At 40.2% G+C, this 144,179-nt stretch overlaps 1 protein-coding gene across 1 annotated transcript; it reads left to right on the top strand.

Moving 5' to 3' along the window:
* Nucleotides 1-46,058: 46,058 nt before the first annotated feature.
* LOC119820499 (sulfotransferase 2A1-like) lies at nucleotides 46,059-104,793 on the top strand. Its single transcript, XM_038338890.1, has 6 exons — nucleotides 46,059-46,263; nucleotides 47,504-47,712; nucleotides 49,360-49,486; nucleotides 62,803-62,897; nucleotides 100,898-101,075; nucleotides 104,605-104,793. Exons 1-6 carry the CDS (start codon nucleotides 46,131-46,133, stop codon nucleotides 104,715-104,717), a joined length of 855 nt encoding a protein of 284 aa, XP_038194818.1. The 5' UTR covers nucleotides 46,059-46,130; the 3' UTR covers nucleotides 104,718-104,793.
* Nucleotides 104,794-144,179: the final 39,386 nt, after the last annotated feature.

The following is a 144,179-nucleotide window of genomic DNA, read 5'->3' as shown; positions in this document are numbered from 1 at the left end:
GTATTAGCTCTTCTTGGAAGTACTGGCAGAATTATGCACTTAAGCAATTCGTCTCTGGACTTTTTTTGGTTGGGCAGTTTTTGATGACAGCTTTTATATCCTCGCAGCTTATAGGTCTATTTAAATTGCTCACCTGGTCTTGATTTATTTTGGTATATGGTATCTATCTAAAAAAATGTTCATTCCTTTTACATTTTCCAATTTTGTGGAATACAGATTTTTTGTAGTATGACCTAATGATTGTCTATATTTCCTCAGTGTCTGTTATGTTCCCCTTTTCATTTCTGACTTTTGATTGGTTTGGATAAAGTTTTATTAATCTTGTTGATTGCTTCATTGATTCTTTGTATTTTCTTTCTACTTTGTTGATTTCAGCCCTCAATTTGATTATTTCCTGCTTCTACTCTTCGTGGGTGAGTCTGCTTTTTTTTTTTTTTTGTTCTAGAGCTTTCAGGTGTGTTAAGTCACTAATGTGAGCTTTCTCTGTTTTCTTAACGTGGACATTTAGTGCTATGAACTTTCCTCTTAGCACTGCTTTCATAGTGTCTCATAGGTTTGGGTATGTTGTGCCTTCATTTTTGTTTGACTCCAAGGAAGACTTTACTTTCTTTTTTTCTTCCTTGACCCAGGGGTGATTCACTGTTCAATTTCCATGAGTGTGTAGGATTTCTGAGAGTAGTATTGTTGTTAAATTCTAACTTTAATCCCTGTTGATCTAATAAGACTCAGGGGGTTACTCTAATTTTTTTTTTGTATCTGTGGTTTGCTTTGCTACCGAGTATGTGATCAATTTTAGAGAAGGTTCTGCGAGGTGCTGAGAAGAAGGTATATTCTTTTGTGTTTGGGTGGAATGTTCTATTGATGTCTGTTAAGTCCATTTCATGACATCTGTTAGTTCTCTTATTTCTCTGTTAAGTTTCTGTGTGGTTGACCTGTCCATTGATGAGAGTGGAGTGTTGAAGTCTCCTACTATTAGTGTGTGGTGATTGGGGTGCAATTTAAATTTTAGTAATATTTCTTTTACATATGTGGGTGCTCTTGTATTAGGGGCATAGATATTCAGGATCGAGACTGCATCTTGATGAATTTTTCCTATTATGAGTATAAAGTATCCTTCTCCATCTCTTCTGATTGATTTCAATTTGAAATTTTGTTAGATATTAGGATAGCTACACCTGCTTGTTTCTTAGGTTCATTTTACTGGAAAACCATTTCCCATCCCTTTACTCTGAGGTAGTGTCTGTCTTTGAGGTTGATGTGTGTTTCTTGTATACTGCAGAAGGCTGAATCCTGTTTTCCTATCCTTTCTCTTAGCCTGTGTCTTTTTATAGGGGAATTTGAGTCCATTGATATTAAGCAATATTTTTTACCTTTAGATGTTTCTTGCTATTTTTCCTTTGCAGCTCTTAAGATTCTTTCTTTACTCTGTATATTTTGTGTTTTGATTATTATATGGCAAGGGCATGGGTTTTTTTTTTTTTTTGATCCAGTCTATTTGGTGTTCTGTAAGCTTCTTGTACCTTCATAATGATATCCTTTTTTGGTTGGGAAAATTTTCTTGTATGATGTTGTTGAATATATTTTCTGTTCCTTTGATCTGGAGTTGTTCTCCCTTTTCTACCCCTATTATTCTTTGGTTTGGTCTTTTCATGGTATCCCAGATTTCCTGAATGTTTTGTGTTAAGACTTTGATTTAATGGTTTCTTTGACTAATGAATCTATTTCCTCTATAGTATCTTCAGCACCTGAGATTCTTTTTTAATTTTTTTGCTTTATAAATAATACCATTCAAAATTTCCACCTCCTCCCATTTCCCTCCCACTCTCCCACTCACCCTCTCACCTCCCCCTCCAGTCCTAAGAGAGGGCAGGGTACCCTGCTTTGTGGGAAGCCCAAGGTCCTCCCCCCTCCATCCAGGCCTAGGAAGGTGTGCATCCAAACAGACTAGGATCCCAGTACATGTGGTAGAATCAAATCCCAGTGCCATTATCATTGTGCCTGAGATTCTTTCTTCTATCTTTTGTGTCCTGTTGGGTATACTTGTCTCCTATAGTTCCTGTTTGTTTACCCAGATTTTCCATATCCAGAATTCCTTCTGTTTGTGTTTTTTTTTTATTACCTCTATTTCAGTCTTCAAGTCTTGAACTGTTTCCTTCACCTGTCTGATTGTTTTTTTTCTTGGTTTTCTTGGGTTTATTTGAGGAAGTTATTAATTTCTTCCAATTTTGTTTGTCTTTTCCTCCATTTCCTTAAGGGAATTTTTCATTTTTTTTCTTTAAAGGTCTCCATATTTTCATAAGGTTACGTTTAAAGTCATCTTCTACTTCTTCTGGGTTAGGATGATCAAGTCTTCCGGTTGAGTGACTGCTGGGTTCTGGTGTTACCATGTTGCTTTTTAGGTTGTTGGAGAAATTCTTGCATTGTCACCTACCCATCTCTTCCGTCAAATGAGGCCTGCAGTGTCTTTGTGTCTTGGCCCAGTCTTTGCTGTGGCTGTCTGAGTGTTTGGGAATTTTTCTTGGTCTGCTCTGTACTGTTAATGTCTGTCTCAGAAAAACTCTGAGGTCTCTCCAAGCCTGCTCTCTTGGTCTTCTCTCCTGGTTTGCTCTCTTGGTGCCCTCAGTGTTGTAGCAAACTCTGAGCTCTTAGGTGGGGTATGGCTAGTAGCTTGGGGGCTCCAGTGAATGGGTTTGTGTTTTGGGGGAGCCTAGCCACAGGAAACTCCCTGCTGGCTGGCTAGAAAAGCCAGGGGATTTGGGGGAGCTCCAGGGGTTTTGTCCCACTGGGGAGGACCTAGAGAGTGGTCCAGCATTGTGGCTGTTCACTCAACTCTTAAGGCCCCTCAGTAATGGAGCACGCTGTCTTTCAGAGTTCCACGGGCCGGGCGGTGGTGGCGCACGCCTTTAATCCCAGCACTCGGGAGGCAGAGGCAGGCGGATCTCTGTGTGTTCGAGACCAGCCTGGTCTACAAGATCTAGTTCCAGGACAGGCTCCAAAGCCACAGAGAAACCCTGTCTCGAAAAACAAACAAACAAAACAAAACAAAACAAAACAAAAAAACACAAAACAAAACAGAGTTCCACGGATGTTGCAGGAGGATAGGTGGGTTTGGGAGTGGGGTGTGGCTATTAGGCTGGATGGGTTTGTGTTTTGGGGGAGCCTGGCTACAGGGAACACCCTGTGGCTGGCTAGAAAAGCTGAGGGATTTGGGGGTGCAACCTGGGGTTTTGTCCCACTGGAGAGGTTCTAAAGAGTGGGAGCATCCCACTGTGTGGCTGTTCATTCACCTTTTAAGTCCCTTCATTATTGGAGCAAGCTGTTTTTCAGAGTTCTACCAGGATTGCAGGAGGATAGGTGGGTTTGGGGTCAGGGTGTGCCTAGTAGTTTGGATGGCCACTGGATGTGTTTGTGTTTTGGGGAATCCTGGCATAGGGAACTCACTGCTGGCTGGCTCTTAAGTCCCCTCAGTATTGGAGCAAGCTGTGTTTCAGAGTTCCACTGAGGTTGCAGGAAGATAGGTGGGTTTGGGGGCCCATCTGCCAGTTCTTGTGTGACAATCTTTCTGGAGAAATGCCTAACTCAGACTTGTGCTCACCACAGATAGCAATCTGGTGTAAGAACAAAGTACAGACCCCATCAAAGTTCGTTTTGATGAACCATGAGTTTTACTGGATTATTTACAGATTGTTATCACACAGTATAACAGCTATAGTCTAGTGTAGGCTCCATCTTCAGGTAAGTAGTAGTTGATTTAAATGCAGTACATTGGCGTGTGTGTCTGTATATATATATTTTTTCCTTTTGAGAAAAGGTATCTGTAGCCTAGGCAAGTTTCAGTGCTGTAGTAAATTAAAGGCAGATCTTAAAGTTCTGATCAGCCTTTTTCTACCTTGAGGCAATGAGGACCTAATCTACCAACCTGCAGTGTAGAGTCAGTACACAGACATAACTTATGTAATGTTTCAAAGATCTGGCAATTAACTGCTAAGTCCTCCAAATGGTGTAAATTCCCTATGAAAAGAATTAAAATAAGTCAATGAAAGATACAAAAGCCACACAATTCTAGTTCTTTTATAAGGAGCTGCGGGCTGCATCCTGCCACCCAGCTCCCAGCTAGTTTACACCTGAAATAATTACACAGAAACTGTATTCATTTAAACACTGCCTGGCCCATTAGCTCTAGCCTCTTACTGGCTAACTCTCACGTCTTGATTAACCTATTTCTAATAATCTGTGTACCACCACGAAGTGGTGGCTTACCAGTAAGATTCTAACCACATTCTAACCACTGTCTATCTTGGGTAGGAGAAGCATGGCGTCTGCCTGACTTTGCTTCTTTCTCCCAGCATTCTGTTTGGTCTACTCCACCTATCTAAATCCTGCCATATCAAAAAGCCAAGGCAGTTTCTTTATTAACACATGAAAGTAACACATAGATAGATGACCCACCTACATCATAGTTCTGTGGCCCATGTCTGTAATCACAGTTCAAAGGTGGTAATCATCAAGACCTCTGCGCCATCTGAGGCCAGTGTGGGCTACAGAGTGACACTGTGCCTCCACAAAACAAAACCCAAAAGGGCTGTGTTGCAATCCACTGGGCAGTGTGGGCTCCATCCTCAGAACCATATCTGCTCTGGGAATTGCTGCCAATCTCTAACCCCAGCTCCTCAAGGACATTGTAAGCTGTGGAGCAAATTCAATGTATAAGACTTTAGGATGTATAAGACTCTACCTAAAATAAAAGGAGTTTTGGAAAAGTTAGCAATAGAGAGACCACAGGTCACATCTTCTAGAACAGAATTACTCTCCTGTCTCATGATTACAGCAAGAGTATATGTAGGACTAGTGAATTTCAGAATGTCAAAAAAGCAGGATAAAATGCCCAGAAAGGAAGCAGAATAGATATCCAATCATGCAGATGTTACCATGAGGCTCTCAGTAGCATCCAACAGGGATGATAAAGGCACCTTCAAGGGATCTGGGTCTCTAATCTCAGCATGTGTGAGGTGAGGTAGGGGGATCAGAAGTTCATGGTCCTCCTAGTTTGAGTTTGAGACCAACCTGAGCTACAGAAACCTGGTGTCCATCTCTACTTTTCCTGGAGACATAGCCCTTGGAATCAAGAGGTCTGGAGATTGTGAGATGTCACAGCTAAAGCCATTGTCACCAAGCCTGAGAACCTGAGTTTTATTTCCTTGGTCCATAGGGTGGAGAGGTAAACAAACATGTCATCTTCTGATTTCTACAAAAGGTTTCTGACCAAATACATAGACAAAAGCATGTAATAAAATGTGTTCAATATATTTTCCATTTTCCTTCTTTATTAGCCAATATTTGGGTTGATGCCAGGATCTCTCAAAAAGTTGGACAAGTGTTCTGCCAATGATCTTCTCCTGGACCTGCTTTGTGAAATTTGTATATATTTGTCAAGGAAGATTTCCAGGGCTTGGCCCAGTAAACTGAGGTCTTCCCTGATCCAGGTTTCCAGAACAAGTAAGAGGTTAGCTGGAGGTTCTGTATTCCTGTAGCTTTGAGAGGCTGGACCGTGGGAAACAAACTGAGAGCTTCTTAGTACTGATTAAACACAGTTCAGTTCCTCACAAAAGACACAATCACTGTTTTCTGAGTACTCTTGTATTCTTGGGACAAATTGTGAATGGAAACCAAGCCACCATCTGGCCTATGCCTTGAGGCCTCTGTGAAGGAGCTTGGGGGGCAGTTCTGGGTAGTTGGGATCTCCAGGGACCTTGGGTCCTGGAGTGCATTTCTAGATGGCCTAGGAATGTGGAGATGCATGGCTGTATTATAGCTGAAAAGACTGACAGCCAGGGAGGTGGAAGGCTGAGCAGGCCCTTCCCAATCAAGAAGGGGTGAACAAACTAGATGTGGTGGACACCTTTCATCCCAGTAAAAGGAGGCAGAGACAGTTGGATATCTATGACTTGGAAGCCAATATAATCTCTATAGTGTGTTATAGGTCAGCAAGGGCTATATAATGGCCACATAGTTAAGTAAAGAGAAAGAAATAAGAAAAAAGAGAAAGAGAAAAAAGAAAGGAATGAGGAAATGGTGACAGCAGTGGGAAGGATTGTAGTCGGAGCGGCGGGGCTGCGTCCCGCCACCCACCTAGCTTTACCCAAAATAATTACACGGAAACTGTATTCTTTTAAACACTGCCTGGCCCATTAGTTTCAGTCTCTTATTGGTTGATTCTCACATCTTCCTTTAACCCATATTTAGTAATCTGTGTAGCACCACAAGGTGGTCGCTTACCATCTCGGAGAGGAGAAGCATGGCGACTGCATATGGTGACTGCCTGAAGCATCTCCCAACTCTGCTTCCTTTCTCTCACAGTTCTGTTCTGCCTACTCCGCCTACCTAATTTTCTGTCTTCTTAAAGGGCCAAGGCAGTTTTTTATTAATCAATGAAAGTAACACATAGACACTCCTCCATCAAAGGATGATGGAGGACCCTGGTCGGCTGACTGTGCAGAGTCCCTTTTCCTGAATGGACAGTAGTCAGTTGAGAAGAAATTTCTGCTGGGATGGAGCCCCAGTTGGGCAGGAATCCCAGGATTGTTGCACCAAGGTTGTGTTGTTTCTTAACCTCCCAGAAAACCATCTTTGAGCATCTGCTCAATAAAGAAAGATGTACTCGATGGGGCCAAGTGTTTTTGGGAGTTGCAGACATAATGAGACCAGAGGGTTGTGGGATCTGTTGGATGTGAATGTTTGAAAGGTGGGAAAGCTGGCAGTGACCTTGATGGAGAAAACATTTAAGACCAGAGCAGAACTTCCAACACTAGGAGAGGGAGATCTGGAAGACGAAAAAGCCTGCTGGCATCCATAATGAGTTAGTCACAAAGGCTTCTGTGTAGACAGTAAGGGTTAAATGGGGGCATTTTGGTCTTGCCTGTCCCAGGTGCTCAGCAATCCTTGGTGAGAGACAGAAGGCAGCAGGGAAAGAAGAGAGGAGCTGGGGCTTGTAAACTATGTATGAATTCCTCCCCATGGTTAGCTTCCCTGGGCTCAGAGTTTTGTGTTAACACAGGAGATATTTATATGTCTATTCCAATGTTGAGAACCCTTAGAGGCAGAGAAACATAGAGGTAGGTGGACAGAAAGGATGAGTCGCCCATTCCATGTGATCCCTGCAGCAAAGGAAGTCTGGAGCAAATGTTGGGAAAACTTGATGGTTAAGACCTGGGGGTTGTGGAGCTTTTCTGATCATTTTCCCACTTTCCAGGTTATCTGGTACAGGATCATACTCCATTAGGATCATATCACAGCATGCTCACATATCCACCAGTGCCCAGTGAGCCTCCAATAGATACAGAATACCCAAGGAACACAGGCCTCCAATCTCTCCAAGGTCTCCCCTTGCATCCAAATTATCAAATGTCTTCATTTGCACTCAGAGAATCCAGTTTTCAAATGCCTCAGGAGTCTGCAGGAATCTTGGATCTCCAGAAGTCTCAATGTCAGCTAGTACCTCCAAGAATTTCGATGCAATCAAGCCTCCAAAATTATCCACTCCCTATGAGTGAATTACGCCACCAAATACCTCAACGTCCCCTAGTTCCTACTGGTACCCCAATGCAATCAAGTCTCCAATGGCACTCAGACCATGAAAGTTACCTAGGTCCCCAAGTGTCCCCAGGACCACAGATGAAAACAACCCCCTGTAAGTATCCAGGTCCCCTGATGTACCCACATCTCCCAGCACTGGAGAATCACGCAATCAACCCATATCCCCAGACACCCTCGTTTTCTCCAGGGAGTTCTGGCTTCGAGCATTCCATGAAGTCTCTGAAGCCCACAAATACAAACAATGACCAGAAAAATACCACCAATTCTTCAGAGAAACAGAAGAAGTTACGCATTGTGTTTTCCAAGGAACAAAAGCTCCAGATGCAAGAACTTTTTAACAAGCGCCCAACCCCAAGCCGGGAAGAACGCATGGAGCTGGCACAAAGGATTTGCGTGACAGAACACCAGATCCAGGTCTGATTCTCTCTTTCCTCTCCCTCAGCTGCAATAGCCACTCTCCCATCAGGCACCTCCTGCATGTCTACCAGATCCCACGCTTCTGATGCTTCTACAATGCTTGGGTCAATTTGGGAAAGTTTTGGAAATTGGACATGTGTGTCCAGGACTGGACCTGGTATTCTGCCTCAACCCGGGTGCCATCATGGAGTCAGCCACATTATCACCTCGCAGGTTCTGAGGGACCTAGACAATCAGGGCCCCTAGAAATGCCCTGACCTTCTAGCTGAAGCTAGAAGTGTCAGGTCGTGCCCATCCCACCTTCCTATATCCCTTTCTACTTCCTATTTCCCTCTCATACCTCTCTCTGTATGCATCAGGGGTTGTTAGAGTCAAGCTTTCCATGCAGCATCTTCCCCTTGTTGCCCAGGCTTTGACTTGCAGGAGTTCCTCTGATGTCTTCTTTGCTTTTCCAGATCTGGTTTAAGAACCAACGGGCTAAACACAAACAGAAGAATCCCCAGACTGTTTCAGAAGGAGTCCTAGAGACAACTGGAAGCTCTACAGCTATTTGTGGATCAACTGGTTCGTCTCCAGGTACATCTGGTTTAGGCTCCATTCCCAAGCTCAACCCCTGTCTCAAACCTTCTCTCCATGTTGATAAGGATTTGGAGGGTGCCAGGTATTTGGTATAGTCCCAAAGAGAACATGCTTCATTTTGAATCCCTAGATGCAGCTGCCAACCCTGGCCAACCTAAAGCAAAAGAAGCCCAACTGACCCAGCAGTAGCTGAAGTTGCATCCTCAGCTGGAACTCACTTCCCATGGTAGCTGCAGCCCAAGAAGCAGAGCAAGCTCAAGTTCTGATGCATCTTCTGAGGATTTGGATGCATTTGAGGAGTTGGAGTTACACCTGAGTCTCTACACACCTGAACCAAGAACCCTTGGTCTCGGGCAGTGAATTTTGACCACAAGGAAGAAGTGGCCTTTCAGACAAGAGTCATGGTATTTCTAAATGTGTGGTGTTGAGGTAATGGTTGCTGCTGTTTTCTAAGGACTGTAGGTCATATCCCAGTGTTGCTTTGCAGAATTCACCAGCCCAGTGGAGCAATAAAATTAGTTCCACTGCCAAGTTAATGTGCCCTAGCTGAGATTTTATTTCTTTAATTTTTTTTATATGAAAAGTGCTGTTTTGAGACTCCTGGAACTTTCAGTCCTTTTTCCAGACTGTAGGGTTACAGGTGCTTGTCATCAGTCCATCTGGATCAGTTTGCTTTTTTTGACAGTGGTTCCAACTCTTGTTACCATGATGGTCAAACATTTTCTGGAAACTCTACTTGTCCCTTGAAGGCTAGAAATTGATATGTTGGTTGGAATTTGGGCAGCCATTACCAATTTCTCAGGTACTTCCCTCATGTAATTGACTAAATTTTTGCGATATACTAAATAATTATATCTCTCTATTAACCTAGTTTTTACGTATGTAGCCTAGGTAGGCCCTGGGTTCAGGTCATGCTCTGGCCTCCTTAGTGCTATGTTTCTATATGTGTTGAATGTCTATGTATCATTTATCTGTTTATTTTAAATAAAGTGTTTTTGATAAAATTTAATGTGGTATGTAGTGAGGAGCTGTGGGCTGCGTTCCTGCCACCCGGCTCCTGGCCACCCGGCTAGCTTTACCCGAAATAACAACACACAAACTGTATTCATTTAAACATGCCTGGCCCATTAGTTCCAGCCTCTTATTAGCTAATTCTCACATCTCTTCCTTTAACCCATATCTAATAATCTATATAACACCACAAGTGGTGTCTTACCAGGAAAGATTCAGCATGTCTGTCCTGGTGGATGGCTTCATGGCGACTGCCCCACAGAGGAGAGACATGGCAGTCTGGCTCAGAGAACAGAGGCATTGCGATTTATTAACTTCCCTTCCCAGCATTCTGTTCTGTCTACTCCGCCCACCTAAGGGCTGGCCAATCAAATGGGCCAAGGCAGTTTCTTTATTAGCGAATAAAATCAACACAAACAGAAGACTTTCCTACATCAGTGATATATTTTTTCTATAGCTTAATGTCTTTGAATACTTGGAAATTTCACATAATGTACCCCAATCACAATCACCTCCCAAACCTCCCAGGCACACCCCCAAGTCTTGTGACCTTCCCCAGAACAAAAGAAGTAAAAAAGAAAAAAACCTCACAAATCTAATTTGTGCTGCCCATATAGTCACTGCAGCATTGTCAAACTCCCAGTGGCCAAATCCTTAAAGAAAATTGAGTCCTTTCCCTTTGCACCTCTGCCAGAGCCATTCACTGTGATATGCTACACTTCAGCAATCTCATCACAATCTTTTTCATTATGATTTGCTTTCGTTAGATTTTTTCCTTTTTTATTGATATTTATTGAGCTCTACATTTTTCTCTGCTCCCCTCCCTGTCTCCCCCTTCCTCCTTCAATCCTCCCCCAAAGGTCCCCATGCTCCCACCCAATTTGCTCAGGAGACCTTGCCTTTTTCTACTTTCTACTTCCCGTGTAGATTAGATCTATGTAAGTCTCTCTTAGTGTCTGCATTGTTGTCTAAGTTCTCTGGGATTGTGGTTTGTAGGCTGGCTTTCTTTGCTTTATGTTTAAAAACTACCTATGAGAGAGTACATGTAATAATTGTCTTTCTGTGTCTGGATTACGTCATTCAAAATAATGTTTTCTATTTCCATCCATTTTCCTGCAAAATTCAAGATGTCGTTATATTTTTCTGTTATGTAGTACTCCATTGTGTAAATGTACCACATTTTGCTAATCCATTCTTTGGTTGAGGGGCATTTAGGTTGTTTCCAGGTTCTGGCTATGACAAACAATGCTGCTATGAACATAGTTGAGCACATGTCCTTGTGGCACGACTGAGCATCCTTTGGATATATACCCAAAAGTGGTATTACTGGGTCTTGAGGAAAGTTGTTTCCTAATTTTCTGAGAAATCGCCACACTGACATCCCCAGCTTGCATTCCCACCAGCAATGCAAAAGTGTTCCCTTTTCCTCACAACCTCTCCAGCATAAGTTGTCATCAGTGTTTTTGATCTTGGCCATTCTTTCAGGTGTAAGATGGAATCTCAGAGTTGTTTTGATTTGCATTTCTCTGATGACTAAGGATGTTGAACCTTTCCCTAAGTGTCTTTCAGCCATTTTAGATTCCTCTGTTGAGAGTTCTCTGTTTAGGTCTGTACTCCATTTTTTTTTTTTTTTTTTTTGGTTTTTCGAGACAGGGTTTCTCTGTGGCTTTGGAGCCTGTCCTGGAACTAGCTCTTGTAGACCAGGCTGGTCTCGAACTCACAGAGATCCGCCTGCCTCTGCCTCCCGAGTGCTGGGATTAAAGGCGTGCGCCACCACCGCCCGGCTTGTACTCCATTTTTTAAATTGGATTATGTGATCTTTTGGTGTCTAATTCCTTGAGTTCTTTGTATATTTTTGAGATCAGACCTCTGTCTGATGTGGGGTTAGTGAAGATCTTTTCCCATTCTATAGGCTGTCGTTTTGTCTTGTTGACCATGTCCTTTGCTTTTCAGAAGCTCTTCTGTTTCAGAAGGACTGTTTCTCTCAGTGACTGTGCTGCTAGGGTTCTATTTAGGAAGTGGTTCCCTGTGCTAATGCATTCAAGTGTACTTCCCACTTTCTCTTCTATAAGGTTCAGTGTGGCTGGCTTTATGTTGAGGTCTTTGATCCATTTGAACTTGGGTTTTGTGCATGGTGATAGATATGGGTCTATGCTGTGCACCGAGCCCCCGTGTCTGCGTTTGGTGCACTGGCACCCAGTTTGCGAGCTTCAGGCAAGGGGCAGGAGGTTAAAATACACAAACACACAAAGACAGACAGAGAGACAATGACACGGGTCATCCTTGAATTCCCCAAGAATGCCCCCTTTATTGTGTTCAGGGGCAGATTATATAGAGATAGCCACGCCCCAGCCAAACCCACCAGAAACCAGTCTCCTGCCATCAGGAACTCCTGAAGGTCTCGTGCTCAGAGCAGCTGTAGGCACTCAGATCAGGGGATTACAAGAAATTCAGGATCTGGTGTCTCACTGCTCCCAACAGGTCTATTTTCATTTTTCTACATGTTGATATCCAGTTATGCCAGCACTACTTTTTAAATATGCTTTCTTTTTTCCATTTGATATTTTTTGCTTTTTTATCAAATATCAGGTGTTCGAAGATGTGTAGATTGATATCCGGGTCTTCTATTTGGTTCCATTGGTCCTCCTGTCTGTTCGTATGTCAGTACCAGGCTGTTTTCAGTACTGTATCTCTGTAGTCGAGTTTGAAGTCAGGGGCTGTGATACCTCAAGAAGTTCTTTTATTGTACAGGATTGTTTTGGCTATCCTGGGTTTTTGCTTTTCCATATGAAGTTGAGTACCGTTTTTTCGAGGTCTTTGAAGAATTTTGTTGGGATTTTGATGGGCATTACGTTTAGTCTGTTTAAAAGATTTTTTTTTTTGGTTTTTAGAAGCAGGGTTTGTAGCTTTGGAGCTTGTCCTGAAACTATCTCTTGTAGACCAGGCTGGCCTCGAACTCACAAAGATCTGCCTGCCTCTGCCGCCTGAGTGCTGGGATTAAGATTTTCTAAAAATAACAATATTTTCTCATTTTATATAGCTATTCCTGTTCCCACTCCCTCCTCTCGTTTGATCCACCCTTCTCTCTCTACCCCCATCCACTCTGCAGAAAGGCTTCTTATGGGGGATCATTGAAATCTGACACTTCACATTGAGGCAAGATCAAGGCCTTCCCCTTATATCTAGTCTGAGCAAGGTGTCCCTCCAAAGAGAATGTGCTCCAAGACACCAGTTCAAGCAGTAGGGATAAATCATGGTCTAACTGCCAGTGGCCCCACAGACTGCCCAAGCCTCCCAACTATCCTCCACATTCAGTGGGTCTCACCTAGTTTGGTCCTATGCAGGTTCCCCACTATCAGTATACCTCAAGCCCCAGCAATACCACTCTTGGGCATATACCCAAAGGATGAAGACCCATACCACAAAGACATTTGCTCAACTGTGTTCATAACAGCATTATTCATAATAGTCAGAACCTGAAAACCACCTAGGTGCCCCTAAACTTAAGAATGGACAAAGAAATGTGGTACATTTATGCAATGGTAAAAAATATGACAATTACACAATTACTCAGTGCTAAAAAAATGACATCTTGGGGGCTGGAGAGATGGCTCAGTGGTTAAGAGCGCTGCCTGCTCTTCCAAAGGTCCCGAGTTCAATTCCCAGCAACCACATGGTGGCTCTCAACCATCTGTAATGGGGTCTGGTGCCCTCCTCTGGCCTGCAGGCACACGCACAGACAGAATATTGTATACATAATAAATAAATAAATATTTAAAAAATGACATCTTGAAATTTGCATGGAAATGAATGGAACTAGAGAATACCATCCTCAGTGAGGTAACCCAGACCCAGACAGACAAACGTGGAATGTACTTACTCATAAGTGGATATTAGACATAAAGCAAAGGATAACCAGCTTATAGTCCACAATCCCAGAGAAGCAAGGTAACAAAGAGAACTCTTAGAGAGACATACATGAATCCCCTATGTAGAGAAAACAGACAAGATATTCTTAAAAAGATTGGAGTGTGGGGAGAAGGGTAGGGTAGAAAGGGAGGGGGAGGGGAGAAGGGGAGGGAAGAGAAGAACATGATGGAATGGGACACTCAAGAAGGGGAACGATAGGAGGAGAACAAGGAAAAAGATATCTTGATTGAAGGAGCCATTAAAGGGCTAGCAAGAAACATGGCACTAGGGAAATTTCCAGGAATTCACAAGGGTGACCCCACTTAAGACTCTAAGCAGCAGTGGAGAGGAATCCACTTATTACAGTGGCCTTTCCCTGTAATCAGATTGATGCCTACCTTAATTGTCATCATAGAACCTTCATCCAGCAACTGATGGAAGCAGATACAGAGATCTGCAGTGAAGCACTGTGCTGAGCTACTGAAGATCAGCCCATGGGAGGGAGGAGTGATAATATGAGCAAAACAATCAAGACCATGATGGTGATACCCACAGAAACAGCTGACCTGAGCTAGTGAGAGCTCACTGACTCTAGTCTCATCACAGTCTTTATGAGTTCTCTTCAATGGCTTCTTCCCTACACTGTTTCTTTTCTTTGGGGAGGTAGGTAAGGGTGGGGGAGAGAGGTTGTCACAGAAGCCTTCTGTGTCCTTCTCAATTGTGAGCCTGCTTTGTTGCCCTTTATAGTCAGCAGCAGCACAGACAATAGAGTTCTACATGGTTTCTGGCTACAGCATCTTCCACAGATATGGACATGGATTCTGTTTGTGAAACAGATCACGAACTTTCCCATGGCCTTTGGTAATATCATGGACCTTGACTATCAAGATGGACTTTAGCAAAGTTGGTCCATGGACCCCTCATGGTCCTCAGTGTCAGCACAGGCAACCGACAACCACACAGCCTCTGGCTGAAGCACACACCATAGACTTCCCCAAGGTCTCTGTCAGCAAGAAGGCCCAGGGATATCAACATGGCTACCGATGGCAATACCAAACAATTTTCTGCCTAGTTCATTCATTTCTTTATATATTTTGGATAGTAACTCTATGTCAGATGCAGAGTTGTTGAAAGTATTTTTCACTTTGTGGGCTGCGTTTTTGTCCTATTGACGGTTTCCTTTGAATTATGGAAGCTTTTCAGTTTCATGAGGTCCCATTTATTTATTAATTATTGATCTCTGTGCATGTGCTATCAGTGTTCTGTTTAGGAAGTTGTCTCTTGTGCCAATGCCCATGGATATCCACATGGCTGCAGATGGCAGCACCAACCAATTTTTGGGAAATTCCCATATGTATTCCAGTAGATTTTGTACACGTTCACACTCTGGTGGTGGAGGAGTGTTCTGCTTGCCCATCATCCTTACCAGCATTAGGTATTGATCTTAGCTATACTGATAGGCATAAGATGGAATCTCAAGTTGTTTTGATTTATATTTCTCTGGTGGCTAAAGATGTTGAACATTTGAATCAGAACATGTCAGATGGGGGGAACTTGAACCAAATAATGTTACATTAGCTTGGAATAGGATATACTAAGGTTTTCTTTATTAAGAGGTGCCACTGACCACCCCGGCCGGGTATGGGTTGTTTTGGGCCGTGGTTTCCTGAAGACTAGGTAGGTAAGGATTTGGTGGTGACAAACAGAAAGAAACACAGAGGTAGTTTGAATATGAGTGTATTTTGCAGCTCTCATACAAGGGGTTTTATACAAGAAGAACAGGTATTACAATTCTTAAAAGATGTGTTCAGTGAAGCAGTTACAAAGAACAATTATCATAATCACCTGGCACAAGAAAGCACAAAATCAATCAGGTATTACATTTCCTAGACAGTGGGTTCAAAGAATCAATTACAAATGGAACAAATACCATTATAATCACTAAACAGAACAAAAAACAAAAAATCACTTATAGTTAATGAATGACTCCTAGGTCCAGATCAAGTAAGTAAATTTTCATGTGTAATCCTTATCTAATATCTAGCTTTTGTCTTATTAAAAATCCTCAAAGTTCAATTTAAAACTATTCTTAAGCAATGCTTTCTCTACCACAATGTCAAAGCCAGCCTCATCTACACATGCACAGCCATACAAATTCACATATTGTTGGGAGGATATTTTATCAAAGTATTATTTTGTAATTATGTAAATGATTATGAAGGAAAGCATTTAATCTTTTAGAAAAGAGTTTATGGCCAGTAACCCCAATTCAAGGGGCTGGCTTCTTCTTGGCCCAGGCTATTAGGAACATCTCGTAAATATTAAAAAGAAATAGAAGCAGACAAACTGTCATGAGAACTATGGCTCAATAATTTCTCTCCGGCTAGAGAGCTCCACAACCAGTTCCAGGAGTCCTCCTCCCTTTGGAGTCTAACACCTCAGTCTGTGGAACTTGTCACACAGAATCTATTGTTTTTTTTTTTTTTTTTATGAAATTCTGAGGCCTTTAGCGTACTTTCAATCAATAATTGATCAATTTCTGCATTTCCTTGTGCTAGAGGACCTGGCAGACCCGTATGGGATCAGATGTGTGTTATGTATATGGGACAAAGCCTATTCCTGATTATATCTTGAACCTGAATGAATAGTGAAGTCCATTCTGTATTATCTGGTATAAATTCAGCAGTTTCAATATGCAAGACAACTCTTTCTGCATACTGCGAATCAGTAACTATATTGCAAGTTTCTTTAAAATCCCTTAGTACCATGAAAATAGCATATAATTCTGCCTTTTGGACAATATTATAAGGGTTTGTTCCATCTTACTTAAATCTTCTGATGTGTAATCTGCCTTTCCACATTTATTTGCATCAGTATAAAATGAACAGGCTCCAGTTATTGGTGCATCATGTACAATTTGGAGACAAACCCAAGTAGTTCTTTTTATAAGGGTAATTCTATTGTTTTTGGGATAATTGCTATTAATCTTTCCTAAAAAAAATTAGCACAAGCTCTTTGTCAGGGTTCATTGTCTTCCTGTTGTTTAAAATCTCATCAGTAGTAAAAGGCACTAAAATCTCTGCTGGGTCAATACCTGCTAGCTGATGAAGTCTCAATTTTCCTTTCATAATTAATTCAGAGACCTTTTTCACATAAGTTTTAATTTTTTATTTGGTTTATGTGGTAAAAAGTCCATTCTAAGATAATATCTTCCCTCTGCATTAAAATTCCTGTAGGGGAAATTCTGGAATGCAATTAAGATTTGGATCCACCCTATCTACATGTGCCTCCTGTAAATTTTCTTCAGCAACTCTCTTTGTCACCATCTAAAGTTTTGTTTAAATAAATTATTATATCAGGTGTTATCCCAACAGCTGGTTGTAGACTGGAAATATCTCTTAACAATCTTTGAAAGCCATTAAAAGTATGCAACCGGTCTCTCCTAATTTGTGCCTTTTGTGTTTTAATTTTATGTAAACCTATTTTGTAAACTAAGTAATTGACATAATTTCCTCTCTGTCTTTTTTTTCAGTTACAATTTTAATCCCCATTTAGGCAAAACTATTTCTTCAAACATTCTTTCTAAAGTATCTACATTTGAATTCAAGAGCAAAATGTCATCCATATAATGGCAAATTATAGACTTAGGAATTGTTTACATATTTTTCCAATGACTGACTTACAAAGTATTGGAATAGGGCAGGGATATTGAGCATTCCCTGTGGATGGATGTTCCACTGGTATCTCCTATTAGGCCGAGAATTATTATAAGTAGGTACTGTAAAGGCAAAATTTTCTCTGTCCTTTTCTTGTAAAGGTATAGTGAAGAAACAATCTTTTAAATCAATAACTATGAGAGGCAATCCTTTTGGTAATAGAAGACTTCCAGATTGTCGAGGGCCCATACATTGAATTACCTTGTCGACAGCTCTTAGATCTGTCACCATTCTCCATTTTTCAGATTTCTTTTTTATTTTTATTTTCTTTGTTTTTATTATTTCTCTCTCCATATTTTTACACATACATAAACACAAATTGTATTGTTTTTGTCATTACAAAAATTTGCCCAAATACTTTTTTAAATCATGTATCTAATTTGAGGAGGTAACATGTGTGATGTGTGCATACTCGATTGCTCTATTCAGTTTATCTATTTTCTTCATTTATTACTAAATCCTCCTGAGTCCTTTCAGTTTCATAAAGGGTAATGTGGGTATTCTTGTTGAGAAAATATAGTCCATTGCTTCCTATATCACAGGCTACACCTTGAGCTAATAATGGTTTTTCTTTTGCTTATGGTTGTTCCTTTTTAGGGTTTGCTGAAGATGGTGGTATATAGGCTGAATTAGCATGGGATGGTGAGGTATAATGGACTTTATTGATTAGAGAATGGGCTCTTCTAGAAGGATATAAAGTGCTGCCAAATCCTTTGAGTTTTAACTGCAGGTAGTATTTCTCTGGCAAATAATTTTGTTAGTAAGTTATCAAGGTTTAAGGCTAATTAGTAAGGTATCTAATCCCAGCTTGGGTTTAGCTACTGTGTATTGAGTTCATTAGAATTACTTTTTTTAACTGATATTTATTGAGCTCTACATTTTTCTCTGCTCCCCTCCCTGCCATTCTCCTCTCTCTTCAATCCTCCCCCAAGGTCCCCATGCTCCCAAATTACTCAGGAGATCTTGCCTTTTTCTACTTTCTACTACCCATGTAGATTAGATCTATGTAAGTCTCTCTTAGTGTCCACATTGTTGTCTAAGTTCTCTAGGATTGTGGTTTGTAGGCTGGCTCCCATCTCACTGCTATCTAATCCTCAGAGAGGGTAAGGCACATTGCCGTTTGGAAGGTCAAAGGCCCTCCCTCTTATATCTAGGCTGAGCAAGGTATACATCCAAAGAGAATAAGTTCCCCAAAAGCAACTATATGCAGTACGGTATGGCACCCAATGTGGATATCTGAATCCACAGAAAGCTTGAGAAAGCTTGGGAAAGAATAGAATAAAGCATGTTTTCTTGGTAGCAGAAATTTCACGGGTTTGGCTCTGCTTACAAGAGGCAAGCAAGCGCCCTCATCTAAGAGAGGCTTCCTGACTCAGCTTTAGCTGCAAAACCCTGCAGCTCCTTTAAGAGGTCCTGCCACAAAACACTTAAATGGTGTTGATGAAAAGCTGACCACATGCTTTTTGGTTTTAAGCCATAGCAGGAAAAAAGTTGTACTGTTTTAAAATGCTGTCTTTCTGGGCCGTCCTGCCAGGGCAAATCTGACTCTTTCAAAAAGGCAGTCCGGACTGAGTGTGGTCTGTGAGCAGAATGTTGCAACTTGCTTGCTGGCAGGGACCTTGAAATGCTATAGAGTTGTGGCAATAAAAATGGCTACAGCCGGTACCTCTTCCATGAGGATGGAAAGCTAAGAAATGGGCTGGATCTAGCTGTCAAAGCCATGGCTTTAATCCTACCTATATTTCTTGGTAAATTAAAGACTCGTGTGATTAGAAAAAGAGAGAGATATACAGTAAAGATAGATTCAAAGATGAAGAAAACCTCTAAATGGTTTACTGTGTGTTAAAAATATATGCAGGCTAAAGGTTAAAGTTCTTAAAAGTAAAAAAAGAAAAAAGGAAGTAGTTTGGTGTGATGGTATACACTTTTAATCCCAACACTTGTGAGGTAGAGGTAGATTGACCTCTGTGACTTCAAGGTGTGGCAGGACACACCTTTAATCCCAATCCCAATGGGAGGCAGAGAAAGAGGGATCTCTGAGAGTTCAAGGACAGCCTGGTCTACTGAGTTATTCCAGGACAGAGATATACAGAGAACCTGTCTCAAAAAGTAAAAGTAAAAATAAATGAAATAGAGGTTAAAATAAAGCCACACAAAGACGGAAAATACACAGAAAATCTTGATATTGTATGCTATTTTGCTCTCTTTGAATTGTTTGAATGCTGAGGAAGGAGCAACAGCTGCTAAAAGATATTTGTTTATAAATGCTGCTGAACTAATCCAACATAGATATTTTGAAAATACCTTGACTTCAGAAGTTGGATCTAAGGATATGATACTTTGGAAAAGAGATTCTTTTTTTTTTTTTTTTTTTACAGAAAATGAGACCCTGCAGATTGCTTCTATCCCAATATGGTATGATAGACCATGTCCTGCTGAAAGGTTGCTGTGAACACCCTCAAAAAATTACTTTGCTCAACTGCCGACTGAGATGAACGTGGCACACAGGTTATACCATGAAAGACCTGAATAACAGTGCCCACATTCAGCAGGAAGCAGTTTGGAGAGAAAAAACTGTGCCCATTTTCCCAGATATTGTTTATAAATGTTCTTTTACATTTAAAGGGGGATATGATATAGATATGAATAATTTGCATTGTTATGGATTTTAAGGTAAATTTTGTTATATGTATATGTATTTTTGCTCTTGATTAAGGTATTGTGATGGTGTAGTTTATTTAAAAATGTAATGTATAATTAGGAAAAATAATTTGTTAATGAATAATCATTGATAATAGTCAAGCTTGTAGTCATGTTAGTTAGATTTTCTAGATATAGATATATTTCAGTTAAATAGGCATTCTTCATATCTTTCAAAGACTACAGAATATGGCATTTAAATGTTTTAATAACTTAGGGTTTTTCATGACAATGAGACACGTCTGCTCCTGGCAGCACTAGCTACTTCAAAAGGAAGATGGGCATTGAAGAGGCTCCTCATGGAGTTTGATAGCCATTTGGGTAAGAAACTGCTCTTGCCTGGACTATTGCATAAACTGGACACAGAGAACCTGCAGAGAGAGGACTGCTGAACTTGCCTAAAGATGAGATGATCCTTCGGGGTTCCTGACTCATGAAAGAGTCTGCGAGACATTCTGCAGGACACAGCAGAAAGTGATTGAACTGTCTTTGAACTTTTGTGCTTCATGGAAAAGTCTGCTGGATACTATGGGCCTGTAGGCCAAAGATGGATGCCCCAACAATACAAAAGAACTTTGGGTGACTGTCAAGGCAGTAAGTTGCCTCTGTCATTTCTAGAGTTTGGAAGTTCCTTATTTCTTGTTTACCTAGGTAATATATCCTTCTGGAGTCTTTGATGGAGTTGAAGAATAGATAGATTGTTATGGTTTCCTTAGATATGATAAAATATAAAATAGATATAAATATTGTAACTGTAATACTTATATGATAACTGTTTTGTTATATGTAATTTTACTATGTTAAAGTGAAAGCCTTTCTTTTTTGTTGAAACAGCAAAAGGGGAAATGATGGAGGACTTTCATTGGTTAATAAAGAAACTGCCTTGGCTTTTTGATAGGGCAGGATTTAGATAGGTGGAGTAGACAGAACAGAATGCTGGGAGAAGGGAAGTTAGTAAATCGCCATGCCTCTGCTCTCTGAGCCAGATGCAATGAAGTTCTGGCCCAAGATGGATGTACGCTCGAATCTTCCTGGTAAGCAACCACCTTGTGGTGCTACATAGATTTAGATATGGGTTAAAACAAGATACGTGAGAATTAGCTAATAAGAGGCTGAAACTAATGGGCCAGGCAGTGTTTAAAAGAATACAGTTTCTGTGTAATTATTTCGTGGCATAAACTAGCCAGGTAACCGGGAGCCGGGCGGGAATGCAGCCCACAGCTCCATACTACAGTACGGATGAATCTTGGTACCACTGCCAGTGGCTCCTCAGTCTGCCCCAACTGTTAATCACTAGTCATAGGAACTAGTTTGGTCCTATGCTTGTTCCTTTACAGTCTGGCTGGAATTAGAGCTCCCATTCCCTCAAGTTCTCCTCTACCCTCTTCCTTTCTCCTCTTCTCCTACCCTCCCCTCTCCACCCACTTCCATGCTCCCAACCCTGCCGGTCAATCCTGTCCATTTCCAATTTCCACGTGGGTCTCTATATATTTTCTTTGGGTTCACCATATTACTTAGCTTCTCTAGGATCATGAACTATAGGCTCAATGTCCTTTGTTTATGGCTAGAATCCACTTATGAGTAAGTACACATCATATTCATCTTTTTGGGTCTGGGTTACCTCATTCAGGATAGTATTTTCTAATTCCATCTTTTTCATGCAAAATTCAATATATCATTGCTTTTTACTGCTGAGTAGTATTCTAATGTGTAAATGTGCCACATTTTCTTTATCCATTCTTCAGTTGAGGAACATCTAAGTTGTTACCAGGTTTTGGCTTTTACAAATTATGCTGCTATGAACATAGTTGAACAAATGCTTTTGTAGTATGACTGAGCATCTTGTGGGTATATGCTCAAGAGTGGTATTGCTGGATTCTGAGTTAAGTTGATTCCCAATTTTCTGAGAAACCACCATATTGATTCTCAAAGTGGTTGGACAATTTTGCATACCAACCAGCAATGGATGAGTGTTCCCCTTACTCCACATCCTCCCTAGCTTAAGCTATCATTAGTGCTTTTAATATTAGCCATTCTGACAGATGTAAGATGGTATCTCAGAGTTGTTTTGATTTTCATTTCCCTGATAGCTAAAGATGTTGAACATTTCCTTAAGTATCTTTTGGCCATTTAAGATTCTTCTAATTGTGAATTCTCTGTTTAGTTCAGTACTCCATTTTTTAATTGGGTTACTTAGAATTTTAATGTCTAATTTCTTGAGTCCTTTATATATTTTAGAAATAAGTCCTTTGTCTGATGTGGTATTGGTGAAGATCTTCTCCCATTCAGTAGACTGCCTTTTTATCTTATAGACTGTGTCCTTTGCTGTACAGAAGCTTCTCAGTTTCAAGAGGCCCCATTTATTTATTGTTGCTCTCAGTGTCTGTGCTACTGGGGTTATATTTAGGAAGTGGTCTTCTGTGCCCATGCATTGAAGGATGTTTCCCACTTTCTCTTTTATCAAGTTCAGTGTGTTCAGATTTATATTGAGGTCTTTAATCCATTTGGACTTGAGTTTTTTGTGTTGTGATAGATGTGGATCTATTTTCATTCTTCTACATGTTGATATCCAGCACCATTTGTTGAAGATTCTTTTTTTCCATTGTATAATTTTAGCTTCTTTGTCAAAACTCAGATGTTCATAGGTGTATGGATTAGTATCTGTGTCTCTGATTCATTTTCATTGGTCAACATCTCTGTTTTTATGCCAATATCAAACTGTCTTTATTACTGTAGCTCTGTAACAGAGCTTGATGTCAGGGATGGTAGTGCCTCTGGAAGTTTCTTTATTGTATAGGATTGTTTTGGTTATCCTGTTTTTTTTCCCATATGAAGTTGATCATTGTTCTTTCAAGGTCTGTGATGAATTGTTTTGGGGTTTTGATGGGGATTGCATTGAAGTATAGATTGCTTTTGGTAGAATTGCCATTTTTACTATGTTGATCCTTCCTATCCAAGAGCATGGGAGATCTTTGCATTTTCTAGTATGTTTTTCAATTTTTTTCTTCAAAGACTTAAAGTTCTTGTCAAATAGGTCTTTCACTTCTTTGGTTAGGTTTCCCTGTGAAAATTTATGTTATTTGTGTCTATAACAAAAGGTGATGCTTCTCTGATTTCTTTCTCAGCTTATTTATCCTTTGTGTATAGGAGGGCTACTGATTTTTTTGAGTTGACCTTGTATCCTGCCACTTCACTGAAGGTATTTTTCAGCTGTAGGAGTTCTCTGGTAGAGTTTTTTTGGTCTCTTATATACACTATCATATCATAGACAAATAACAAAATTTGACTTCTTCCTTTCCAATTTGAATCCCCTTGATTTACTTTTCTTGTGTTATTGCTATTGCTAAAACTTTAAGAACTATGTTGAAGAGATATGGAGAGAGTAGACAGCCTTGTCTTGTTCTTGATTTTAGTGGAATTGTTTTGAAGTTAGTGATTGGCTTGCTTTATATTGCTTTTATTATATTTAAATATGTTCCTTGTATCCCTGATCTCCCCAATACCTTATCTTAAAGGGGTATTGAATTTTATCAAATGCTTTTTTAGCATCTAGTGAAATGATTATCTGTTTTTTGTCTTTCAGTTTATTTATATGATGAACAACATTGATAGATTTTCAGATGTTGAACCATCCCTGCATCTCTGGGATAAAACCTACTAGATCATGATGGGTGATTTTTTTTGTTATGTTCTTCATTTTGGTTTGCCAGTATTTTATTGAGAAATTTTGCATTGATGTTTATTAATGAAATTGGTCTGTAATTCTCTTTCTTGGTTGAGTCTTTGTGCACTTTTGGTATCAGGGTAACTATAGCCTCATAAAAAGAATTTGGCAATGAGTCTTCTGTTTCTATTATGTGGAACACATTGAGGAGCATAAGTATTAGCTCTTCTTGGAAATTCTGGTAGATTTCTATATTAAAACCATCTGGTCCTGGGCTGTATTTGGTTGGGAGATTTTTGATGACAGTCTCTATTTCCTTGCGACTTATAGGTCTATTTAAATTGTTCACCTGGTCCTGATTTAATTTTGGTGCATGGTATATATTTAAAATACTGTCCATTTCTTTTACATTTTCCAATTTTGCGGAGTACAGGTTTTTGTAGTAAGATCTAATGATTCTCTGAATTTCCAGTGTCTGTTATGTTCCATTTTACATTTCTGAATTTGTTATTTTTTATGTTTTATTTCTGCCTTTTGATTAGTTTGGATAAGGGTCTGTCTATTTTTTTTTTTTTTTGTAGTGAGGAGCTGTGGGCAGGCCTGCTTTTCATCCTGCTCGGATCCCACACAGCTAGCTTTACACCTGAAATAATAACACGCAAATTGTATTCATTTAAACACTGCCTGGCTCATTAGTTTCAGCCTCTTATTGGCTAATTCTCACATCTTGCTTTAACCCATATTTAGTAATCTGAGTAGTACCACGAGGTGGTGGCTTACTGGGAAAGATCTTAACCTGCAACCGCCTCAGAGAGGAGAGGCATGGTGACTGCCTGAGGCATCTGCCTGACTCTGCTTTCTTTCTCCCACAATTCTGTTCTGTCTACTCCACCTACCTAATTTTCTGTCCTATTAAAGGGCCAAGGCAGTTTCTTTATTAACCAATGAAAGTAACACATAGACAGATGACCTTCTTCCATCATTTCCCCTTTTTCTGTTTCAACAAAAAAGAAAGGCTTTCACTTTAACATAGTAAAATTACATATAACAAAACAGTTATCACATAAGAATTACAGCTACAATATTTATATCTATTTTATATTTTATCATAACTAAGGAAAACTATAACTATCTATCCATTCTTCAACTCCATCAAAGACTCCAGAAGGATATAATATTACCTAAGTAAACAACTTCCAAAACTCTAGAAATGAAAGAGACATCTCACTGTCTGGACAGTCACCCAAAGTTTCTCTGTACTGTTGGGGCATCTGTCTTCAGCCTACAGGCCCACAGTATCCAGCAGACATTTCCATGAAGCACAAAATTTCAAAGACAGTTCAATCACTTTCTGCTGTGTCCTGCAGAATATCTCGCAGACTCTTTCATGAGTCAGGAACCCCAAAAGACAATCTCACCTTTAGGCAAGTTCAGCAGTCCTCTCTCTGCGGGTTCTGTGTCCAGTTTCTGCAATAGTCCAGGCAAGAGCAGTTTCTTGCCCAAGTGGCTATCAAACTCCATAAGGTGCCTCTTCAATGCCCATCTTCCTCTTGAAGAAGATTGGTGCTGTCAGGAGCAGATGTGTCTCATTGTCATGAAAAGCCCTAACTTATTAAAACATTAAATGCCATATTCTGTAGTCTTTAAAAGATATGAAGAATGCTTATCTGAAATATATCTATGCACATCTAGAAAATCTAACTATCATGACTACAAGCTTGACTATTATCGATGATTATCCATTAACAACCTATATTTCCTAATTATACATTACATTTTAAATGAACTACACAATCACAATACCTTAATCAAGATCAGAAATACATATACATATAACAAAATTGACCTTAAATTTATATCAATAAAACAAAATTTATACCAATGTAAATTATTCATATCTATATCATACCCCCTTTAAATGTAAAAGAACATTTATAAACAATATCTGGGAATATGGGCACAGTTTTTTCTCTCCAAACTGCTTCCTGCTGTATGGGGGCACTATTATTCAGGTCTTTCATGGTATAACTTGTGTGCCACGTTCATCTCAGTCGGCAGTTGAGCAAAGTAATTTTTTGAGGGTGTTCACAGCAACCTTTCAGCAGGACGTGGTCTATCATACCATATTGGAATAGAAGCAAACCTCACGGTCTCATCCTCTGTGAAAACAAAACAAGAATCTCTTTTCCAAAGCATCATAACTTTAGATCCAAATTCTGAAGTCAAAGTATTTTCAAAATATCTATGTTGGATTAGTTCAGCAGCATTTATAAACAAATATCTTTTAGCAGCTGTTGCTCCTTCCTCAGCATTCAAACAATTCAAATAGAGCATAATAGCATACAGTATCAAGATTTTCTGTGTATCAAATGGAAAAAAGAAAGCATATTTAACAAGTGGTGCTGGCATAACTGGATATCAACATGTAGAAGAATGAAAATAGGCCCATATCTATCACTATGCACAAAACTCAAGTTCAAATGGATCAAAGACATCAACATAAAGCCAGCCACACTGAACCTTATAGAAGAGAAAGTGGGAAGTACACTTGAATGCATTGGCAGAGGGAACCACTTCCCAAATAAAACCCTAGCAGCACAGACACTGAGAAAAACAATTAATATTGGGTCCTCCTGAAAGAAAGAGCTTCTGTAAAGCAAAGGACACGGTCAACAAGACAAAACAACAGCCTACAGAATGGGAAAAGATCTTCACTAACCCCACATCAGACAGAGGTCTGGTCTCCAAAATATACAAAGAACTCAAGAAATTGGACACCAAAAGATCACATAATCCAATAAAAAATGGAGTACAGACCTAAACAGAGAACTCTCAACAGAGGAATCGAAAATGGCTGAAAGACCCTTAAGGAAATGTTCAACATCCTTAGTCATCAGAGAAATGCAAATCAAAACAACTCTGAGATTCCATCTTACACCTGTAAGAATGGCTAAGATCAAAAACACTGATGACAACTTATGCTGGAGAGGTTGTGGGGAAAAGGGAACACTTCTGCATTGCTGGTGGGAATGCAAGCTGCTACAACACCTTTGGATGTCAGTGTGTGATTTCTCAGAAAATGAGAACAACCTTCCTCAAGACCCAGTAATACTACTTTTGGGTATATATCCAAAGGATGCTCAATCGTTTCACAAGGACATGTGCTCAACTATGTTTATAGCAGCTTTGTTTGTCATAGTCAGAACCTGGAAACAACTTAAATGCCCCTCAACTGAAGAATAGATAAGGAAAATGTGGTACATTTACACAATGGAGTACTACACAGCAGAAAAAATGATGACATCTTGAAATTTGCAGGAAAATTTATGCAACAAGAAAACATTATTTTGAGTGAGGTAATCCAAACACAAAAAGACAATTATCACATGTACTCACTCATAGGTGGTTTTTAAACATAAAGCAAAGAAAGCCAGTCTACAAACCACAATCCCAGAGAACTTAGACAACAATGAGGACACTAAGAGAGACTTACATAGATCTAATCTACATGGGAAGTAGAAAGTATAAAAAGACAAGAGCTCCTGAGTAAATTGGGAGCATGGGGACCTCGGGGGAGATTTGAAGGGGTAGGGGAGAGGCAGGGAGGAGAGCAGAGAAAAAAGTAAAGCTCAGCTGGGCGGTGGTGGCACATGCCTTTAATCCCAGCACTCGGGAGGCAGAGGCAGATGGATCTCTGTGAGTTCGAGGCCAGCCTGGTCTACAAGAGCTAGTTCCAGGACAGGCTCCAAAGCCACAGAGAAACTCTGTCTCGAAAAACAAAAAAAAAAAGTAAAGCTCAATAAATATCAATAAAAAATTAAAAAAAACTGTGCAACAATGAGCTCAAATTGTAAACAATGTATGAATATCTTGATCAGAGGTAGAAATATATAATGCAATATGACAAATATATCCTAAAATTGTATGAATATACAAAATGTCTGAAACAGTGGTGGAAACATGCATGCATACAATCTGACAAAATAACTTTGCCTAGGTGTACAAATATTGTAAACAGAAATAGGAGCATTTTCAATATAACAGATATAATTTGAATTTATATCAATATACAAGAATCTATACCAATGGAAATTCTCTATAAATAATAGCTTGCAAGTATTCACTCTATTATTCACTATTATTATTATTGGTGTGAGTAAGCTCACACTAATCTACCTATTATCCCATTCAATTTCCCTTATTTTTCCAAGAGGTCTCTGAGTTTCCATAATTTCCACCCCAACCCCCAAGCCTATACCAGTAAATAATCAACCACTAATTGATATCTTTAACCCTGAGGACAAACTTTGTTGGGAGAAGGGCCATCCTCTTCTAAAATTACTTCCTGCTGTCATGGGGCGATGTTCTTTCTATGATATTCTGTAAAACTAAAATGATGGCTAAGTTTCAAGATTACTGTCTGGTATAATTGCATATGGTTTCTGTGCAGTTTATTGGTTTTTTTTGAAGTTGTTATCTGTTTCTGGCCAGAATGTTGTAAGAAGGTGCACCATTTCAGTTAACCAAGTTGGAACCATCCTGAGCAGCTGGTACCCAAAACAGGTTTTATATTAGTGTTATCAGCATCATGACATCATATCAACTAGATGGAGTTATTGTTGTGGGGCCCCATCTTCTTCCTGGAAATTTCAAAGATTACTGAAGGAAAGTCTGTTGTTCATTGTGGAAAATGTAAACATTATTCCTATAGACATATTCAACAAAAGATACGATATAGACAAAATAGGTATAGAGAAAATCAATTTCTTTCTAAAATTTTTCTTCTTTCTGTTCCATACCAGATGGCTCCTGACATGATGACATGAGACAGAAATTGTGAATTTTTCTTTTAACATGCTTGCTTGGATTTAGACAAGGATAGCCATTGTCTAACTCTGATGCCAACTTTGGTTTTTAAGTGAGTTTATAATTCTTCTGGATAATATATATATATGTTAATATATATGTAAACATATATATATGTATGTTAATATATATGTAAACACACACACACACACACACACACATATATATATAGTGAGAGAGAGAGAGAGAGATATTTTAGCCTGCAGCCTGTATGTCACCTTATCGATTAGACTGGACACCAACTCAGAGATTCTTCTGCCTCTGCCTCCTTTGTGCTGAGATTTGGTACCCCATTTTAACAGGGAAGGGCCTGCACAGCCTTACACCTTCCTCTCTGTCATTTTTTTCAGCAACGGTCACGCCACCCAAACCATCTACCTGGGTCATATAAACACTCACTCTGGTCCTTCAAGTCAATGGATTCCCAACTACCCAGAGCTGCCCCCCATTTCATACAAAGATTTAAAACATAGGTCTGATGGTGGCTTGGTTTCTGTTCACAAATTGGCCTAGGCTAATTGGGTAGTCAGTGGGTGTCTTGTGTGAGGAACTGACCTGCATTCAATCTGCACCAAGGAATTTTCAGTTTGTTTCTCAAGGTCCAGCCACTCCCAGTTGTAGAAATACAGAATCTCCAACAGATCTTTTACTTGTTCAGGAAGATGGAATCAGGAAAGATCTTTGTTTACTGGGCCAAGTCTCAGGAAGCTTTCTTTACATCTACAGATGATTTAAATTAACTACTAAATCCAATGCAAATTTGCCCAAGTAGGCCCAGGTTAGGCTCATTGGCAAAACTTTTCTGACTTTTTTTAAGGTCCTGGCATCAATCCCAGACACTGGGTGATAAAGAAGAAAACAATGGGAAATGGACTGAAAAACTATTACTACTTGTCTTTTGTTGTGGATGTTTTTGCTCACAAGCCTGCCAGGGACCATAGTTGAAGGTAAAAAGAAAAGATGTGGCAACTGGTTTTACCCTTCAACCATGTAAACTATGGAAATATAAATCAGGTCTTGAATCTTGGGGACAAAGGTTTTGGATGTACCATTTCCCAAGCTTCAGAACTCTTGAGGGGTACATCTCCAGGGAGAATGGAGGCAGAAACCGGGGTTCTCATTTGAACTACAAACTTAAAACATGTATTGCCTGTTGACACCAACAGCTAAATGTTCTTTACAAATAACAGGCAGATCTTTAAAATAGTTCGATAATTCGGCCCATTTAATGCCTATACACACCAGGTTGGTACAGCATGCTTATATTGCCTGAAGTGAAGAAAGGAAGATTGGGACTTTAGGGCCAGCCCTGACAACAAAGCAGCTCATAGACAGCCTGGGGTACAGAAGACCCTGCCTCAAAAGGGAGAAACCATCAAAAAACCAGAGACAAGAAACACAGCTTGCTCCAATACTGAGGGGACTTCAGAGGTAAGTGAACAGCCACACGGCGGGATGCCCCACTCTCTAGGACCTCCCCAGTGGGACCAAAACCCTGAGCCCCTTCCCCAACTCCCTTGACTTCTTTAGCCAGCATTTTAAAATGACACAGCTTTTTTCCTGCTACGGCTGAAAACCAAAAGCATGCAGTTAATTTTCATCAACAGCATTTAAGTGTTTCCTAGCAGGACCTCTTAAAAGAGCTGCAATGTTTTGCAGCTGAAGCTGAGTCAGGAAGCCTCTCTTAGATGAGAGTGCTTGCTTGTCAGACCCGAAAAATAGAGGTTTACTCTATTCTTTCCCAAGCTTTCTCAAGCTTTCTGCGGATTCAGTTATCCACGTGGGCGCCATTCTGTAGTGAGGAGCTGCGGGCTGCGTTCCTGCCGCCCGGCTCCTGGCTGCCAGGCTAGCTTATGCCCCGAAATAACAACACACAAATTGTATTCTTTTAAATACTGCCTGGCCCATTATTTTCAGCCTCTTACTCACATCTTGCTTTAACCCATTTCTAATAATCTGTGTAGCACCACGAAGTGGTGTTTTACCAGAAAGATTCTAGTGTACATCCATCTTGGGCTGGAGCTTCATTGCTTTTCTGTCTCCCTGAGGAGAGGCACGGCGGTCTGCTCAGAGAGGCGAGGCGGGGCAATTGTCTGAGCCATCTACCTCACTTCCTTTTTCCTGTTCTGTCTACTCCACCTATCTAAATTTTGCCCTATCAAAAAGCCAAGGCAGTTTATTAGCCAATGAGAATCCTCCATCAAGGGGGCATCCGAGTCATCCTGCTGCAAAGGAAGTCTGGAACAAATTTGCAAACTCTGGGAAGACTTGGGGGAGTGTGGACCTACTCTACCCATTTTCCTCCTCCTAGGTTCTGCATTAGAGGATCATTCTCCAGTAGGATTTCATTCCAGTATGCTTCCACATCCACCAGTGCCTGAAGTTCTCCCATCCTACCCAGGAAACTTAGCTCCCTTAAATGCTTCAAGGTCCCCCATTGCATGCATGTTACTAAATTTCCTCATATACACCCATGCGAGTGTCCAAACCTCTACAGAGCCTTCATGGACTTTATGGTCTACATTCCCCAGGTGCCTCCACTATCTTCAGTGAAATGAAGTCTCCACCTCCAACTAGACCCTAGAAGACCCCCAGATCAAGACTGTCCCCAGGCATCCTTCCGAGGAATTCCCCACACCTCTCTATTTTTGACACTGTGACCCGAGTCTCAGGATAGATTTGTAAGATGGGTTCCTGCAATTAGAAGCCAAATCCTTAAATGTCCTTGGGATTTTTACAAAAATCCTTTTAAATTGGGGCTATCTGACACTGTATATCACTTAACACCTAAATTTTTTTTTGCAACGTAAAATAAACAAGCCCACATATGCCCATGGTTTCTGGATGCTGTGCTCCTGCTTCCACTCCCCTTCTCCAAACCACTTCTCTCTCTGTTTGCTCTATACAGTGGATCTGTTTCTCCCTTCCTTCTACTCTAAAGCTGCGGAGGTGTTCCGTTCTTATGTTTGTGTTCTTCCTTACAGCATCTACTAATCTGGTCCTTAATGGGACCATCTGTGTGCTTCCCTGGCTTCTGTAGCCTACACCAAGATTTTTAAGTTTGTCAGCTGACCCAGGTTCCTAAAAAAGTTTTATTTGTCAAAATAATGTGGCCATGCTATGCTTGTTTTATGTCTATGTGCCTATGTGTGTTTGTTTTCAGAGTATGCCTGTTTTATGTCTGTGTGTATATGTGTGCTTGTTTTAAAATCTGTAAAACTTGCAACAGCTCTAAAAAATAGAAACATGTGTAGCTGACATTTTGACCTTAGCGCCATCTTCGCCATCTTCGGTAGAGTACCCATGTGTGCTGGACCTACCAAGGAGACATTTAACCTACAGTATTCTTCGACTTATTAAAATATTCCTTCTAATCATCTTGCCTTTACTAGATTTGATAAGCTGTAAGTGATTGGGTAAACTATATGTCTAAATTTAAGTCTAATTTAAACATACCAAACAGGTAATGGCATTCTAATTCTCAAGTGCCTTTACAGACCTGAGAGTTTGGCATTTAACAAAATAGCTTCTATCACAGAGACATGGCAGCTCCTGTAGTACCTATAGCTCCTTCAAGAAGATGCATGGCTATAGAAGACCTTCTTTGTGGAGGCTTGCCTTTGGGTATGGCAAAGCTACCCACACAGCAAAAAGTAGCCTTCCACCTCATCAGCTTCCCGAACATTACACTGTGGGAATCAATCATCTCTTTCTGCCAAGACAGATAGAAGAAATCCTCCCCACAACAGGAAAATCTTCGGGCCTCCTGGACTTAGCATCTAATGGCAAGTACTGCTTCTAAGACCAGTGTTTGCCAATGGCTATGGAATGACTTGGGATTGTCTGCATAGCTAAAAAAGCCGTCTCATTTCTGCTCATTTATTCCTCTCAAATCTGTCAATGGCATTTGATGACTTAAGGTACTGGTAACTCTTCATTTGTTAAGTTTCCTGCTAAAAATGCAAACAGGTGTGTCTCTTTCTCAGGCTTCATAGTCCAGGAATAACAGGTTTCAGATGTGTCTTCAGAGATTCAGAGTTCCCAATTCCCTTTAATTGTCTTCTAAACTGTTCACACCTTTTAACCTAAAAAGCCATAGCTTTTTCTGTGACACCAGTGTATAAGTCTGTTCTAGTCGTCTTACAGATACCTGCAGGTTCCTGGGAAAAAGTTTTGCTGCTTTATCAAAAGATCTCATCTGGTAAAAGCTAAAACCGATTTTCAAACATATTTTACAGGTCACTCCGGTTGTCTAGGACAAGACTAACTTGCAGAGGGCCTTCCAGACAATGCCAGCAACTACAGCAGCTCCCGGGGCTTCACCATTGGTACCATTTCTCGTGGCTTTAATAGACAGCTACCTAACAACTAAAATCTGGTTTTAAAGGGCATATCTGCTCTCCTGTCTCACTTATTCAACTGTGCCTCTCCTGTACAACCAGGGCACTTCTCTGTGCCATTCTTTCTGGCAGTTAAAAATAGCTAGCTCCATTCATAGGGCCAGTGATAATAACAATCTATTTTTTATGATAACTTCTGAACATAAAATTCAACAGTATGAACCCTTTCAGGTAACTTCCTAGTACCCTTAGATATGGAGTCAATTTTGCCTATCATAATATCCACTTGTTCAGATAACCTCTGATTTTCAATTATATTAATCCTGTCAACTAGTGCCATATTCTTCCTTAATAATAGAATATGGAGAAGAGAATTGAAACCTAATAACCAGTAAATCGAGGTACCTCCATAGTCATATAGGCCTCGTGTAATACCTTCCATTGTGGTAGCAAAAAGCATGGCAAAAGTCCCATTAGAAACAAACGCTGTCATATTACCTGTTGACCAGCAGATGGCGCTGTTTCCAAGTTGCAACTAGAATCAATGCAATGGTGGCATGACAAGTCGTGTGTTAAAATCCGCCTTGGTACTTGTTAAAAAACTGGGTAAAAATGAGTTGCTCAACAGATTAGATGTAATCAAATCATTCCATACACGGAGCAAGAAAATCCAGAGTACAGGCGCAGAGAACAGAAGTACAGAATCCGCAAACCAGTCCACCATCCTGCAACAAAGAATTGCCGCAGGCGAGTTGCAGTGGTTAGTAAACAGCGCCGCCTGTACTTCGGCTGTTGCTTAAGCGCTGCAAAAGCCACTGTGGTGGTGCTCCGTTGTGGTGGGGTTTTGAGGGCTTCCGGCTGTGAAGTGGCTTGGCAAACCTCAGGAGAGGCATGGAGTTTAAATCCACGTGAGTGCCAAGTGAAGGCAGAGATTTGGGCACTTGAAAGAAATCTCACACTGGGTCAGAACTGAGAGATAGATATTTATTTAGGGGGAAAACTTACAAATCAGGATTCTCTGCTTGAACGGTGGATGGAGATGAGATCCAAAACAACTGAAGGAGCAAAATGGGAACCAGGAGGTTGGAGAAAAGAGGCCTGATGCACTTCAGCATCCAGGTAAATAGTCTATGAGGCCATGCCTGAGTAGGCAGGTAAATCTTCCTGCAGCAGAATATAGACAATTGTACCATACCACTTCCCCCTCTTTTTTTTTTTCTAAACAAGAACATCCATAGTTCAATTTTTGGGAATGTGGGCATAGTTTTCCAGGCTACTTCCTGCTGGTTGGGGGCGCTGATAATCTTATGGGGACGCAAAGAAAATTTAGATTATAATCAAGTCCTGATTGGAGTATCCTATGAGTCTTGATCATCTCAGGCAGCAGTCTTGAATCTGTTTTGGATGTAGAACTCAGATATCCGGGCCACCTGTTCTTACCGGAGATTTCTCACGTGGTCTTTCTTGATCAAACCTGATTTTTTTAAACTCAGAATGAATTCATAGCCTCTCATTTCCTGTGGAAACAAAAGCAGTATTTATAAACAAATATCCTTTAGTAGCTGTTGCTCCTTCCTCAGCAAACAATTCAAAGAGAACATAATAATAAACAGTATCAAGATTCTCTTTGTATTTTCCATCTTTACCTGGCATTATTTTAACCTCTATTTCTTTATTTTTATTTTTAACTTTTGGCTTTTTGAGACAGGTTCTCTGTGTATCTTTGGCTGCCCTGGAATTCACTCTAGAGACAAGGCTGCCCTTGAACTCACAGAGATCTGCCTGCCTCTGCCTCCCAAGTGATGGGATTAAAGGTGTGTGCCATCACACCTTGAATTTACAGAAGTCTGCCTGCCTGCTTCTGCTTCCCAAATGCTGGGATTAAAGGTGTGTGCCACCACACCTTGAATTCACAGAGGTCGGCCTGCCTCTGTCTCTCAGGTGTTGGGATTAAAGGTGTGTACCACCACAGCCAAATACTCTCCTTTTTTATTTTAAGGACTTTAACCTTTGGCCTGAATATATTTTTAACACAGTGTAAACCATTTAGAGTTTTTTTTTTATCTTTGAATCTCTCTTTACTGTATATCTCTTTTTCTGACCACATGAGTCTTTAATTTGCTAAGCAATATAGAGAGGATTAAAGCCATGGCTTTGATGGATGGATCCAGCCCATTCCTTAGCTTTCTGAGATTCCAGCCTCATGACTGAGGTACTGGCTGGAGCCGTGTTTATTGCCACAACTCTATGGTGTTTCAAGGTAGCTGCTACCATCAAAATCATGTGGTCAACTTTTCATCAACACCATTTAAATGTTTCATGGCAGGACCTTTTAAAAGAGCTGCAAGATTTTGCAGCTAAAGCTAAGTCAGGAAGCCTCTCTTAAATGAGAGCACTTGCCTCTAACAAGCAGAGAAAACCTGATAAAATACTGTTATCAATAAGCCATGCTTATCTCTATTCTTTTCTGTCTAGAATTACTTCCCAGGCTCTTTCAGGCTTTATGTGGATGTAGTTGTCCACGTGGGCACCATTTTATTTTGTTTTTTTTTTCTTCTTTTTTTTTATTAAAGATTTCCATCTCCTTCCCTCTACCTCCCCCTTCCCTCCCCTCCCTTCCACCCATACCCCCACTCCACCCCACTCCAGGACAAAGAGCCATCAGGGTTCCTTTCACTATGTTAAGAGCAAGGTCCTCCCAGCTCCCCCTAAGTCCAGGAAGGTGAGCAACCAAACTGACAAGGCTCACAGTGAGCCCGTCCATGCTGTAGAGTTCACATTCATTGCCGTTGTCCTTGGTTTCTCAGTCCTCCTCCACCGTCAGCCACATTCAGAGAGTCCGGTTTGGTCCCCTGTTCCATCAGTCCCATTCCAACTGGACTTGGTGGTCTCCCGTTAGATCTGTCCCACCGTCTCAATGGGTAAACACACTTCTCACGGTCCTGACTTCCTTGCTCATGATCTCCCTCCTTTTGCTCCTCATCAGGACCTTGGGAGCTCAGTCCGGTGCTCCTATGTGGGGCTCTGTCATTTTCTCCATCCAATGCCAGGTGAAGGTTCTATGGTGATATGCAAGATATTCATGAGTATGGCAATAGGATCTGGACATTTCTGGCACCCTCTCCTCAGCTGCCCAAGGACCTAGCTGGGGGCGTCTTCCTGGACACCTGGGAATCCCTCTAGAGTCAAGTCTCTGCCAACCCTAGAATGGCTCCCTTAACTAAGGTATATAATTCCTTGTTCCCATATCCACCCTTCCTATATCCCAACCATCCTATTCCCCCAAGCTCTTCCCATCCTCCACTTCACACTTTTCTCGCCCCACTCCCCCTCCCCCCATCCCACCCCACCCCTATGTTCCCATTTTTTGTCCGGCAATCTTGTCTACTTCCAGTATCCAGGAGAATAACTATATGTTTTTCTTTGGGTTCACCTTCTTATATAGCTTCTCTAGGATTTTTTATGAATTATAGGCTCGATGTCCTTTATTTATGGCTAGAACCCAATTATGAGTGAGTACATCCATGTTCATCTTTTTGGGCCTGGGTTACATCACTCAGGATGGTGTTTTCTATTTCCCTCCATTTGCATGCAAAATTCAAGATGTCATTGTTTTTTACTGCCAAGTAGTACTCTAATATGTATATATTCCACACTTTCTTCATCCATTCTTCCACTGAAGGGCATCTAGGTTGTTTCCAGGTTCTGGCTATTACAAATAATGCTGCTATAAACATAGTTGAACAGATGCTTTTGTAATATGATTGGGCATCTCTTGGGTAAATTCCCAATAGTGGGATTGCTGGGTCCTGGGGTAGGTGGATCCCAAATTTCCTGAGAAACCTCCACACTGCTTTCCAAAGTGGTTGCACAAGTTTGCATTCCCACCAGCAATGGATGAGTGTACCCCTTACTCCACATCCTCTCCAGCAAAGGCTATCATTGGTGTTTTTGATTTTAGCCATTCTGACAGGTGTAAGATGGTATCTCAGCGTTGTTTTGATTTGCATTTCCCTGATTGCTAAGGAGGTTGAGCATGCCCTTAAGTGTCTTTTGGCCATTCGAACTTCTTCTGTTGAGAATTCTCTGTTCAGTTCAGTGCCCCATTTTTAAATTGGGTTCATTAGCATTTTAAAGTCTAGTCTCTTGAGTTCCTTATATATTTTGGAAATCAGACCTTTGTCTGTTGTGGGGTTGGTGAAGATCTTTTCCCAGTCAGTAGGCTGCCTTTTTGTCTTAGTGACAGTGTCCTTTGCTTTACAGAAGCTGCTCAGCTTCAGGAGGTCCCATTTATTCAATGTTGCCCTTAATGTCTGTGCTGCTGGGGCTATACGTAGGAAGCAGTTTCCTGTGCCCAAATGTTGTAGAGTACTTCCCACTTTCTCCTCTAACAGGTTCAGTGTGTTCAGATTGATATTGAGGTCTTTAATCCATTTGGACTTGAGTTTTGTGCATGGTGATAGACATGGATCTACTTTCATTGTTCTACAGGTTGACATCCAGTTGTGCCAGCACCATTTGTTGAAGATGCTTTCTTTCTTCCATTGTGTGCTTTTAGCTCCTTTATCAAAAATCAGGTGTTCATAGGTTTGTGGGTTAAGATCTGGGTCTTCTATTCGATTCCATTGGTCGACTTCTCTATTTTTATGCCAATACCAAGCTGTTTTCAATACTGTAGCTCTGTAATAGAGTTTGAAGTCAGGGATGGTAATGCCTCCATAAGTTCCTTATTGTATAAGATTGTTTTGGCTATCCTGGGTTTCTTGTTCTTCCATATAAAGTTGATTATTGTCCTCTCAAGATCTGTGAAGAATTTTGATGAGATCTTTAAGGGGATTGCATTAAATCTATAGATTGCCTTTGGTAGTATTGCCATTTTTACTATGTTGATCCTCCCAATCCAAGAGCAAGGGAGATCCTTCCATTTTCTGGTATCCTCTTCAATTTCTTTCTTCAAAGACTTAAAGTTCTTGTCAAATAGGTCTTTCACTTCCTTGGTTAGAGTTACCCCAAGATATTTTATGTTATTTGTGGCTATCGTGAAAGGTGAAGCTTCTCTGATTTCTTTATCTGCTTCCTTATCCTTTGTATATAGGAGGGCGACTGATTTTTTTGGAGTTGATCTTGTAACCTGCCAAGATACTAAAGGAGTTTATCAGCTGTAAGAGTTCTTTGGTGGAGTTTTTCGGGTCGCTTATGTACACTATCATATCATCTGCAAATAACGAAAGTTTAACTTCTTCCTTTCCAATTCGAATCCCCTTGATCCCCTTGTTTTGTCTTATTGCTATTGCTAGAACTTCAAGCACTATATTGAAGAGATAAGGAGAGAGTGGACAGCCTTGTCGCGTTCCTGAATTTAGTGGTATGGCCTTGAGTTTCTCTCCATTTAATTTGATGTTAGCTGTCGGCTTGCTGTAAATAGCCGTTATTATATTTAGGAATGACCCCTGTATCCCTAATCTCTCCAAGACCTTTATCATAAAGGGGTGTTGAATTTTCTCAAATGCTTTTTCAGCATCTAATGAGATGATCATATGTTTTTTATCCTTCAGTTTATTTATATGATGGATTACATTGATAGATTTTCATATGTTGAACCAGCCCTGCATCTCTGGGATGAAGCCTACTTGATCATAGTGGATAATTTTTCTAATGTGTTCTTGGATTCTGTTTGCCAGTATTTTATTGAGAATTTTTGCGTCGATGTTCATGAGTGAGACTGGCCTGTAATTCTCTTTCTTGGTTAAGTCTTTGTGTGGTTTAGGTATCAGGGTAATTGTAGCTTCATAAAAGGAATTTGGCAATGACTGTTCTGTTTCTATATTATGAAACACCTTAAGGAGTATAGGTATTAGGTCTTCTTGGAAGTTCTGGTAGAATCCTGCATTGAACCCATCAGGTCCTGGGCTCTTTTTGGTAGGGAGGTTTCTGATAACAGTTTCTAATTCTTCGCGACTAACAGGACTATTTAGAGCATTTACTTGGTCCTGGTTTAACTTTGGTATATGGTACTTATCTAAAAAAGTGTCCATTTCTTTTACATTTTCCAATTTTGTGGCATATAGGCTTTTGTAGTAAGGTCTAATGATTCTCTGAATTTCCTCTGTGTCTGTGGTTATGTCCCCTTTTTCATTTCTGATCTTATTAATTTGTGTGTTGTCTCTCTGCCGTTTGATTAGTTTGGCTAGGGGTTTGTCAATCTTGTTGATTTTCTCCAAGAACCAGCTTTTTGTTTCATTGATTCTTTGGATTGTTTTCTGTGTTTCTATTTTGTTGATTTCTGCCCTCAGTTTGATTATTTCCAGTCTTCTACTCCTCCTAGGTGAGTCTGCTTCTTTCTTTTCTAAAGCTTTCAGGTGTGCTGTTAAGTCTCCAATGTGTGCTTTCTCCATTTTTTTTAAGTGGGCACTTAGTGCTATGAATTTTCCTCTTAGCACTGCTTTCATAGTGTCCCATAGGTTTGAGTATGTTGTGTCTTTATTTTCATTAAATTCGAGAAAGACTTTAATTTCTTTCTTTATTTCTTCCTTGACCCAGGTGTGGTTCAGTAGTTGACTGTTCAGTTTCCATGAGTTTGTAGGCTTTCTGGGGATAGCATTGTTGTTGAATTCTAATTTTAATCCATGGTGATCCGATAAGATGCAGGTGGTTACTAACATGTTTTTGTAACTGTGGAAGTTTGCTTTGTTACCGAGTATGTGGTCAATTTTCGAAAAGGTTCCATGAGCCGCAGAGAAGAAGGTATATTCTTTCCTGTTTGGGTGGAATGTTCTATAGATGTCTGTTAAGTCCATTTGGTTCATTACCTCTATTAAGTCTCTTAATTCTCTGTTAGGTTTCTGTCGAATTGACCTGTCCATTGGTGAAAGAGGAGTGTTGAAGTCTCCCACTATCAGTGTGTTTGGTTTGATGGCTGCCTTGAGTTCTAGTAATGTTTCTTTTATATAAGTGGGTGCTTTTGTATTAGGGGCATAGATATTCAGGATTGAGACTTCATTCTGATAGATTTTTCCTGTAATGAGTATAAAGTGTCCCTTTCCATCTCTTCTGATTGATTTTAGTTTGAAGTCAACTTTGTTAGAAATTAGTATGGCCACACCGGCTTGTTTCTTAGGTCCATTTGCTTGATAAACCTTTTCCCAACCCTTTACTCTGAGTAGATGTCTGTCTTTGTGGTTGAGGTGTGTTTCTTGTAAACAGCAGAATGTTGGATCCTGTTTTTGTATCCGATCTCTTAGCCGGTGCCTTTTTATAGGTGAATTGAGTCCATTGATATTAAGTGATATTAATGACCAGTGGATGTTAACTCCGGTTGTCATTTTTTATTTGGTAGTAGAGATTGTGTGTTTCCTTTCTTTGCGATGTGCTGGTGAAGGGTCGCTAGATGTCTGAGTTATTTTGGGCAATGTTGGACTCCTTTGATTGTGAATTTCCTTCTATTACTTTATGTAAGGCTGGATTTGTGGCTATGTATTGTTTAAATTTGTTTTTATCCTGGAATATTTTGTTTTCTCCATTTATAGTGAATGAAAGCTTGGCTGGGTATAGTAATCTAGGCTTGCATCCATGTTCTCTTAGTTTCTACAAAACATCTATCCAGGACCTTCTGGCTTTCATGGTTTCCACAGAGAAGTCAGGTGTTAGTCTGATAGGTTTTCCTTTATATGTTACTTGACCTTTTTCCTTTGCAGCTCTTAATATTCTTTCTTTATTCTGTATGTTTTGTGTTTTGATTATAATATGGCGGGGGGATTTTTTTTTTTTTTGATCCAGTCTATTTGGTGTTCTGTAAGCTTCTTGAACCTTAATAGGAATATCTTTCTTTAGGTTTGGGAAGTTTTCTTCTATAATTTTATTAAATATATTTTCTGGGCCACTGAGCTGTAATTCTTCTCCTTCTTCTATGCCTATTATTCTTAGGTTTGGTCTTTTTATTGTGTCCCAGATTTCCTGAATGTTTTGTGATGAGAATTTGTTGGATTTGCTGTTTTCTATGATCATTGCGTTTATTTTCTCTATGGTATCTTCAGAATCTGAGATTCTTTCTTCTATCTCTTGTATTCTGTTGGTTATGCTTGTTTCTGTAGTCTCTGTTCGTTTACATAGATTTTCCATATCCGGCTGGCCCTCGGGTTGTGTTTTCTTCCTTGCCTCCATTTCAGTTTTCAGGTCTTGCACTGTTTCCCTTATCTGTTTGATTGTTTTTTCTTGGTTTCCTAGGATATCATTTACAGATTTACTCAATTCTTCAAACTTTTTGTTATTCTCGTCCATTTCCTTAAGGGAGTTTTTCACCTCCTGTTTAAGGGACTCTATTACTTTCATGAAGTCAATTTTTTCTACTTCTTCTTAATTAGTGTGTTCAAGTCCTCCTGTTATAACTTCGTTGGGTTCTGGTGCTTTCATGTTGTTTTTCAAATTGTTGGAGGAATTCTTGCATTGGCGCCTGCCCATTTGTTCCTCTGAATAATCCCCTTTGGGTCTTCTTTTAGAAGTTCAATTCCCCCCAATGAATTCAATTCACTCACCCCAATGAATGATGGATCCTCTGGCAGACTGTCAGGTCTCCTTGCAGGCCAAGCAGCTCGCTGACAAAGGGCCTGCCTTTCTGCAGGCAGACTAATGAAGGAGGGGACCTCCCACCGGCCTGGGTGCACTGAATTCCAGGACCCCGGCGCCCAAACAGGCTGAGCTGTGGGGTTTTGTGGCCCCAAAGACGGGAGGATGAGGCGGGGTAGGGGGTTCTGGGTGCAAGCTGGGAAGGGACAGGAAGAGAGAGGCAGTATCCGGGGAGAATAACCCCTGCAGGAAGAGCAGGAAGTGTGCGGGTTGGGGGGGAGAGTTGGGGAATGTCGGTGGTCCCTCTCAGGGCTGCTGCCCGGTTCAGGCACTCACTCCAAGTAACATATCTTTTGACTTAAATTTTGAAGTCAAGACACTTTCAAAATATATAGGTTGAATTCATCTAGCAGCATTTGTAATTAAATGTCTTTTGGAAGCTGTTGCTTCTTCCTTAGCAGTTAAACAATTCAAAGACAACACAATGATACATAGTATCCAGATTCTCTGTGTATTTTTCATCTTTATGTGGCTTTTAAAAACTCTATTTCTTTTATTGTCATTTTTAAATTTTTGGTTCTTTTGAGGCAAGGTTTCTCTGTGTATCTTCAGCTGTCCTGGATCTCACTCTGTAGGCTAGCCTGACCTTAAGCTCTCAGAGATCCACCTGCCTCTACCTCCCAGGTATGGAGATTAAAGGTGAGTGCCATGACACTAACTATGCTATTTCTTCTTTACTGTCTTTCTCTATTATTTTTCTTTTTTCTCCCAAGACTTACATGTATTTTTAAACACAGTGTAAACTCTAAACTTTTTTCTTCTGAATCTGTTTTTACTATATATCTTTATCTTTTTTCTAAACACATGAGTTTTTAATCTGCTGATAGGGCTGTGATTAAAGCTGCATGTTTTGTGGCTTGTTCCACCCAATTTCTTATTTTTTTTTTTGAGTTTAGATTCATGACAGAGGTACTGGAGGCAACCACATTTATTGCCACAACTTGGTAGAGTTTCTAGGTCCATGCCATCACCAAGAAACCTGATTCTGACTGCTCATAAACACCATTTAAGTATTTGGTGGCAGAGCCTCTGAAAAGAGTTGTGAGGTCTTCGCAGCTAATGCTGAGTCAGAAAGCTTCTCTTAAAGGAGCCATGCTAATTTTTGCCACAGCGAACAGAGCGTACCAGAGAAAAGATGCTTACCAAGAAGCTGTGCTTGACTCTGTTCTTGTCTGTCTGGAATCATTTTTTAAAACCTTTTCAGGCTTTATTTGGAAATTCTTGCCAAATGTTTGGGCACTATTTATAAACAGAAGTTTCTGTCTTGCCTGATCAAGCAGCCATTCAGTTCCAAGGAATACAGAGGCTTATATTAATTACAAACTCTCTGGCCTATTTGTCAGATTTATTATTAACTATCTATTATTCTTAAGCCACAATTTTTATATATGTTTAGCCGTGTGGCTTTTTATCTTTTCTCAGTAATACATTATCATCTTACTTCCTCTGTGGCTAGATGGCAACTGATTCTCTGCCTTTCCTGTGCCCAGAATTCTCCTAGTTTCATCTCCCCACCCACATATACTTCCTGCCTGACTACTGCTAAATTAGCATTTTATTAAACCAATATGAGTGACAAAACTTTACACTGTTTAAGAGCATTATCCCACAGAAAGGCTATCTTTACAACACATTAGTAACCAAGAGAAAATCATGATAACTCATACATTTAGCACACACCCGGAATCTCACCACTCAGGAGGCAGGAGGAATAAATGAAGAACCAATGGTCAGACTGAGCTACATTTGGAAATGTGCTCTCTCTCTCTCTCTCTCTCTCTCTCTCTCTCTCTCTCTCTATATATATATATATATATATATACACATATATATATCTCACAAAAAAAACCAGCTAGGGAAAAAACTCCCAGAAGCTCCTCTAATTACTCCCCAACAGTCAGCAGCTAGTATTCCAGCATGAAAGGGAGAAAAAAAATGAGAGTTCAGTAAAATGGTCATTCATCCATGCTGAAATAGAGTTGGAATTAATGTCAGAAAACAACTGATATGTGATATGCATGCAGTAGCAACTTCTGCTTGTTACCCTACTATCTGGAAGGGGAAGGGAGGAGTGACAGTAGCTCTAGGAAAGCCCCACCCATATAAAATAAATAAAACCTCAGCCAGGGGGTGCTGGAGAGATGGCTCAGAGGTTAAGAGCACTGGCTGCTCTTCCAGAGGTCCTGAGTTCAACTCCCAGCAACCACATGGTGGTTCACAGCCATCTGTACAGAGATCTGACACCCTCCTCTGGTGTGCGGACATACATCAAGACAGAATGTTGCATACATAATAAATAAATAAATCTTAAAAAAAAAACCTCAGCCAGGGAACAATTAAGTCATAAGGTAAAAACTCTCTAAAGTACTAGTGAGCATTGAATCTATTTACAAACCAACACAAGGATATGATCAGTAGTATTTAAGATACAGGAGAACCCAACCATCAACCCCTACACATTCAGAAATGTCCTGAGCTTTGAATACATGGCCACCTCTTCCTTACAATCAAGATTTTTTTTAGATAGAACCCAAGGGTTCTTGTTCCAGGGGTGAGAGGGGCTGTTTAACATCAGAAAGTAACTCTAAGTCTACAAATCCTCTGAAGGGTTCAGGTTTCAAAGGTGTGTTTCTAGAGCTGCTCAACAGATGGTTCAGAAAGTCAAGCATCCTTGTTAACTGGTGCTAGAGCAGCTACAAGAGCTTCAGCTAATGCTGGAACTTCAGTTACCACATGAGACATTTGGAGCTAGAGTTTTTTCGGGTTACTCAGGCTCTGGAGCTGCAGATGGGTCTTGAAAATCAGGCCAGTCCCTCTGGCACCCTGACAATACCTGGCACCCTCCCAGGCCTGATCACCATAGAGAAAAGTTTCCAGGCTGTGGTTCACTTTGGGAATAGAGCCCAGAGTGAATGTGCCTGGAGACATGGACTCTACACTGACAGAGAAAGGGACACTTGAGCAACCACAGGAACAGATTGACCCAGCAGCTATTTTAGAGCTTCCACTTATCTCTGGCAATCATTACAGAACATTCTGGAAATTATTTTGTTTGTAATTATGCCTTGGTTTCTGAACTAGGTCTGCAAAACAAAACAAAACAAAAGACAGTGGAAGACCTGAGTGCCCCAGGGTGAAGATACTGAATGGAAAAACACACACACACACACACACACACACACACACACACACACACAAACACACACACACAGACACACACACAGACAGACACACACACAGACACACACACAGACACACACACAGACACACACACAGACACACACACAAACACACACACAGACACACACACAAACACACACAGACACACACACAAACACACACAGACATACACACACAAACACACACACAGACATACACACACAAACACACACAGACACACAGACATACAGACAGACAGACACACACACAAACGCACAAACACACACACAGACACACACACAGACAGACAGACACACACACAGACACACACACACACGCACACACACAGACAGACAGACACACACACAAACACACAAACACACACACACACACACACACACACACACACACACACACACACACACACACACACACACACACACAGGTCTGGAGCTCTTGATGCCAAGAAGGAGGTGGGAAGGAAAGATGAGTAGGACTTGACACCAAAAGACTAGGGAAGCTTCAGCTAGAAAATCTGGGCTTTTACTTGTATCTCTGATGTCTAGGTCCTTAATACTCTGTTGAGACATTAATGTGGATCCATTTTGTTACTCCATTGAAGGAGAAAACGACTACAGCCTCAGATGCACATTTGTTCACCATCCCCAACTGTCCCAAGCTGCCTCAAGCAGAGTAGATACGTCCAGGGTGGGACATTATAAATGTTCAGATGACTTTTGGAGGATATCTCAGCAACAGGAGAGAGGGAGTAGAGACAGACCAGGGTCTGGTACTCCATCACTCAAACTTTCATACAATGTCCACAAGTTTCTCCAGGCTAGAGTACATGCAAGAATCAAAATATTTTTGCAGCAGGAGATTTTGTTCTTAGTTGTACACACTTTGCTACTTTTACTGTTTCCTGGGACCTCTGAAAAAAACTTTCCAAGTGCTCAACTCAGAAGACATTCATATACATACAGAACTAAATAGACTCAGTAAGTTAGAAGAACATGTGGTTATATGCTTGCATCAATAAATATTAAAGAACACATAAATATGGGAATTAAAAGGATGGTTGTATGGGGAGAGGGCAAGGGTTAGAGTCATATATGCCGCTAAGGAACTATGCGTTTCTGAAAAGACAACCACTATTTAAAAAAGAAATTGCATGTTGCAACATTTTGTATGATTTCTGTAATTTTTTGCACATTTGAAACCACTCTGAAAGCTAAATTGAATTAGAAAGCATGATAAGTAAGTCCCATTTCTATGACCTAGCATTTATTATTGAGTTTCTAGTTTGGAGTCATGAACTCAGGCTCAGAAATGCTAGAGAGTGATCTCTGTATGAGTTCACAATTGCTTAATACAACAACCTTTGACTTATTGTTACAATATCTCTTTCTTCCTCTCAGTAGTTAGTTTTGAAATGATTGGGCTGTTAATGATTTCTTTGCACTGTACTATAAATGTTAGCTCTCAAGATTAGCTAGAAGCTGTACAGGTGGCTAAAGGTGGAGTCCTAACAGCACCTACAAAGAGCTCTTTGCCATGTCAGACTACCTTTGGTTTGAAGGAATACCTTTCCCTTCATTAGGGTATGAAAAAGAAATACTTGAAGAAATCGGTGATAAGTTTGAGGTTAGAGATGAAGACACAGTCATATTGACTTATCCCAAATCAGGTAAGGACTGTTAGTAAGAATGATCTTGAACTGTATGATGAAGGTTGGGACTTTGATCCTCATTAACTTAGGCAATGAGTGGAGTGTTCTGTATATCAGATGCTTAAAATGCTTTGTGGGTAAGGAGAGCTGTGTGTCAGCACATTTACACCAAGAGAAAGACTTCTAGCCTGCTATGTGTGGTTGAAGAATCAGTTAAGGCAAGAGAGAAATGTTGCCTTACCCTCTCTTAGGATTAGTTGGGGGTAGGAGGGTGTGTGGAGGAAATGGTAGGAGGGGAGGGAGTGGGATTTTGGGTTGGTTTTTTTTTTTAAAAAAAACTATAATAATTTTTTAAGAAAAAAGAAAGAAAAAAGAGAGCAATGACAATGGAGCCTAAGGCAGACTCTGGCGTTGTTGTGTCTCTGTGTGGAAGAGTGAGTGAAAGAGGGAGAATGATGAGAATAAACAAAGAAGTAACATCAAGGAAAAAGTCATGGATATAAGAATATGTGGTGGAGAGTAAAATGTCACGTAGAGAATCATCATGGTTCTTGTTCAGGTTGTAGAAAGAGTCTCAAACTCAAGGAACCAAAAATGACTTTTGGGGAAGGGATGTTTGCTGGGTGGAAGAAGCATTGACCATTAGGAAAGTAATAGGTTGCTGACAAGGAACGTGCAGTAACTTGGAAAGTGAAGGACACTGGAATTCAGGATAAAGATTCAGACAATAGCCCAGGGAAGAAAGGTAGATAAATATCCACTGACAAATGAGCATGCAAACATGGATAGAGTGTGTGTGTTAAATAGACAAGAGGGCATTTATTTACCTTAAGGACAAGCAGTACTCATAGACACACTGCAGGATGGATGTATCTCAAGGGCATTGTATTAAAAGAAGGGAGCTCGTCTGGATTTTTTTCTAGCTAGCTTGAACAGATTTTATAACTTCATCCCCGTGAAATATCTGGGATATTCAAATTCACTCCACCACAATGTAAACTGATGATGCCCTGGACTGCTGGGGATGTTCAGGAGGCAGGTGAAGTATACTGAGTATAACCTCAGTTTTTCCAAGTGAAGCATTGGGGATGTGCTAGATAAATATACTTTGTGCTAACACCATGTAGACATTGTCAACACCACAGGTCTGTGTACTTGGAAACAGCTGCACTGTAAATAGTGTGATTGTATATTCTACTTGACGCTATTTAACAAATAATGTTGAAATTACTGACCACCAATTTTCATTCTTGTTCAGGAACTAACTGGCTGATTGAGATTGTCTGCTTGATTCAGACCAAGGGGAATCCCAAGTGGATTCAATCTAGGCCCGTCTGGGAACGCTCACCCTGGGTAGAGACTCAAATAGGATACCAAACTTTAATCAATCAGGAAGGACCACGCTTCATCAGCTCTCATCTTCCCTTCCATCTTTTCCCCAAGTCTTTCTTCAGTTCCAAGGCTAAGGTCAGTAACCAGTGATTGAGAAATGCTTGATCAAATGCTCATTGAACTTATTCTACCATGACAGACCCTGGAGCTCTTGTTTAAATGGACTCTGATTTTGTAGGTTGAGGGAGGAAAGCTGGGATTCTCATGCACTAGGTGATATTGATGTGTTTCCTCCTCAGACTAAATCAAAGTACCATGATGTCAATCACAACACAGTGATTCTGGCAGATATATGACAGAAAGTGGAACAACATATTAGACAATCAAGGAACTACATATACAGGCCAAATAGAGTTAAAATTTTAGTATACAGTAGATATTACTGTTTTGCTGTCACCAAAGTAATTAATTAATTAATTAGCTAATCTTGATTCTATAAATACCCCATGCACAGTGGGTGAATTACCCAACACAGACTACCTCATAGGTAAAACAGCATGAACAGGCATCTAAACATGTAGATGTTCAACAGTTATGGCTCATCTGTATCCACTGCATCTTGCTGGGTCTTGCTGTCCATTGAGATCCGTAACCACAGGAATCACCCATGTTCCTGATAAAGGAACTACAGAAAGGATCAGAAATATTCATAGCTTCTTGTTAGTAAGAACGTTTACTGGAAGTCCCTCCACCACAGAACTTAACATTATTTTATGCTTAAACTTCAAAGACACTATTAGAAGAACTATCTCTCTTAAAAATATTACATTTAAGTTATGACCATTCAAAAATATGTGTTTGTGTCTTATCTGAATTTGGCAATCTCTTGACTGGAGAAATTGAGGCATAAAGAGATAAATTCTAGAATAATGTCACAAAGGCATTGGTTCAAAATATAAGTATCCTTTTATTAAATTTATTTACTTTTAACTTATTTATTTTATTTTTGAGATTACAATTTAATTATATACAACACTCCTCCATCCCTTTCCTCCACACTCACTTATATAGCCCTCCTTTTCCAGATTTATGGTCTCTTTTTCATTGATTGTTAGTATATGTATATTTATACATATATACATATTTATAAATACTTAAGTACCATCAGCTCTGTCTGTACAATGTTCCTTGTCTGTATGTTTTCTGGGATGAGGATTCAGCATTATGTGACCAATAGTTATGCTTTTCCAAAAGGAAATTGTTTTCTCTGACTCTCTTCATTTCTTAGTTTCTTGTAGGTCTTTGTTTTCACCATTGTGTAATGGCACATTGGCTTTAAGCTCTGCACCATGATTGTTTTGAGGGCTATATTAGGTAGTTATACTTAAAAAAAAAACAAAGAGTTTGTCATATCAAAGATTGATTGAGCACAGTACTCAATATTCTGTGTAGATAAGATGCTCTTTCACATCAGATGGATAATCTTTTACACTGTGAGATATTGTTTTTTACAAGTATAGAATCAATGTTGGATTTTTCTTAATGTTTTTGTTTTTTTCAGTAATAGTGACCTCAGTCATTTTGCTGTTATGTATTTGTAAATCAAATTAAAATCTGAAAGAGGATCTTGACTATATTGTACTTAAGTATGGTTTTTACAAACAAAATTAATAAATGTTTTTAGAAGCTTCATGATATTTAATTGACATTTCATATAAATTGTTCCAGATAAAAGTGGAGAATGACTATATTAACCATCATGTACATGTTTTTCCATTTTAGATGATCTATGTCATTAGAAATCCCAGAGATGTTCTGGTGTCTGGTTATTTTTTCTTCCATAAGACAAACCTTATTAAGAATCCAGAGTCTTTGACAAATTATTTTGAATGGTTCCTCAAAGGAAATGGTGAGTGTCTATTAAATATAGGAGTTGCTAGTCATTTATTTCATTTTATTACTTTAAAAAATATCAATCCAAATTTCCACTTCCTCTCCTCCTCCCACTTCCCTTCCAGTCCTCCACACATCCTTCTCCCATCCCCCTCAAATATTAAGAGATAATAAGGCACCCTGACCTGTGGAAGGTCCAAGGCCCTCCCCACTACATCCAGGTTGAACAAGGTATACATCCAAAGAGAAAAGGATCCCAAAAAGCCAGTACATACAGTATAGAGACAAATCCCAGTGCCATTGTCATTGGCCCCTCAGTATGCCACAACTGTCAACCACATTCAGAGGGACTAGGTTGATCCCATGTTCATTCATTGCCAGTTCAGTTGGAGTTGGTGAGCTCCCATTAGCTCAGGCACATTGTCTTGGGCGAACCCCTCATGGTCTTGACTTCCTTGCTCATATTCTCCCTCCTTCCACTCTTCACCTGGACCTTGAGTGCTCAGTCCAATGCTCTGATGCGGGTCTCTGTCTCTGTTTCTGTTGTTGGATGAAGGTTCTATGATGATGTTTAAGATAATCAGTCTGACTACAAGGCAAGGCCAGTTGCCTCTCTATTGCTTAGGGTCTTAGCTGGGATCATCCTTGTGGATTTTGGGGAATTTTTCTAGAGCCAGGTTTCTTGCTAACCCCAAAATGGCTCCCTCAATCAAGATATCTCTTTTCTTGCTCTCATATCTGTCCTTCCTCCATCTCAACTATTCCATTCCCTCAAGCTCTCCCCAACATTCCACTTCTTCCCTCTTCTTCCCCTTCTTCCCTTCCTTTACTCCCTGCTCTCATTCTCCCAAATTTTGTCAGGCAATCTTGTTTGCTTCCAATTTCCAGGTGGATCTATATATGTTTTTCTTTGGGTTTACCTTATTACTTAGCTTCTCTAGGATCATGAACTATAGGCTCAATGTCCTGTGTTTATGGCTAATGTCTGCTAATGAGTGAGTTCATACCATATTCATATTTTTGGGTCTGTGTTATCTCACTCAGAATAGTGTTTTCTAATTCCATCCATTTACATATAAAATTCAAGATGTCATTGGTTTTTTTTTTTTTTTTTACCACTGAGTAGTATTCTAATGTGTAGATTGCCACACTTTCTTTATCTGTTCTTCCACTGAGGAGCATCTAGGTTGTATCCAGGTTCTGGCTATTACAAATTGTGTTGCTATGAACACAGCTGAACAAATGATTTTGTAGTAGGATTGAGCAATCTTTGGGTATATTCCCAAGAGTGGTATTGCTGGATCATGAGGTAGGTTGACTCCCAATTTTCTGAGAAACTACCACATTGATTTCCAAAGTGGTTCTACAAGTTTGTATTCCCACCAGCAAAGAATGAGTGCCCCCTTATTTCACATCCTCTCCAGCAAAGGCTATCATTGGTGTTTTTATTTTAGCCATTCTGACAGGTGTAAGATGGTATCTCAGAGTTGCTTTGATTTGCATTTCCCTGATTGCTAAGGAAGTTGAACATGTCCTTAAGTATTATTGGATCATTTGTAATTCTTCTGTTGAGAATTCTCTGTTCAGTTTAGTACCCCATTTTTAATTGGGTTATTTAAAATTTTAATATCTAATTTATTGAGTTCTTTATATATTTTGGAGATCAGTCCTTTGTCTGATGTGGGGTTGGTGAACAGCTTCTCCCATTCAGTAGGTTCCCTTTTTGTCTTATTCACTGTGTCCTTTGCTGTACAGAAGCTTCTCAGTTTCAGGAGGGCCCATTTATTCATTGTTGCCTTTGTTGTCTGTGCTACTAGGGTTATACTTAGGAAGTGGTCTCCTGGGCCCATGCATTGAAAGCTACTTCCCAATTTCTTCTCTATCAGGTTCAGTGTGTTCAGATTTATATTGAGGTCTTTAATGCATTTGGACTTGAGTTTTGTGCATGGTGATAGATATGGATCTATTTTCATTCTTCTACAGGTTGACATCCAGTTAGGCCAGCACCATTTGTTAAAGATGCTTTCTTTCTTCCATTGTATAATTTTAGCTTCTTTGTCAAAAATCAGGTGTTCATAGGTGTGTGGATTAATATCCTGGTCTTCAATTCTATCCCATTGGTCAATGTCTCTGTTTTTATGCCAATACCAAGCTGTTTTCATTATTGTAGCTCTGTAATAGAGCTTGATGTCAGGGATGGTAATGCCTCCGGAAGTACTTTTATTGTATAGGGATGTTTTGGCAATCCTAGGTTTTTTGTTTTTCCATATAAAGTTGATTATTGTTTTCTCAAGGTCTGTGAAGAATTTTGTTGCGATTTTGATGGGGATTGCATTGAATCTATAGATTGCCTTTGGTAGAATTGCCATTTTTTACTATGTTGATCCTACCCATCCAAGAGCATGGGAGATCTTTCCATTTTTTTGTTGTCTTCTTCAATTTCTTTCTCCAAAGACATAAAATTCTTGTCAAATAGGTCTTTCACTTCCTTGGTTAGTGTTACCCCAAGATACTTTATGCTATTTATGGCTATTGTGAAAGGTGATGTTTCTCTGATTTCCCTCTCAGTTTCTTTATCCTTTGTGTATAGAAGGGCTACTAATGTTTTTGAGTTGATCTTGTATCCTGCCACAGCACTGAAGGTATTTATCATCTGTAGGAGTTCTCTGGTAGAGTTTTTGGGGTCACTATCATATCATCTGCAAATAACGAAAGTTTGACTTCTTCCTTTCCAACTTGAATCCCCTTGATCTCCTTATGTTGTCTTATTGCTCTTGCTAGAACTTCAAGAACTATGTTAAAGAGATATACAGATAATGGACAGCCTTGTCTTGTTCCTGATTTTAATGGAATTGCTTTGAGTTTCTCTCCATTCAATTTGATGTTAGCTGTTGGCTTGTTGTATATTACTCTTATTATATTTAGATATGATCCTTGTATCCCTTGTTTCTCTAATACCTTTATCATGAAGGGGTGTTCAATTTTGTCAAATGCTTTTTTGGCATCTAATAAAAATGATCGTATGTTTTTTCTTTCAGTTTATTTATATGATGGATTACATTGATAGATTTTGATATGTTATACCAGCTCTGCATCTCTGGGATGAAGCCTACTTGTTTATAATGTATTTTTTTTATGTGTACTTGAAATCGGTTTGCCAGTATTTTATTGAGAACTTTTGCATTGATGTTCATGAGTGAGATTGGTCTGTAATTCTCTTTCTTGGTTGAGTCTTTGTGCAGTTTTTGTATCAGGGTAACTATAGCTTCATAAAACATGTTTGGCAATGACCCTTCTCTTTCTATTATGTGGAACACATTGAGGAGAATAGGTATTAGCTCTTCTTAAATCCCAGGGCTCAAAGACAATTTTTTTTTTTTTTTGGTTTTTCGAGACAGGGTTTCTCTGCAGCTTTTTTAGAGCCTGTCCTGGAACCTCAAAGACAATTTTAAAGACAAGATAAGATATAGTTTTGGCTGGTCTTGAACTCTCTATATAGTCAGGGGTGACCTTGAAGTTCTGCCCCTCCTGCATCCACCTCTTGAGCTCTAGGACTACAAGCACCTACTACCATGTTCTGTTTATTAAATACTGGAACTCAAAACCACAATGTCATGCATGTTATCTAACTTGGTTACATCCACAGTCTTTAGTATATTCTGTAATCTTCAGTTGGCTCCATCATATTCCTCAAAACACAAAAAATATGTGGCTCCCAGACTTATAACCATCTTAAAACTGATGGTGTAGACTTTCTGTTCTCACACATCACTGCATAACAGGGTACGGGCACAGCTTGTCCCATGAAACACCATTCTGGCATCATTTGGAGAGTCTGGTCTTTCCAGTACTAAGGCAGGTGTTATCTTATGTGGTGAATAAATTAGAAATGACCCACATATAAAATGGCATTTGAACACTTGTTTTCCAGTTGATGGCAGTTTCAAATTTATGAGGCACAACCTTCCAGGAGGTGATATATTATTGAGTGTGGGATTTGAGAGGAAATAAATTCTTTTTCAATTTGCTCATTTACTTTATATCATGACCTCAATTTTCCCTCTCTCTTCTAATTCCATTCCCTTTTCCTACCTATCTCCCTACTCTACCTCCCAATTCACTTCTTCTCTGTTCAGAAAGTGACAGGCCTTAACATGGGTGTCAACACAGAATGACATAGCATGTTGAGGTAGGACTAAACTTCTCACCTTATATTAAGGCTGAGCAAGGCAACCTACTATGAGGAATACGTTCCTAAATGTCAGCCAAAGCAATAAGGACAGGCCCCAACTTCTACAACTAGGAATCCAAGTAAATCAAGCTACACAGTGTCAAACATATAGTGGCCCTAGGTCAGTTCCATGCAGTCTCTCTGTCAGTCCAGAGCCTGTGGCCTCCTATAAGCCCATGTTGGTCATTTCTGTGGATTTCCTTGTGATAACCTTGACCCACCTGGCTCATTCAATCCATCTCTCTCTCTTCAGCTGGATTCCCACAGTTAAGCCCAGTGCTTTGTTGTAGGTCTCTGCATCTGTTTCTATCCATCACTGGATGATGAGTCTCTAATGACAAGGTGGGCTGTTATCATCCTGATTACAAGAGATGGCCAGTTCAGGCTATCTAGCCACTATAGTTAGTCCTTGCTTTAAACATCCTTGTAGAAACATAAGTTTCCCTAGCATTAGGTTTCTCTCTGACACTGAAATACCCCCATCAAAACGTATTTCAAATACTCTCCCCTTCCATACATTCTCCCAGTAAAATCCATCATGTTCCCACCCATGCCAGCACCCAGTCAATTCAGGAGATTTCTTCTATTTTCTCCATTTTAGGGACAGTCATGCAACTACACATACCTTTTTGCAATCCTTGCTACCTTGCCTCTCTGGGGCTGTTGATTGTTGTATGGTTAGTCTTTACTATACAGATAATATTCACTTATGAGTACATACATACCATATTTGCCTTTTTGAATCTGGGCTTCCTCAGGATGATTTTTAAAAATTCCATTCATTTTCTTTCAAATTTCCTGATGCAATTGTTTTTAACAGGTGAGTAACATTCCATTGAGTAAATGTACCAAATGTTCTTTATCCATTCTTTGGTTGAGGGGCCCCTAGGTTGTTTTCAGGTTCTGGCCATTATGAAAAATGCTGCTTTGAACACTGGGGAAAGTACTGGGAAGGTGGGGCATTTTTGGGTCAGGTAAAAACCTTGCACAAGAGAATCTTCCGGGAATCTATAAGGAAGATTCCAGCTTAGAATCCTAACAATATCAGATATGTAGCCTAAACTGGCCATCTCCTATGACCAGACTGGTTCCTAGCCCGACAGTAATCAGAGAGGCATCATCAAGTAACAGATGGTAACAGATGCAGACCCATAGCCAAACATTAGGTGGAGTTCAGGGAATCCTGCAGAGAATGATGAGATAGGATTGTAGGTGCCAGAAGGGTCAAGGACATCAGAAGAAAACTCAGAGAATCAACCTGGTCTCATAGGTGCTCACAGACACTGCACTGAAAACCAGGGTGCCTAAAGGGGATTGACATAGGTCCTCTTCATATATGTTACAGTTGTGTAGAGTGGCTCTCTTATGGAACTGCTGTTAACTTCTTATGGAATGTCTCTGACTCTTTTACTGGTTCTTGGGACCCTACTCCTTGTACTGGGTCACGTTGTCCATCTTTAATACATGGGGAGATGCATAGTCTTACTACAACTTGATATGCAATGTTTTGTTGATATTCATGGGAGACCCTCCCCTTCCTAAACAGAATGGAAGAGGAATGCTTGGGGATGATAATAGAGGGGGTATGCAGGTGAGGGATGGGGAGGAAATGAGTGAGGAGAAACTAAGGCTGCAATGTAAAAGAAAGATAAGTAGACTTATTTTAAAAACAAAGGAAAAGCAAACAAAAAATTGAACTATTTCACCCATCCCTCTGGGCAATGACCTGCTCCTCTATCAAAGCCAGTCCTCCCTCATACCCATCACAACTGCCATGTCCAATTCCAGCATACTTGTACTACTTTGCTACTCCATCATTCTCACCTTTCCATAACATATTTGTTCATCATAACAGCATTGGGAGCTAAGATATGTCATGAAGTATACCCTTTTGCCAAAACAGCTTTACTTATTCATTGCAATGAGCTTTGTTAGCGTTCAGGGTCTCAGGCTTCTACTACAACATCAATACTGGACCCTCATCTAGACTTAGATGAGGATATTATTGGATATCTTGTATATTCTATTATTGCTCAGACTCATGTTGATCCTCTGGCTATGGTTCCACAGGGCTTGTCCTTTCCACCTTCTCCAGAAGCTTACTGATAGTGTATATGTTGAGGTAAACCACTCAAAGCCCGGATCTTGACCTCAGTGGTAGCTGAGTTGTTCAGTCCTGGTCTTTGCTGTGCCTTCTCCTAGTCCAGAGGTGGCAGGCAAGGGGCAGGGTCAGGACTGATTAATTTTAAGGTTCATTTTATTTTCTGTGTAGAAGTATTTTGCTTGCATGTATTTGTCTTTGCTGCATATGTGTCTGATGCTCACAGAGACTGAAAGAGTACATTGGCAACTATCATGTAGATACTGAAAACTAAATCCTGGTCCTGTAGAAGAACAGTAAATGCTTTTCACTGCTGAGCCTTCTCCCCACCATATACTTGTTTATTTTTTAAATGTCATCTTATTTAATTTTAGTATTTTTATATATTTAGAAATTTATCTATATGTTTTAGATTTTCCAGTTTGGTGGAATCTCTTAAAGTAAACTCTAATAATTTTATGAATTTCACTGGTGATTGTCATAATGCTCCATTTTCATGTCTTATTGTATTAGTTTTGGTAACTGTTCTTCCCTTTGGTTAGTTTATCTAAGGTTTGTCAATATTGTTTACATTTTGAAGGAACTGTACCTGTTTCATCGACTCTCTGGTTTGTTTTGCTGTTGGGCTGTTTTCAAATTATTTATTTCATTAATGTCTGCGCTTACTTTACAGCTACTGATTTTGGCATTTGACTTGTTCTTTTTCCAGAGAGCCCTAAGGTGAATCATTGACTAATTTATTGGATATCTAACTGATTTCTTAATGTAGGTACATTGACCTTTAAACATCTCTCTTAGGTCTGTATACATTGCATCACACAGATTTTCAAATCTCAGTTGAAATCTCAGTTCTAACAGACCCTCTATTACATTAGACTTGGTGTTTCTCTCTTGACAATTTCTTTTTATCCATTCATGATAATTTATAGAAAAATTAGGAATAAAAGGGCACAACTCAACATAGTAAAAGTATGTGCTTTCTTTGTTTACTTATACAATTCTGAGGGAAGATTCTTTTTTAGTCTTTGTGGTACCCTACTTTCCACCTGTATCTGAGTTGGCATCTGTTCCAACAGAAAGCAACTTATAGAGATATTGTGGAATATTAATATGTGTTACATTCATTTATGTTGTAGAACATTTATTTTAATGTTTCAAAGATGTGTTGCATTTGTTTATGTTTAATTTAACTGTGAAGCTGTGAAACTTTGCCTGTCTAAAACACCTGATGTTCTAATAGAGAGCTAAGCAGGCAATATTGAGGCAGGAAAAAATGATAGGCATGGCTGGTAGGCAGAGAGAATAAATAGGAAGAGAACTCATGAAAAAGAGATGGAGGAGAAAGAAAGGAGAATGACTTTGGGGTCTAGTCACCCAGCTACATAGCAAGTCACAGAGTAAGGAAGAAAGAAAAGATATGCAAGAAATAGGAAAAGGTAAAAGCCCAATGACAAAAGATGGATGGGATAATTTTATTTTTTGACTAGAAAAAAAGCGAAGCTAAGGCTGGCATTTATAAGAAAGAATAAGTCTCCATGTCTGATTTATTTGTGAGCGGTGAGGCAGACCCCCAAAGAGCAAAGAAAAAAGAGTAAAACAGCCAACAATGTTTGGGTATTCCAACACAGGGCTAGAATAAAAGAAAATCCAATAGCAGAGAGAAAAGTTTTGGTTTTGCTTACAACTCCAGGTTACAGTTTATTATGGGAAAGCCAGGTGGGTCAAGGTTATCACAAGGAAATTCACAGAAATGACCAACATGGGCTTATAGGAGGCCACAGGCTCTGGACTGACAGAGAGACTGCATGGAACTGACCTAGGGCCACTATATGTTTGACACTGTGTAGCTTGATTTACTTGGATTCCTAGTTGTAGAAGTTGGGGCCTGTCCTTATTGCTTTGGCTGACATTTAGGAACGTATTCCTCATAGTAGGTTGCCTTGCTCAGCCTTAATATAAGGTGAGAAGTTTAGTCCTACCTCAACATGCTATGTCATTCTGTGTTGACACCCATGTTAAGGCCTGTCACTTTCTGAACAGAGAAGAAGTGAATTGGGAGGTAGAGTAGGGAGATAGATAGGAAAAGGGAATGGAATTAGAAGAGAGACAATATGTTTGCCCTGTTTTCTTGCTTGCAGGTAACTTTCTCTTCCCTACTTTTCTACACTATGATGAGTTGGGAATTATGCTGCCCACATTGTGTTCCACATTTCTACATTATTAATGAACTATAAGAACAACCTTTCAAAGACATGCCCACAGATCAATGTAATCTAGAATATTCCTTATTCAAATTCTCTTTCAAAATAGTTACATGTTGTGTTAAGTTAACATTAAAAACAACATCTCTTTTCTTATCTATGGGATATGATAATAAAAATGTTTTCTATGCCTATGAACCTTGCATTTCATCTTTTCATGGAGGGACAGATATCTTGTAATTCCTACTCTTGTCTTCTTATTATTCCAACTTTGTTCTTATTGAATTTTCCCAAGTCTTCCACCTTGCCTTCATATTGTGATATTTTTTCCATCAAAAATATCTTTTTTATTATGATTTGGGCTGTGTGTGTGTGTGTGTGTGTGTGTGCGTGCACGCACTAGAGTGTCTATGTGTGTACACACATCTCACAGAACTTTTGTGAGAACTTAATAACAACTTTGTGGAGTCAACTGTCTACTCATAATCTATATGGGTTACAGAGACAGTTTAATCATCAGGTGTAAATGGTAAGTACTTTTTTTACCTGTTGTTCTCATAGTGCCTCCATTTAATTTTGTATCTGTATTTTCTTCATTTCAAATTTATTTGTTGTGTAGACCATTTGTGCTAATTTTTACTTTTCCTGGTGCAATAAAATTGTTTTTTTTTTATAAATTACTCTTCATAATTATGTAATTAGGGGCTGTAGAGATGCTTCAGTGGTTAAAAGAACTTGAGGATTTTTAGAGGAGGGGAGTTTGTTTCTAGAACCCACATCAAGTGGCTCCCAAATTTTCATATCTCTAGCTTGAGGAGAACTGGCATTCTTTTAATATCTGTGGGCACACACACACACACACACACACACACACACACACACACACTCATATGCATGTGAAAATGCACAAATGTATGTAAAAATAAAAAATAAAATAAATCTTTTAAAAATTATTTCATTAACTACAAGTTTCTTTTTTGATTTATTTTTAATTAAAAATTTCCACCTTCTCTCCTCCTCCCATTTCCTTCCCCCTCCTTCTTCCCCTCCCCCTCCCTCTCCAGTCCAAAGAGCAGTCAGTGTTCCCTGCCCTGTGGGAAGTCCAAGGTCTTCCCCCCTCCATCCAGGTATAGGAAGGTGAGCATCCAAACAGACTAGGCTCCCACAAAGCCAATACATGCAGTAGAATCAAAACCCACTGCCATTGTTTGGGTTTCTCAGTCAGCCCTCATTGTCAGCCACATTCAGAGAGTCTGGTTTGATCACATGCTCCATCAGTCCCAGTAGAGCTGGCCTTGGTGAGCTCCCATTAGATCAGCCTCACCGTCTCAGTGGGTAGACACCCCCACCCCCGCGGTCCTGACTTCCTTGCTCACATTCTCCCTCCTTCTGCTCCTCATTTGGACCTTAGCTCAGTCCAGTGCTCCAATGTAGGTCTCTGTCTCTAGCTTCACCCATCACCAGATGAAGGTTCTATGGTGATATGCAAGATATTCATCAGTATGGCTACAGGATAGGACCATTTCAGGAACCCTCTCCTCAGCTGCCCATGGATCTTGCTGTGGACATCTCCATGGACACCTGGGAACACCTCTAGAGTCAAGTCTCTTGCCAACCCTAAAATGGCTCCCTTAATTAAGATATATACTTCCTTGCTCCAATATCCACCCTTCCTTCATCCCAACTGTCCCATTCCCCCAAGCTCTCCCCATCCTCCCCTTCTCACTTTTTTATCCCCATATCCCCTTACCCCCACCCCCAAGTTTCCAATTTTTGCCTGGCAATCTTGTCTCTTTCCAATATCCAGGAGGATAACTACATGTTTTTCTTTTGGTTCACCTTCTTTCTTAGCTTCTCCAGGATCATGAACTATAGGCTCAATGTCCTTTATTTATGGCTAGAATCCACTTATGAGTGAGTACATACCATATTCATCTTTTTGGGTCTGGGTTACCTCACTCAGGATGGTGTTTTCTATTTCCATCCATTTGCATGCAAAATTCAAGATGTCATTGGTTTTTTTTTTTCCGCTGAGTAGTACTCTAATGCATACATATTCCATACTTTCTTTATCCATTCTTCCATTGAGGGGCATCTAGGTTGTTTCCAGGTTTTGGCTATTCCAAATAATGCTGCTATGAACATAGTTGAACAAATGCTTTTGTAGTATGATAGAGCATCTCTTGGGTATATTCCCAAGTGGTATTGCTGGATCCTGGGGTAGATTGATCCCAAATTTCCTGAGAAACTGCCACACTGATTTCCAAAGTGGTTGCACAAGTTTGCATTCCCACAAGCAATGGATGAGTGTTCCCCTTACTCCAAATCCTCTCCAGCAAAGGCTATCATTGGTGTTTTTGATTTTAGCCATTCTGACAGGTGTAAGATGGTATCTCAAAGTTGTTTTGATTTGCATTTCCCTGATTGCTAAGGAGGTTGAGCATGACCTTAAGTGTCTTTTGGCCATTTGTACTTCTGTTGAGAATTCTCTGTTCAGTTCAGTGCCCCATTTTTTATTTTTATTTATTATTATTATTATTATTAATTAAAAATTTCCACTTCCTCCCCACCTCCCATTTCTCCCTCCGTCACTCCCCTCCCCCTCCCTCTCCAGTCCGAAGAGCAGTAAGGGTTCCCTGCCCTGTGGGAAGTCCAAGGTCCTCCCTCCATTCTTTAATTGGGTTAATTAGCATTTTAAAGTCTAGTTTCTTGAGTTCTTTATATATTTTGGAAATCATACCTTTGTTTGTTGCAGGGTTGGTGAAGATCTTCTCCCTATCAGTAGGTTGCCTTTTTGTCTTAATGACAATGTCCCTTATTTTACAAAAGCTTCTCAGTTTTAGGAGGTCCCATTTATTCAATATTGCCTTTATTGTCTGTGTTACTGGGGTAACTACAAGTTTCTAAAGCCTTTCATGTTCTCTGAATGTCCATGTATAACTCTCTCTCTCTTTCTCTCTCCATCTCTCTTTTCCACTACCTCTCCTCTTCTCCAACCTCTCTCTACCTCAACCTGATGATATATTCCCCTCACTCTATTTGTTGAAATGATTATTAACACTATCATGCAATCTTGATGCATACCTTCATAGCATTCCACTCAACCTGTTGCTGTAGTGATGGGAGTCATTCTTTCCAACATCATATAAGTTACCATTCTTGTCAACTCTGTCATTGAACCTTTTTTTTCCCACTAGAACACTTGACCAGGAGGCAGGTACTTGCTTGCTTATTGACCATTGCTCCCCCACTAACACTCAGACCTTGTGAATTATTGTTGTTGGATACAGCTACTGGGTCTCATAACTTGATATATAACAATTAAAGTGTAAGAAAATAATATATCCAGGCTGAGTAATATGGTAAAAGCCTTCACTCATGACATTTATGGGATGGATACAGTGGATCAATACTTCAAGTAATCCTTTTCTACAAAACAGAGACTGCCTTGTTGACATATACTTTGTAATCCCAGCCTCCAAATAAACACATTAAATTCAAAAATGACCTCTAAAGCAGAACAATTGTTAATTATCAGCAACATATATGTCATTGGCTTATTTTTGATGCTCTCACTAACATGCTTTTGGTTTTTTGCTTATTTTCAGACATGATCAGGTGTATCTCAAATTGGACACTAATTCACAAAGTAATGGAAAATGACATTGAACCTCTAGTCTTCTCTTGACTCTAACTCCTGAGTTTTAGTATTTCAAATGTGTGCCACCACTTCTGGCTTTGTTTTTAGCCTTTCTTGATGGGCACAGGTGTGTGTGTGTGTGTGTGTGTGTGTGTGTGTGTGTGTCCATGATTGGATGGAAACAAATCTGTGACTATGTCTGTTCTTGAGCCAAAGCTTGAATGTGGAAGACAAGCAACAACATTAGGTGTTGAGCCTTAATTTCTATTTCGTTCAATGGTTCCTGAGGATTCAAACTCAGGTGCTCATACTTACAAGGCAAATGCATTCCACTGAGCCATCACCTGAGACCAGCTTTCAATCTCTTTAAGTGACTTAATTCTGCCATTTCTTGTAAAATTCACTTTCTCTCTACAACTTCTCAGTAGATCATTTACCCTCAGTTTTCAATTAAATCTTAGAATCTTTGAATTTATATATCCTACTGCTCTTACCCTGACTTAACTCTTACCTTCTTTCTTGATTTGATTCAGTTATTTCTTCAGATAATGGGTAACGGTGCAAGTGTGAAATGGAGGCTGAGACAAGAAGAGAGTGGACTAGACCAGGATCTATTGTGAACACATCACAATAGACATAGGAATGTAAATGAAGTTTGGATGTGAAGGTGGATGTCTAGGCTTGGAAGGTCTCTACTTGTCTGTGTTTTGGAGGCTTGGGTGTTGAGGAGTGACTATTGAGTAGTGGGGGTAACTTAGAGGTGGAAGCCAGTAGAAGGTGATCTCCCTCATAATTACTTAAGATAGTTCTTCAGGCATGATGGAATTAAAATAGTCCAATCCTGACCATGTCCAGAAATCTCTGGCTTACTGTATTGGTGTGATTGCTTTTCCCCAACACTTGCCTCAGTGATTGATACCCAACAGGAGGATGTCTCCTCATGGCATCAGTGGTAAAGCTGTGGGGTGATGAGTTTACTAGTGTTTTTGGTTTTATCAGCTCATTGTCTGTGTATGTGTCATTTGTTACATTGAATATTGTAAATGTCAGTTTGATTTTTCCTAATAAAGGTATCTACCATTTGCACAAAAGTGCAGAATATTAGGCAGTGCTCACTTTTATTCTTTGTAACTAACACTTTCTTCTGCCCTTCACACAGTTTTATATGGATCATGGTTTGAGCACACCCGTGCCTGGCTGTCCATGAGAGAAAGGGACAACTTCCTGCTTTTGAGCTATGAAGACATGAAACAGGTAACCAACATTCTTATTTCAACCACAAACCCTCTCACAAACCCACCCCATGGAGCACCCCACATTCCTCAGTGTTGACATGTCAGTGTTAGGCTCATGAACACTCACTAAATGTTAGATTATTGCTTATGTCCTTTATTGACCTGCATCTGACTTTTCCTCTCCAGCTTCCTAGTCCATTTTCCATGTCTTCTTTACCCTACTTTACCCTAAGGAAGGGAGGGGTAGCTCACACTTGCACTACAGGCTTTTAATTCTGTCTGGGCAACACACTTGATACATCTGATAATGCAGTGGTCAGTGGTTAGTGGGGATAGTAATGTTATTCTACTGTTGTGCCAAAATGTATGTCATCTACCCTTGACTGCAAAAAGAGAGACAAAGGAGAAAACCATCAGTGAGTTCTGGGAGAATACAAGTGCTGGAGTCACAGGAACAGTACTGAGTGCTACACAAATCTGACTGGGCATCTACAGGGTTCAGCCAGCCAGGAAAGATGGTGTTCTGTGCTGTGCATTTTAGGGGGTTCTTCATGATGGACTAGATTACACTACAGATTTCAAAAGTCTTAGTAGAGAATATTTAAAATGTTTCACCATTAAGTAATGCCATATATTTAAATAGACTGGTAGATTATACATTTACCTGATCATTGAAGGTTTCATTTCATTAAAATTTCCAATTGATGGTATAAGTATGTTTAAGTACTTTGGTTATGTCTCAAATATCTCTTATTTTAAAAATTAAAGAAAATACCTTGGCAGTGTGTCACTTGACTGACACACTGAGACATAGAGTCTGTTTCAGGGGTTCTAGATCATCTTTGCTTGTATGGTTGTTTTGAGATCAGTGTTGGCTACACACTGTTTCAAAAGACCATTAAGAAACAATACTTTTGTTATTTTATGTTCATTTAGTTAAAAATACTCCCTCTTGATGATGGAAGTTACAAAATAATCCCATACTAGTTCAGGATTATGTATAATAAAAGTTTATTTATTTAGGGGTAGGCTCACAGATCACAGTCCTCTGCATGAATGGGAAACAGGAACTGAAGCTAACAGACAGAAATGAGAGTCCAAAGAGAGAGAGAGAGAGCCAGCGCACTCTTTACAGCTGAATTTATACTATAAGAGACCACGCCCAAGTGAGCTGGTCTCTTAAAGGCTATTGGATGAAGGAGCTCCCAAAGCACCTCCTCCTTTTGTTTAAATAAGAGAGTTCCAAACCTAATACAAAACTCTACACTAGGAACAGATACCAAGTATAAAGTTAGAATTACAACCTGCATAAACAATATTAAGCAAGGAACATATTCTAATGTTTTAATAAACATTCTATCCTAAGGAGTCTAAGATTGTAATAGAAATGGCTTGACTAGATCATAAGAGAATGGTAATGATGACTATCTAGTCTTCAACCCCATTGAAGACCGGAGAAGGGAGATAATATTACCTGAGTATGCAGGAAGTACAATCAAGCAGCTTCCAAAATGTACAGTAGATGACAGAGACAACTGGCTGCCTAGGCAATCACTCAAAGTCTCATTTGCAATGTTGAAGCAGCCAACTTTGGCAAAGGCCTAGAGTAACTGACAGACCATTTTCAGAGGCAGGGAAATTTTCAGAACCATCTTACCCTGTCTCCGGAAGGTTTGGCAGCCTTTTTTCTTGTATCCTCCTGGGTCAAGTCTGGACTTTGTGTATTTTTTCATTGGTCAAGGAATGGGCAAAAAGCCAGCTGTGCCAAGAAGAAAACAAACTCCAAGTGGAGTGTCTTTGGTGTTCAACACTCTCTCAGGAATAGATCAATGATTGCCAAGAGCAATCGTGTCTCACATTGACAGAATCCTAAATTATTTAAATGTTATGTTCTACAGATCTTCGAAGTGGTTAAAAATTACCTTTTTATGTGGATAGATACAATCTATGTATTTAAAGAACCTGATTAGTTTAACTATATGTAGACAAATGTGGATGACTATTGACCTATAATACTTAATACCTGCATAACTTAAAGACTAAGACTTCATATTAGAATATTAAACAATCTTTAAACAACTGTGCAACGAATGAGTACAATGACCTCAAAATGTAAACAGTGTATAAATATCTTGATCACAGGTAGAAATATATAATGCAATATGATAAATATATCCTAAAATTTTATCAATATACAAATGTCTTAAACACAGGTAGAAGCATGCATGTGTACAATCTGACAAAATAACTTTGCATAGGTATACAAACATGCAGATAAATATACAGTTAAGCAGAAATCAGAGCATATTCAATATAACAAATAGAATTTGAACTTATATCAATATACAAAAATTTGTACCAATGTAAATTGTCAGTAAATAATAGCTCACAAGTATTCACTCTATTACTCACTATTATTACTATTAGTGTGAGTAAGTTCACACTAGTCTACCTATCATCCCATTCAGTTTTCCCTCTTTATTTTTTCTGTTTTTTTTTTTTTTAGATCTCTGGGGTTACATAATTTCTACCCCAACTCCCAACCCTATATGAGTAATAATCTTCCCCAGAATGGTGTGCCTAACCCTACGGACAAAGTTTGTTGGGGAAAGGGGATGTCATCTAGAATTGCTTTGAGCTGTCATGGGGACAATGTTCTTTCTATGAAATCCTGTAAAAGTAAAATGACAGTTAACTTTAAAATTACTGTTTTGTATAATGGCATAAGGTCTCTGAGTAGCCAATAGGGTTTTTTTTTAGTTTGAATATGAGTGTATTTTGCAGCTCTCATACAAGGGGTTTTATATAAGAAGAACACGTATTACGATTCTTAAAAGATGTGTTCAGTGAAGCAGTTACAAAGAACAATTATCATAATCACCTAGCACAAGAAGGCACAAAATCAATCAGGTATTACATTTCCTAGACAGTGGGTTCAAAGAATCAATTACAAATGGAACAAATACCATTATAATCACTAAACAGAACAAAAAACAAAAAAATCACTTATGGTTAATGAATGACTCCTAGGTCCAGATCAAGTAAGGAAATTTTCATGTGTAATCCTTATCTAACATCTAGCTTTTGTCTTATTAAAAATCCTCAAAGTTCAATTTAAAACTATTCTTTTATTAAAAATTTCCATCTCTTCCCCTCCTCCTCCCCCTTCCCTCCCCTCCCTTCCACCCATACCCCCCACTCCCTCCCTCTCCAGGCCAAAGAGCCATTAGGGTTCCCTTCACTATGTTAAGTCCAAGGTCCTCCCCACTTCCCCTAAGTACAGGAAGGTAAGCAACCAAACTGACAAGGCTCACAGTGAGCCCGTCCATGCTGTAGAGTCCAAGCCCATCACCGTTGTCCTTGGTTTCTCAGTCCTCCTCCACCATCAGCCACATTCAGAGAGTCCGGTTTGGTCACCTGTTCCATCAGTCCCCTTCCAACAGGACTTGGTGATCTCCCGTTAGTTCTGTCCCACCGTCTCCATGGGTGAATGCACCCCTCACGGTCCTGACTTCCTTGCTCATGATCTCCCTCCTTTTGCTCCTCATCAGGACCTTGGGAGCTCAGTCCGGTGCTCCAATGTGGGGCTCTGTCATTTTCTCCATCAATCTCCAGGTGAAGGTTCTATGGTGATATACAAGATATTCATGAGTATGGCAATAGAATCTGGACATTTCTGGCTCCCTCTCCTTAGCTGTCCAAGGAACTAGCCTGGGGCATCTTCCTGGACACCTGGGAATCCCTCTAGAGTCAAGTCTCTGCCAACCCTAGAATGGCTCCCTTAATTAAGATATACAATTCCCTGTTCGAACATCCACCCTTCCTATATCCCAACCATCCTATTCCCCCAAGCTCTCCCCATCCTCTACTTCACACTTTTCTCTCCCCATCCTCCCATCCCCCCATCCCACCCCACCCCAAGTTCCCATTTTTTGCCTGGCAATCTTGTCTACTTCCAATATCCAGGCAGATAACTATATGTTTTTCTTTGGATTCACCTTCTTATTTAGCTTCTCTAGGATCATGAATTATAGGCTCGATGTCCTTTATTTATGGCTAGAAACCAATTATGAGTGAGTACATCCCATGTTCATCTTTTTGGGCCTGGGTTACCTCACTCAGGATGGTGTTTTCTATTTCCATCCATTTGCGTGCATAATTCAAGATGTCATTGTACTCTAATAGAGTAGTACTCTAATATGTATATATTCCATACTTTCTTCATCCATTCTCCCACTGAAGGGCATCTAGGTTGTTTCCAGGTTCTGGCTATTCCAAATAATGCTGCTATAAACATAGCTGAACAAATGCTTTTGTAATATGATTGGGCATCTCTTGGGTAAATTCCCAAGAGTAGAATTGCTGGGTCCTGGGGTAGGTTGATCCCGAATTTCCTGAGACCCACCACACTGCCTTCCAAAGTGGTTGCAAAAGTTTGCATTCCCACCAGCAATGGATGAGTGTACCCCTTCCCCCAGAACCTCTCCAGCAAAGGTTATTATTGGTGTTTTGGATTTTATCCAATCTGACAGGTGTAAGATGGTATCTCAAAGTTGTTTTGATTTGCATTTTTCTGATTGCTAAGGAGGTTGAGCATGCCCTTAAGTGTCTTTTGGCCATTCGAAATTCTTCTGTTGAGAATTCTCTGTTCAGTTCAGTGCCCCATTTTTTTTTTTTTGGAAAAGGGACCATATTTTATTCTCATTAACAAAACTAAATAAATTATACACAATTTTGACATTCTCACATTGTTCTTTTTTTCCCTGTGTGCTGTTCTAGCATTTTTTTTGTTTTTTTTTTTATATTTTAAAATTTCCATCTCCTCCCCTCTTCCTCCCCCTTCCCTCCCCTCCCCTCCACCCATACCTCCCCTCTCTCCCTCTTCAGGCCAAGGAGCCATTGGGGTTCCCTAATCTATGTTAAGACCAAGGTCCTCTCAACTCCCCCCCAGGTCCAGGAAGGTGATCAACCAAGCTGAGAAGGCTCCCATAGAGCCTGTCCGTGCAGAAGAGTCAAAGCTCAACTCCTTTGTCCTTGGCTTCTCAGTCAGCTTCCACCATCGGCCACATTCAGAGAGTCTGGTTTGGTCTCATGTTCCATCATGGAGTTGGTGATCTCCCGTTAGTTCTGTCCCACCGTCTCCATGGGTGAACGCACCCCTCACGGTCCTGACTTTCTTTCTCATGTTCTCTCTCCTTCTGCTCCTCATCAGGACCTTGGGAGCTCAGTTCGGTGCTCCAATGTGGGGCTCAGTCATTTTCTTCATCTATCGCCAGGTGGAGGTTCTATGGTGATATGCAAGAAATTCATATAGGAACTGGCCTTTTCAGGCTCCCTCTCCTCAACTGCCCAAGGAACTAGCTGGGGGCGTCTCCCTGGAAACCTGGGAACCCCTCTAGGGTCAAGTCTCTTGACAACCCGCAGATGGCTCTCTAAATTAAGATATATGCTTCCCTGCTCCCATATCCACCCTTCCTGTATCCCAAGCATCCCATTCCTCCGAGCTCCCCCCATTCTCCCTTTCACGCTTTTCTCTCCTCATCTTCCCTTGGCCCCGTCTCGCCCCACCCTCAAGTTACCAATTTTTGCCTGGCGATCGTGTCTATTTCCAATATCCAGGAGGATTACTGTATCTTTTTTTGTGGGTTCACCTTCTTATTATCTTCTCAAGGATCCCAAATTATAGGCTCGCTGTCCTTTAATTATGGCTATAACCGATTATGAGTGAGTACATCCCATGTTCATCTTTTTGGGTCTGGGTTACCTCACTCAGAATAGTGTTTTCTATTTCCATCCATTTGCCTGCAAAATTCAAGATGTCATTGTTTTTTCCCGCTGAGTAGTATTCTAACATGTATATATTCCACAGTTTCTTCATCCATTCTTCCACTGAAGGGCATCTAGGTTGTTTCCAGGATCTGGCTATTCCAAATAATGCTGCTATGAACATAGTTGAGCAAATGCTTTTGTAGTATGATTGAGCATCTCTTGGGTAGATTCCCAATAGTGGAATTGCTGGGTCCTGGGGTAGGTTGATCCCTAATTTCCTGAGAAACCGCCACACTGCCTTCCAAAGTGGATGCACAAGTGTGCATTCCCACCAGCAATGGATGAGTGTACCCCTTCCCCCAGAACCTCTCCAGCAAAGGTTATTATTGGTGTTTTGGATTTTATCCAATCTGACAGGTGTAAGATGATATCTCAAAGTTGTTTTGATTTGCGTTTCCCTGATAGCTAAGGAGGTTGAGCATGACCTTAAATGTCTTTTGGCCATTTGGATTTCTTCTGTTGAGAATTCTCTGTTCAGTTCAGAGCCCCATTTTTAAAATGGGTTAATTAACAATTTGAAGTCTAGTCTCTTGACTTCCTTATATATTTTGGAGATCAGACTTTGTCTGTTGCTGGGTTGGTGAAGATCTTTTCCCAGTCAGTAGGCTGCCTTTTTGTCTTAGTGACAGTGTCCTTTGCTTTCCAGAAGCTGCTCAGCTTCAGGAGGTCCCATTTATTCAATGTTGCCCTTAATGTCTGTGCTGCTGGGGCTATACGTAGGAAGCGGTCTCCTGTGCCCAATGTTGTAGAGTACTTCCCACTTTCTCCTCTAACAGGTTCAGTGTGTTCAGATTGATATTGAGGTCTTTAATCCATTTGGACTTGAGTTTTGTGCATGGTGATAGACATGGATCTACTTTCATTCTTCTACAGGTTGACATCCAGTTGTGCCAGCACCATTTGTTGAAGATGCTTTCTTTCTTCCATTGCGTACTTTTAGCACCTTTATCAAAAATCAGGTGTTCATAGGTTTGTGGGTTAAGATCCGGGTCATCTATTCGATTCCATTGGTCGACTTCTCTATTTTTATGCCAGTACCAAGCTGTTTTCAAAACTGTAGCTCTGTAATAGAGTTTGAAGTCAGGGATGGTAATGCCTCCATAAGTTCCTTTATTTTATTTATTTATTTATTTATTTATTTTGGTTTTTCAAGACAGGGTTTCTCTGTGGCTTTAGAGCCTGTCCTGGAACTAGCTCTTGTAGACCAGGCTGGTCTCGAACTCACAGAGATCAGCCTGCCTCTGCCTCCCGAGTGCTGGGATTAAAGGCATGCGCCACCATCGCCCGGCTAAGTTCCTTTATTTTATAAAATTGTTTTGGCTCTCCTGGGTTTCTTGTTCTTCCATATAAAGTTGAATATTGTCCTCTCAAGATCTGTGAAGAATTTTGATGGGATCTTTAAGGGGATTGCATTAAATCTATAGATTGCCTTTGGTAGAATTGCCATTTTTACTATGTTGATCCTCCCAATCCAAGAGCAAGGGAGATCTTTCCATTTTCTGGTATCCTCTTCAATTTCTTTCTTCAAAGACTTAATGTTTTTGTCAAATATATCTTTCACTTTCTTGGTTAGAGTTACCCCAAGATATTTTATGGTATTTGTGGCTATCGTGAAAGGTGACGCTTCTCTGATTTCCTTCTCTGCTTCCTTATCCTTTGTATATAGGAGGGCAACTGATTTTTTGGAGTTGATCTTGTATTCGGCCACGTTACCAAAGGAGTTTATCAGCTGTAAGAGTTCTTTGGTGGAGTTTTTCGGGTCGCTTATGTACACTATCATATCATCTGCAAATAACGAAAGTTTAACTTCTTCCTTTCCAATCTGAATCCCCTTCATCCCCTTGTGTTGTCTTATTGCTATTGCTAGAACTTCAAGCACTATATTGAAGAGATAATTGGAGAGTGGACAGCCTTGTCGTGTTCCTGAATTTACTGGGATGGCCTTGAGTTTCTCTCCGTTTAATTTGATGTTAGCTCTCGGCTTGCTGTAAATAGTCTTTATTATATTTAGGAATGACCCCTGTATCCCTGATCTTTCCAAGACCTTTATCATAAAGGGGTGTTGAATTTTGTCAAATGCTTTTTCAGCATCTAATGAGATGATCATATGGTTTTTTTCCTTCAGTTTATTTATATGATGGATTACATTGATAGATTTCATATGTTGAACCAGCCCTGCATCTCTGGGATGAAGCCTACTTGATCATAGTGGATAATTTTTCGAATGTGTTCTTGGATTTGGTTTGCCAGTATTTTATTGAGAATTTTTGCGTCGATGTTCATGAGTGAGATTGGCCTGTAATTCTCTTTCTTGGTTGAGTCTTTGTGTGGTTTAGATGTCAGGGTAATCGTAGCTTCATGAAAGGAATTTGGCAGTGCCTCTTCTGTTTCTATATTACGAAATACCTTAAGGAGTATAGGTATTAGGTCTTCTTTGAAGTTCTGGTAGAATTCTGCATTGAAACCATCTGGTCCTGGGCTTTTTTTTGATAGGGAGGTTTCTGATAACAGTTTCTAATTCTTCGTGACTAACAGGACTATTTAGATTGTTCACCTGGTCCTGGTTTAATTTTGGTATAAGGTACTTATCTAAAAAAGTGTCCATTTCTTTTACATTCTCCAATTTTGTGGCATACAGGCTTTTGTAGTAAGATCTAATGATTCTCTGAATTTCCTCTGTGTCTGTGGTTATGTCCCCCTTTTCATTTCTGATCTTATTAATTTGTGTGTTCTCCCTCTGCCATTTGATTAGTTTGGCTAAGGGTTTGTCAATCTTGTTGATTTTCTCCAAGAACCAGCTTCTTGTTTCTTTGATTCTTTGGATTGTTTTCTGTGTTTCTATTTTGTTGATTTCTGCCCTTAGTTTGATTATTTCCAGTCTTCTACTCCTCCTAGGTGAGTCTGCTTCTTTCTTTTCTAGAGCTCTCAGGTGTGCTGTCAAGTCTCCAATGTGTGCTTTCTTTTTTTTTAAAGTGGGCACTTAGTGCTATGAATTTTCCTCTTAGCACTGCTTTCATAGTGTCCCATAGGTTTGAGTATGTTGTGTCTTTATTTTCATTAAATTCAAGGAAGACTTTAATTTTTTATTTCTTCCTTGACCCAGGTGTGGTTCAGTAGTTGACTGTTCAGTTTCCATGAGTTTGTAGGCTTTCTGGGGGCAGCATTGTTGTTGAATTCTAATTTTAATCCATGGTGATCCGATAAGATGCAGGTGGTTACTAATATGTTTTTGTAACTGTGGAAGTTTGCTTTGTTACCGAGTATGTGGTCAATTTTCGAAAAGGTTCCATGAGCCACAGAGAAGAAGGTATATTCTTTCCTATTTGGGTGGAATGTTCTATAGATGTTTGTTAAGTCCATTTGGTTCATTACCTCCATTAAGTCTCTTAATTCTCTGTTAGGTTTCTGTCGGATTGACCTGTCCATTGGTGAGAGAGGAGTGTTGAAGTCTCCCACTATCAGTGTGTGTGGTTTGATGGCTGCCTTGAGTTCTAGTAGTGTTTCTTTTACATAAGTGGTCGCTTTTATATTAGGAGCATAGATATTTAGGATTGAGACTTCATTCTGATGAATTTTTCCTGTAATGAGTATAAAGTGTCCCTTTCCATCTCTTCTGATTGATTTTAGTTTGAAGTCAACTTTGTTAGAAATTAGTATGGCCACACTGGCTTGTTTCTTAGGTCCATTTGCTTGATAAACCTTTTCCCAACCCTTTACTCTGAGTAGATGTCTGTCTTTGTGGTTGAGGTGTGTTTCTTGTAAACAGCAGAATGTTGGATCCTGTTTTTGTATCCAATCTCTTAGCCTGTGCCTTTTTATAGGTGAATTGAGTCCATTGATATTAAGTGTTATTAATGACCAGTGGATGTTAACTCCGGTTGTCATTTTTTATTTGGTAGTAGAGATTGTGTGTTTCCTTTCTTTGCGATGTGCTGGTGAAGGGTCGCTAGATGTCTGAGTTATTTTGGGCAATGCTGGACTCCTTTGTTTGTGAATTTCCTTCTATTACTTTCTGTAAGGCTGGATTTGTGGCTATGTATTGTTTAAATTTGTTTTTATCCTGGAATATTTTGTTTTCTCCATTTATAGTGAATGAAAGCTTGGCTGGGTATAGTAATCTGGGCTTGCATCCATGGTCTCTTAGTTTCTGCAAAACATCTATCCAGGAACTTCTGGCTTTCATGGTTTCCATAGAGAAGTCAGGTGTAAGTCTGATAGGTTTACCTTTATAAGTTACTTGACCTTTTTTCTTTGCAGCTCTTAATATTCTTTCTTTATTCTGTATGTTTTTTGTTTTGATTATAATATGGCGAAGGGATTTTTTTTTTTTTTGATCCAGTCTATTTGGTGTTCTGTAAGCTTCTTGAACCTTAATAGGAATATCTTTCTTTAGGTTTGGGAAGTTTTCTTCTATAATTTATTAAATATATTTTCTGAACCATTGAGCTGTAATTCTTCTCATTCTTCTATCCTATTATTCTTAGGTTTGGTCTTTTTATTGTGTCCCAGATTTCCTGAATGTTTTGTGATGAGAATTTGTTGGATTTGCTGTTTTCTTTGATCAGTGCATTTATTTTCTCTATGGTATCTTCAGAATCTGAGATTCTTTCTTCCATCTCTTGTATTCTGTTGGTTATGCTTGTTTCTGTAGTCTCTGTTCGTTTACATAGATTTTTCATATCCAGCTGGCCCTTGGTTTGTGTTTTCTTCCTTGCCTCCATTTCAGTTTTCAAGTCTTGCACTGTTTCCATTATCTGTTTGATTGTTTTTTTCTTGGTTTCCTAGGATATCGTTTACGGATTTACTCAATTCTTCAAACTTTTTGTTATTCTTCTCGTCCATTTCCTTAAGGGAGTTTTTCACCTCCTGTTTTGTACTTTCATAAAGTCAATTTTTTCTACTTCTTCTTGATTAGTGTGTTCAAGTCCTCCTGTTATAAGTTCGCTGGGTTCTGGTGCTTTCATGTTGTCTTTCAAATTGTTGGAGGAATTCTTGCATTGGTGCCTGCCCATTTCTTCCTCTGAACAATCCCCCTATGGGTCTTCTTTTAGAAGTTCAATTCACCCCAATGAATTCAGTTCAGTCACCCTAATGAATGATGGATCTTCTGGTAGACAGTCATGTCTCCTTGCTGGCCATGCAGCTTGCTGACAAAGGGCCTCCCTTGCTTTAGGCAGACCATTGAAACAGAGGACCTCCCACCTGCCTGGGTGCACTCAATTCCCATCCCCGTGCCCAAACAGGCTGAGCTGTGGGATTTTGTGGCCCTGAAGACTGGAGGATGAAGGGGGGAGGGTTTCTGGGTGTAAGCTGAGAAGGGACAGGAAGAGAGAGGCAGTATCTGGGGAGAATAACCCCTGCAGGAAGAGCAGGAAGTGTGTGTTGGGGGTTGGGGAATATCCGTGATCCCTCCACCAGCGGCTGCCCCGGTTCAGGCACTCACTCACCCCAATGAATGATGGATCTTCTGGTAGACAGTCAGGTCTCCTTGCTGGCCATGCAGCTCGCTGACAAAGGGCCTCCCTTGCTTTAGGCAGGCCATTGAAACAGAGGACCTCCCACCTGCCTGGGTGCACTCAATTCCCGGTCCCGGTGCCCAAACGGGCTGAGCTGTGGGATTTTGTGGGCCCGAAGATGGGAGGATGAAGCAGGGTGGGGGGTGTGAAGGCAATAGGGTTTTTTTTTAAGTTCTTATTTGGAGTTCTGACCAAAGCATTGTAAGAAGTCTCACCATTTCTGCAGCTGGTCCCCAAAAACTGGTCTCATAGTAATACTTTCAGCACCATGATGTCTTAATCAACCAGGTGGAGTCATTGTTGGGGCACCATCTTCTACCTGGAAGTTTCAAAGATTACTACAAGAAAATCTAGTGTTCATTGTTGAAAACTTAAACACTATTCATATAGACATATATTCAATGAAAGATACGATATACACAAAATGGGCATGAAGAAAAGTAAAATATTTCCTTCAAATCTATCTTCTTTCTGTCCCACACCATATGGCTACTGATATGATACAAAAATTCTGGAGGCAGAGGCAGGCGGATCTCTGTGAGTTCGAGGCCAGCCTGGTCTACAAGAGCTAGTTCCAGGACAGGCTCCAAAGCCACAGAGAAACCCTGTCTCGAAAAACAAAAACAACAACAACAAAAAAAAAAAAACAAAAAAAAAATTCTGAATTTTTCTTTTAACAACATGCTTGGATTTAGAGAAGGATATTCATTGTCCAACTCCAAAGCCAGCTGTTATTTTTAATTAGAGATGTATACATGTCTGGATAATCAAATTTTACCATGCAAATGATAAGTCAGATTTCTCTTTGCTTGGTGATTCTTTCTGCATAGCTATCTTTTCATCTTTAGGCATCTAAATGTCCAAGGTCTCTTGATTCTATGAAGATGAGTATTTTCCTTAAAGATAAGAACAGACCCCTTCCCCAACCCTCATGAGGTTTTCTTATGATTGTCACCTCTGTGAATGAGCTCTCATTTCTCTTTCTCAAGAGTTTTCTCTCTTTCAAATCATATCTTTATCAATTTTGATGGTATAATTGTGGAAACAAGTGCAAAACCACTTCCCCAACATAGCACCTCTCCTGGTTTCCATTGTGACGTCAGCATATCCTTGAAATATATCAGCTGATTTAATTCAGAAGTTTTTTTCTATCATCCAATGTCTCTCTGCTGCTGTTATTCATTTCTCATCAGTGTTAAGAAAACTCAAGGTTAATAAAGCATTAGGAAATTTATTTCTGGGTGTATTTTCCACCCCTTTCTGTTTGTTTAGCATATCCTTTATAGTTTGATTATAGGAGAGAGGCTACTGTTTGTTCTGGCTGCCCAGAACCAAAATAATCACACAGAAATCATATTAATTAAACACTGCTTGGCCCATTAGTTCTAGCTTCTTATTGGCTGACTCTTACATTCTTAATGTCCTACATTCATAAAATATTTTAAATGCCATATTCTGTTGTCTTTGAAAGGTTTGAAGAATACATATCTATCTGAAATACATCTCTGTACATCTAGAAAATCTAACTAACATGGCTACAAAATTTAACTATTACAGATAATTATCTATAGCCTATATTTCTTAATTATATATTGCATTTTTAAATGAGCTGGACAAACACAATACCTTAATCAAGATCAGAAATACAAATACACCATATAACAAAATTGACCTTAAATTTGTATCAACAAACCAAGATCCATACCAATGCAAATCTCTATAGCATATCCCCTTTTAAATGTAAAGACACATTTATAGACAATGTTGGGAATATGGGCATTGTTCTGTCTAAACTTCTTCCTGCTGTTTATTGGGTGAAGTAATTTTTTCAGGGGTGTTTAAGGCAACCTTTGAGGAGGTCTTAGTTTATTAAACCACATTAGCCTGGAATGAATTCACAGGTTCTCATCTTCTGTGGAAACAAAAGAAGAACCTCTTTTCCAAAGCAACATATCCTTAGACCCAAATTCTGAAGTCTAGATATCTTAATACTATACATGCTGATTTAGCTTATCAGCCTGTACAATGAAATGTCTTTCTGTATTTAGCGCTTCACAGTCAAAAAATTCAAAGAAAACATAATAATATACATAATCCAGATTCTCTGAGTATATTTCATCTTTATATGGCTTATTTTTATTCTATTACTTTTTCATATTTATTTTATTATCTTTACTCCTTTAATCTATGACTGTCTGTATTGTCTCTTTAAAGACATTGTTTTATTTTTTTAAAAACCATTTACTTCTTTTTATAACTCTCTATACTCTTTCTTTTCTTTCTGAAGCCTATGCACATTTATCAAACACTGTGGCCCATTTAGAGGTCTTTCATGTCTGAATGTGTCCTATTGTGTATCTGTAATTCTTTGGTATCCAGGAGATCTTAAAATGTTATGTGCTTCTTAAAGAACTCAAGCTGAAGCTTTCCTAGGATATATATGGTACTTCTGGCTTGCTCTGCACATTCCAAAATGGTGGAAGTCCCTTAATGCCTGAGACTGCTGGGTGGGAGCCATCATCACCACCTCAACTCTGATAACTAGTTGGCCCATGCTGCCACCAAGTAACTTGCAGTACACTATCCATAAACCCCATTTAAATGCTCAATAGTCAAACCTCCCAAAAGAACCAGAGCCATTTGTGCTGGCGAACTAGGAAGCTGCTGTTTGTTTTTGTTAAAGAAGTCACACAGATTTTACTGCTCCCCATGGCACCTTACTCACTGCAAGCCCATCTAGAAAAAAATGTGGATACCAAGAAACTGTGCCAAACTCTGTTCTTTTATGTCAAGAATTCCTTTTAAAGCTCTCTCAGGTTTTTAAGTGGATTTAGTCCACCATGTTGGTGTGCCAATTTGTAGGAGGGAGGCTGCTTATTTGTTCTGGTTGCCCAAAACTGAAATAATCACACAGAAACCATATTAATTAAATCACTGCTTGGTCCATTAGCTCTAGCTTCTTAGTGGCTGACTCTTGCATATTAATTTAACCCATTTATATTAATCTGTGCATTGCCATGTGGCTGTAGCTTACCAACTAAAGTTCCATCTGGCCCTAGCAGGGCTACATGGCTTCTCTCTGATTCTGTCCTTCTTTATCTTAGCATTCAGTTTAGTTTTTCCTGCCTAGCCAAGTTCTTCCCTGCTATAGGTCCAAAGCAGTTTCTTTATTTATTAATGGTAATCACAATATACAGAGGGAAATCCCACATCATTCACTTTGATTTTTCTATAACTGCCTGACCTGTAGGTTTGTTTGATATACCTGTAATATACTTTATATTATAATAAGCAAAAAACTGTTTCATTTCATAGAGACGTATGCTGAGTCATTATCTGTCTTTATGTGTATAGGTATACCCATGATAGCCATAACTTCTAATAAATGTGTGATTACTGAAGCAGCCTTTACTGAGCTCAAGGCAGTTGCCCATTGAAAACCTGAATAAGTGTCAATGGTATGGTGTACATATTTTAAATTCCATAAAGTGGAACACATCCATCATCAGATCTCATTCCTTTGATTACCCTTTGTGTTACTCCCTGCAGGTAATGGTATTTTGTCATAGAAAGAGAAATTAGGACATCTCTTTATAATCGTTGTAGCTTGTTGGCAGGTAATAGAAAACTTTTTTAAACCTTTGATATTGACATGATGTTTCTTGTGAAACTTTGAGGCCTTCAGCACACTTCCAGCCAACAATCAGTTGGATCTGGCAGACTCATATGGGAATGTATGTGTGTTATGTATATGGTACAAAGCCTATTACTGATTATGTCTTGAACTTGAATGAATAATGAAGTCAATTATATGGTATAAGTTCAGTGGTTTCAATATGCAAGACAACTCTTTCTGCATACTGCAAATCAGTAACTATATTAAGAGGTTCTTTAAAATCCTTTAGTACCATGAGAATAGCATATAACTCTGCCTTTTGGTCAGAATTATAAAGGTTTTGTTCTATCTTACTTAATTCTTCTGATTTTTAACCTGCATTTGCTGATTTTTTTTAAAATTTATTCATTTACTAAAAATTTCCACCTCCTCCCCTTCTCCCATTTCCCTCCCACTCCCCTCTCCCCCTCTCTATCCAGTCCTAAGAGAAGTCAGGGTGCCTTGCCCTGTGGGAAGTCCAAGGCCCTCACCCCTCCATCAAGGTCTAGGAAGGTGTGCATTCAAACAGCCTAAGCTCCCAAAAAACAGTACATGCAGTAGAATCAAAACCCAGTGCCATTATCATTGACTTCTCAGTCAACCCTCATTGTCAGCCACATTAGAAAGTCTGGTTTGATCACATGCTCATTCAGTCCCAGTCCAGCTGGCCTTAGTGAGCTCCCATTAGCTCAGTCCCATCATCTCCATGGGTGGATGCACTTCTCACAGTCCTGATTTCCTTGATCATGTTCTCCCTCCTTCTGTTCTTCTTCTGGACCTTGGGAGCTCAGTCCAGTGTTCCAATGTGGGTCTCTGTCTCTATCTCCATCCATTGCCAAATGAAGGTTCTTTGGTGATATGCAAGATATTCATCAGTGTGGCTATGGAAGAAGGCCAGTTCAGGGACCCTCTTCTCTGCTGCCCAAGGACCTAGCTGGGGACATCTCCTTGGACACCTGGGAACACCTCTAGAGCCAAGTATCTTGCCAACCCTAAAATGGCTCCCTTAGTTAAGATATCTTCTTCCCTGCTCCCTTCCTCCACCTCAACCATCCCATTGCCTCAAGCTCTCCACAATCCTTCCCTTCTCCCTTCTCTCTCCCCATCTCCCCTTCCTCCACCCTACCCCCATGTTCCCAACTTTTGCATGGCGATCTTGTCTACTTCCAATATCCAGGCAGATAACTACATGTTTTTCTTTGGGTTCACCTTATTATTTAGGTTCTCTAGGATCATGAACTATAGGCTCAATGTCCTTTGTTTATGGCTAGAATCCACTAATGAGTGAGTACATGCCATATTTATTTTTATGGGTCTGGGTTATCTCACTCATTAAAGTGGTTTCTATTTCCATCCATTTGCATGCAAAACTCAAGATGTCATTTTTTTTCCACTGAGTAGAACTCTAATGTGTATATGTGCCACACCTTCTTTATCCATTCTTCCATTGAGAGGCACCTAGGTTGTTTCCAGGTTCTGGCTATTCCAAATAGTGCTGCTATGAACATAGTTGAACAAATGCTTTTGTAATATGATTGAGCATCTCTTGGGTATATTCCCAAGAGTAGAATTGCTGGATCCGAGGTAGGTTGACTCCCAGTTTCCTGAGAAACCGCCACACTGATTTCCAAAGTGGTTGCACATGTTTGCATTCCCACCAGCAATGGATGAGTGTACCCCTTACTCCACATCCTCTCCAGCAATGGCTATCATTAGTGTCTTTTATTTTAGCCATTCTGACAGGTATAAGATGGTATCTCAAAGTTGCTTTGATTTGCATTTCCCTGATCACTAAGGAGGTTGAGCATGACCTTGAGTGTCTTTTGGCCATTTGAACTTCTTCTGTTGAGAATTCTCTGTTCAGTTCAGTGCCCCATTTTTTAATTGGGTTAATTAGCATTTTAAAGTCTAGTTGCTTGAGTTCTTTATATATTTTGGAGATCAGACCTTTGTCTGTTGTGGGGTTGGTGAAGATCTTCTCCCAATCAGTAGGTTGCCTTTTTATCTTAATGACAGTGTCCTTTGCTTTACAGAAGCTTCTCAGTTTTAGGAGGTTCCATTTATTCAATGTTGCCTTTATTGTCTGTGCTACTGGGGTTATACTAGGAAGTGGTCTCCTGTGCCCATGTCTTGTAGACTACTTTCCACTTTCTCTTCTATCAGGTTCAGTGTGTTCAGATTTATATTGAGGTCTTTAATGCATTTGGACTTGAGTTTTGTGCATGGTGATAGATATGGATCTATTTTCATTCTTCTACAGGTTGACATACAGTTATTCAGGCACCATTTGTTGAAGATGCTTTCTTTCTTTCATTGTATACTTTTAGCTCCTTTGTCAAAAATCATGTGTTCATAGGTTTGTGGGTTAATATCCGGGTCTTCTATTTGATTCCATTGATATTAAGTGATATTAATGACCAGTGATTGTTAACTCCGGTTATTATTATTATTTTTGGTGGTAGTGTTTGTTCATTTCTCTTCTTTGAGTTGTGCTGGTGGAGGGTTGTCAAATGTCTGTGTTGTTATGGGTGTTGTTGGCTTCCTTGGTTTTTGGTTTTTCTTTTAGTACTTTGTATAAGGCTGGGTTTGTGGCTATGTATTGTTTAAATCTGGTTTTTTTTTTGTCCTGAAATATCTTGTTTTCTCTATTGATGGTGAATGCAAGCTTTGCTGGGTATAGTAGTCTGGGCTTGCATCCATGGTCTCTTAGTGTCTATTGCACATTTATCCTAGACATTCTGGCTTTTATGGTTTCAATTGAGAAGTTAGGTGTAATTCTGATAGGTTTTCCTTTATATGTTACTTGACATTTTTCCTTTGTAGCTCTTAATATTCTTTCTTTATTCTGTATGTTTTGTGTTTTGATTATTATATGGCAAAGGGATGGGTTTTTTTTTTTTTTGATCCAGTCTATTTGGTGTTCTGTATGCTTCTTATACCTTCATAGGAATATTCTTCTTTAGGTTGGGAAAGTTTTCTTCTATAATTTTGTTGAATATATTTTCTGGGCCTTTGAGCTGTAATTCTTTTCCTTCTTCTACCTCTATTATTCTTAGGTTTGGTCTTTTCATGTTATCCCAGATTTTCTGGATGTTTTGTGTTAAGAATTCATTGGATTTGCTGTTTTCTTTGATCAATGAGTTTATTTCCTCTATAATATCTTCAGCTTCTAAATTATTTCTTCTATCTTATGTATTGTTATACTTGGTTGGTTATACTTGCCTCTGTTGTTCCTGTTTGTTTACCCAGATTTTCCATATCCTGCCATCTCTCGGTTTGTGTTTTCTTCATTGCCTCCATTTTATTTTTCAAGTCTTGAACTGTTTCCATTACCTGTTTGAATGCCTTTCTTGGTTTTCTTGGGTATCTTTGAGAGATTTATCTATTTCTTCTACCTTTTTGTTTGTCTTCTTCATTTTTTCTTTTTAAAAAATATTTGTTTGTTTGTTTGTTTGTTTATTTATTTATTATACATTATTCTGTCTGTGTATGTGCCTGCAGGCCAGAAGAGGGCACCAGACCTCATTACAGATGGTTGTGGGCCACCATGTGGTTACTGGGAATTGGACTCAGGACCTTTGGAAGAACAGGCAATGCTCTTAACCACTGAGCCATCTCTTCAGCCCCCTCTTCTTCATTTCCTTAAAGGAGTTTTTCACATCCTGTTTAAGTCCTCTATAATTTTCATAATGGTACGTTTAAAGTCGATTTTTTTCTGCTTCTTCTGGAATATGGTGATCAAGTCTTCTTGTTGCATCATCCCTGGATTCTGGTGTTGTCATGTTGCCTTTCATGTTGTTGGAGGAATTTTTGCATTGGTGCCTGTCCTTCTCTTCCTTCAAATGCAACCAGGAAAGTCTTGGCGTCTTGGTCTAATCTTTGCTGTGACTAACTGTTTACTTGGGGAGTTTTCTTGGTCTGGCCTCTCTTAGCGCCCCTCGGCACTGGAGCCAGTCATGCTGGTGGATCTAAGGATCCTGCAGATGGAAAGGAGTGCCCTCTGAATGGATCTCCTCAGTGCAGAAGCAGGATCTGTTCGTGGGCCAAGGACCTCCCAGACAACAGGGCAGGCTTGGGGGAGGCAGGGTAGTGTGAAACAAAGAAGCCCCTGCAGCAGGAGCTAGAGGGGCCCTGTGCTCCCTTTCAGGACCATCTGCCCAAGGATGGCACACACTTAAAAATCTGGATTGATCTCCTCAGCACAGGAACAAGGACTCCTGGTAGTCCAAGGACCCCGCAGACAAAAGGGCAAACTTAGCGGGGAGCTGGGTCATGTGGAACAAAGGAGCCCCTGCAGCAGGAGCTGGAGGTGCCCTGCACTCCCTTCCAAGGATCTTCCGGCTAGGTGGGCACACACTCACCTGTCTGGGTGGACCTCCTCAGCACAGGAACAGGGACTCCTGTAGTCCAAGGACCCTGCAGACAAAAGGGCAAACTTGGGAGGGGCAGGGTTGTGTGGAACAAAGAAGCCCCTGCGGCAGGAGCTAGAGGTGCCCTGCACTCCCTTCCAAGGACCTTCCGGCCAGGTGGGCACACACTCACCCTTCTGGGTGGATTGCCTCAGTGCAGGGGCAGGAACCTCACAGACAATAGGGCAGGCTTGGGGGAGGTAGGGTCATGTGGAACAAAGAAGCCCCTGCAGAAGGAGCTGGAGGGGCCCTGTGCTTCCTTCTCGGACTTTCTGCCCTGGGCTGGAACACACTCACCCGTCTGAATGGATCTCATCAGCGCAGGAACAGGGACTCTTGTTAGTCTAAGGACCCCGCAGACAAAAGGCAGTAGTTCTCTTAGTAAGGTTAATTCTATCACTTTTGGGATAATCACTATTAATTTCTCCCCAAAATTAGTATAAGCTCTTTGCCACAGTTCATTGTTTTCCCATATTTTTTTTTTAATTTCTACAATAGTAAAAGACACTATAATCTCTGTTGATCAACTACTCCTGAACATGAAGACTATCTTGAAGTGGTTAATAAATCCAATGCCATTACTTTAAATAAAATTAATTTTTCCTTTCCTAGCTGGTATAAATGACAGTTCAGCTGTTAACCTTTACCCTAGTCTTAGATTTTCATTCATTCATTCATTTGTTCATATTTTAAAAATATAACAAAATAAAACCCAATATAATGAAATAATATTGTCACCTCACTGTTGGACAAGACAAACCAACAGAAAGAAAACAACACAAGAAAAGGCACAAGCAGAGGCCCAGATGTTCATACATTCAGGAAGCTCATAAAACCACTAAACTGGAGGTCCCAATATATAATGGGAGGATTGGTGCAGATTAGTATGGCAATATTCATGCTTCTCTAGTCTTGGGTTCATATGAGCTTTTCTCATGTTGATGTGGAGACCCTTGTTTTCTTGGTGTCCTCCCTCTTCTATTGTTTTTTACACTTCTCCTCCTCCTCCTCCTCCTCCTCTTCCTCCTCCTCCTCCTCCTTCTTCTCCTTCTCCTCCTCCTCCTTCTCCTCCTCCTCCTCCTCCTCCTTCTTCTTCCTTATTCTCTGAGATCTCAAGATGATATTTGGTAGAGACATCTCATGATCTCATGTAGGGATGATTATTCAAAAGTATCTCACTCTGTGTATTATCTGTTTGTTGATCTCTATATTTATTCTCAACTGTTTCAGGAGGCAGCTACTCTGATACTGTCTGAACAAGGCACTAATCTGAGCATGGCAGAATATCATTAGAAGTCATTTTGTCACTAATGCTATTAAACCAGTATTAGTTTGTTTTACCCTTGGTCCTCCAGCTATCTATTCTCCGGTCACCAAAGCAGCATGAGGTAAGGGTTCCAGCTCAGGAAATGGGCCTTACATAAGACAAGTTATTTGTTGGTTACTTGAATCAGCTTTGTGCCCTAACACATCATGCAGGTAGGACACCACTGTAGATCAAAGGATTTGTGACTGACTTCATATGTACATTTCTCTTTGGATAATGTGCAGAGTACCTTCTTGTAACAACGATGCTGTAAAGTAGGGGTGAAAACTCACTGCATAGTCTCCAGCCCAGTATCTCAATATTCAATGAGTTATGAAGGTGTTGTGTTGAGCAATAGGGACTTACTGTCAGTTTGTGGAATGCAACCTTATTTAGGGATTCTCCCATGAGATTTCTTTGTCCAACTACTCAATTACATGTAACCCTATCTCAGTACTAGAAGCTTCTTTGGTGACAAGACATGGCCATTTGGGACACTATATTCCCCCATTGTTAGGTTATATTATTTGGATTGCCTTTAGATATAGAGATGGATAGATGATAGATAGATAGAGAGATAGATAAATAAATAAATAGACGTGTAGGTAGATAGAGTTTCTACTCTATTAGGTTGCATATGTTCTCTCAAATATCCCTTATTTTTAGCTGTCTCTCTCCACATTTACTCCCTCAAGCCTCTCTGTTTTTCACTTCTCACTTGTTCCTTCCATTCTAGCCCTAACCCATTTATCCATTCATAATTTGTATTCTGTATTTATATTTTTTATAGTTATCATATTCTAGGGTACTTTATTTCCCAATTCAATCTATTTGGTGTTCTGTATGATTCTTTTACTTTGATAGAAATCTCCTTTATGTTACAGAAACTTTCTTCTGAATTTATTGAAAATATTTTCTGTGCCATTAACCTTGTTTTTTCTTTTTCTTCCTCTATTCCTATCATTAAACTTGATCTTTTCATAGTATCCCAAGTATCCTGATTGTTTTGTGACAGGACCTTTTAGGTTTAGCATTTTCTTTGACAAATGTGTCCATTTTTCATCTATGTTGGCTTCAATGCCTAAGAGTCTCACACCCATCTCATGTATTCTGCCATGGGCTGGAACCAAGAATCTCAGCGGAGGGTGTCTGGATGGAATGAATGCACAGAGCATGAGGTTGAGGTGGAATCGCTTTTTTATTCTCCTTCTGGGGCTGGCTTTTATACCATGGCACCAAATGAGGAGGGGGCTGCCAAGGGACTGTAACCTGACCCTGGCAGGGATCAAGGAATGGTCACCATGCACTCAAAATTCCTTCCTTCCCCCGCTCCAGGAGCAGAGGGAATTTATTATGTTTTCTTTGTAGATAAGCACCTCAAATGGGGGCAGGGATCTCATAACTCGGAGCTGCAGTTCCCACAATTCCCCCTACTTTATTTTATAATGAGGCGTTCTGTCTTAGGTCCTGCAAGGGAAGTAACTTCCCTTACCCGTCTTAGGGCCCTCGATGCCCTGTCCCCACAGGTTGCCCGTCCTTGGAGACTCTCATTTTTCAGCATCTGCAGCCACACCTCATGACTTCCAGGAGAGTCATGCTCCAGACTGAGTAACACCTGACAGTGGACAAGCTCAGTCAAGGTGAAGATGTTTAGGACTCGTTTAAGAGGAGCAGGCCTACTGCCACCCCTACTAGTCCCAAGATCCCCAGGGATAAGGCACCTCCCCATTGCTGCACCCAACCCCCATTCTGGGCCATGGTATTCCACCATCCCTCAGCAGATACAGGTTTAACATGAGTTTTATTAATTGCAATAATTTGATGTACCAAAGAGTGGGTAAAGTTTACAAAGGAATCATTCCAAGGCCCCCTAAGGTAAGCATTAAGGCGTTGCACCTCAAAGGACATATTTTTCACTTCCATAAGGGTCACACAGGCAGAATGATAAAAATGAGAACAAGAGGCTTGTTGCACCATCCACAACACATTAATCTGTTCCTGTAATAAGGCCATTTGCTGATTTAAATTTAACATCCCCAACTGAATATGTGAGTTAATAGTATTTTGAGTTTCTAAGGCCTGGGTAACATGGGCAGCAAGAGTGTTAACAGTCTCTGCAATAGCTGCACTCTGGGACACGGTGATTCCTGCAACAGTGGCGGCTGTGGCTGATATGGCGATAGCTGTGATGACTGCGGCGGTGATCCCAAAGTCTCTTCTTTCTCTATACAAGATAAGCTCTCGTCCTTCATGTGGGTCTTCTACCACCAGGGAACCAGGGCAGGAATCCTCACTAACAGCATGGACTCATCAGTCGGGGACTAGTAATTGCTCAAAAAGCGGGGGAGCTGGAAGAACAATTAAGGACACCATCCTCCCCGAGCGACCCATTAAAGGAGACAAACATAAAGGGAGGTAGAACACAAGCTATGCTGACAATAGAGAAATTCATTCCTGCTGCATAATTAATCTGGAGGAGGTTTCAAAGATGTCCGATGTGTTCCATCGGGCTGTAGCATTGAAGGCCAAGCCCCTTTGAAGGGCTAAAGGTCTAATATCTGTACATGCATGAGGGCCACAGAGAAACATGTCTACGAACGTAGGTGAAACCCCTGTCATATTTGGGTTTCTATAGGAATAATCAAAGGCCCCTCCCAAGGAGTTTTTAAAGGTAGGTCGGTGACCAAACCACCATAAATATTTATCCCCCTCCAATTTCCATGGTTCCTTAGGAGCACAATTTCCCCAAGGCAATGGTAAGTATAATCTGAAGGATTGTGGCGTCTTCCAACATAAGAGAGCTGGTCTCAGAGAGGTAGGAAGTCCAAAAACATTTCTTTTAAAATTTATTGGGTAAAAAGTATCTCTCAATCCAAAACAGGGATGTCCAGAAGAATTAGAAGAAAAGTCTCCCAGAGAATAATTACTAAGGACCACACATGGTCCAGAAAGGGAGACACTAGGCATTGCTGAAATATTGCTAATCCTCCAGAAGCAGAGAGCATGGGATATATCAAACTTTAAATTACCCAGTGAGAATCTTTCTAATGCTGTATTCGCTGCAGGAATAATTGGTGGAGTAAAAGAATGGAAAAACAGAGCTTATTTTACTTACTGGCATCAGTATGGGTAGATTCCTCATCAGTGCCCATCTCAGGCCTCCCTCGATATTCTTCACTTAAACCCATATTATCAGGGTCAGTAGGGCCCAACTCCACTGGCCGAACATTCCACTTCTGCACCCAGATGGGTTTTTTGGTTCCTGGAGGAAAGACACAAATGGCTTCCCTCACCCTAGCCAGCATGGGTGTGGGTGATTGCCATTGTCCCGTGATACTATCCTTCCGTATAACCCAGCCCAGAGATTGGGAGGATTTCTGCCAATGTCTTTCCATTGCTGATAGACCTTGTTTATCTACTGTTAAAAAATTTAAAATATATAAAGTTGTGGATAATTGGGTATTTGGGGGGGGTGATATTCTCCCCCTTCTTTATTTTACAAGAAAACTGTTTAAGGGTAGCATGTGTGCACTCCACTATGGCTTGTCCTCTGGGATTATGTGGAATTCCAAAGGTATGTGTAATTTGTTGTTCTTGGCAAAATTTTGCAAACCGTTGGCTGGTATAAGCCAGTCTGTTGTCTGTTTTGAGAAAGTCTGGGATGCCCATATAGGCAAAAGCCTGTAGGCAATGGGCAACAACGACCTTAATCTTTTCCCCTGAATGTAGGGAGGCATAAATTACCTTGGAATAAGTTTCTACAGAGACATGTAAAAATTTAAGTCTGCCAGCCTGGGTGAAATGGCTAACATCCATCTGCCAAAGGTGGTTAGGACGGAGGCCTCGAGGATTAACACCCTTGTTGGGGGCATTATGAAATGGAGCACAAGCTAGATATTGGGACGTGATTTGAGTAGCTGTGGCTAGAGAACAGCCAGAGTGAAACTTTAGAGAAGAGGCATTTAAATGATACTTTTCATGAAAATGACGGGCTCGTTATTCCTCAGAAAGGAACAACGCCATTGGGCGGGTGAGAGAATCAGCGAGCTTATTTCCCTCTGACAAGGGGCCTGGCAGATCAGATGGGCCCGAATGTGGCCAACAAAGGCAGGAAAAACTCTTTGGCATATAAGACTTTGCAGCTGAACCAAAAGGTGGAAAACCTGAGAGGTAGGTAATATGTATGGCGAGGTTTCCAATGGCCCAACAATCCTTGCCACATATATACTATCAGTATACAAGTTGAAGGGATGATCCTTGAAAAGAGAAAAGACCATAAGGCAGTCCATGAGTTCTGCAGCTTGGGCAGAAATTGGACCTAGGGACTGCTTTTCTTTAATTGAATCAGAGACTACCACTGCATAGCCCTTGGAAGAACCATTGGTGAACACTGAGCGCACTCCCTTAAGGGGGGAGGTTTTAATAATTTTTGGAAAGATAACAGGATGATTCTTAAAAAAGGAAATTAAACAGGAATCAGGATAATGGTTATCAAAATGGCTCCAGTGGTGGCAATGAACAAGGTCCATCCATCTTGAACCCTCTGTAGCCTTGTTATTTCCTCTTTTTGATAAGGGATTATAAATTTATTTTGGATCCTGCCAAAAACTTGTAAACTAAAATCATATGCCTTCCATAGGAGTTGCAGCACCATTTCATAATACAGAGTCACCACCTTCTTAGGGGAAGCGGGTAAATGTAGCCAATAAATGGGTCCCCCTTGCCAAAAAACACCAGTAGGAGATAATTGTGAAGAAAAGATCATGAAAAAAAAGGGCAGGCATAATCGAGGCTACAGAGATGTGCTCGCTCAAGAGCATTAAGCAAGGCATATAGGGCTTCTTTTGCTGCTGGAGTCATGATCCTGAGGGAGGCAGGGGAAGGTTCTGCAGACAGCATGTCATAAAGGGGCTTAAGAGCTCCTGTAGGAATGGAAAGGGAGGAACGGATCCACTGAACATCTCCCAATAATCTCTGCCAGTCATGGAGGGTCCTCAAATGGGAGCAATCCAGCTGCAGCCTCTGAGGCTGAAGCCGGATGGTTTGGATTTGAAAGCCCAGATAGGAATAGGGGGGCTGCATCTGTACCTTCTCTGGGACCAAAATGAACCCATGTCCCTCCAGAAGGGTCTGTAACTCTGTAAACTTTAATCCTCTTTTGCTGGTGCTGCCAGAAGTATATCATCCATATAAAGGACACTATGGAAGGAGGAAAACTTAAGCCGAAGTGGATCCAAACAAGCTGCAACATACATTTGACAAATCGAAGGACTGGCAGCCCTGTCCTGGATTGTTAGGCTCAGGAATTTTTATAACAGGGGAAATCACTGAGCAGCACTTAACGCCTCCGCGGGGAGCCTCCTCTGAGCCCAACCAAGTGGGAGGGGCCGGAGAGGTCCTGAACAGGTCAGAAAGAGGATAGGGAGGGGGCTTGTCCTGCTCCCCAGAGGTCCCTTTTGTCTTTTCTTTTAAATGGGCACTGCGTAATTCCTGCTGCAGCGCTGTGATTTCTCCCTCCAAAACTTCTTCTGAACCTGTTGATTCCCCCAAGCTCTCTTCAAAATCAGACAAAGAAAGGTAGAGGCGTGTTTGCACCGAAGAATTTTGCTTGGGACAAGCCCCTAAGCTCTGAGAGGAAATTCCTTCCTGGGATTCATTTCCCTCCCCCATGTCTGGAGGGTTTCTCTTCCTTTTAATCTTTCCTCTGCCTTACCTGGCCTCCCCTTAGCAGGCTGAGAGAGCGGTTCGGCCTCCGTGTCTGAGGCAATATCAGAACAAAGGGAAGCCTTAGTCTCACTGTCTTGGATCTCAGGTAACACCTCTTTTGTTGCTTCCAAAGCCTGCTTAACCCGGACTTTCTCTGTAAGCAAAGCATCCCTGATCAGTCTCCAAAGGGAGAATGTGGCGATTGGCAGGGCCTCAGGCCCCTCCTTTCTCAACGTTTTTTTGAAGATCCCCGTGGACCTGTTCCCTTTCAGAAATGTTGAGGGCTCCACTGGTGACGAACCAGGGAATCCATGTCTCTATTGTTTTAAGAAAATCCTCTAAAGTCTTAGTTTTTACAGCTGTTCCCTACTCTCTCAATAATCTCTTTAATTGAAACTTTAACTCCGATTTACTCGGGACATTTCCCATTTCTTAATTTTTTAAATTTTATTTTATATATATTTCTCCCTAATATGTCCCTGCCGGCCTAAGGGACAACTGGGTCCACTGTACCTCACTTTCCGATCTCAGTGGAGACTTTCAGATGCCGTGCTGCGGGCTGGAACCAAGAATCTCGGCGGAGGGTGTCCGGATTGAATGAATTCACAGAGCACGAGGTTGAGGTGGAATAGCTTTTTTATTTTCCTGCTGGAGCTGGCTTTTATACTATGGCACCAAATGAGGAGGGGGCTGCCAAGGGACTGTAACCTGACCCTAGCAGGGATCAAGGAATGGTCACCGTGCACTCAAAATTCCTTCCTTCCCCGCTCCAGGAGCAGAGGGAATTTATTATATTTTCTTTGCAGATAAGCACCTCAAATGGGGGCAGGGATCTCATAACTTGGGGCTGCAGTTCCCACAGTATTCTGTTCATGAAGCTCACCTCTGAGGATCCTGTTCAAGTTCCTAAATTTTTCTTTTTCAGATTTCCTTCACTTTCAGTTTTCTTGATTAATTCTATTTCCACCTTCAGGTCTTGAATAGTTTTATTCATTTCTTTCCAATATTTGTATTTTAAAAGATTTCTTTATGGAATTTATTCATTTCTTGTTTTAAGGTCCTTTTCTTGCTCTATAGCTATATTGAAATCATCAGGGACTGCTGGAGTAGTGTTGCTGGCCTCCAGTCAAGACATACTCTCCAGGATAATATTGATTATAATTTTAGGCTGTAATCTACACTTCTGAGATTAGGGAAATTGCAATTCTAAGTGCTGAGATCTGGTCCTGTCTGTGTTGCATTGGAATGTGACCATTCATTATTCTTTTGACCTGTTTGATACTTAGACAGTGTGGTGGCTCTGTGTTGCCTGGGATCCTGATCAGTGTGACCACTGGGAATTCCAGGTAAAATGTGTTTCTGGATATAGGAAGCTGACACATATAATTGGGAATGGGCTAAGAGGGGCAGAAGAAAGTCCACAGGAGGGAAGCAAGAAGTTTTCCACAGAATCTACTCAGTCATCTGGGAATGAGGCCACTGAGGATAATTCACAGCAGAAATTTTGATAAAAATCTGTGAATGAGACTGAGGTTTGGAATTGGAAGAATGGCAGGAGTAAGGAAGATCTGCAGTTATTCCACTTGCTTTCCTGTTAGAGTGGCATATGGGTTCTTAGAGAGTGTCTTCTGAATTTTAGGGCTCAGACAAAGTAATGAGTAGGGAGAAGGAACTTTGGAGTTTCAGATCTGTTTTATCCACTTGCAACAGTAGCATTTGTGAGACATTGAACCAGGTGTTCTACACAGAGCTGGGGATGAGACTAGGAGACTGGACTTGGAGTAACAAATGTGGAGGTGAAGATCTGCATTTAGCCAAACTGCTTCCCTGACCATCTTGGCCTGGGAGTACCCAGGGAATGCTTGGTGGAGGTGAAGTGTGGAACAATAAAATGAGTTGGGGTAGGGATGTTAGGAGTGGTCTATGAGATCTACTAGAGATGTGGGTAAATAATACAGATGTTCTGATACATAGTTGGGGGTAACATTGGGACATTGGTCTCAAAGTAATGAGGGATAGGTGATGATCTGCAATTAACTTACCTCTTCCCTAGCCAGAGTCGTCTGTGAGTTCCCAAGACAGGCCTTCTGGATTTGTGTGTTGGGATAGTACATTGAGCTGGAGCAGTGAAGTTAGAAGAACATCTGTGAGATCTTCTCTAGATAAGGGAAGTAGCCACAGATTTTTCTGTGGCAAAAGTGAGGATGAGACTGGGAGATTGGATCTAGAGGGACACAGGGAAATGTAAAACTGAAGGCAGCCTACCTGCATCTCTGACAAAAGTGAGAAAAAGCAATTTTTAATGAAAAATATAAAGGAGCAACAAAAACAGGAAAATTGGATCATAGAAAAAGAACTTGGTTCCTTAATGTTTTCTTCCAGGAAAAGAAAATTTCCATTTATGTAGCAACACTAAAGACTCCTTGCCCTTTAAAAATCTTTTACTTTCTCATTTATTATTTATTTTAAATAAATAAATTAAATAAAATTTATTATATCCAGTTGTATCTGCTGCATGGTAGTGCAGTTTTGCATAAGTCTTCTGTTCAAAAAATTCAACACATTATTTTCTGTTATTATCCCGATTATTTATCTTCCCATAAAATATTATGAACCTGTGAAAAATATGTAATAAAAGTTTGGCACCAATAATACTTTTAGAGTTCCATGAAAAGGGCTAGAATTCAAAGCAAAGTCTTCACTATTCCAAGGTTCTGCCTCTTATGACTGTCTTCTTTGATTAACAACTGGGACAGTGCACATTTGTGAGTCCAGCATATGGGTATCTGAAGCAAGAGGATTTTAAATGTGATGGTTATCTGAGGTATAGCCTGATAACCTAACTCAAAACAGAATAAAGGCTCCCTGAAACATCCCCAAGTAATGAATATTGACATCATTCTTATGAAAGTGCTGCAAAACTATATTATTCCAGTTACCCAAAGGAAACAGTATTATATGGTGTAAACACTAACTTCTCTCAAAATCTTTGTGCACACTGTCTTCATTCCCATTTATCATTATCTGAAAGTATCTCTTTAAGTCTCTTTAAATGCTCAGGCATGTGGGGTATGGTGGTGCACACCTTAAATGCCAGCACTTTTGAGGCAAATTCAGGTGGTGGATCCCTTACCTATTTGAGCTTAAGGTCAGTACAGTCTCCATATCCAGTTCCATTCCACCAAATAAGGCTGCATAGTGAGACCCTGTTTAAAGAAAAAAATATCCCAGTGCATTCAGTGGGTGTGTTGGCATACATCTATGAACACAACATTACAGAATTAGAAACTGGAGGATTGAAGGTGCATGGTTGATCGGCAGTTATGATTCACCAGACTAGCTTTAATATATATATATATAATTCAGTTTTAATAAAGGAAAGGAAAGGGAACTTACAAATCCAAGGTTCCAGTGAGGAGCACAGGAAAACAAAGAGCCGGAGGGCTGCAGGCCCGCAAGATTTTATAAGTCAATATTAGCCTAAGGGGGACACACCTTTAGACAAAGGGGGACACGCCTTTAGACAAAGGGGGACACGCCTTACAAAACAAGGTTTTTGGCTAGGCTTCCCCTTCATCTCCCCCTTTTGTCTAAATAAGACAGAACCAAACCAAATATAACTATATTCAATAGGAACAAATAATAAATATAAAATTACAAACAACAAATAATATTAAGAAGAAACATATAACAAAAGTTTTACTAAACATTCTATTTCAAGGAGTCTAAATAATGTAGAGGGTAACTACAATTATCTAATCTTCAACCCCATCAAAGATCTGAGAAGGGAAGTAATATTACTTAAGCAACCAGGAAGTACAAACAAGAAACTTCCAAAATGTGCAACAAATGACAGAGACAACTAACTACCTGGGCAGTCACCCAAAGTTTCGTTTTGCAATGTTGAGGCAACCAACTTTGGCTAAGGCCTAACACAACTGATATAACATTTTTCAAAGGCAAGGAACTTTTTGTAGAACTGTCCTACCCTGTCTTGGCAAGATAAGACAATCCTTTTTTATCCACTTATGGATATTCTGTATCTTTGTCAGTAGTTGATATGGGCTTTTCTTTGCCCAAAGGCCAGTTCTGCCAAGAAGAAGACAAGCTCTCAGTGGAGTGCCTTTGGTGCTCAACATTCTCTCGGGAGTAGAACAGTGTTGCCAGGAGTGATTGTGTCTCATAAGTACAAAACTCTAGGTTAGATTAAAGGCCATTTTCTACAGCTCTTCAAAGAGGTTGAAGATTATACTATCTATACTAAATATAATTTCTATGTATCTAAAAAACCTGAATATCCTAAATATAAATATGACAAACATATATGACTATTGATATATAATTCTTGATACCTATCTAACTTGGAGACTAAGAGAATAAACAACTGTGCAATAAATGAGGACAATATCCCCAAACGTAAACAATGTCATTACACAAATAATATCAGAGGTAAAAATGTACATTGCAATATGATAAATAGTTCAATATAACAATTGTTTTAAACAGAGGTAGAAGCATACTCTCATACAATAGAGGTAGAAGCATACTCACATACAATGTTCAATATACAAGAATCAACACCAATGCAATTTTCTAATAACAATAATTCACAAATACCAATCATCCCATCAAACCAGGTAATTCCCCCCCCCCCTTTTTTTCATACACACCCCTGAGTCCATATAATACCTCTGCCATCCCCTCAACCCTATACCAACTACTAAATGATGTCCCTAAACCAGAGGGCAAACTCTGTTGGGAGAGGGGGCATCGTCCTCTAAGATTGCTTCTAGCTGACATGGGGGCGACGTTCTTCTCAGGGGGTCCCGTGAAAGCAAATGATGGTAAAATTCCCAGAATAACATTTGGTCAAGGAAATTGTAACTAGCCTCTGAGTGTTTTGAGGAGGTCCAGCCAGAGTGTTGTCAAAATTGTACACCATTTGAAACTGTCTTGTGTAGTTGGTACCAAAAAAACAGGTTTAATTTTAGTGCTATTAAAAACATGACGTCATAGTAACCAGGTGAAATTGATGTTGTGGGGCCCCATCTTCATCCTGGAAACTTCAAAGATTACTGAAGGAAAGTTTGTTGTTTGTTACAGGAAAGGTAAACATTATCTACAAAGACATATACGGACATATATATTCGATGGAAGGTATAATAAAGACAGACACAGATATGAGGAAAGGCAAAGAAAGTTTATCAAGTATCATCATCATCATCATCATCATCATTATTATTATTATTACTATTATTATTCTGTCCCATTTCATGGCTCCTGACCTGAGACAGAAACTCTGAGATATCTCTTATCAACAGGCTTGGAATTGAAGAGGGACTGAGCCATAGTCCAACTCCAAAACCAGCTCTATATACATATAAATAAAAGCACAGTAATATATATATATATATATATATATATATATATATATATATATATATATGTAAAAAATGTTTTATACTTACTAAACCTATTCGGGTTCTGTGTTGATCCATATTAGGTTGTAACTAATGTCCATCCATCAGTATTTAAATATCCAGGGTCCCTTAAGTTCTTTGAAGATGAGTGGTTTCCTGTGGAGATAAGAAAAGAACCCTGCCCCCAACCTATATGCTTTTCTTACCATCAGTATGATCATCATCCTTGTGAATGAATAATTTTTCTTTTCCAAGGGGCTTCTCCTCTTCAAACCGAACCTTTATTAATTTTGACGGTATCCACAATTTTTCCTCTCCTGTGGAGACAAGAGCAAAACCCCTTCCCCAACGCAGCACATCTCCTGGCTTCCATTGCGAGGTCAGCACATCCTTGAAATAAACTGGTTGATTTAATTCAGCAGACTTTTCCATTATCCAATGTCTTTCTGCAGCCGTTGTCCCCTTCTCATTAGCGTTGAGAAAATTCAAGGTTAATAAAGCACTATGTAACCTATTTCTAGGGGTATTTTCCACCCCTTTCTGTTTGTTTAACATATCCTTTATAGTTCTATTTGATCTTTCTATGACTGCTTGACCTGTAGGATTGTATGGTATACCTGTAACATGCTTAATATTGTAATAAGCAAAAAACTGTTTCATTTTCCTAGAAACATAAGCTGGACCATTATCCGTCTTTATTTGTGTAGGTATACCCATGATGGCCATAACTTCTAATAAATGAGTGATTACTGAATCAGCTTTTTCTGAGCTTAAAGCAGTTGCCCATTGAAAACCTAAATAAGTGTCAATGGTGTGGTGTACATATTTTAATTTGCCAAATTCTGCAAAGTGAAACACATCCATCTGCCAGATTTCATTTCTTTGAGTGCCCTTTGGATTAGCCCCTGCAGGCAGTGGTGTTTGGTTATAAAAAGAGCAAGTAGGGCATTTCTTTACAATTTCCTTAGCTTGTTGCCATGTAATAGAAAACTCTTTCTTCAAGCCTTTGCTATTGACATGATGTTTTTTATGAAATTCAGAGGCCTACAGCACACTACCAATCATCAATTGATCAATTTCTGCATTACCTTGTGCTAGAGGACCTGGCAGACCTGTATGGGATCGGATGTGTGTTATATACATAGGGCAAAGCCTGTTCCTGATCATGTCTTGTACCTGGATAAACAATGAGGTTAGTTCTGTATCATCAGGTATAAATTCAGCAGTTTCAATATGTAAGATTACTCTTTCTGCATATTGTGAATCAGTAACTATATTAAGCGGTTCTTTAAAATACCTTACCACCATAAGAATGGCATATAATTCTGCCTTCTGGACAGAATCATAAGGACTTTGTTCCACCTTACTCAAATCTTCTGATTTGTAACCTGCCTTCCCTGATTTATTAGCATCAGTATAAAATGTACGTGCTCCAGTTATCGGAGCATCACGGATGATTCGAGGAAGAATCCAAGAAGTTCTCTTTATAAAGTTAAGCCTCTTGCTTTGTGGATAGTTGTTATTGATTTCTCCCAAAAAATTAGCACAAGCTCTTTGCCGTGGTTCGTTATCTTCCCACAACTTTTTTTATTTCATCAGCAGTGAAAGGCACTATAATTTCTGCTGGGTCTATGCCTGCTAGTTGACGAAGTCTCAATTTGCCTTTTATAATTAATTCAGAGACTTTTCCACATAAGTTTTTATTTTCTTACTTGGTTTATGTGGTAAAAAGATACATTCTAAGATAATATCTCTTTGCATTAAAATTCCTGTAGGAGAAATTTTGGAAGGCAATATGATGAGAATACAACTGAGCTCTGGGTTCACCCTGTCCACATGTGTCTCTTCTAATTTCTCCTCAATCATTCTCAGCTCCTTTTCTGCTTCAGCTGTTAATTCTCGGGGACTGTTTAAGTCTTTTTCACCATCCAAGGTTTTATTTAAATGAATTATCATATCAGGTGTTATCCCAACAGCCGGTCGTAAGCTGGAAATGTCTCCTAACAACCTTTGAAAGTCATTGAGAATCCGTAACCGATCTCTCCTAATTTGTGCTTTTTGTGTCTTAATTTTTTGCAAACCTATTCTATAACCTAGATAATTAACAGAATCTCCTCTCTGAATTTTTTCAGGAGCAATCTGCAATCCCCATTTAGGTAAAAGTATTTTTACTTCTTCAAACAGTCTTTCTAAAATATCCATGTTTGAATCAGATAACAGAATATCATCCATGTAATGATAAATTATAGACTTGGGAAATTGCTTGCGTATTATTTGCAATGGTTGATTTACAAAGTATTGGCACAGGGTGGGAGAGTTCAACATGCCCTGTGGGAGGACGGTCCACTGGTATCTCCTTGTAGGTTGAGAGTTATTATAAGTAGGCACTGTGAAGGCAAACTTTTCTCTGTCTTTTTCTTGTAAAGGTATAGTGAAGAAACAATCCTTTAAATCAATAATTATGAGAGGCCATCCTTTTGGTAATAAAGAGGGCAGAGGAATTCCAGATTACAGAGAGCCCATAGGTTGAATAACCTTATTGATAGTCCTGAGATCTGTCACCATTCTCCACTTACCAGATTTTTTCTTAACAACAAATACAGGAGAATTCCAAGGGCTGGTAGATTCTTCTATATGTCGAGCATCTAATTGCTCTTGTACCAGCTGTTCTAAAGCCTGCAACTTTTCCTCAGCTAAAAGCCATTGCTTTGTCCATATTGGTTTCTCAGTCAACCATTTTAGAGGCAGTGCTGTTCGTATCTCTGAAGGGCCATCAATTGCTTTGCGTTCTTGTACAGCCCGAACAGCCAGTTTCCGCCTTCTGTAATATCTTTTAATATTTTCCTCAGTGATATAGGCTCTAGAAGCAGCAGGAATGTTAATTTGGGTATTCCATTGCTGCAACAGGTCACGGCCCCATAAATTCACTGCAATATTGGCTACATATGGCCTTAATTTTCCTATTTGTCCTTCTGTCCCTATGCATTCAACCCATCTTGTGCTCTGCCTTACTTGAGATAGGGTTCCAATTCCCAGGAACTGAACATTTACATCCTGAAGAGGCCAATCTGGATGCCAAGATTCTGGAGTAATGATACTTACATCCGCACCTGTGTCCAGTAGGCCAGTAATAAAAACACCATTTACACACACTCTTAACTTTGGTCTTTGTTCATTTATAAAAGTCTGCCAAAATACACGTAACTCATCTTTCAGGCCATTTTTGCTTTTAACAGCAGGCATGGGGCTTTCTAATTTTCTTGACAAGGCATGTTCTCGGCAGTAACTGGAAATGACTGGACCACATTCGCCATGGGGGCCTGCGAGAGGCCCCCCATTGCGTTTCCCAGTGGCCACAGGTTGCCTTGTCTATCTCTTGTTGATCTGCACTCATTTGTCCAGTGTCTTCCTTTTCCACATCTCCTACATATACCTGAAGGCTGAGTCCTCCTACGTCTGTTATTTCTAGAAGAGGCATTATTATTATTATTATTATTATTATTATTATTATTATTATTTCTGAAAATCCGTTGTCTGCAATTCCTTTTAATATGTCCCATTTTGCCACAATTAAAACATTTGGTAACTTGATGCCTCCTTTTTGCATTAGAAATTGCTTCTTCTACCCATGCTTCAGTGCCATAGTCAAATGATTCAACATTCATTGTATGCAAGACCCATTCGTCCAAGGGCGCTGATCTCATCTTTAAAGGCCCCAGGATCCTTTTACACTCCACATTGGCATTCTCATAAGCCAAAGACTCAATTATTATACGGCTTGCTTCTGGGTCAGATATCCCTATTTGTACAGCTTTAGTTAGCCTTTGTAAAAAATTACTAAAGGGTTCTCTCTGACCCTATTTAACTCTGATATATGATTCCAGTCTCTGTCCTGGGTCTTGAACTCTGTCCCAAGCCTTTAAGGCTGCTGTAGTACATATGGATAAGGTGTGTTCATCATAATTAGCTTGTTCCAGAGGATTGGAGAAAAGTCCTTCACCTAGAATTTGATCTAGGGAGATCTCAATTCCCTTTGCTCTTTCCTGCTGTTCTAAAAGTTTAGCCTCTTGTCTGAACATGCATTTCCAATTTAATTGTGACCCACTCTCTAGAACAGCTGATACTAATTGTACCCAATTGTGGGGCGTTGCCTTATTGCTTATAGACCAAGTTTTCAGCATCTCTCTAACAAAGGACGAATGTAGCCCAAAATTCATAATGGCTTGTTTAATTTCTTTGAGATCATTCATACAGACGGGTTCCCATGTATATTTCTTGATGACCCTAGGGTTTTTGAAACCAGTCACCTTTTCTGATGTTATTATTGGAAAGTCAGGTAGAACTTTATGGAAATTATCCCGGAGAGTTTTACTCATTGACGGAGTTAAATTTCACCTTTTTACCATTTGCTCCTGTTCATCACAGTCTATAATTTCCTCAATCTTTTCTAATCTGCTTACTATTGCCTTCTGTAAGGCCTGGATCTCCTGTCCAGAATTATGCTCCAAGGCCTTCATGGAGGATTCCAAAACATGAAGTTTGTCCAGTAGAGTTAGTATCTCATCCTTGGGTAGAATTTTCATGGCATGAATTGTGCCTTCTTGTATTGACAATCTGTCAGCCAATCTGTCATATCCTTTAGACAAAGTCCGATTTTCACATTCAGCAGTTTTAATTCTCTCTGATAATGTTTCAGACAGGGACTGAAATTTACGATCCAAATCAGCTGTTCTCTCCTCCGCAGCAATGAATCTCTCCTTAATATCAGACTGTAGTTTTTCTAAATTTTGCTCATTTGACAGAGTCATATCAGACAAAGCCCTATTCCCTTCCTTGAGAACTTCAAACTCTTTCTTGGTGTCAGTCTGAATTGTTTTTGCAAATACCTCGACCGACTTAAAGTTGTCACTCAAAACAGTTGTGCCCTTTCTTAAGCATTCAACCTCTGTCCTAAGAATCCTGGTTTCATTCTGTAAGGACTTTATCATTTTTCTATTTTCAAACCATGTAAGGGAGAAACCAAATACAAGAAAAATTGCAAGCCCTATAAATATCCAAGTTATGGGAATATCATATGTATCCTGCAATATTTCTACCATAGTATAATTAAAAAGGCTGCAGAAGCTTTCAACGGTGATATGGTCAGACATTTTTTTTTTCAATCAAAAGAAATTTTACCTCTAATGACCGTTCTCTGCCAGTAGGTGGCGAGGGCAGTAACCGCTCAGCCAAACCAAGTCTACAGTACCGGAGGAGCTCGAATGCTGGGACGCAGGCAGTAACCACTAGTCTTGGGCAGGTCAGGGCCCAGGCCGAACTCAGCGGGGACTGGTGCTGCCTGAGGGGTTAGCGAGCTCGGACTGAGTCACCCGCACTCGTCCTTTGCTCCGTACAAGCAGGGCTGGGACGGACTAGTCTGGGAAACTGCGCTGAAGCAATCAAGAGCCCAAGGCCGAATCCCTGCCATGCAGTGCGGGAACTGGAGCTAAAGGCTCCCAAATGCCCGAGTTGGACGCCAAATGAAGGTGCGTGGTTGATCAGCAGTTATGATTCACCAGACTAGCATATATATATATATATATATATATATATATATATATATATATATTTCAGTTTTAATAAAGGAAAGGAAAGGGAACTTACAAATCCAAGGTTCCAGTGAGGAGCACAGGAAAACAAAGAGCCGGTGGGCTGCAGGCCCCCAAGATTTTATAAGTCAATATTAGCCTAAGGGGGACACACCTTTAGACAAAGGGGGACACGCCTTTAGACAATGGGGGACACGCCTTACAAAACAAGGTTTTTGGCTAGGCTTCCCCTTCAGAGGATCACATGTTCCAGGTCTTCATCTACTACAAAGTAAGTTTAAGAACAGTCTTGGTATGTGAGATCCTGTCTCTAGTATCCTCTCCTCCCTAAAAGAAATCAGTTTCTGTCTTTTAGGTCCAGACATCAGACATATTGTAAGCCCAAGTCATTATAAAATGATATCTGTGTGACTTCTGCAATCTGTAAATGTCCTGTTTCTTGCCTCAAATCTTTCAATGCTTTTTTTGTTTCATGGAGTCATTTCTTTCTCCATGCCCCCTTTTCAGGGTCCATCCATAGTTAACTTCTCTGCATCTGTTCTCTCAGATCTCTCTCTTCATTAGCATCTTTTTTGTTTCTTCTATTTTAGGACACAAGAGGAACTATAGAGAAGATCTGTGACTTCCTAGGAAAGAAACTGGAGAAAGATGAGTTGGATCTGGTCCTCAAGCACAGTTCCTTCCAAGTCATGAAAGAAAATAAAATGTCCAATTTTAGCCTTGTCCCAGAAGATGTGATTACTCATGGTTTGAATCTCACAAGGAAAGGTGAAGAAAAATATATCTAGCTTCAAAATATGTCAGAATATGTGGAGAGCTTGTTGTTTCAATGAGACTATAAGAAAGTTGGGAATGTTTCAAAGGTCATTGCTCATTACAACATAGTTTCTTACAGACCTTACAATGGAATCTTTCCATGTTGATGATGTGGGTTTCAGGAACTCTGAAAAAGAATTGACTTGTTTTGGGAGAGTATCTTGGCATTGCATATGTCCAGTACCCTCAATATGAAACAAAGTGTAGACATGTTGCAATGAAGCTCTGTAAGGCTCCCTGTATCTTAGAACTCAACTCTAAGAAAAATGTCATTGCATGGGTCCAAAGATATATCTGGGATGATAAACACTGAAATCACTTCCTTCAAAATGTTTTGAAAAAATGTTGAATATGTCAAGATTGCTGACTCGTAGCAGGCTGACTCTAGACCCCATAAAGACAATGCAAATTATTCACCACTGCTATAATATGATGGCATTTTCCAACCTAAATTTGAATTGTTTCAGACTCAGGACTACTCAGTTGGTTCTGAAATGTCTCTCCCGGAATACTAATATCCATTTTCTTTATGTCTGTGCTACCTCTCTATGCTGGAAAGAGATTGTGGGCATGGTTTCATTGCTGTAAAATTAAGGAGTAAATTTACCAGAGTGAATAACACCTGGAAACTAATGTATACCTTACTAGCAAATAATTGGTGAGATGGGACTCTGTTGAAGAAGGAATGAGTCAGATATCAGATCTCTGGAGATGAGCAAAGAACTTGGGTATAGATGAAGGAAGCAGAGAATAATGAATTTCATTTTCTTCTACCAATAATTTAGATGTTTCAGCCTTTACCTTCAAGCTTCCTTCATCATAGAGTGGTGAAGCATGAGACCAAAATAAGATTTTACCTTATTCTTTTCCAAAATATAGTATGGCTCATATATCATATGTCTCAGGAGGATATATTTATATTTATTTACATACACATGTATGTGTGTGTGATTGTATGTGTGTATATGTGTGTGTTTGTGTATGAATGTCTAAGACATTAGCCCTAGACAGAGACAGAAAAAGACCTAGGGAGAAGCCCACTATCTACAGGCTATGAGAAAGGCCAGGGACAGTCTGAACAAAAATATTTTTGTGAGACCTACAGCTACCAGAACTATTAGGAATTTTCTTACCAACAAGAGTTAAGCCATCATACAGTAGGGTTATCTTGTCCCCTGACACACCAGAGTTTGAGATTATTAGAAAAAGAAGAAGTATTTACTTATAAGGTGCACAGGATATTGACATATTTTAACTTATTCTCTTCCAAATATAGTATGGCTCATGTATTATTTGAACATATAGAACTTCATGTGTGTACCGTCAAAGACATGCTTCTCTTAACTTGACTCATTTATACTGAATTTACTGAAGTTCTGGTATGTCAGCATCTATTCTGGTTTATTAAAGGCCAGGCATGCTGTGGAAAACAATAAAGTAACTTGTTCTAAAAGCGATGATAACAATGAAGCTGAGAAAATAACAGGATACTTATAAGTTCCTACCATAACAGATGGCAGTCTTATATCCATATCAAATAATGGTATATTATTTGAATATGGTATATCAATAATCACCATTTAATTATGAATTCTTCATATTTTCTTTAATAAATACTACTAGAGGCTTAAAATTAACTTACATGATTCTTCCAGAAAATAATATGATGATCTAGAGATATGACTCAGAGGTTAAGAACAATGACTGTTCTTCCAGAGGTCCTGAGTTAAGTTCCTAGCAACCACATGGTGGCTTGCAAGCATGGGTAGTAAGATCTGGTGACCTGGCTTGCAAAGATACATGCAGGCAGAATGACATATATAGAATTAACAAACAAATCTTTAATAAAGAATGTAATATAATAAGGAAAAGGCTGTCCTTTATTGCCAATCTTTTTTGCTTCACCTGAATTCATCAATATTATACTGGGTTAAATTTCAGGGATTAATTTTTCTGCATCAGCAAAATGGAACAATGCCAATACCTTCTTCACTCAGTCAGGAATTCTTTCAACAAACCCATGTTGAGTATGTTCCCTTTGCCTGATGTGCTTGATTAAATGAAAGCTTTTACAATTTAAGAATCTTTACATCTTACATTTCAAATATATTAGATTTTGTGCATATATACAAAATAGAAATGAGTAGAGCATGTCAAAACATCACAACTATAAAATAAAATACAGCATGGATATGGGATTCAGAGTTCTGCTTGGAAGAAAGGAAGAGATGATTACAGTGGCATTAATAAGAAAACAAAAGAACAAGACATTATTATATGGAAGATATGAGCACTCCAGTGTGTGTAGTGAGGAGGTGCGGGCAGGCCTGCATTTTATCCCACCTGGCTCCCGCAGAGCTAGCTTAGCCCCAGAAATAACAACACACAAACTGTATTCATTTAAACACTGCCTGGCCCATTAGTTTCAGCCTCTTATTAGCTAATTCTCACATATCTTGCTTTAACTCATATCTAATAATCTAGGTAGCACCACAAGGTGGTGGCTTACCAGGAAGATTCTAGCATACGTCCATCTTGGGCCAGAGCTTCATCACATCTGACCCAGAGAGGAGAGGCATGGCAATTGCCCGAGGCATCTGCCTCACTCCCAGCATCCTGTTCTGTCTACTCCATCCACCTAAATCCTCCCCTATCAAAAGCCAAGGCAGTTTCTTTATTAACCAATGAGAGTCCTCCATCAAGTGTGAAGGTACACACTATGCACTGTGAACAGTTAGACAATTTAACATTACAACTAGAGACATATTATAATGCAGTTATCAAAACCAAAGTATTGTAAAAAGGACAGAGGATGAAATAATGTAGATGTTCATACATTACCAAACACCATACTGATTGAAAACAGGAGTCCTGGGACATTCACTGCTGACTGTTTCTGGGTCTCCTGCATCTTTACTGTCATGTAGTTCACAACTGTGTGTATCTTCAGCTCCAAGAGATACACTGCCTCTAACTTCTGAAGGCACCTGATTTCATGTGTACCTATACACATGATTAAAATGAATTTAAAAAGATGTTTTAAAAGTTGCTTGCATGCTTTTCAGAACTTCTATAAGTAAACACTAAAATGTAGAAAGAACAGTTGAGTTCAGCTTGGATAATTAAGATAAGAAACTCTGTTGGGATGAACAGTGTGGTGCAATCAGGTATAGTGGGGAGCAGAAATAATCTGGCCATCTAGAGATTGAGGCAGTTTTGATGCTGTTAGATTTTGTAGTTGACAGGATGGGAAAGAATAAGGTAGGTCAGTATTTCCACAGAGGTAGAAGTCTGTTTGCATATTATTGCAAGGCATAAGAAGGATTATCTAGCGAGTCACTGGTAGTTTCACTTTATATAGTTTGTTCCCTGTTAAGTATGTGAAGGGAGGATTGAGAGATATGTTAAGCATTTTAAGTTAAGGAGTGATAGTGTTAAGATCATCATTAGCCCATCTTTGTGTCTGCTTCACATTTTCCAGGGACGACTGGAGACTGGAAGAATCACTTTACTGTAGCCCAAGCTGAAGCCTTTGATAAAGTATTCCAGGAGAAAATGATTGGTTTCCCACCAGAACTGTTCCCATGGCAATAAATTCTTAAAACTTTTAAATCATGTATTTGTACTGTGAATGATTGGGTGTGGTCAAAAAATAAATTCTATAATTGAATTGTGTAGTTCTTTAATAATTAGTAGTAGCAGTAGTGATAAAGGTAGTAAAAGTTGAGTACTGCTAGTTTTATTGTGTGTGTGTGTGTGTTTACACATTTCTGTGTGTAGTGCCTTCAGAGGCCAGAAGAGGGCATTGATTCTCATGGAATTGCAGTTACATGATGTTGTAAGCCACCTGCTTTTGGTCCTAGCAACTGCAGTCAGATCCTATACAATGTCCTTGACCTCTGAGTCATCTCTGCAGCCAAGAATCTTGGTGTCTTGAGTCATCAAATAGCTGTTTTGCTCCATTTATTACTGGTCTGTTGTACATTGTCAGCTAAATCCAATTTGCTTCATGTAATTCCAGCTTTAAAACAATCCTTGTAATATTTTAATGGTGCAGGAGATCCTTCTGTATTTGTGTTGCTTTCATTGGTTATTAAAGAAACTGCCTTGGTCTAGTTGATAGAGCAGATTTCAGGAAGACAGGGCAGACAGAACAGATTTCTGGGAAGAAGGGCAATGTGGCAGACGCCATGGTTTTCCTGCCTGAGACTGACGCTGGTTAGAGTCATGCGGGTTGGTGAGCCACAGTCAAGTGGCGATACACATTAATGGAGATGGGTTAAACTAATATGTGAGAGTTAGCCAATAAGAGGCTAGAGATAATGAGCCAGGCAGTGTTTAAATGAATACAATTTCTGTGTGGTTATTTTGGGGGTTAAGCTAGGCAGGCTGGACTGAAGAAAGGGGCCCCGTGCTCTTACAACAGAGTGGTGCCCAATGTGGTTGACTAACTCCATGTAAAACCTGAGAGGGCTTGAAAAGGAATTCTAGACAAACAGAAAAAAACAGAGTTTAACATAGCTTTTTGATGTTTGCTGGCCACATCCCATTCTCATTAGCACTGAGAAAATTCAAAGTTAATAAGGCATTATGTTATCTATTTCTGGGGGCATTTTCTACCCCTTTCTGTTAATTTAACATATCCCTTATAGTTTGATTTGCTCTTTCTATGACTGCTTAACCTGTAGGATTGTATAGTATACCTGTAACATGCTTAATATTATAATAAGCAAAAAACCATTTCATTTTCCTAGAAACAAGCTGGACCATTATCTGTTTTTATTTGTGCAGGTATACACATGATGGCCATAATTTCTAATAAATGTGTGATTACTGAATCAGCTTTTTCTGAGCTTAAAGCAGTTGCCCATTGAAAGATGAATAAGTGTCATTGGTGTGATGTACATATTTTAATTTCCCAAATTCTGCAAAGTGGAACACATCCATCTGCCAGATTTTATTCCTTCGAGTACCCTTCAGGTTAGTCCCTGCAAGTAGTGGTGTTTGGTTATACAAAGAGCAAGTAGCCATCTCTTTATAATCTCCTTAGCTTGTTGCCATGTAATAGAAAATTCTTTCTTTAAACCTTTGCTATTAACTTGATGTTTTTTTAATGAAATTCTGAGGCTTACAACACATTTCCAATCAATAATTTATCAATTTCTGCATTACCTTGTGCTAGAGGACCTGACAGACCCGTATGGGATTGAATGTGTGTTATGTACATAGGACAAAGCCTATTCCTGATTATGTCTTGTACCTGGATAAACAATGAAGTCAACTCTGTATCATCTGGTATAAATTCAGTGGTTTTTATATGCAAGATAACTCTTTCTGCATATTGTGAATCCATAACTATATTAAGAGGTTCTTTAAAATCCCTTAGCACCATGAGAATGGCATATAATTCTGCCTTCTGGACAGAATTATAAGAGCTATGTTCCACCTTACTCAATTTGTCTGATTTGTAACCTGCCTTCCCTGATTTATTAGCATCAGTATAAAATGTACAGGCTACAGTTATTAGAGCATCACGTACAACTTGAGGAAGAATCCAAGAAGTTCTCTTTATGAGGATAACTTTATAAGTTCGCTTTTGGGATAGTTGCTATTAATTTCTCCCAAAAAAATTAGCACAAGCTCTTTGCCATGGTTCATTGTCTTCCCATAACTTTTTTTAGTTCATCAGTAGTGAAAGGCACTATAATTTCTGCTGGGTCTATACCTGCTAGTTGACGAAGTCTCCCTTTACCTTTTATAATTAGTTCAGAGACCTTTTCTACATAAGTTTTTAATCTTTACTTGGTTTGTGTGGTAAAAAGATCCATTCTAAAATAATATCTTCCCTCTGCATTAAAATTCCTGTAAGAGAAATTCTGGAAGGCAATATGACTAGAATACAACTAAGCTTTGGATTCACCCTATCCACATGTGCCTCCTGTAATTTTTCCTCAACCATTGTCAGTTCCTTTTCTGCTTCTGTTGTTAATTCTCAAGGACTATTCAAATCTTTATCACCATCTAAGGTTTTGTTTAAATGAATTATTAGATCAGGTGTTATTCCAACAGCCGGTCATAGACTGGAAATGTAAAAAATCTACAATAAACTGTATTTTTACTTTGTGACATTTGGGCAAAAGGAATAAATAAGTTGTATTTATAGAGACTTTCAACCCTCATTCAAATAGCCTATGGTGTAAGACTTTCATAAACTTACATTTCTACTCAGAATATTATACTTGAATTTCACTTTTTCTTCTTTTTTGGTAAAAATGTTTAGTGGGCACTGCCAAGTCCTATGCTTTTGTTCCTGTAATTACATTCTTTTCCCACACAGTGCCCTTCTACTTGCATGTCATAAAGACACTTATATTTAAATCAGAATGTGAAAATGGGAGAAAGAATCCAGTATTGTTTTTATATTTTTATGGTTAAGGGGAAGTTTTTCCTGATAGATAAAATGGAGAATAAGCAATAGAGGAGAGGGTGCCTGAACTAGCCTTTCCCTGTAATCAGATTGATGACTACTTTAAATGTCACCATTGAACCTTCATTCAGCAATTGATGGAAACAGAGGCAATGACCTGCAGCAGCACATTGGGCTGAGCCCCCAAAGTCCAGCTGAAGAGCAGAAGGAGTGAGAATATGAGCAAAGAGGTCAAGTCCATGATGGGGACACCTACTGAAACAGTCTACCAGAGCTAATGAGAGTTCACCAACTACAGCCAGATAGGGGAGGAACCAGCATAGGACCAAACTAGACCCTCTGAATGTGGTGAACAGTTGCATGGCTGGGGCAGACTGAGGGGCCACTGGCAATGACACCAGGATTTATCCCTACTGCTTTTATTGGCTTTTGAGGAACGCATTCTCCTTGGAGGGATATCTTGTTCAGCCTAGATATAGTAGGGAGGGCCTCAGACCTTCCTCAAAACAGTGTGCCTTACCCTCTCTGAAGAGTGGATAGGGATGGGGTGGGGGTATGTGGAGGAAATGGGAGGAGAGGAGGGAGTGGAAACTTAGATTGGTATGTATAATGAAAAAATAGTTTGTTTTCTTTTAAAAAAACATTCAATACTAAAAAAATACTGGCAAAAATAAAAATAAATTAAAAAAGAAACATTAGTAAAACTTAAATCACACATCAAACCCCACACAGTAATAATGGGAGTCTTTAACACTGCTCTAGAATTACTGGATAGGACTGTCAGACGGAATCCACAGAGAAATGAAGGAACTAACAGAAGATATGACTGAAATAAGTATAATAGATATGTATAAAACATTCTACCTGAACACACACACACACACACAAAAACCCTTCTTCTCAGCACCTCTTAGAACCTTCTCTAAAATTGTTCAAATACTCTGTAACCAAGCAAAACTTAACAGTTACTGGGAAAATATGGAATAACCCCCTGTATCTTATTTGATCACCAATTGCTTTAAGTTAGAAATCAGCTGACTTCAAACCCTACTACAGAGCTACAGTACTGAAAACAGTCTGGTATTGGCATAAGAACAGACAGGAGGACCAATGGAACTGAATAGAAGACCCAGATACCAATCCACACATCTTAGATCACATGATTTTGGAAGATCTGTCCTTCTGGAGGGGTGAGTGTGTGCCTGACTGGCGGCCAGCTGGATGCCCGGAAAAGGAGCTCAGGCACCCTCCATTCCACTAATCTCTCTGACCATTCAGCGGGGGCTTCTACCTGGCTACTGCTTTACTCTTATTATCCTATCCCAGCTTGCCCCCCAAGCACCTCTTTCCTACTGTGGGGTCATAGGATCTGCCATCTCAGCCTGCTTTGGGGCTGAGAATCTGGGGACAAAGTGGTGAGGGCAACTGCTACAAAAGTTTCTTTGTCCCACTGAGCCTGCATCCAGAAAGCATGCCCTTTTGTCTGCGAGGTCCCTGGCCAGCAAGTGGCCAGGATCCTGTACCAGAAGTTCCATCCCTCAGGAGAGGTAAGTGAGTGCCTGACCAGCTGGTTGAATACCCTGGGAATGGAGCAAGGCAACCCCCAATCCCCTAAACTTTCTGACCATTCAGTGGGGCTTCTCCCTGGCTACTACCTTTCTCTACTTACCCCATCCCAGCTTGCCCCCCCCCCCCAGCACTTCTTTCCATCTGCAGGGTCCTTAGATCCATTACCATAGCCTATTCCAGGGTGGAGAGGATCTGAGAGTTTCCAGTGCTGAGGGGACCTAAGAGAGGGCAGACCAAGAAAAACCCCCAAGTACACAGGTAGACACAGCAAAGATCGGACCAAGCCACCAAGACTCTCCTAACAGCATTTGAAGGAAGAGATGGGCAGGCACCAATGCAAGAATTCCTCCAACAATCTGAAAAACAACATGATAACACCAGAATCCAATGAACATACAACAGGAAGACTTGAACATCCTAATCCAGAAGAAGTAGAAGAAATAGACTATAAACATAACATTATAAAAGTGATAGAGACCTTAAACAGGATGTGAAAAACTCCCTTAAAGAAATGAATGAGAAGAATAACAAAAAGTTTGAAGAAATGAATAAATGCCTCAAAGATACCCTAGGAAACCAAGAAAAAACAATCAAACAGGTAATGGAAATAGTTCAAGACTTGAAAACTGAAATGGAGGTAATGAAGAAAACACAAATCGAGGGACGGCTGGATATGGAAAATCTGGGTAAATAAACAGGGACTACAGAGACAAGTATAACCAACAGAATACAAGAGATAGAAGAAAGAATCTCAGACACTGAAGATACTATAGAGGAAATAAACTCATTGATCAAAGAAAACAGCAAATCCAACAAATTCTTAACACAAAACATCCAGGAAATCTGGGACAACATGAAAAAACCAAACCTAAGAATAATAGGGGTAGAAGAAGGAGAAGAACTATAGCTCAAAGGCCCAGAAAATATATTCAACAAAATTATAAAAGAAAACTTTCCCAACCTAATGAAGGATATTCCTATGAAGGTACAAGAAGCATACAGAACACCGAATAGACTGGATAAAAAAATATCCCCTCTCTCTTGTCTTTCACAGTCTATTATTCAGCCTCTCCTTTAGACCCGAAGGACAACATCCAATTAGGGCAGATTTCTGGATAATTGCCAGGAAGAAGTGACTGGATACACAGGTGAGGTCCCCAATTCTTCCATGTATGAGAGAATATTAATAATCAATATACTCAAGTAGGACATTCTTTTTGCAAGTAGGCACAGTTGGATGGGTACAGATGGCTGATATTGGCTGGCAGGTTAGCACTGTGAAACACCAGGACCCTTCCCAACTCCATGTCATTTTTAATAGACAATAAATTCAGTTGCTTATATGTATATATGTGTGGGATCATTCACTATAACATGGAAGCCCCAACAGTGGTCACATCCCTCCAAAAGAACAATTCTCCCTCACTCAGCTCTTCCGAGTTAGAGTTCTTCAGTATGAGGTTGGCTCTAGAGAACATCTGCCCCATCAACAACAGACTTTTGCTGTTTGAACTCCAGCAGGTATCAACAGCTGTGGGTTGTCCTATTTGCTTCATCATAAAGATCTAACTAGGAGAACTTTTGGAAATTAATTTTCAGCAAATGGTTTCTTTTTGCTTTGCCTATAACCTCTGGCTCGTAACCCATTTCTTATTAAACATCCTTATTAAAAAACCATAATCTTAGGTCTGATCTTTACATCTTCCTTAGTCTAGTAGTTCTTTATAATTTTACATATTTTAATTATATATATTGTCTTGATTGCTGAGAATATATTCTATTCATTGGGTTTTCTTTTTTTGTTAAATGTTTTCTTTAGACAGTGACCAACACATAAACCTGACTGGTCAAGAATTCTCCATGAAGATGAGACTGACCTTGAACTCACAGAGATCAAGATGTCCCAGTACTTTACATACTGGGATTAAAGTACTGAGCCAACAGTTCTGGATGTTTTTAAATTATAGCTACATGGTTGAGGAAGTGTTGAAGGTAAGTACATGTGTATGATTGCAGGTTCACAAGGAGGCCAGAAGTACTCACATCCCCCCAGACTCTTACAATATGCTGTGAGCTATCCAAACTGGGTGCTGAGTATTGAATTTGGGTCTACTGGAAGAGCAGCAAACCATCTTAACCTCTTAATACATGTCTAGGCTCAGTAATTTTTATTCTTTAAACAATTCTATCAATTGAAGCAATAGAGCATAAAGCCTGTTAGAAATATGTTTAAAATAATCCAAAATTTGAAATTTCTCAGAATTTCTGGAAATACTGATATTATCCTAGAAGAGAAATTTGAAAATACTGAGAAACTTTTTCCAACATTGTTATAATTTTTAAACATATCAGTATTTAATAAATAAACATACTTCTTTAAAATTAATATAAATAATAAGTAGTTAAAAGTAATCTGAAGGGGGAAATGGAGAATACAGGGATGTGTTCCAATTAGGGAGGAGGGAGATACATATAGAAGAAGAAGAAAGGACAATAAATTGAGAGTATGTGTAAAATGACATAAGGAATCTTAGTATACACTATCAACACATAACACATATACATGTATAGTTTCAATGAAAATTTCCTATCTGGACTGACAATGCTCCTCAAAACCATTGTCTGATGAAAATTCAAACACCAGGCATAAGAAGACCTCCACTGAGTTTTTTGTCAAGGTTGTCTGGGAGAGTTTCAAAATCTATAAGGTATTCCTGTTGTTCTTATTTGCAACCCCCAAACCAAGGTTGTAGGGCCCGGGTCTACCCCTGTTCCTGGGGTGCATCTTGGGAACAGTTTCTGGTCAGCTAATTTAAGCATTCTGTTTATTCCTGTGCTCCCTATGCCCCGCCTGGTGAGTAGCTGTAGGGCTTTGTTTACTCCATCTTTGTTATGGTAATTCTCCACCTGCCTGGGTAGAAATCCTTGTGCAGCAGCGAGGTGTTTATGGATTTCCCCAAGGTTAAATAAAGGGCATTTGGCTGATCTCCTAATGACCCAGGTCTCTTTGTGTGTTCTTTCAATCTCCAGGCCCTTACCTGACTCGCTACAGTACAGTGCAAGTGAACTATACCGAGGGGGTAACACAGAATCGGGTGTTACACAAGGTGGAAAGTAAGTCCTTGTTGCTATAGACACCATGCACTCCAGATTCATGGCTCAAAGGATTCAAGGTGATACGAAAGAATCCTCCATAAGGACTAACTTTGATTGTACCAGAAGGAGTTTTACAAGCTTCAAAGGTAGGGAAGCAACCAATAGTCCTACCAATCTTAAAACCTATGTACCAACACAATGGCATGGCATAACTTTAAGAGAACAGTAGTGTGCATGAACTGCTGTTAATCAACAGCTCTCTAATTTGACTTATGACCATTACAAGTGGGAAATCAAGCCAGGTACTAGAAACCTAGCCAATTTCCCAGGCCTGTGAAGTCACGGATCTTGGAGGAGAACCTATATTCACCAATTTACTAAGCCATCATAATTTCCAACTACATTATAAATGCTTGTTTTTATGCATACAGATAAATTTAGTACTCACTCCTCATCAGTGAAACTTCTCTTTGCAACAGACTAAGACTGTTACAGAAAAACCACAACCAAACAAAATGTAGCCTTGTGGATCCCATTCCCAAATGACACATCTACAAAACAACTCCTACTCCTAAGGCTCAGGAATTATTGTCACAGAGTGAGAGAAAAAGATGTAAAAGCCAGTGGACCAGGAAGTTTGCAGTGGGATTATATCTCCTAGAAATGTCAGAGTTGTTTTACCCATGATGTGAAGTCCCACTGCCATGGCTCCCTAAGCATGACCTGAACAAGAACACCACCAGTGAATGTGATAGCATGTAGAGGGGAAATCTCAAGAAGACTCAACCCTAGACAAAGAATAGGCAACTAAGGAATTCTTAGAGTTGAAGATATAAATTTTCCCAGTAGAAGATCACAACAGTTGCTTATCTACTACCAAATGGTCAATAATTCAAATTTCTGCTTCATGAAAAAGTTTGCTGGATATTATGGGACTGTAGACTGAAGATGGATGTCATAATGTTACAGAAGGACATTGGGTGACTGTCCAGCAAGATGTCTCTGTCAATTCTAGAGTTTGGAAATTACTTACAATGCACTTTCTGTTTAATTATTAATCCTGTTTAATATTATATCCTTCTGGAGTCTTTGATGAGTTGAAGAATAGTTATAGTTATAATTTTCCTTAGTTATGATAAAAGATAAAGTAGATATAAATATTGCAACTATAATTCTTGCTTAATATCTGTTTTGTTTTATGTTATTTTACTATGTTAAAGTTAAAATCTTTCTTTTTATTTAAACAGAAAAGGGGAAATTGTGTGGGAAGTCCTTCTGTCTATGTCTTGCTTTTATTGGTTAATGAATAAAGAAGCTGCTTTGGCCTGTGATAAGATAGAACAGAGCTAGACTGGGAAAACTAAACTGGATTCTGGGAGAAAGGAAGTGGAGTCAGAGAAAGGCCATGTAGCTGCTGCCAGAGAAAGACATGCCAGAACCTTGCCAGTAAGCCACAGTCATGTGGTGATACACAGAATAATAGAAATGGGTTAATTTAAGATATAAGAGTTAGCCAGAAACATGCTTAAGCTATTGGCTAAGCAGTGGTTCAAATAATATAGTTTCCGGGTGATTATTTTGTGGTCTAGATAGGTGGGAATGAACAAGCGGTCTCCGCCTAAGTCAGTCTTGAAAAAATATAAATAAGAGTAAAATTGTACAGACTTAGTAGGTTATACTTACAGACTTAGGAATAATATATTCATATGACTGATGAAAGAAAAAGTGGCCATGAATTTGAAAAGACAGTAAGGTAGAGCATATGAGAGAAATTGTACGAGTGAAAGAGAAAAAGAAAGATATGTAACTTTATCTTTCAAATGTTAAAAAATATTTAATAAAAATTATCTAAAACTAAGAATTTAAATAATTCATATGAATAAATAAATGTGTGTTATGACTTAGTAGATGGAAAGGTCTAGACATTAAAACACCTGCATAGAATCTACTAATGAGGGGACAAATGGTTGTGGCTCAGTAGAAGAGCATGTATCTAGAATTACCCCAGTGAAGCCCTGGGGTGTGACTTAGTGGTAGTATACCTGCCTGGAATCCAGTGGTGAGGGTCTGGTGACATGGCTCAGTCCTATTGCACTAGAAAAGCATTCATAAACCCTGGTTTAATCTCAAGAACTTAGAGAGGAAAAAGACAAAAACAACATTGTTATAAGTTTTAGTTCAGGCTGACAAATTCACCCCAAAAGTCTTTGTTCCTATGTCAATCTTTATAAACCAACACCAAATTCATGTTTTTTTTTTTTAAATTTATTTATTATGTATATAGTGTTCTGGGCACAAGATCTCATTACAGATGGGTGTGAGCCATCATGTGGTTGCTGGGAATTGAACTCAGGACCTCTGGAACAGCAGTCAGTTCTCTTAGCCTCTGAGCCATCTCTCCAGCCCCAAATTCATGTTTTTTGAATCAACTAAAATTATACACACTCTGCAGCTTTCCCTCTTTTCCTCCTACTTAAAAGTGGAATCTCCCTCCCTTTCCCACATGTGAGTCACCCTAGAAAACAGGTAGTAACTAGGAACCAGAAGACCAAGTATCCATGTTGGGGGTGCTCACTGGTGCTGGGATGTGGGTGTGCTGCTGCCCTCTAGTGGCTATTAGTATTGTATCAGTTAAGAATGCATAAAGCTTCCCTTCTGCTCTGGCAGATGAGTAGGTTTGCTCTTCCATATGACCCTACTGGACCACAGAGAGACAAGAAAAAAGAGTCATTAGTGACTACAACAAACCCAGATTCTTCTTCTAGTTCCCATATCAGGTGGTTAACAAATGCCTGTAACTATAAGTCCAAACAATGCAATGCCATCATCACCAGAGTACACCTCCACTTCTGTGGACTTACCACCAGCACACACACACACACACACACACACACACACACACACACACACACACACATGCTTAACAAACAAATAAATACATCCTAGGTTACATAAAATGTAGAATAATGATAAAAAGAAGAAGAATGTGGGCACACATTCAGGCCACTAAGTGTACATACATGTGTGGCTACTGCACTCCAAAACCATATGAGGGTATCAGATCCCCTAGAACAGGAGTGACCATGGTTATGAGCCAAGAGGTGAATTCTAAGAATCAAACATGTGTCTTCTACAAGAAAAGTATTTTTTAAGATTTATTTACTTCATTGTGTAAGTGTTTTGCCTGCATGTGTGTGTGTCTGGTAGTGACAGAAGCCAGAAAAGAGTGTCAGATCCCTGGAACTGAATGGTTGTGAGAAAACATGTGGAAGCTAAGACCTGAACCCTGGTCTCCTGGAAGAGCAGCCAGTGCTCTTAATCACTGAACCTTCTCTCCTGCCCTCCTTTTTTATGTAATCCTAATATAGTCTTGGGTACTGCAAAGTCTCACCAACACAGCTACTTAAACATAAGCTGAGCTCAGAGGACACTATATATACAAACATGTACAGAGGAAAGCTCAGGAGACCTCAACCCTACACAATACTAGAGGCAACTAAGGAAAGCTGAGTGCAGGAGGAATAGTCTTCTCCAGGGAAGAGCTCACCAATTCATTAACCAATATCCTTGAAAATATGCAAGTGACATTATATAGACTGAGCAGGTTATTCTTGTGTAATTAAGAATACATATATACATATAACAATTAATGAAGAGGTTATGAATTTAAAGAGAGAAGAGTTACATGGGTGAGTTTAGATAGAGGAAGTAGAGATGGAAAATGTTATGATTATAATCTCAAGAATAAAATAATATTTTAAAAGATTTATCTTATTTGATTTTGGTCTGTGTGTTTATCTGAGTGTGTAGATGCAAATGTTGGTGAACTGCACATAGAGACTGAAAGAGGAGTCAGATACCCCAGGAACTTGAATTACAGTGGATTGTAACGCAACATATGGGCACTGGGAAACAAACCCCCATTCTCTAAGAACAGCAATTAATTATTCTTAAACCCTGAACCCTCTCTCAAGTCCCTACTCTATTTTTTTATCCACTTGTAAAAATTGTTACTCTTTTTTCTTTTTTCCCTTTTTTATTAAATTATATAATTTTTACAAATTTTCACCTCCTCCCCTCCTCCCATTTCCCTTTTTCTCCCACCATTCCCCCTCCCTCTCACTCTCCAGCCCAAGGAGCAGTCAGGGTTCCCTGCCCTGTGGGAAGTCCAAGTTTCTCCCCCATCCATCCAGGTCTAGGAAGGTGAGGATCCAAACAGACTAGGCTCCCACAAAGCCAGTATATGCAGTAGAATCAAAACCCAGTGCTACTGTCCTTGGCTTCTCAGTCAGCCCTCCTTGTCAGCCACGTTCAGAGAGTTCCAGTTTGATCACATGCTCCATCAGTCCCAGTCCAGTAGGCCTTGGTGAGCTCCCATTAGATCAGCCCCATTGTCTTGGTGAGTGGACGCACCCCTCACGGTCCTGACTTCCTTGTTCATGTTCTCTCTCCTTCTGCTCTTCATTTGGACCTTGGGAGCTCAGTCCAGTGCTTCAATGTGGGTCTCTGTCTCTATCTCCATGATATGCAAGATATTCATCAGTGTGGCTATAGTAAAGGGCCAGTTCAGGCCCCCTCTCCTCAGCTGCTCAAGGAGCAAGCTGAGGCCATCTCCTTGGACACCTGGGAACCCCTCTAGAGTCCAGTCTCTTGCCAACCCTCAAATGGCTCCCTTAATTAAGATATATACTTCCCTGCTCCCATATCTATTCTTCCTCCATCCCAACTGTCCCATTCCCCCAAGCTCTCCCCATCCTCCCCTTCTCACTTTTCTCTCCCCATCTTCCCTTTACCCCCTTCCTACCCCCACCCCCAAACTCTGAATTTTTGCCTGGCAATCTTGCCTACTTCCAATATCCAGGCAGATAACTACATGTTTTTCTTTGGGTTCACCTTCCTATCTAGCTTCTCTAGGATCATGAAATATAGGCTCAATTCTATGGCTAGAATCCACTAATGAGTGAGTACATACCATATTCATCTTTTCAGGTCTGGGTTACCTCACTCAGGATAGTGTTTTCTATTTCCATCCATTTGCATGCAAAATTCAAGATGTTATTGTTTTTTTACCGTTAAGTAGTACTCTAATGTGTATATATTCCATACTTTCTATATTAATTCTTCCATTGAGGGGCATCTAGGTTGTTTCCAGGTCTGGCTATTACAAATAATGCTGCTATGAACACAGTTAAACAAATGCTTTTGTAGTATGCTAGAGCATCTCTTGTGTATATTCCCAGGAGTGGTATTGCTGGATCCTGGGGGTAGGTTGATCCTGAGAAACTGCCACACTGATTTCCAAAGTGGTTGCACAAGTTTGCTTTCCCACCAACAATGGATGAGTGCTCCCCTTACTCCACATCATCTCCAGCAAAGGCTATCATTGGTGTTTTTGATTTTAGCCATTCTGACAGGTGTAAGATGGTATCTCAAAGTTGTTTTGATCTGCATTTCCCTGATCTCTAAGAAGGTTGAGCATGACCTAAAGTGTCTTTTGGCCATTTGAACTTCCTCAGTTGAGAATTCTCTGTTCAGATCAGTACCCCATTTTTTAATTGGGTTAATTAGCATTTTAAAGTCTAGTTGCTTGAGTTCTTTATATATTTTGGAGATCAGACCTTTGTCTGTTGTGGGGTTGGTGAAGATCTTCTCCCAATCAGTAGGTTGCCTTTTTGTCTTAATGACAGTGTCCTTTGCTTTACAGAAGCTTCTCAATTTTAGGAGGTCCCATTTATTCAATGTTGCCCTTATTATCTGTGCTACTGGGGTTATACTAGGAAGTGGTCTCCTGTGCCCATATGTTGTAGACTCTTTCCCACTTTCTCTTCTATCAGGTTCAGTGTATTCAGATTGATATTGAGATCTTTAATTCATCTGGACTTGAGTTTTGTGCATGGTGATAAATATGGATCTATTTTTATTCTTCTACAGGTTGACATCCAGTTCTGCCAGCACAACTTGTTGAAGACTCCATCTTTCTTCCATTGTATACTTTTAGCTCCTTTGTCGAAAATCAGGTGTTCATAGGTTTGTGTGTTAATATCCGCGTCTTCTAGTCTATTCCATTGGTCCACTTCTCTGTTTTTATGCCAAGATCAAACTGTTTTCATTACTTTTAATATTCATTTAATATTCATTTAATAGAGTTTGAGGTCAGGGATGGTAATGCCTCTTGATGTTCCTTTATTGTATAGGATTATTTTGGGTATCCTGGGATTTTTGTTTTTCCATATAAAGTTGATTATTTTCCTCTCAAGGTCTGTAAAGAATTTTGTTGGGATTTTAATGGGGATTGCATTGAATTTATAGATTGCCTTTGGTAGAATTGCCATTTTTACTATGTTGATCCTACCCATCCAAGAGCATGGGAGATCTTTCCATTTTCTGGTGTCCTCTTCAATTTCTTTCTTCAAAGACTTAAAGTTCTTGTCAAATAGATCTTTCACTTCCTTGGTTAGAGTTACCCCAAGATACTTTATGCTATTTGTGGCTATCATAAAAGGTGAAGTTTTTCTGAATTCCCTCTCTGCTTCTCTGTCCTTTGTGTATAGGAGGGTTACTAATTTTTTTGAGTTGATCTTGTAACCTGCCACTTCACTGAAGTTATTTATCAGCTGTAGGGGTTCTTTGGTAGAGATTTGGGGGTCACTAATGTACACTATCATATCATCTGCAAATAACGAAAGTTTGACTTCTTCCTTTCTGATCCAAATCCCCTTGATCTGCTGGTGTTGTCTTATTGCTATTGCTAGAACTTCAAGAACTGTGTTGAAGAGATAATGTAAGAGTGGACAGCCTTGTCTTGTTCTTGATTTTAGTGGAATGTCTTTGAGTTTCTGTCCATTTAATTTGATATTAGCTGTTGGCTTGCTATATATTGCTTTTATTATATTCCGGTATGATCCTTGTATCCCTAACCTCTCCAAAACCTTTATTATAAAGGGGTGTTGACTTTTGTCAAATGCTTTTTCCACATCTAATGAAATGATCATATGTTTTGTTTCAGTTTATTTATATGATGGATTACATTGATAGATTTTCATATGTTGAACCAGCCCTGCATCTCTGGGATGAAGCCTACTTGATCGTAAAGGATACTTTTTAAAAATGTATTCTTGGATTCTGTTTGCCAGAATTTTATTTAGAATTTTTGCATCGATGTTCATGAGTGAGATTGGTTTGTAATTCTCTTTCTTGGTTGGGTCTTTGTGTGGTTTTGGAATCAGGGTGACTGTAGCTTCATAAAAAGAGTTTGGCAATGACTCTTCTGTTTCTATTATGTGAAACACATTAAGGAGAATAGGTATCAGCTCTTCTTGGAAGTTCTGATAAAATTCTGCATTAAAACCATCAACTCCTGGGCTTTTTTTGGTTGGGAGGTTTTTTAATGACAGCCTCTATTTCCTCCCGATTTATAGGTCTACTTAAATTGTTCACCTGATGTTGATTTAATTTTGGTAAGTGGTACTTATCTAAAAAGTCCATTTCTTTTTCATTTTCCAACTTTGTGGCATATAAGCTATTGTAGTAAGACCTAATGATTCTCTGAATTTCCTCATTGTCTGTTGTTATGTCCCCCTTTTCATTTCTGATCTTGTTAATTTGCATGTTTTCTCTCTGCCTTTTGATTAGTTTGGATAAAGGTTTGTCAATCTTGTTGACTTTCTCAAAGAACCAGCTCATTGATTCTTTGGATTGTTTTCTGTGTTTCTATTTTGTTGATTTCAGCCCTCAGTTTGTTTATTTCTAATCTTCTACTCCTCTTGGGTGAGTCTGCTTCTTTTTTTCTAGAACTTTCAGCTGTGTTGTTAAGTCTTTAATGTGAGCTTTCTCCATTTTGTAAATGTGGGCACTTAGAGCTATGAACGTTCCTCTTAGCACTGCTTTCATAGTGTCCCATAGGTTTGGGTATGTTTTGTCTTTATTTTCGTTGAATTCAAGGAAGTCTTTAATTTCTTTCTTTATTCCTCCCTGACTCAGGGGTGGTTCAGTAGTTGACTGTTCAATTTCCAAGAGTTTGTAGGCTTTCTGGGAGTATAATTATTGTTAAATTCTAACTTTATTCCATGGTAATCTGATAAGACACAGGTGGTTATAATAATTTTTTGTAACTGTGGAAGTTTGCTTTGTTACCGAGTATGTGGTCAATTTTCGAGAAGGTTCCATGAGCTGCAGAGAAGAAGGTATATTCTTTCCTATTTGGGTGGAATGTTTTATAGATGTCTGTTAAGTCCATTTGATCCATTACCTCCATTAATTTTCTTATTTCTCTGTTAGGTTTCTGTCTGATTGACCTGTCCATTGGTGGGAGAGGAGTGTTGAAGTCTCCTACTATTAGTGTGTGTGGTTTGATGGCTGCCTTGAGTTCTAGTAATGTTTTTTTTTACATAAGTGGGTGCTTTTATAATAGAGGCATAGATATTCAAGATTGAGACTTCATCCTGACGAATTTTTCCTGTTATTAGTGTAGTGTGGAGCTGCGGGCCTGCTTACCGCCGCCCGGCTCCTGGCCACTGGCTAGCTTATGCCCTGAAATAACAACACACAAATTGTATTCTTTTAAACACTGCCTGACCCATTAGTTTCAGCCTTTTAATCACATCTTGACTAACCCATATCTAATAATCTGTGTAACACCACGAGTGGTGTCTTACCAGGAAAGATTCAGCATGTCTGACCTGGTGGCTGGCTCCATCGCATCTCTCTCCCTGAGGAGAGGCATGGACATCTGGCTCAGAGAGCAGAGGCATGGCGATTTATTAACTTCCCTTCCCAGCATTCTGTTCTGTCTACTCTGCCCACCTAAGGGCTGGCCAATCAAATGGGTCAGGCAGTTTCTTTATTAGCCAATGAGAGTCCTCCATCATATTAGTATAAAATGTCCCTCTCCATCTCTTCTGATTGATTTTAGTTTGAGGTCAACTTTGTTAGAAATTACTATGGCCATACCTGCTTGCTTCTTAGGTCCATTTGCTTGATAAACCTTTTCCCAACACTTTATTCTGAGTAGATGTCTGTATTTGTGGTTGAGGTGTTTTTCTTGTAAACAGCAGAATGTTGGATCCTGTTTTCATATCCAGTCTCTTAGTCTGTGCCTTTTTATAGGTGAACTGAGTCCATTGATATTAAGTGATATTAATGGCCAGTGGTTGTTAACTCTGGTCATCATTTTTTTGGGAGTAGAGTTTGTGTGTTTCCCTTCTTTGAGTTGTGCTGGTGAAGGGTCGCTAGATGTCTGAGTTATTGTGGATATTGTTGGACTCCTTGGTTTGTGATTTTTCTTCTATTACTTTCTGTAAGGCTGGATTTGTGGCTAAGTACTGTTTAAATTTGTTTTCATCCTGGAATATTTTGTTTTCTCCATTTATAGTGAATGAAAGCTTGGCTGGGTATAGTAGTCTGGGCTTGCATCCATGGTCTCTTAGTTTCTGCACTACATCTAACCAGGAACTTCTGGCTTTCATGGTTTCCATAGAGAAGTCAGGTGTAAGTCTGATAGGTTTACCTTTATAAGTTACTTGACCTTTTTCCTTTGCAGCTCTTAATATTCTTTCTTTATTGTGTATGTTTTGTGTTTTGATTATTATATGGCAAGGATATGTCTTTTTTATTCAGTCTGTTCGGTGTTCTGTATGCTTCTTGAGCCTTCATAGGAATATCTTTCTTTAGGTTGGGAAAGTTTTCTTCTATAATTTATTAAATATATTTTCTGAACCATTGAGCTGTAATTCTTCTCATTCTTCTATCCTATTATTCTTAGGTTTGGTCTTTTTATTGTGTCCCAGATTTCCTGAATGTTTTGTGATGAGAATTTGTTGAATATGCTGTTTTCTTTGGTCCAGTGCGTTTATTTTCTCTATGGTATCTTCAGAATCTGAGATTCTTTCTTCTATCTCTTGTATTATGCTTGTTTCTGTAGTCTCTATTTGTTTACCTAGATTTTCCATATCCAGCCAGCCCTCGGTTTGTGTTTTCTTCCATGCCTCCATTTTAGTTTTCAAGTCTTGCACTGTTTCCATTATCTGTTTGATTGTTTTTCCTTGGTTTCCTAGGATATCATTTACGGATTTACTCAATTCTTCAAACTTTTTGTTATTCTTCTCATCCATTTCTTTAAGGGAGTTTTTCACCTCCTGTTTAAGGGACTATATCACTTTCATGAAGTCATTTTTTTCTACTTCTTCTTAATTAGGCTGTTCAAGTCTTCCTGTTGTAAGTTCACTCGGTTCTGGTGCTTTCATGTTGTTTTTCAAATTGTTGGAGGAATTCTTGCACTGGTGCCTGCCCATCTCTTCCTCCAACTACTCCCCTATGGATCTTCTTTTACAGGTTCAGTTCTCCTTGCCAGCCAGAGAGCTAGCAGACAAAAGGCCTAACTTGCTGCAGGCAGGCTATTGAAACAATGGAACTCCCGCCCACCTGGTTGGGCTCACTATCTGGTCCCAAAGCCCAAACAGGCTGAGCTGGGGGATTTTATGACCCTGAAGAGGGGAGGAAGAAGGGAGGGCTTTTCTGGGTGCAAGCTGGGATGGGATAGGAAGAGAGAGGCAGTAGCCAGGGAGAATACCCCCTGCAGGAAGACTAGGAAGTATAGGGGGTTGAGGAATGTTTGTGCTCTCTGGGCTGCTGCCACTGGTCTTTCAAAAACATTGTTAAATGTTGATTAAGTATTGTTGTATTACATGTTAGTTAAATAAAAGTAGAAAATATTTTCTGGCAACATTTTTTAACATTTGTTCCTGGCCAGAATGGATGTTTGTATGACTCTTGTTTTTCATTTTTATTTTTGTTTTTTCAAATATTTGTACATGTAAATGCGTGCATGCATGTGTGCTCTGTCTATGGACTGGTAGCCCAAAAGATGATTGAGGAAATCCTGGGAGTACAACAGACTGAGATGAGAACCCACGGGTGGGTTCTTGGAACTGAACTCAAGTCCTGTGCAGGAGCAGTAGGTGCTCTTAACCACTGAGCTCTCTCTCCAGTTCCTTAGAGCAATAATGATTTTATTCATATTTGGGATTCCTTGTCACAACCAAAGGTACACAGAGTCCACTGAAATCACACATTCCCTTTGTTAAATATATATTTGAAGTGACTGTGGATTCAGACCACACGGGGGCTTACTTTACGGGTTAATTTTTGCTCTAGGGTCACTGTGTATACCTGCTGTACTTATGACAGCACAACTTGCAATCACATAGTATAAAGTCATATATGTACTCAATAAATGCTGTGAAGCAGCCCAGCAGAGAAGTATATCATAGCTTTCTTCTTTAAAATAGGTTTGTGTGTCTGTTCGTACTCATAGCTCAGTATAGGTGGATAGATGTCAGAGTAAAGCTTGTAGAAGTTGTGTTTTTTTTCTACCCCAGGTCACTAAAGTTTGCGCCACCTCCTTTATAAGAAGAGCCACCTGGGGTGGCCACTTGTTCCCTTCTATTTTTTATTTTGGCACACGGTCTTACTAACCTTCCTAGAGAGCACTGTATCACACTCTGGCTGCCTCATGCCTGTGTTCCTGTCATTCCAGACCTGTAACCCAAGCTCTGTTTTTGCAGCTTTTGATGAATGTTCTCACTGTTTCCATAGTGGCTGCGGCAGCTTGTACTCCCTACAGCAAGAAATAAGTGTTCATCATTGTCCCAATCTTTACCAGCATAAGATGTCCTTTGTTTAGATATTTTGGCCAGCCTGACTAGGTAAGATAAAATCTCAAAGTGGTATTAATTTCCATTGGCCTTATTGTTAAATATGGTGTATATCTACTTTCTGAGATGGACTTTCTGTGTGTAGCCTTGGCTGTCTTATAAACCAGGTAGACCAAGCTGGACTTGAACTTTGAGATCTGCCTGCTGAGTGCTGGACTTAAAGGTGATAGCCACCACTGCCAAGTCTGTTGTTCGTTTATATGTTTTGGGGTAAGGTCTCTACAAATAGACCTGGCTGTCATGGAGATCTTTGTATAGATCAGTTGGGGTTGACCTTCATAAAGATCTTCCTTTCTCTGCTTTCTGAGTGGTGAGATTAAAGGAGTAAATCACCCCACTCTCATTGTTTAACTGAGTCCAATATAGTTGCTTTGGTGTTTGTGTTCTATATTTTGAGAATTTTTTTTTAGTTCTATACTCCTTTTTTTAAAAACATACCTGACTTCCAGTTTTCTTTCTTTTCTTTTCTTTTTTTGAGACAGGGTTTCTCTGTGTAACAGCCCTAGCGCTCTCAGAACAGCTCTTGTAAACGAGACTGGCTTCAAACTCACAGAGATTTGTCTGCCTCTGCCTCCCGAGTGCTGGGATTAAAGGCCTGTGCCACCACTCCCTGGGCCTTTTATTCATTTTTTAAACCATGTTTCTTTTTGTGTCCCTGACTTTTCTGGAACTCTTACATAGACCAGGCTGGCCTAGAATTCACAGAAACCTACCTTCTTCTTTCTTGGTGCTAAGATGAAAGCAGTGTGTGTCACCACACACTTTTAGGGATGCTTGTTCCTGTAGCTCATTTAAATTTTTTTTGTTATGTATTCTAAATTTACCCCACTGTCAGATCTTTCTCTGTGACAGAACTTTTCCTGTAAAGACGCAACTCCTAAATGTCTATTCACTCATAGTTGGAACTAGTAACCAAAAAAAAAAGCACAGATACCACCAAAGTCCACTTGGTGAATCATGAGTTTATTGGGGTTCCTTACAGGGATTTTAACACTTTTTCTTAATAATTTAATGTTTTTTTCTTTTTTTTTAATATTTATTTATTTATTATGTATACAATATTCTCTCTGCATGTATGCCTGCATGCCAGAAGAGGGCACCAGACCTCATTACAGATGGTTGTGAGCCACCATGTGGTTGCTGGGAATTGAACTCAGGACCTTTGGAAGAGCAGGCAATGCTCTTAACCGCTGAGCCATCTCTCCAGCCCCTAATTTAATGTTTTTTTTATTGATGTTTTGCTTGTGTTTTTGTCTGGGCAGGGTGTCTGATGTCCAGGAATTAGAATTACAATTATGTGGTACATTGTGGGTGGAAAAATTGAACCCAGGTCCTCTGGAAGAGACGTGCTACTCTGAACATCCCATATAACTTTGTCTCACCTGAGACAGCATTTCTCTGTGTAGCTCTGGCTGTCCTGGAACTCACCCTGTAGAACAGGCTGGCCTTGAATTCAGGGATCTGCCTGCCTCTGCCTCTGCAGTGCTGGGATTAAAGGTGTGTGCCACCACCACCTAGGCCTAGAGCCTGTTAGATCTGGGGAAAACAATCACAGACTAGTGCAGTCCCCATATTCCCGTCATAAATATTTGGCTTGAATGGACTCCATATTATTTGGTGAATGTATGTGTGTACATTATTTATGTACTTACCTAATTATCTATTTTTATACTAGAGGAAAAACCCAAGGTTGCATGGTCACAACATGGTGAAGAAATGGGGGAGAGGATAAAATATAAAATTACATAGACACACATCCATGAATGGCCATTTGAGTTTTTATTTTATTTTTATTTTATTTTTTCTGGCCATTTGAGTTTTTAAAGACATTTTTTTCTTTGTAGCTCTAGCTACCCTGGAAAGTGTAATGTAGATGATGATATCCAGAATGTCAAAGAGATCCTACTGCTCCTGTCTTTTGAGTCTTAGGATTAAAAGTAGATCCTATGGCAAGGTGATTAAAATATATTGCATAAAATATTTTTCTCAGAATCCAGTAATTCCTTTTCTGTGTAACCCAAAAGGGCTGACCAGGTGGCAGCATTTGTGGAAAAAATATTCTGCAACTGTCCCCTGTTATCCACTTGTAACTTCACACCACTTACATAAAATAAAATTTAATTTGAAAAGTTTTAATTAATCTTCTTATACTAGGTGTGTCTATAAGGCTTGTGGTGCACTCATTAAAGGAAAGTTGAGGTCTGAAGATTCATTTCCAAATTTGTCCTCATCTATCTCAAGCCATAACTTCCTCACATAATTTAATCCTTTGCTGTTTTCCTTGTCTCTTCATGACTGGAGATTGAATCAGAGACCTGTTCATAGTAAAAATGGAAAGAGATGTCTAACTCATATGAATTTCTTATCTCTGTTGCCTCTTTTCCTCAATGAAAAGTTCTGATCACTTTAATATCTTTGGTTGACCTCAAAGTCACTCTGTAACCAAGGCTGTCCTTGAACTTGCATTTCTCCTAGTGTAGCTTCCCAAGTAGCTGGGATTACAGGTCTATGCCCCTAGGTCTGGCTCTTATGTAGCTTGGATAACATGAAGAGTGCATGATTATTATTCTCATTTGAATACCTAGATCATCACATAGCATTGTCTGTTTTTTCTTGATTTCTTTTCCTTTTGAGGCAGATTCTCTTGTATCCCAGGCAGTTTTTGGAGGTACTGTGTAGTCAGGGCTGGCCTTCAAGCCCCGAGTCTCTTCTCTACTTCCAAGGCAATAAGGGCCTGCTGAATAAACCTGGTGTGTAGAGGCATTAAATGGGTAAAACTAATGAAATGTTTCAAGATCTGGATATTAATTGTAAAGATCATTTAGTTGGTGATGCCTACAGGTCATAAATGTAATTTTGTAGTTCAAATGAGTTCAAAAAACCCTGGTCTCAGCCTCTATTCTCCCTGGTGATGTAACCCTTCAAGATCTCTGAAGCTTCAGAGATGGTATTTCCAAACCCCTTGTCCCCACGACTGAGGACAAGGGCTGATAGATTTCACTGGTTCACAAGGTGGAAGGGGAAAATGAGTTCCCACATTTTTTTGTACCTCAACATGTGAGCCCTGGCAGACTCATGAACAAATACACACACAAGACAGGTAGTAAGATTTTTTTCACTCTATTTTATTAGTTTTTTTTGTCTTCATCACCCAGTGTTGGGGTTGATGTCAGGATTTTAAAAAAATGTAGTAAATGCTCGTCAATGAGCCTCACTTGGCCCTGCTTGGTTAAATTTGCATTGGATTTAGTAGTTAATTTAAATTCTCTAGAGAGGTGAAGAAAACTTCCTGGAACATGGCCCAGTAAACAGAGGTCTTCCCGGACACTGCCTTCCTATAAAAGTGAAAGGTCAAGTTCTGTATTTCTACAGATGGGAGTGGCTGGACCCTGGGAAGCAAACCGAGTTTTCCTTGGTACTGATTAAATGCAGTTCAGGTCCTCACACCAGGAGACCAACCTTGTATGATGACTACTTATTTAGCCTAGGGCCAATCTGTGAACAGAAACTAAGCCACCATCATATCTATGTTTTAATATTTGCATGAGATTGGAGGCAACTCTGGGTAGTTCAGAATCCATTGACTTGTGTGGCCAGAGTGAGGACTAGATGTCCCAGGTTAATGGACTGGTTGGTGTCACCATTCCTGAAAGAGTAACAGACAGGATGGTCTAAGGCTAAGCAGGCCCTTCCATATCAAATGGAGAGACCTATCTCAGCCCAAAGGAGACAGAGGCAGTGAAATTTCTGTGTTGGAATCCAGCCTAATCTATACAGTGAGGTATAAAAAAAGTGGGCTATATAGAGAATCCATGTCTGAATTAAGCAAGGAAAAGGATAAAAAGAAACAAGGAATGAAACCAAGCAAGCCAATAAGCAAGCAAGCTAAAAGGAAAGAAATAAAGAAAGCGAGGGACCTAATAAGATAGACAGAAAAGAGGGATGACAGCATTAGGAATGAAAGTGGAGCATCGATTGGCAACAAGTCAAGAAAAGCCACATTTCTGACAAGGACAGCAGCAAATCGAGGCCAACTTACTTCTATGCTGGAGCCCCAAGAAGGATGGAGTAACACTGATGGGCCAGGGCCCTAGTAGTTTGCCAGCTCCCCTAGAAATCAGTGTTTAACATATCTTCCCTATAATGAAAGATGTCCTCAATATATGTATAGCATTGGGGCCACAGGGTGGATGCATCTGCTCAATGTGCAGGAATAAATTTTGGAGAGTATGGGAGGGTCCTGTAAGTGGCAGATATTTAAGGTAGCATTTTGGAGTAGAGCTTCAAACACCAGAAATGTTTTATTCAAGATTGGAGAATCTGCAGATATCCAGAGTGAGTTGTCCTCAAAGGCTCTTCTGCTCATTGTTAGGGTTAGGTGGGACCACCTGGGATTTCCTGTTCCAGGTTCCCTTCATTCCTTGTTTGGACAACTGGAAACCAGGGCAAGGACAATGGACCTGGAACTTGTGAACTCTGGGAGAACTTCCTCCCCATGGCCAGCCTCCATGGACTGACAGTGTTGTATTAACACAGGAGCTATTTGATTGTTTTTTCCAATGTTTAGAAAACTTAAAGCAACGGAAATGCAATGACAGGTAAAGAGAAATGGTGAGGCTCCAGAGTCATCCCTGCTTCATAGGAAGTCTGGGAAATATTTGCAAATGCTTGGAAGACTTAAGTCACCATGGAGAGAGCAGACCGACTCTATCCTCTTCCCTCCTCCTAGAGGACACTACAGCAGTAGGATCCCATCCCAGTATGCTTCCACATCGCCAGTGTCTGAGGTCCCTCCAGTAGACCTATGCTACCCATGAAACTTTTATTCTTCAAATGCCCCAAGGTCCGTCATTGCAAGCATGTTATCAAATGACCTCCTGTGCACCCATGGGACAAGAATTCTAAATGCCTCCACAGCCTGCATGGAATTCATATCTCCAAATGTTCTAAATCCCCAGGTGCCTCAATTATCCCAATGTAGTCAAGTTCTTACCTCATCCAGACCCTCAGTGTTACCCAGGTCAAGAGTGTCCCAAGGGAAATCAGTAAAACAACCATATCCCCAATGTACCCAAATCTCCAAACACTGGGAAGCCACCCAGTGACCCCAGATTCCAAATGCTGTCATGTGACATTTTTGCTTGGCAGTGTTCCATAGGTTATCTAATTGCCACAGATAAATGCTGCTCCTTGCAAGTTTGTTCCAAGGCTCTTTGGAAAGAGTGGAAGTAAAATAACTTGTACTCCAAGGAACAAAAGCACTTTCCCCAAGAATAAATTGGATAAGTGTAGTAACATGTGGAACTCTGTGAAAGTTTCAAGCAATGGAGTACCAGATCCTGGTCTCACTGTATTCCCTCCCTCTTGCTGCTGGAATAGCCATTTCCCTATCAACAACCTGTATACTTATTATAATCGCCCACCCTGGACACTTCTTCATTGCCTGACACAGTGTGGGACACTGGGAATGGTGGACAAATGTGCATCTGGAGCAAGGCCTGGATTTCTGCTTCAGGGGGTACCACAATGGATTCACATTATTTTATCAACAGAGTGTTAAGGACCTAGATATCAGGGGTCCAAGCTAAAGCTTCCCTAGTTCTTTAGTGTCAAATCATACTCATTCTCCTTTCATACCTCCTCTGTATGTATGTGTATGCATATGTGTATGTGTATGTGTGTTTGTATCATGGGGTGTTCCTGTATCCATGCTTTCTCTCCAGGATCTTCACCTTGTGGCCAAGTCTGCGGCACCCATGTCTTCCTCTGAATGCTTTTTTTGTCTTTCTAGATCTAGTTGAGGAACCAATGTCTATGTACAAATGAAGAATCCCCACAGTGTTCAAGAAGGACCACCAGAGTCAAATGGACACCCTAAAGATATTTCTGGGTCCACCTATTCCCATGGTCACTTCTCTGTCCTTGCTTCTGCAAATCTAGAGTCCATGTCTCCAGTCTCCATTCCTAAACTTAACTCCAGTCTGCAAACTTCTTCCCATGACGATCAGGCCATAGCGAAGTCTAGGTATAGTTCCTGAAAAAAGCTGCTTGATGGTCAAGCCCATGCTGTAGCTCCCTACCCTGATCAACCCACAGTAGCTGAAGCCCAGACTGAATCAGCAGTGGCTGAATATACAGCCTCATTGCAAGCTCCAGTTCCCACCACAGCTATACCTGAGGTCCAGATGTTGCTCAATGCCTACATCCAACTTCTGATCAGTTCTGGCAGTGGATACAAGAGGACTTGGACACGTGGCAGGACTCAGACTTGGAGTTGGGAGAATAACAAAGTCTAATTTGTGTTAGTTTCAGGCCAATGTGGTTCATATATTGAGACTGTTCCAAAACAAATTAAAACTGATTAAATGTTGTTGCCTTACATGTCAAATAAAAGTAGAAAATAGTTTCTGCAAGCACTTTTTAACAGTTTTCTTGCTAGAATGGCTTTTTGTATGACTTTCTTCTTTTGCAAATATTTATATGTGTGAATGCCTGCATGCATACTTGCACTGTCTAGTGACAATAAGGCCAGAATAGGGAGGGTGGAGGATCTCCTGGGAGAAAAACTGCATACAGTTGAGAACCCACCTGTGAGTACTTGTAACTGAACTCAGTTTCTGTAAGAGAAGGAAGTGCTCTTCACCACTGACCTCTGTCTCTAGTTCCATAGAGCTGGAGACATTTTAAAATCATGTGTGAGATCACTGTCATAGCCCCAAATACACAGTACATTAGAAAATAAAAGGTTCCCTTTTATTACTATGTATTTCAGGTGACAGTGGATTCAGATCACATGGGAGCTCACTCTCAGGGGTACCTCTAGTTCTAGAGACACTGCATACACCTGGTGCACTTATATGCCAGCACAACATGGGATCACATAGCATAAAGTCATGTATCTACTCAATAAATGCTATGAAGCAGCCCACTACTGAAGTAGATCCTAGCTTTCATCTTTAAATTGGGTTTGTGTGTGTCTGTCAAGAGTCATATAGCTCACTACAGGCATCTAGATGGCAGAGGAAATGATGTAGTTGCTTTTGTATTTTCAACTCCCACCCTCTTAGTCCCTGTGATGGATCACAGGATACCTGCCTTTGTGGGAAATTCCTTTATTATAAGAACCACTTGCTGTGGTCAACTCTGCCCTTCTACTTATTATTTTAACAGAGTGTCTCACTAACATACTCAGACAGGTTTGAATTGCAGTCCAGCTGCCTCAGACCAGAGTCGCCAGCATTCCAGATCTGTAACCCAAGCCCTGTTTAGTCAACTTTTGTGTGATAGCCACATTGTTTCTATAGTGGCAGTACCATTTTTTCAGTCCCATCAGCAATAAATAAGTGTTGTTCTTTGTCCATATCTTCACCAGTATAACTTGTCCTTGTTTTATTGATATTGACCACTCTGACTTGGTAAGACAATATATGTATATCGAAATAGAATTTCTGTGTGTATCCTTGTCTAGCTTGTAAACCAGACCAACCCAGGCTGGACATGAAATCCTGTTGAGTGCTAAGATTATTGTGGTTAAAGTTGTATGCCACAACTCCCCAACCTGTTGTTTGTTTGTTGTTCAAGATAAGGTCTCTGTACAAATAGACCTGGCTGTCCTGGAGATCTTTGTGTAGATCAGACTGGGTTAACATTCACAAATACCCTCCTGTCTCTACCTCCTGAGCATTAGGATTAAAGCAGTAAACCAGCACACCCAGCTTGTTTAACAGGGTCCAAAATAGTTGCATAGGCATTAGTGTTCTATTTTTTGAGAATTTCTCTTTAGTTTTATACTCTTTTAAATTTTAAAAAGAAAATCTATTTATGTTCTTTCTTTTATTCATTGTTTAATATAGGTTTCTTTTTGTATCTCTTAGTTTCCAGGAACTCTTTAGGTAGACCAGGCTACCTACCTGAAGTCATTTATATGTAAAGTATCTTCTCAGCCTTGGGAACCCAATCTTTATCAGGCCTGAGGATGGGTTGGGGTGTGACTCAGGTGTATTGCTGAGGAGGGATGGCTATGCTCAAAGTTATAGGAACTGCAGCTGACAGACTCAGTCTACAAGGAAGCTTCAGCCTGAGTGAAAACCACAGATGAAGCCCATAACCCATCATAGCTCCATCTGCAGCTTCAGGCACGTTCTGGGCTGAAACAGACTCTAAGTCTCTAACATATCTACAGATATCTACTGTCTTATATCCTGACTCTACAGAGTTTTAATACCCCTTCCCTTGTACCACTTCCAGGAGCTCTTGATCTTGGAAAGACTTAAAGGGAACAAAGAAGAAATGGCTTTGCAGACGAAGAATGATGAACGTTAGACAATTCTGAATATAGGAAGGGGGTCTGTGCCTGCTATATCCCGATAACCTGAAGGTCCCCACACTATGTCCTTGGGTAAACCTTGCACCCTTTTTCAAAGCACGAGATTCCACCATTCTGAATGTGGGGAATGAAATAGAAGCTTGACCTCTGGTGACAAGGGAAGCAGGTGTCTAAGACCAGCCATGGAGTGACTGGGAATGGGGAATTTCCTCAGGCAATGTTGCACAAGTCCCACCTGGTGGTACCCTGGGGTTCCTCAGGTGTGTGGTGGTGTGCCCACTCAGAACTTGGAGTTTTCTTATTCGTCCTATTAGCTTTACATGTGTTTTTATATATATTAGAGTCTAGGTCATATATATTTCATAATAGATCACTGGTTCCCTGGATTGGTGCAACAGTTTTTTTATGAGCTACCATGTGGGTGCTGGTAATCAAACCTGGGTTCTCTGCAAGAACAAGTTGTCTTAACTGTTGGCAGTTTTTCCAATCCTATTTGCTGACTTTCCCCCTTCTTTCGCTTGATTTTTGTTTACTGTTTTAAAAAAAAGGTACAAACCTAAAAAGAGAACTCTCAACAGAAATCTAAAATGGCTGAAAGACATTTAAGGAAATGCTCGACATCCCTAGCCAACAGTGAAATGCAAATCTAAATAACTCTGAGAGTCCATCTTACACCTGTAAGAATGGCCAAGGAAAAATACTGATGAGAGCTCATGCTGGAGAGGATGTGGGGTAAAGGGAACACTCCTCCATTGATGGTGGGAGTGAAGACAGGAACATTCCCTTTGCATATCAGCATGGTGATTTCTAAGAAAATTAGTTAACAACTTAGACAAAGACCCAAAATTACCAACAAAGGATGCTCAATCACGCCAAAAGGACATGTGCTCAACTATGTTCATAGTAAAAGACCCTAATTTCTAGGGTTCAGGAAAGGACCCCCCAGACTCAATAAGCCACGCCAATGGTTGCAAACAGCAAGAGGATTCTTCAATGTCAAAGGCGCCAACGGGGAACTCAACACTCCAGGGAGACTGAGCACTCTTGGTATTTTTCCAGCAAGCATTTATAGGGTCTCAGGATTACATAACAGGGAATCATAGCAACAGCAACATTATAGGTCAACTCAAATTAACATATGGGGGGCCATCAACATCAGGATGAAAACAAGTCTAACAGAATTAAAACAAGTCTAACAGGATGAAAACAAGTCTAACAGGACAAAAACAAGTCTAACAGGATAAAAACAAGTACATTTCCTTTTGGTAGAAATGGTCCACAGCACTAACTGGTAAGGCTCTTGTACAGTAAACTGTCAGTATTCTCTGGTTCAGCATATTTTATAACCTATATTAACTGTATAGATTGTGCACACTTAAAGCTGTTCCCAAGTTGTCAGAACCTTAAGAACAAAAACAAGTTTAAATTAAGCCAGTTTTCTGCCAGTTTCTGCCTCTTGAGCTTTGATACACAAAGCACTCTCTGCGTGTTTTTCTCAAGACTGGTCCTGCTGCCCACAGATGTCCTGTTTTGCCCCCTTGGCAGGAGCAGCTGGTCTCGACGCTGCTTCTGCTATTCATAGGTATCCTGTTTCTCCCTAGTTGGTCACAAGAACATCTTAAGATAGAGACTAGGGTTGGGGTCTTTCAATAGCAGCTTTGTTTGTCATAGCCAGAATCTGGAAACAACCTAAATGCCCCTCAATGGAAGAACTGATGAGCAAAAATGTGGTATTGGTATATTTACACAATGGAGTACTACCCAGCAGAAAAAATAAAGACATCTTGAAATTTGCAGGCAAATTAATGGATCTAGAAAACATCATATTGAGTGAGCCAACCCAGACCCAGAAAGACAAATATCATATGTACTTCCTCATAAGTGGCATTTAGATATAAAGCGAAAAAAAGGGTAATCTTAAAACTCACAATCTCAGAGAACCTAGATAACAATGAGGGCACTAAGAGACACATACATAGATCTAAACTACATGGGAAGTAGAAAAAGACATGACATCCTAAGTAAATTGGGAGCATGGGGACCATGGGGGATGATAGGACAGGAAAGGGAAAGGAAGGGAGGAGGCGAAAAAAATATAGCTCAATGAAAAACAAAAAAAGTTGGCAGAAAATGTATTTTACTTTTATTGAACTAAAATATAACATAACAATAAATATTTAGATTGTTTCTGAAAGACTTTCAACATTCTGTCAAAAGAAAAATGCTGAGTATATGGACCACACTGGCCTGAAACTAATACAGATTATCAACTCCTGAGATCAATGACATTAGCACCACACGTCAAGGTTCCTTGCTATGAAGGCTTTTGGCTTGGGGTCCAGGGTGTGGAGGCAGTATGTGATTCCAAGTCTATGAGTCCTCCCACGTGACTAGATTCTCATGCATCCATCGTCAGTGCTGCTCAAAAGTTGGATAAAAGTATTGAACATTGTTTGGTCCATGGACTCCCTCTCTGGCGGAAACTGGAGCTTGCATTGTGGCTGCCCATTGAGCCACTGCTGGGTAAAGTTGAGATTCAACCACTGTGGGTTGATCAGGGTTGCGAGCTACAACAGGAGCTTGACCTTCAAGCAGGTCCTCTTGGGGACTATACCCGGTATCCTCTATGGCCTGATCATCATGAAGAGAAGCTTGCAGGCTGAGGGTGGGTGGGTGAATAAAGTCCATAGTGGATGTGTCTAGAGACATGGACTCTCTATTTGCAAGGGCAGGAACAGATAAGTGCCAGGTGGGATGGGTAGGCACAGAAACATCTTTTGAGCTTCCATTTGATTCTGGCAGGACGGCATGAGTTTTGCCCAGATTCTTCTTTCTGTTCTTAGCACGCTGGTTCTTGAACCAGATCTGGAAAGACAAACAAACAAACAAATAAACAAACCAAAAGATGTCAGAGGAACAACTGTGTGTCCAGGTAAATGCGCTGCATGGACAACTTGGCTCCAGCAACTACTCACATAAACTCAGAGGTCTGGGGCTCTAAAAGGAGGGAAGCACTTAGGAAGTTTTCTAAACGGACACCAAATGACTAGGGAAGCTTCAACTACAATTGTCTGGGGTTTTACAAGGGTCCCTTATTTCTAGGTCACTGAGACACTGCCAAAGCGATAGCATGGCTCCATGGCAGTCCTTTCAATTGATAAACAGCATAATAAACAGTTCTAGCCATGGATGCACAAAGGTCCACCTTACACAACTGTCCCATGTTGCCCTAAGCATTGAGGAATCACTGAATGAGTGGGATTTTGATAAGTGCACAGCTACCAAAGCTATTCTGACTGCAGGAGACAAGAACAAGAGCGATACAGACCTTAATCTCATACTCGGTCACACCAATCATCAGTGCCAGCTCCATGCGTTTCTGCAGGCTTGGGCGCATGTCCTGATCGAAATGTCTTTGGAGGAGAACCTTTTGTTCCTCAGAGTATACGGTGCGTTCTTTCCGTTGCTTCCTCGGAGCTTCAGGGTGAACTTGCTGGTCACCACATTTATCTGAAGATGCAATAGTGACTTGGGAACCCTTCCAACCTGAACTCAGTGAGGAACTTAAGGGAATCTGGTGTCCAGGGGGCCCTGTTCCAGTTCTCAGCAATTGGAGAGTCGGTTTCATTGATAGGTCTGGGGACACATGGGGACGTGGAATTCTTTCATGATCTGAGTGCCTCTGGAGACTTGATTGCATTAGCACTCCTGGTGGAATTAGGGAACTTTGAGACATTTGCAGACTCGGTTCGCTTACAGTGGATGGGTGGTTTTGGAGCTCAGGGCTCTGGCACAAGGAATCTGCACTGGCAGAGGTGACAAGAGGGCCAGAACCTCGAGGGCAGGCAGGCCTATCATGAGATCCAGAGCCAGGCTCCCCAGGAAGTTCTTGAGACTTCTTCCGATTCTGTCTAGCTCGTCTGTTCTTGAACCACATCTGGAGAGACAAAGGAAAGAAAAGATCAGGATAGGCCAGGTGCCCCATTTAGGTCTCAAATCTGAAGTTGCTGGGTGAAAAGCCTGGACCCTGGTCTCTACCCAGCACCTATTATAGATCTTGAAGGGCCCTAGACCCAAGAAGGAAGACAGGATAAGCTGGACCAGAAGCACACAGACTATAAAGGAGCTTCTACTAGAAGCCGGGAGTTTAGAGGGGAGGCTAAACGTCTAGGCAGATAACACATTTATGGATAGCGTTATCCTTATGCAGCACACCAGGGTTCTGCATATATAGATTAGGGGCAATTTGAATCCAACCTTGAATGCACCATTGTTACCCTCCTACAACCTGATACTGGGCTGAGGACCTGCAACCACGGAGGGCACTAAAAGTCCAGGAGTCAGGAAAAGTGTACGGGTGTGTTCTGGGGGAGAGGCTGTCTGACTAGAGGAAGGGAGGCATGAAAAGGGACATACCTTGATATGGGACTCCTTCAAGCCAAATCTTTGAGCCAGTGCCATGCATTGCTCTTGGCTTGGGTGCATGCATTCATCAAAATGTTCTTGCAGGACAAGCTTCTGTTCCTGGCTGAATACCGTGCGTTTTCTCAGTTGCTTCCTCAGATCACTGATAGAAACTTGTGACCTGGGAGGGCCTTGAGAAGTCAGGAGACCTTGTGGGCATGGTGGACGTGAGGTACGTGAAGAACCTTGAAAGTCGGGGTTCACTGGAGAACTAGAGCACTCGTTACTTGGAAGGACACTGCAGTCTCCCATCATTTTCATACCGGGGACCAATGGTAATCACTGGGGATCTTGAGATTCTGGAGTCAACAGAGGGATTTGGTCCGATTGTTAGCTCTTTCTCCACTAGAGAACCTGGGACTAAAAACAGACATAGATCAGAGAATCCCCACAGTCCCTAGCTCCATAACTATTTCCTTGCCATCACCCACTACATGCTTGTTATCCATCACTGTGCTCTGGCCTGTACCTTTGCTGGAGAACACTGCTAAAAGCCTAGTAGCTGGCCCACCCAGCACCCTGGGATCTCACCAGCACTCTTCTCCTGGCTTCCCCAATCTCTGCACTCAGCTGGTTCTCAGTGGTCACATCTATGAGGGAAACTTGCCAGCAGCTCCTGAAGTTTCCAAGAAGCCTCTCTCTACCCATTAAGCTGTAAATGTGAGGAACTTCAAATTCCAAGCCTATATACGAGCTCTTGAGTGTTACCAAGACTCTTCCATCTTTCACCCCTCCTCTCCCTCATCAAGGCAGCCCCCAACCTACATATCATATACACACTTCCTTGCGGCCTCAACTCACCAGGAAATCCGTAGGTTGTTACACCTTGCTCAGACTCCTGTCTCTGTGTGATCTCTGCTTCAGGGTCTGGTGCTTATATACCTTCTCCAAGGTCAAAACTCAATAAGCTCCACCCACTTCTTGGCTCCTCCCTCCCTGTAGGCCCTCTAATCCATACCCACACCCAACGTTTTACATTCCTTGATATTAGCGCCACCCCAGGGGGCCTCATCCTACTAATTCAATCTAAATTGTTGTATTTGCTTTTTTTTGTGGTCTTAAGTCAGTGTCTTTCTATTAGCCCAGGTTATCCTAAAATTCACCATGTTGATCAGGATGTACTCAGACACACAGACATTACTTCATCGTCCTGAGTATTAGCATTAAGGAGTGGGCCGAAAGGTCATTGGTTGGTTTAATGATTGCTTTCCAATTTATTATGGCATGGTTGGTTCTGTGAAAACTGGAAACTACGAGGACCTTGCCCTCTAGGTGCTGAAGGCCAGAAAGAATTCAGACTCCACATGTTGCCCAGTTTCGCAGCATCTACAATTAATTGCCAATAGTGATGTTCTGTTTTTGTTTTTAATACATATGGCTTGTCTGAATATCAGAAGGGAAACGATAAGCCAAAAGACATCAGGTGTCTAAGACCAGCTATGGAGTGACTGGGCATGGGGAATTTCCTGAGGCACTGTTGCTCAGAGTTCCACCTGGTGGTACCCTGGGATTCCTCAGGTGTGTGGTGTTGTGCCCACTCAGAACTTGGAGGTTTCTTATTTGTCCTATTAGCTTTACATTTGTTATTTTATATCTATTAGAGTCTAGGTCATATATATTTCATAATAGATCACTGGATTCCCTGGATTGGTGCAACAGTTTTCTTTTACGAGCTACCATGAGGGTGCTGGTAATCAAACCTGGGTTCTCTGCAAGAACAAGTTGTCTTAACTGTTGGCTGTTTTCCCAATCCTATTTGCTGACTTTCCCCTTCTTTCGCTTGATTTTTGTTTACTGTTTTTAAAAAAAGGTACAGACCTTAAAAGAGAACTCTCAACAGAGGAATCCAAAATGGCTGAAAGACATTTAAGGAAATCCTTAGCCAACAGTGAAACGCAAATCTAAACAACTCTGAGAGTCCATCTTACACCGGTAAGGATGGCCAAGGAAAAATACTGATGAGAGCTCATGCTGGAGAGGATGTGGGGTAAAGGAACACTCCTCCATTGCTGGTAGGAGTGAAGACAGGAACATTCCCTTTGCGTATCAGCACGGTGATTCCTAAGAAAATTAGTTAACAACTTAGACAAAGACCCAAAATTACCAACAAAGGATGCTCAATCACGCCAAAAGGACATGTGCTCAACTATGTTCATAGTAAAAGACCCTAATTTCTAGGGTTCAGGGAAGGACCCCCCCCCCAGACTCAATAAGCCACGCCAATGGTTGCAAACAGCAAGAGGATTCTTCAATGTCAAAGGCGCCAATGGGGAACTCAACACTCCAGGGAGACTGAGCTCTCTTGGTATTTTTCCAGCAAGCATTTACAGGGTCTCAGGATTACATAACAGGGAATCATAGCAACAGCAACATTATAGGTCAACTCAAATTAACATATGGGGGGGGGATCAACATCAGGATGAAAACAAGTCTAACAGGAGAAAAACAAGTCTAACACGATGAAAACAAGTCTAACAGGACAAAAACAAGTCTAACAGGATAAAAACAAGTACATTTCCTTTTGGTAGAAATGGTCCACAGCACTAACTGGCAAGGCTCTTGTACAGTAAACTGTCAGTATTCTCTGGTTCAGCATATTTTATAACCTATATTAACTGTATAGATTGTGCACTTAAAGCTGTTCCCAAGTTGTCAGAACCTTAAGAACAAAATCAAGTGTAAATTAAGCCAGTTTTCTGCCAGTTTCTGCCTCTTGAGCTTTGATACACAAAGCACTCTCTGCGTGTTTTTCTCAAGACTGGTCCTGCTGCCCACAGATGTCCTGTTTTGCCCCCTTGGCAGGAGCAGCTGGTCTCGATGCTGCTTCTGCTACTCATGGGAGATATGGTATCTCCCTAGTTGGTCACAAGAACATCTTAAGATAGAGACTAGGGTTGGGGTCTTTCAATAGCAGCTTTGTTTGTCATAGCCAGAATCTGGAAACAACCTAAATGCCCCTCAGTGGAAGAACTGATGAGCAAAAATGTGGTATTGGTATATTTACACAATGGAGTTCTACCCAGCAGAAAAAATAAAGACATCTTGAAATTTGCAGGCAAATTAATGGATCTAGAAAACATCATATTGAGTGAGCCAACCCAGACCCAGAAAGACAAATATCATATGTACTTCCTCATAAGTGGCATTTAGATATAAAGCGAAAAAAAGGGTAATCTTAAAACTCACAATCTCAGAGAACCTAGATAACAATGAGGGCACTAAGAGACACATACATAGATCTAAACTACATGGGAAGTAGAAAAAGACATGACATCCTAAGTAAATTGGGAGCATGGGGACCATGGGGGATGATAGGACAGGAAAGGGAAAGGAAGGGAGGAGGCGAAAAAAATATAGCTCAATGAAAAACAAAAAAAGTTGGCAGAAAATGTATTTTACTTTTATTGAACTAAAATATAACATAACAATAAATATTTAGATTGTTTCTGAAAGACTTTCAACATTCTGTCAAAAGAAAAATGCTGAGTATATGGACCACACTGGCCTGAAACTAATACAGATTATCAACTCCTGAGATCAATGACATTAGCACCACACGTCAAGGTTCCTTGCTATGAAGGCTTTTGGCTTGGGGTCCAGGGTGTGGAGGCAGTATGTGATTCCAAGTCTATGAGTCCTCCCACGTGACTAGATTCTCATGCATCCATCGTCAGTGCTGCTCAAAAGTTGGATAAAAGTATTGAACATTGTTTGGTCCATGGACTCCCTCTCTGGCGGAAACTGGAGCTTGCATTGTGGCTGCCCATTGAGCCACTGCTGGGTAAAGTTGAGATTCAACCACTGTGGGTTGATCAGGGTTGCGAGCTACAACAGGAGCTTGACCTTCAAGCAGGTCCTCTTGGGGCCTATACCCGGTATCCTCTATGGTCTGATCATCATGAAGAGAAGCTTGCAGGCTGAGGGTGGGTGGGTGAATAAAGTCCATAGTGGATGTGTCTAGAGACATGGACTCTCTATTTGCAAGGGCAGGAACAGATAAGTGCCAGGTGGGATGGGTAGGCACAGAAACATCTTTTGAGCTTCCATTTGATTCTGGCAGGACGGCATGAGTTTTGCCCAGATTCTTCTTTCTGTTCTTAGCACGCTGGTTCTTGAACCAGATCTGGAAAGACAAACAAACAAACAAATAAACAAACCAAAAGATGTCAGAGGAACAACTGTGTGTCCAGGTAAATGCGCTGCATGGACAACTTGGCTCCAGCAACTACTCACATAAACTCAGAGGTCTGGGGCTCTAAAAGGAGGGAAGCACTTAGGAAGTTTTCTAAACGGACACCAAATGACTAGGGAAGCTTCAACTACAATTGTCTGGGGTTTTACAAGGGTCCCTTATTTCTAGGTCACTGAGACACTGCCAAAGCGATAGCATGGCTCCATGGCAGTCCTTTCAATTGATAAACAGCATAATAAACAGTTCTAGCCATGGATGCACAAAGGTCCACCTTACACAACCGTCCCATGTTGCCCTAAGCATTGAGGAATCACTGAATGAGTGGGATTTTGATAAGTGCACAGCTACCAAAGCTATTCTGACTGCAGGAGACAAGAACAAGAGCGATACAGACCTTAATCTCATACTCGGTCACACCAATCATCAGTGCCAGCTCCATGCGTTTCTGCAGGCTTGGGCGCATGTCCTGATCGAAATGTCTTTGGAGGAGAACCTTTTGTTCCTCAGAGTATACGGTGCGTTCTTTCCGTTGCTTCCTCGGAGCTTCAGGGTGAACTTGCTGGTCACCACATTTATCTGAAGATGCAATAGTGACTTGGGAACCCTTCCAACCTGAACCCAGTGAGGAACTTAAGGGAATCTGGTGTCCAGGGGGCCCTGTTCCAGTTCTCAGCAATTGGAGAGTCGGTTTCATTGATAGGTCTGGGGACACATGGGGACGTGGAATTCTTTCATGATCTGAGTGCCTCTGGAGACTTGATTGCATTAGCACTCCTGGTGGAATTAGGGAACTTTGAGACATTTGCAGACTCGGTTCGCTTACAGTGGATGGGTGGTTTTGGAGCTCAGGGCTCTGGCACAAGGAATCTGCACTGGCAGAGGTGACAAGAGGGCCAGAACCTCGAGGGCAGGCAGGCCTATCATGAGATCCAGAGCCAGGCTCCCCAGGAAGTTCTTGAGACTTCTTCCGATTCTGTCTAGCTCGTCTGTTCTTGAACCACATCTGGAGAGACAAAGGAAAGAAAAGATCAGGATAGGCCAGGTGCCCCATTTAGGTCTCAAATCTGAAGTTGCTGGGTGAAAAGCCTGGACCCTGGTCTCTACCCAGCACCTATTATAGATCTTGAAGGGCCCTAGACCCAAGAAGGAAGACAGGATAAGCTGGACCAGAAGCACACAGACTATAAAGGAGCTTCTACTAGAAGCCGGGAGTTTAGAGGGGAGGCTAAACGTCTAGGCAGATAACACATTTATGGATAGCGTTATCCTTATGCAGCACACCAGGGTTCTGCATATATAGATTAGGGGCAATTTGAATCCAACCTTGAATGCACCATTGTTACCCTCCTACAACCTGATACTGGGCTGAGGACCTGCAACCACGGAGGGCACTAAAAGTCCAGGAGTCAGGAAAAGTGTACGGGTGTGTTCTGGGGGAGAGGCTGTCTGACTAGAGGAAGGGAGGCATGAAAAGGGACATACCTTGATATGGGACTCCTTCAAGCCAAATCTTTGAGCCAGTGCCATGCATTGCTCTTGGCTTGGGTGCATGCATTCATCAAAATGTTCTTGCAGGACAAGCTTCTGTTCCTGGCTGAATACCGTGCGTTTTCTCAGTTGCTTCCTCAGATCACTGATAGAAACTTGTGACCTGGGAGGGCCTTGAGAAGTCAGGAGACCTTGTGGGCATGGTGGACGTGAGGTACGTGAAGAACCTTGAAAGTCGGGGTTCACTGGAGAACTAGAGCACTCGTTACTTGGAAGGACACTGCAGTCTCCCATCATTTTCATACCGGGGACCAATGGTAATCACTGGGGATCTTGAGATTCTGGAGTCAACAGAGGGATTTGGTCCGATTGTTAGCTCTTTCTCCACTAGAGAACCTGGGACTAAAAACAGACATAGATCAGAGAATCCCCACAGTCCCTAGCTCCATAACTATTTCCTTGCCATCACCCACTACATGCTTGTTATCCATCACTGTGCTCTGGCCTGTACCTTTGCTGGAGAACACTGCTAAAAGCCTAGTAGCTGGCCCACCCAGCACCCTGGGATCTCACCAGCACTCTTCTCCTGGCTTCCCCAATCTCTGCACTCAGCTGGTTCTCAGTGGTCACATCTATGAGGGAAACTTGCCAGCAGCTCCTGAAGTTTCCAAGAAGCCTCTCTCTACCCATTAAGCTGTAAATGTGAGGAACTTCAAATTCCAAGCCTATATACGAGCTCTTGAGTGTTACCAAGACTCTTCCATCTTTCACCCCTCCTCTCCCTCATCAAGGCAGCCCCCAACCTACATATCATATACACACTTCCTTGCGGCCTCAACTCACCAGGAAATCCGTAGGTTGTTACACCTTGCTCAGACTCCTGTCTCTGTGTGATCTCTGCTTCAGGGTCTGGTGCTTAAATACCTTCTCCAAGGTCAAAACTCAATAAGCTCCACCCACTTCTTGGCTCCTCCCTCCCTGTAGGCCCTCTAATCCATACCCACACCCAACGTTTTACATTCCTTGATATTAGCGCCACCCCAGGGGCCTCATCCTACTAATTCAATCTAAATTGTTGTATTTGCTTTTTTTTGTGGTCTTAAGTCAGTGTCTTTCTATTAGCCCAGGTTATCCTAAAATTCACCATGTTGATCAGGATGTACTCAGACTCACAGACATTACTTCATCGTCCTGAGTATTAGCATTAAGGAGTGGGCCAAAAGGTCATTGGTTGGTTTAATGATTGCTTTCCAATTTATTATGGCATGGTAGGGTTCTGTGAAAACTGGAAACTACGAGGACCTTGCCCTCTAGGTGCTGAAGGCCAGAAAGAATTCAGACTCCACATGTTGCCCAGTTTCGCAGCATCTACAATTAATTGCCAATAGTGATGTTCTGTTTTTGTTTTTAATACATATGGCTTGTCTGAATATCAGAAGGGAAACGATAAGCCAAAAGACATCAGGTGTCTAAGACCAGCTATGGAGTGACTGGGCATGGGGAATTTCCTGAGGAACTGTTGCTCAGAGTTCCACCTGGTGGTACCCTGGGATTCCTCAGGTGTGTGGTGTTGTGCCCACTCAGAACTTGGAGGTTTCTTATTTGTCCTATTAGCTTTACATTTGTTATTTTATATCTATTAGAGTCTAGGTCATATATATGTCATAATAGATCACTGGATTCCCTGGATTGGTGCAACAGTTTTTTTTTATGAGCTACCATGAGGGTGCTGGTAATCAAACCTGGGTTCTCTGCAAGAACAAGTTGTCTTAACTGTTGGCTG

Source organism: Arvicola amphibius, chromosome 8 (genome assembly GCF_903992535.2).
Source record: "Arvicola amphibius chromosome 8, mArvAmp1.2, whole genome shotgun sequence".
In the NCBI taxonomy this organism is placed as follows: Eukaryota; Metazoa; Chordata; class Mammalia; order Rodentia; family Cricetidae; genus Arvicola; species Arvicola amphibius.
The sequence above is the reverse complement of the archived record's forward strand: the minus strand, read 5'-3'. Positions and strand labels throughout refer to the sequence as shown.

What these genes read in the sequence shown, in the direction of transcription:
- LOC119820499 (XM_038338890.1), top strand. Translation starts at nt 46,131, where the DNA reads ATGTCAGACTACCTTTGGTTTGAAGGAATACCTTTCCCTTCATTAGGG. An exon ending in ATTGACTTATCCCAAATCAG is followed by an intron (nt 46,264 to 47,503) that starts GTAAGGACTGTT and finishes ATTCTTGTTCAG; the next exon opens with GAACTAACTGGCTGATTGAG. An exon ending in ATGGTTCCTCAAAGGAAATG is followed by an intron (nt 49,487 to 62,802) that starts GTGAGTGTCTAT and finishes CCCTTCACACAG; the next exon opens with TTTTATATGGATCATGGTTT.